Source organism: Tachypleus tridentatus, chromosome 13 (genome assembly GCF_004210375.1).
Source record: "Tachypleus tridentatus isolate NWPU-2018 chromosome 13, ASM421037v1, whole genome shotgun sequence".
Lineage (NCBI taxonomy): Eukaryota > Metazoa > Arthropoda > Merostomata > Xiphosura > Limulidae > Tachypleus > Tachypleus tridentatus.
In genome coordinates this window covers 231,289,450-231,411,345 of record NC_134837.1, presented here as the reverse complement: position 1 = coordinate 231,411,345, position 121,896 = coordinate 231,289,450, and the positions used below count along the sequence as shown (strand labels likewise).

The 121,896-nt window shown below is 32.8% G+C and overlaps 1 protein-coding gene across 2 annotated transcripts; it reads right to left on the bottom strand.

Annotated features, from left to right (window-relative positions):
* Positions 1 to 360: 360 nt before the first annotated feature.
* Positions 361 to 109,678, bottom strand: LOC143239168 (tolloid-like protein 2). Of its 2 annotated transcripts, none has more exons than XM_076480025.1 (9): positions 109,418 to 109,678; positions 25,014 to 25,080; positions 23,228 to 23,429; positions 17,108 to 17,298; positions 14,196 to 14,393; positions 13,282 to 13,435; positions 11,708 to 11,796; positions 4,654 to 4,809; positions 361 to 2,269 (listed from the first exon to the last, which is right to left on the bottom strand). In XM_076480025.1, exons 1-9 carry the CDS (start codon positions 109,424 to 109,426, stop codon positions 1,968 to 1,970), a joined length of 1,368 nt encoding a protein of 455 aa, XP_076336140.1. In that variant the 5' UTR covers positions 109,427 to 109,678; the 3' UTR covers positions 361 to 1,967. The 2 variants fall into 2 exon arrangements, with proteins under 2 accessions (XP_076336140.1, XP_076336141.1); XM_076480026.1 differs by having other exon boundaries at positions 23,228 to 23,405.
* Between the last annotated feature and the right edge of the window lie 12,218 nt (positions 109,679 to 121,896).

Genomic DNA, 121,896 nt, shown 5'->3' with positions numbered 1-121,896 from the left:
TGTATATCTCAGGATTGGTGGTATGGGTATAGCTATGAACAGTTCAGAAACGAGTTCCATACTTTTACAAGTTTATGTGCGTTTACCAGTGATGATTATTTAAAGAACGGACAAATGCTGTAAGCCAACCATTAATTATTTTAGTACAATTTAGGACAATTTGAAACTATAGTCATGAATTGTGGGCGTTCTACTGAGAAACGTATAGCTTTTTTAGGACAGGAAATATATAATTTATTACTGGAAACCTTTAATCACTTGATTTAGTAAGTTTTAATTATAGTATTGTTCTTGTTGAACTAATTGATAAAGAGAGAATCTAATGTCCTTTTTAAGGTGTACGAATCATAAATTAATTAGTGTTTGTTTGTGAATTTCGCACAAAGCTACTCGAGGGCTATCTGTGCTAGCCGTCCCTAATTTAGCAGTGTAAGACTAGAGGGAAGGCAGCTAGTCATCACCACCCACCGCCAACTCTTGGGCTACTCTTTTACCAACGAATAGTGGGATTGACCGTCACATTATACACCCCCACGGCTAGGAGGGCGAGCATGTTTAGCGCGACGCGGGCGCGAACCCGCGACCCTCGGATTACGAGTCGCATGCATACGCGCTAGGCCATGCCGGGCCCCATTAATTAGTGTCAAGTATTATTTTATATCAATTAATTATTATGAATTAGTACTAAGCGTTCTTTTCTATGGTGATTTAATTAATTAATTGATGATTAATTATCAACATAATGAGACGTGTACTATAAAAGTCATGTCTGCATAGAAACACGTTCTCTACTTTGTGGTACTACATGTAATACAATTATTCATCATGTACACCTGTCATGGCGGCCTAGCAACGCGTCCTTAACAACGTGTCTTCTGGCAAGAAAAAAATGGAACAACGAGCTGGTTATCTTTCATGGCATTATCACCTTTACCCCTCCTCTCCTCTGAGGTAGCCAATCAGTTCATGTGTTGAGAGTACCAACCTAACTACTTATATATATTCACAAACACGCATATGTATGTGTTCCATATAATGTTGTAGGCAGATATGGTTGACAATGAGTCATATATGTGGTTACAGATACAACTCTCATTTTGGCCAAAGACATCATCAGTCCAGTGCTATTAAAAGTTACTCTAACCTTGGACCACAAAGTATTAAGCAACTAATAAAAACGTCCGAGGAAAGTTTTGTATTTAAATAGGAAAGAAACTTTTGTCACTTAATAATGACATAATATATCTTTAACGTGATAAATAAATTAATATTAGGATCAAATCAGTTCGTCAATGGACCAACTCTCCTCCAAGAAATAAAGAATGTTTCATTTACGATGCTAGTCTTGTTTCAGCGAATGCTGAAGGACAGGTCTCAGAGTAACAGACTTTTTCTATAACGTTTGCATAGAATAGTTCCTGTGGCTGGTGCTAAATATTGAGTTATCCAGTTTTAGCCTTAATAACCCTGGTCTCTAAAGGTCTTCTTTAGTTTCCTTGAAGATCTCAGCAATTTTTTTGGCAAGTTTTCCTATGGAATTCCTAATATCATCAAGTTCTACTTCCCTGGAACTTTATATAGTTTCGCGTAAACTCTGGACTAGATATCGAATAAAACCTAACAAATTTCACAATACCTATGTTTTAAATGTACGCTGAATCTAATAAAGTGAAAATGTATTGAGAGCATTAAATAAGAGAAATTAACATCAAACCTTTAATAAATTGTCTCTATTTAGTTAGTAGAAACCAAGGTCGTTGTAAGTTTGAACCCTGTAATCTAAATTATAATCAGTTCATAATATTGTTCATATTGCACACTTCACACACTAGTATGTGTCTGTATGTGAAATATAAATACTTTCAGGCGAAGTTCGTCATGTTCACTGAAAGTAAAAGTATAGCGCCATCTCTTGTGAGTTTATCCACACTCAAAAACAATTTCTTTAAGCATCACTTGTACTAACTTCATACTTCGGTTGGATCATTTCTACCGCGGTTATTGACGATTACGTCGTAATGGGGATGTACACCACAGTTTGAATCTGTAGATGGGCGTATATCCCCTGGTGAGGAATAATAGTTCCCAGAATTCCTTGTGCTGAACGATGGGCTACATTCCAACTGACGCAGTTGCATAGTAAGGTTCTGAGTTTGTGAAACTGATTTCCGGATCCGACGGTGTCTTCGATAAAGAACTGTGCCAATAACACCACAAAGAAGAAGTACCGCTGCAGCAGCGCCACACCCAGCGACAAGCGGAATATTACCTACAAAAAAAACAACAACAACCAAAAAACAAGTAAACCATAAAGTTAAAAGTATGCTAAAACTTACTGGTTATGTTAAATAACCCTCGAAAATACTAAATAGTAAAGAAGCAATATCCTAAGAGCAATATTAAAGCTAACTAAAAGTATTAGAATATTTTCTTTTCATTACAAAATATACCTAAATAAACTTTAAATGTGATTTAATTTAATTTCAGTTATTTACTTAATTTCTAAGAATAACGAAAGGGGGTTAAAGTTTTACGAAATGACACTCCCAATATTTGATAAGTAAAAATTAAAAGTCAGGCGAAATTTCTCTCTGAAATTTCAGATAGTAATTTGTTTTAGGAATCATTGGCTCAACTAAACTGAAGAGAATAGATGTTTATTAAAATTATTCAGCTAGCAGGAAGGAAATGCCCGATAGGATCATCTTCTTGCTACAAAGCCACTGTAATCTATAACAATTAGCCATGAAAGGCTTCTACCAGAGAAATCCTTGTTAAAATAATAAATAACATATGATGTTAGAAACGGTACATAATTAAAACAATTTAATTAAGGTCAGTATGTGATCACTAAAAATTTGATTCTACATGTTTCCAAGTTGCAACGCCATTTTCAGGAGTGAATTGCAAGACATAATTGTGTTTCATTTATTGTTTGTTTTCGAATTTCGCGCAAAGCTACTCGAGGGCTATCTGCGCTAGCCGTCCATAATTTAGCAGTGTAAGACTAAAGGAAAGGCAGCTAGTCATCACCACCCACCGCCAAGTCTTGGGCTACTCTTTCAAATAAATCATGGATTATTAAATAGAGATAAAGGTCCCGGCGAATAGTTATGCAAAAATGTGGGACGACCTTCCAAAAATGTTCGCACGAGAATTGTAAACCTGTGCATAAATTTTATAATGCATGATCTGTTTAATAAAAAAATATATAAAAAAGACACGATTTTTTTTTGCAACTCACTTCCGAAGATGATATGGTAACATCGAAACATGTAGAGTCAAATGTTTTAGTGGCCATATATTGACCTTAATTTAAATGCTTTTAATTGCGTACCTATTTTAACGTCGTATGCTATTTATTGTTTTAACATGATACAGTGCCAAGAAATAACATTGAACATCGTTGTGTCTGATGTCATGAGATAAATAAGCACAAATAAATGTATTTGGTTTCTCTCCCCTTATTTCCTCTTGAAGACATATCTTAATTTGATCAGAGAATGAGAACTTGGGGAAAATATTATGTGAAGAAGAAATAGGTTGTGGATATAATTATGGTGTAGGAAAAGTATCTGTGAAAGTAATAACTATATAAAACAACAAAGATTTATAAACACGATCTGTGGCTCACATTAAAAAGCAAAAACGTTTCAAGTTAAAAATCAAAGAATTCTATAGACATTGTGTGGATAGACTGATTAACACTGATATGGAACTTTTTACTTTTATCACAAATGAAATAATGTACTGGCCTGAGAGTGGAAAGTAGTTCAAATGTAGATACTCGTGCATGGACAGATGATTTGATGCGAAGTTATATTTTATTCTGTTTATTTATGATAATTGCGTATGTGTAACTTTTGTTAAACTATTTGTAGCTATTCAGTCTAATTGATATAATTTAAAAATAAACTAGTTTTTGAATAGTTTGTTTGTTTGTGTTTGAATTTCGCGCAAAGCTATTCGAGGGCTATTTAGTAGTGTAAGGGTAGAGGGAAGGTAGCTAGTCATCACTACCCACCACCAAGTCTTGAGCTGCACTGTAAAGCCCTCACGGCTAAAATGCGAGCATCTTTTGGTGCGACCGGGCTTCAAACCCGCGATCCTCAAATTACGAGTCGGGTGCCTTAACTACCTGGTTATGCCGGGCCTTATTGAATAGCTTTTGTATGTATATCAAACTTTTTTCTAAATATAATATAATGAGTTAATTTAATATTAAGTCCAAAGTGTTACAATTAGCTACCTCTTGCAAAATTTAGGTCCATAAAGGTAACAAAATATTTTTGTACACCTGATTAAAACTTCACTTAAATAAAATTGAACAAAGTAGTTTGAATGACAATGCAAAATCAGTCAAATAAGCAGTCATGAAAAATAATGGTTTTCAATATCTAAGAGAGTGGAGTCCTGAACAGTGCGTTCATGACATGTCCTTAAATGTTGATATCTGAAGTGGTGAACAATGTGTGTGTCTGTCATTTGTTAAAAGAAGTGTAGTTTTGATAAGATCGTTTATCTTTTTTTGATGTTCAAAATATTCAGGAAGCTATTGTATTTTTTTTTTCTGTGGTGTGGATAACTAAACAAGAAAAAAATCTCCTTCAGTGTTATAACATAGTTTTATTTGTCGTCACCAGGCTGACTCACATTTGTCTTCATCACTAAAATCTTGCTCACTGCAATTGGGCAGACCGTCACAAACCAAGGATTGGTCAATACAATAATGGTAGGTTTGGGTGCAAGAACGAGAAACAGAGTTGAAACAGAACTGGCTATACTTGCAGACAAAGCCGTTACAGCGACCTGTAAAACAATAAATAAATATATAATGCTTGAGACAGTAAACGTAAAATGATGTTGGAACTTAATTGCGTTAAAACATAATTGCGAGCTATGTGATAGTTAAAAACTCATGTTTTGACGACCTTTATGATGATGGCTAAACGATTTTCTTCAGACTTTTATGCATATGGATAACCTTAGATGAAACGAACAATTGAACGGAAGTTGTTGACTTCCAACCACACCCAAGTTGAATCAAATCCTGAGTGATCAATATCAATCATAATCAATCAATTTCTGCAACAACGTATCACGGCCATCTCGCCACTACCAGTAACTGACTAATTTATACAAAGTGCGTGACTAAGCGTTAGACCTCCCAACAGTATTCCATTTCACTATTCAATCATTTTATCATCGTACGTAAATTTGAAATCCCCTCTTTCCAGATATCCCTATAGAAAATAGCACGTATCATTTAAAGATGGAAAAATATTTATTTCAGATTTCAATAAGAAACCAGCGGTTAGAGATCGTTAAATAACTAAAGTTTTCTAGGCTGCAAATAAAGCTGTTATAAATAAAAATATTGTTTAGTTTTTTAAATAACAGATTCAGTTGGTTAAGTTATCAGCTCGAAATGCTTTAATATTTGCGGTGAGTGACGCTTGTTTTCTGCCATTATTCTATGAGAATGTGTGTGTGTATATATATAGTTTATTATAGCCTAAAAACAAGCCGAGGGAAAATAAATTAAAAAATAATAAACAAAAACGCTGCACTAATTAAAAAGATCCCAGGGTACAAGCTATAATACGGGATATAAAATGTATCCCAGGTATTCTGTTTACTTAACTTTATATATATATATGTTTTTATGTGTATTGTATTATATTTAATTTAGCTGCTCTAATGTCAAAGAAATCATATTTATAATGATGAATAAAATCGTTTTAATCTCTTACCAACAAATAAAGAAGAGATGTTACAACATAAAATAGTTATACGTGACGTGTAAAATGTAAATTGCTCTGCACGTATGTTTTAAAATGACCGATAACTATACTGCTGTATAATATGCACATTTTAAAGGTATAAGGAGTTGTTAGGAGAAACCTTAATGAACAAACTATACAAATATCTTGTTACATTAATTTAGGTAATAAGTCATTAAAGGCAACAAAACAAAAGGTAAAGCTCTATCAACTCTACCAATATCCAGTAAAATGATTAGTATAAATAAAACAACATATGAAGCTATATAAACTGCTTTATTTTCTACTAGAAATTGTAAAAGTCAATAGTATGAAGTTGTTTGCCCTCAATTCCTCACTAACTGTAGGAATGACAGGAACTGAACTTCTGGACTGAGTGAATTGTTGAAAATAGAATCAATTATTTATTTGTGTGTGTATGTTTTTTCTCATACCAAAGCCACATCAAGCAATTTACTGTGTCCACTAAGGGGAATCGAAATCTGCTTTTAACGTTGTAAATCTGAAGGCATACCGCTGTCCTGCGTGGGACTTATTTGTGTATCGTCACAAGTGAACTTACTTCTCTTCACATGAGTAAATTTTTGGGATACTAAGAGTCCACTAATTTTTTAGAGATATTTCAATTCAAAGATTGCATGTAAAAGTTTTGGATGTGATTGAGAGAAGCTTTTTTTTTTTTTTTAATTTCGCGCAAAGCTATACTGGATTATCTGCGCTAGCCATCCGTAATTAAGCAGTGTAAGACTAGAAGAAAGGCAACTAGTCATCCACACCCACTACCAACTCTTGGGTTACTCTTTTATCAAGGAATAGTGGGATTGACCGTTACATGTAACACTTCCACGGCTAAAAAGGCGAGCATGTTTGGTGGTGACGGGGATTGGAATCCACAACCCTCAGATTACGAGTCGAGCGCCTTAACCACCTGGCTATGCCAGGCCGATTGAGATACGTAGCTAAATGAAATAAATTCTTTGCTTCACAAGTTTAAAATGTCTTTGTTTTAACTACTTGTGAAGATTTTGTGTTTGATTTGCATGTTTCTTATAGCAAAGCCACGGTGGAATATCTATTGTGTCCATTAAGGGTAATTGAAACCCTGATTTTAGCTTCATAAATCCGTAGAGTTACTGCTGTCCCAACAGGGGACTACTTGTGAAGGAAACACAAGATACATTCCTTTGAACTTTCAGTTATTCAGAGAGAATATGAATTTCAACGCTGTCTGAGCCATTAAGATTTTTCAAGTGTTGATTGTGTACCTGTATATCGGATTTCAAATTTTAAACAAAAATGATTTTAATTCTATTTTAATAACTTCTTGCTCAGAAATATTTGAAAATGTATATTTTAAAACTTTGTACTTTAATCTTATGTAACTCACAATGAAAAATTAAACAAACATTCAAAATTACATTTCTACACACTTTTTGATTTTCTTAAAAATATTTCTGAAAAATGCAAAATCAAGAATATAATTATGAATATTTTGTTCCTGGCGTTATTCTCGTTTTCTTTCTTTGAATTTTTTTTATTAAAACCTCTTTGTTCCTAACCTTTTATGACTTCACAATAAATTACACTATGTAACAAATTTTTTACTTTTTCTTGTTCCTAAGCAGAAAGTGTTATTTCCCAATTGCTTATGCCTAAAGTAAATGGAAGAGACCTATTTTTCTCTTCAAACTTTGCTTTTGTGACCTGGGAGCGTATAACGAAAACATGATGGGAGACTATATTTGGGGGCTGATACATGAAAGCGATTTACAGTTACGACAGAAAGTATTCGTACCCCTGCTTCCCGAGTGGTGTTTTGCTCATAACTTTAGGCTAATTGAAGTAGAGTATATTGTAAATATTATAATAACACACATCTACATAATTTTTTATGTAAATTGAACGACAAATAAACTGTTTATAAACAAATAACCAAAAATAGGAGGGCCAGAAAGTGTTCGTTCGTCCACTTTAATGGTCAGTTGTGCAGCCTTTCAGGTGAATTACTTGGTGCAATCTCTCCTCATAGCCCTCCATGATCGTTTGACAGTACTCGTCTGGTATTTTCTTCCATTCTTTTTTACAGAAGGCCTCCAACTCTTGCAAGTTTTCGGATGACGCTGATGAACTCTGATCTTCAACTCATGCCAAACGTTTTCAATTGGGTTGAGATCGGGTGACTGCGATGGTCACTCCGGAAAGCTTATATGGTTTTATGCAACCAGGATTGCACATATTTTGATGTGTGCTTAGGGTCATTGTCGTGCTGAAAGAATCCAACGACGCCCAAGCCGCAAGTTCCGAGCATCATTCTTGATATAAGTGCCTAATATATCAACGTACTCTTCTTTTATCATGGTTCCGTTGACGTGGTGAAGGCTGCCTACACCAAAAGAGCTGAACGAACCCCATAGTATGATCGAGACATCTCCGTGTTTAACTGTAGGGACGGTATTCTTTGGAAGATTTCGTTCCCCCCTTCTTATGGAAAATATAGCGAACATCATTGTGGCCGAAAAGCTCGATTTTAGTCTCGTCTGACCAAAGAATACTCTTCCAATAGGTAAAGGGTTTATCTGCGTACTTTCTTGCATACCTCAATCGTGCTTCTAAATGAACAGGCTTTAAGTATGGAGTTCTACAAGGATGGCATGCCTTGAACCCAGAAGAGCGTAACATGTTCGTAACTGTATAGGTGTTTACTTCAACCTCATCTTCCCTTACCAGTTTCTATATGTCATTACATGTTAAACGAGAATCCTACTAACTTCTCTGAGAACCTTCCTCTTGGTTCTCTCTGGAATTTTGGTGGAGCGTCCGGAACGAGGGAGGTTAGCAGTTGATTTTGTAAGCTTAAACTTGGCAATTATGCTTTGAACAGTAGATTTCGGCACATTACGTTGTGTAGCAATACCGGAAAGAGACACACGAGACTTGTATTTTACAATAATTCGGTTTTTTAAATCACTGGACAGTTGTTTCCTGTTTGCCATGATGACCAAGCAGATAATGACGGAGACAGCGCTAAATTGCAGGAAGTAAATTTTTTGCTGACTACATTTCAATAATTATAAACCCAGTGTCCCGTTCTGGAATGGTATAATGTAGTTTATTCGCCAAACTAAAAATTTTTACGGGAATATCAGTTTTTTACAGGTTTGCCTTCATAAATTTAATTATCTTTACTAGATATCAATATATTCTGTGAAAGCTTCATGTTTTCTCTGACTGAGTTTAATCACCTATATTAAATAATAACACAATTTGTACGGCTTTGTCTTTTGTTTTACTGCCAATAAACTGAATTAGACAAAGACGAACGTATTCAGTCTGTGCTTTTATGAAGTTTAAATAATTTAGGTCTACAAGAGAAGTTATGTTTGTTAAATTGCATTACATATTTCATTTTAAGTACTACGTTTCTAAATATTTATGTTTACTTTTAACTACAACTGAAGTAAGTTTCTATAATGATTTTAATATAAAGAAAAAACGTAGGCATACACTTCTGTCTTGAACTTTTAACTTTATAATCTAATTAAAAGAAATACAATGTCATGGTTTTTGCTGTAGTCAAATATTATTTAATGCCATCTTTCTATCTATTATATAAATCGTCACATTTTTGAAAGGCTAATTTACAATGAGTTTCTGTCAATAAGTGTGTGAGTCTTTTCATTATATGCAAGGTATTTATATGTTTACTATTTAAATACTTAAAATATTTTTATACACTAACATAATACAGAGTAACGCTAAAAGAATAGATGGTTTGAACACTATGATTATCGATTAACAAATTCTAAGAACACAATGAAGTATCATAAAAGCTGTAACTTTTCGTATGCTACAGTATGTTGAGTGCCGTATTAATACAATTTTTGTTGAATATGTACATCAACAAGTTATGTGATAAGCACAGCTGATATAAGTGTTTGGTAGAGCGGTGTATATCAGATCCATATTTTGACTTGTTTTGATAATATAATGCCTCTCTTTTTTGGGAAGAGTATGTAACAGCCTTTCTCGATATAAAATATTGTTCATTAATAATATGAAGCAGCGAACACATTGGAATTTAAATTTTTCAAGATAGAGCTATTCCTTTACTTAATTCCATTGGAAAAATAAAAGAATATGGAACATTTAGGGCCTCAGGACCATCTAGAAAGATACCTGTAAGAAGTCATATACTAATCGAGGTAAGCAAAGTGTTGTATATTGTCATAGCTGAGAACTCATGAACATATATAAAGAGTAGAAAATACCACCCATCTGCCCCAGGCAAAGTTATCAAAATAATGAAGAAATATCTCAGTCAAGAAAAGCGTGTCACGTGTAAAGATGTTGCTTTCTTTGCATATTCATCCAACTGTAGCATACTTTAAGCAGCTGGAGAATGAAGTGGGTGTTAATGCTATTTTATAAAGAGATATACCTGTCTATTTGCCTGTAATTTTATCTGTTTCAGATGTTGTGTTAGATTCTAGGACTCTAGCTAGATTAGTAAGAACAAGTAGGAAGGAGTGGTGTGCTTTGACAGATTGTAAACGGAGCTTTTAGCTACAGAAACTATATAGCATAGCTATTGCCAGGATGTACGACGAACGTAGTGAAATAGACTGTAACTATGTGGTGAGGCTTCAGAAACGTTTCAAAATAACATATCATCTTATCTCTATTTGAAAAAAATGATGAGAAATAAAGTTTTTGTAAGTATGACGTCAATTCCAGTAGTGATTATAGGGTCATTTATAAGTCCTCGTTCTTTCTTTATCTAACAAGATATTGTGCAAGTTTATTAAATAAACCATCATGTAATAAATATTCCAGTTGTTTCTGGGCATATGAATAAAATTAGAATTTCTACACAGAACACTTTTGTGACTATCAAATCACACAGATCACTTCTGTGACTATCGCTTCATCACTTCAATGTTTTGTTCAATCAATTTTTTAAACAGAGTTTCTGATGCCCTAAAATCTAAGGAAGTTCCAACCTCATGTATAATATTTTTAGGCCGTGCACGTTGTATAAAACACACGAATCTCTCAAGAAAGTGATAGAGATTGTAAATCTATAAACCACTTTCTCATCTACTGATAGGTAAGTAATTATTATATACTTTATTAATTAATTATTGCAGTGCAGAATGTACTACTTACAAGCTAAAAGTCGAGAACGTGCAGATTCACGCATTGTAAAAAAAAATAAATAAATAAGTAAACGTTTATTAGCTTTTTTTGAGCAAATTGCACCAATTTTAGCTATGAATCTCATTCAACATATTAAATGAGCACAAACATTTATCAAAATACCGATTTTTAGTTTCAATTACGCAGTAAGATGTAACCATTAAACTGGTTACTAATGCAACCAGCGTTTAAAATTGATGTCTCGCGTGCACTACTTAAAATAGCCATTTAGTAAGTTAAAACATGTTTAGAGTATAAGCTGAAATAATCACGCACATCAACACGCACACATATCCATGTTTATACACATACTTTCTTAAAAATAACAGTATCGACATATTTATAAGAAATGCTGATCTGTTCAAAAGTCGTATCTTTTTTTATATTCATATATTCATGTATGAATCGTATAATTACTTTAATTAAACCAAACACTTCAACTGAAACTCCATAAAGACTCCTCGTAAGCAAAAAAACGCTGAACTCAGTAATTAGGGTAAAGGGATTTTTTGTATCAGCTAGAAGCGAGTAATATTTCTGTAATTTATTGTATTCCACAGATATTAAGGCCACTAACATTCAAAGAGCAAGGTTCCACGCACACTCTTCGAAGTAGTAAAAATTAAAAACAACCCTACAAAGTGTAATTAAGCTACACTGTGGGGTTACTTCTTAGATTATTCAAAAATGAAGTGAAAAAGAAGAAAAAATGAAGTTACTGAACTAACCTGCATCTTTAAAAGAAACGGCAGTCCAAACTAACTTAAAGCCCATGCTTTCCTCTCCAATTCTATCTTGTTTTCTTGACGTAAGGAATCTACAGTATAACAAAATTACTTAACTAAAAATATCTAATTTTTCCAATCGAATTTAAGTAGTTTGATTGTCTCCCTCAATTTTAATTACAGCAGTTTGTGAAAATAGAAAATTACCAGAATAAGAATTTCAGAGTTACCTGATTTGTTAATATTTAATTATTTTTCGATCTAGAGTTAGATGTGAATACACTAACTTATTAAAATCTTATTTTCAGTGAAAAAAGTCCTATTTTCTTTACTAGTGTTTGGTTTTTTAGAAATAACATTATCATTTTTGACCTTATTAATCTTATAATATGAGGAAATATAAAAATTACCGTTTATATTACGAGTTGTTATTTTGATATATACATATATAAGTCTTTCACTAATATGTGTACTCTTTTCAACGTGTACTGACCATCAATGGCACGGCAGTATGTCTACTGAATTACAATGCTACAAACCGGGTTTCAATACAAGATAGCTCATTGTGTACGTTTGTGCTAGACTAAAATATAGTGTAAACAAATTATATTTTATTTCCTCCTTTAAAAATAATTTATAAAACACGTTTTGTATTCTTATTTAGAAGTCAGATAATCTAAATTGGAGCATTTTGAAGATGAAGGAACTTATTTCTGAATATTCGAATAACATATTTTTCGATCAGTACTCTGTGTATTATTTTACTGTTGTTCAGTCAACACTTCTTTCTTGACAAACTATCAGTACTCTGTGTATTATTTTACTATTGTTCAGTCAACACTTCTTTCTTGACAAACTATCAGTACTCTGTGTATTATTTTACTATTGTTCAGTCAACACTTCTTTCTTTGCAAACTATCAGTACTCTGTGTATTATTTTACTATTGTTCAGTCAACACTTCTTTCTTGACAAACTAATATTTAACTGAAGTTGTCATTATATTTCGTATTTCTTAATAGACTTCTTTTTAGGAAGATGATTAAATTATTTCTTATAATTGAAAAATAATAGTATCGACAGATATATAAGAAATCGCTGATTTATTTAAAAGTCATATTTTTATAGTGATGTTTAAACTTACTACTACTTTAATTAAACCCAACATTAAAATATTAATGTTTTAAATTCTATCTCGTTAAAACCTTGTTTTAGAAAACGAATATTAATATTTTACACCATATGAAACCGAGCGTAGCCCAGGGGTTAGAGCGGCGGACTGTTCATATCTCTAGATCTATTGTTCGTATGTTGTTATCACAGAAAAAAAAAACAACAAACAAACAGAATCGCGCTCCGTAGTTTGGGGCTGTGAGTACATTATAACAATGGCAGTCAAATCCTACTATTAATTCACACAACAGTAGGCGGTATGTGCTGTTAACTAGACGCCTTCTCTTTAAACTGTTAATTCAAAATTAGGGACGACTATGCACAGATATTTTGCGCAAATAGCCGAATACAAGCAAAAATGCGTTACATGTATTACGTTTTGTGTAATAAATGTGTTATTTCTTACCTAATTAATAGTCTATTCTGAGGAGATAAAGCTGTTCTTTCTTGCATATTCTTGTAATATTTTAGATCTCCACAGTATCTTTTAAGTTGTTCCGGATTAAACTCAAAGTTGGAGTATCCGTTGTAAAGTCCCAGTTCTGCGTCTCCACAATTGGCTGAAGTAGGAAACATAAAAAAGTATTAGCATTATTTATTTTCATTTTCAGTTTGAAAATGTTTCTATTTTGTAAAACAAAACCAAGCTTTCCTAGTTTAAAAAGTTTAAAAATGAAAAAAGGTAAAACTGTTTAAATGATTAGGTAAGTACGTTTATTGAATATCGTTATTGTAGAATTTTAAAGTTATATGTTTTAAATTAAATATAAAGCCAGTCCAGTAAACAGATGGGTAGTCTTATTTTTCTTTGTAAAATTTACTCTTATTATTTTAACAAGAGTGTTCTTGAAAATCCACGTTCAGCAGTATTTTTGTTAATTAAAAATATAATCTAGTCATTTAATTTCTTTGTGAAACAAAATGATCGCAGAACAGGAAAAATACGATAATATTGCAAAAAAATCAATATGAAATCCTTAAATATAATTACTATTTAATATTTCAGTGCCATATCATAATTTCTAGAGAAAGTATTTTGAAATATTTCTTAATGTCTACACTTTTCAGATAAGTCGAATTATTTGGTACAACCGTTTAAGTATCTCCGTTTGCTTAATATCCCAAAATGAATTAACACTAGAGTAACTTAAAAGGTTTTTCACATCTCGAAAACCAATCTCAGATTAAAAATCGAAACCACAGACTTTATTTGACTGTTGAGTAATAGTCAATGACATCTAAACATGTTAATTATGGAATTACATTAAAACAGCAGCTATGCTAAACTTTACAAGAGAACCTCTGAACTCAGACACTCACCTATGCTACCATATAGCTGCAGTTCAAGAATCCGGACGTAAATATGCATATTCTGTTCCACCCTGATCAGCCACACACACTCCACATCTTTAGGAAAGGAGCCAGGATAACCTGGAGAAGTAATTACTCCACCCACACCACTCACTGTTCCTCCACATCCTTGAACCATTGGGGTGGAGGTTGGTGGGGGGACCTCCTCTGGAAAACGATGAAAAATTTAGACATGCTTTTCATATTAGATGTTTTATGAACAACAGCTACATGGTGCGATTCAAGCACGTTTGAATTAAATATATATTAAAATGTGTAAATTTGCATTTTTTAAAATTGTACGTTTGATAAATAAACATATTTATTAGGCTTTTTCATTTGTACATTTATATACTTATATTGTTTTCATCAACAATATTGTACGTAATTAACATGCTTTTGTTCATACACAATGTTATTAATTTGAAGTTCCAAATCTGTTCCTCTTTCTTGTTAGTTAGGCCTAATTTCCCGCATAATAATAAACCATTGAAAAAGGTCGAAAGCCTGTGATTAGATAATTAGATGGTGAAAGACATATTTATGTGTCTATTTTATTGAAAACTTCCCAACTACAATGATAATCGTAAATAACGTTGTATAAATTATTAATGTTAATATATTTATTTAAGGTTAAGCACAGTGGGCTATTTGTACTCTGCCCACTACAGGCATTGAAACCCGAATTCTAGCGTTATAAGTCCGCTGTGAAACTGAGCGTCTTTTTCTTTTTTAAAGGTAAATTAACATTAGGATATCTGCTTTGTCCATCGCGTAGATTCACCGCTGTCCCACCTGAGGACGAATGTGCTGCGAATCATTGAGGTCATGTGAAACGTTTATCAGATTTTATATTGAAGTTCACATGTTAAATATCATGAGGTACAAAATAATTGATGATGAAATTTGACATCGAAATAAGCAAAATAACTTTATAAAATCCAGACTAGATAATAATCAAATTTCATAGTAGACCAATCGGGCATCAAATTTTATAGTGATATTAGCATTTTAAAGATAAGAAAATTTTGAGTAATTGTTCATCAGATTTCATACTCAAATTAATATTCTATAAATTATAACATCAGCCTAACTAATCACTAGCTTTCTTATTCTCATCACCATGTGAAGTATCGGAAAAGCCAGAATAACTGGTTGGCATAAGCTGTAATAATCACATGCATATAATACCAGATTTATAATGAATGTTTCTCTTCGCTTTTGCATTATGGGCCGTGCTGGAATTTTTACATTTTATAACATTCACATTAATCCTTTTGTGTTTCCAATTTAAATTGATGTGCTGCTTTTTAATGCTCTAAGTTTGTGTTATTGGGAATAACTGTAAAATGCTTAATGTTTTCACTGAAGGAACCTGAATTGAATACTATACTTTTAGAAATATGTATGAAGAAGATCTTGTTTAAGTGCATTACAAAAAAAAATTCCTTTCGTTTTTTATTATTCATTCGTTTACGAATGTATGTGAGATTAGAACAGATTGTATACGACAGCCGCAGAAAGAGGTTGACACGTGAAGAATGGCATTTACGTTCTTTCAAAGCTCAATACTGCATGAAACAGAATAGCAGTAGAAATGAACATAACATAACGAAAACAGCATCCTATCGGTATAAACAACTAAGGAAAGAAAAGTGCTGTGAAACAGAAGAAGTATCTGTTCTGTATAAAAGTAGAGTCGCCCACCCTATGGGTAGTTAATAATTAAACAGAAAGTTTGCAAAACTACCAAATATCACATATTTCCTTTTGTTTTTCAAATATCTAAGGCGGAGTTCGTGAGTGTTTTTTTATTGTAATTTCGCTTAAATCAGATTATTGTGAAATTATTTTTAAACATTAAAATTTCAATCAATACAATAGAATATCAGAGGAGCGTAGAGTGTTGCTGTTTATATTTATGTTCAAAAATTGAATATAAAGTAAAACAACAACTTTGCAATTTCAATATGATAACTCAAACATACAATTAAAAAAGTAGTACAATGATTTAAGCCTTAAACTTGCAATTCTTTTGCTTCGGTACATTTTCATTAACCTAATGATGTTACAATTACAAGACTATCGAAATACAGCATTTTGATGCAATAGGTGGAACTAAAGAACGAGTGTTTACGTAGTGCTAAGATATGCTGTTTGTCCAGTAATGAGCCCCTTAATGTCGGATTCTACACAGAGCCTTTGCATAGCAAAGACAAGCAAAACTGATTCCTTCTACAATTTTAGGAGTAGTAGTCTACATGAAAATGGTTTAGTTGACATGTTTATTCATGAAATATTTTCGAATTCATTATTTTTAGATAACGGATGGTGAGCAGTAACTAATCTTCAACATTTTTCAAAGCACTCAGTGATTTTGCTTCAACAGATATTTGTATTTGTAATATGACATTTCTTTGTTTGAAGGTAAGCACAAAGCTACACAATGGGCTATCTGTACTCTACCCACTACGGGTATTGAAATCCAGTTTCTAGCATTGTAAGTCCGCAGACATGGCGCAGTGCTAGTGGGAGCCAAACTATTCAAGATTATTTCTTATTTACACTTGGAAAGTATTGATTCAGACAAAACTCAACATTTACTTGTGAATAACTGTATATTATAAATGCAAAAGCAAAACATTATTTTGTAGCTCACAGATAAACATTTTTGCTTGGCTAAGCTTCCAGACTTTGCATTCCTCTTGTTTCATTCCTCTGCTTACATATTAGTGACACCAAAGGACATCGTTTATTTCAAAATTAGAATTGTTGGTTTGCTTAATTTTCTGAATTGCTGAAAAACAGTCATGCTTAGATAATTATCTCACTCAAAACACTTAACAAGCTCAGGTTAAACTCATTTTTGTATCTACACTTACTTTCATTTTTAAACTCGTATTCGCCGTGGAATCCTCGAAACTGAGCAGCATGGTTAGAACGAAATATTATTTCCACTTGGGGGTGCATCGAAACCAGAGGGGAAGGAATATCACTGCCACAGTAGCGGCCCATCAATTGCTTAACATTAAATACTGTGATTGTAGAAATATCTACGTAGTCTGTGAGACATCTAGCATTAAAATAAAATATAATGTAATACAAACATACATCAAAAACTTTATACATTTGGTAACAGAGAATAAAATATGTTCGTAAAAAAATACAAAACCGTCATATAACCAGTGACTTCAAATAGTTCATATGCGCGTAAAATGTAATATATTGTAACACAAAACTGCAATTTAAATCTCCATTTAGTGACAATATTTTTCACCTTTAGTCTCGCATAAACATTTGTAGCATGTCATGTTTAGTATCTGAATATTTATATCAATCGGTGTCTTATATAGGTAACTTTCTGTTTTATTTAGAAATATAGCAAGACCGCGAACTCTGTTGTTGTTTTTCTCAGCTATAGCTTATTGGAAACTGTTATTCTTAGCTTGGAGCTGCTAAGAGCCAAAGAATCTTTTATATGTGTAGGTAATAAACATGAATTCGTTGCAATAATTCTATCACATTATTAACAAATGTTATGGTGTTAAATTTCACTGCTGCTAATTTTATCTTGTATAGAATGTACAGTTATGTAAGTTTCCTGTTTAACATCCACCAATCTGTATTGTTGGACATGCAATATTGAATACACAGGAAGGCACATACGTTCATAAATTTTACGTATGTGTGGATATTAATAGCAAACGACTGGAGTATCTATGTTATTCGTAAGTATTAATTTATTAAATGTTTATTAATTAATTTATTAATTTTATATAGTAATTACTACTTACTGTTTCAATTCAGAGTTAATATATATATATATATCCAAAGCAAGCCGATATCCTGAAATAGTTTTGGGACTGCAGCCGAAAACATTGCGAATATCAAGACAATCCATTCATTTTAATTATTAACAAATAGTTTTCTTGAAGTAATTAACACTTATTTTTTATTACTATGCAACAGTAAATATTTCTATTCAGCTTGTTATTCCATACTACCGTTTATTACTGTATGGGAATTTTAAAATATTTTGTGATCTATTATTAGCTAACTTTTGATCATCAGTTAATAATAACATTTAAAGTTTGTATATCGGTGAAGTTTCTTGTGCAAGTTTTATTAACACCGTTACCACTGTGCAATGACATTTGACATGTACGTAACAAAAGTTGAACCTTAACATTGAAAAGAGAAAGCGAGGTGAAATTTATTTTTTTTAGAGAAAAGTACCCAGTTATCATAACAAATTTTTGAATGCGTGTACCTCTTTATATAATGATTTTTTAGCTACTAACAGATATGAAAGTTTTAAATCAAAAGTTTCATTCTTGAAATACTTTATGCACTAGGTTTTGGTTGAAAATATTATGAAATATCATTATAATGAAACTAAGTACGCAATTCTAAGAATATATATATATATTTAGATCCATGGAATATCAGAAACATTACATTTACACAGAATATGTTCAAAACATGCAACACAGTGTTAAACCTACAAACCATAAATGTTAGTTAACGTTTAATCGAGTACAATATTCTGATTAAAGAAATATTAAGGCACTTTGTAAGAATTATATCGGCTTATAACCTTTTGTTTTGAAAATATACAGGAATATGCATTATGTTATGCAATGTTAAACATATATATATGTGTGCCTGTGTAAAGATAACACGACGTTATGTTAATTTGAAATTAATCCAAAGTTAGGAGATATTGTTATCTTGTTTGTTTGGCTTTGACTTTCACGCAAAGCTACACGGGAGCTATCGGCGCTAGCCCTTCCTAATTTAGCAGTGTAAGACTTCAGGGAAGACAGCTAGTCATCACCACTCATCGCCAACTCTTGGACTACTTTTTAACAACGAATAGTGGGATTGACCGTCACATTATAACGCCCTCGCGGCTGAATGGGCGAGTAATTTTGATGTTACAGGAATTCGAACCTGCGACCCTCGAATTACCAGTCAAGCGCCGTAACCGCCTGGGCATGTCGGGTCTCGCAAACATATACACTTTCTTGGTGTCTGATAGGGCGCGACATCTATATTAAAATAGGCAAAAGCAAATGTTGAGATGAGATATGTGTCAAGATTTAAGGTGTAACGTCTTACAGTAGAAATAGTCACAACAGTGTTTATTAAAATACATTAGATCCTATTCAGGCAACATACAATAATTACATAAACAAGTTATGTTTTAATCATCACGTGAGAAACTGACAGAACATTATAAATCCTCTCAGTGTCTCAAATGTAGTTGTTGTTGTTTTGAATTAAGCACAAAGCTACACAATGGGTTATCTGTGCTCTGCCCATAACGGATATCGAAACCCGTATTTTAGCGTTATAAGTCCGCAGACATACTGAGCCACTCGGGGCATCTCAAATGTAAGTTCTAATTTTGGTAGGTAGTTGGATATCCTATCAGATCAGGACAATCCTGGATGTGTGGGACGTGATCCAGGAATCATTTTGCCATGCTGTTTTCTTTGAACTGAGTAATCGTTAAGGACTTGATGCCCTACCAAGTTTAACCACTCACATGCTACGCTTATGTTTACATTATTTTACTACACTTCTCTCCTCTTTTCTAAATAAATATAAGCACCGTTTGTTTTCTGTTGCATGTTCATGTAGCTATTTCACAGGGTGTGGATAAATCTTCAACAAAATTTATAAGCAAGCTTATTAACCCCATTAGGAGATGTATACAGATTTTCAGTTCTGCATTTTGGGTTTTACTAATTTTATGGGCGTTTTTTACTACTACTTTGCCCTTTCTAGATGGATCTTCACCAAACTGGGTTTGGTGTGAGTCCATGCAGAGATATATACAAATTTTCAGCTTTACAATTTGCGTTTTGCGGTTTTTATGGTAGTTTTTGCATTTTTTACCATTACTTCACCTCTTGTTGATGGATCTTTACCAAATCTGGCGTGAAGGTGATTTCATATTTTGTATTTTGCAGTTTTATGGACATTTTTTTTATTTACAATTACATATAAGGGAAAATGATTTTCATATTCTAAGATAACCTTTCATTAATCATGAACTTCCATAACTTCCATATTCTCTGTTCCTTACCTAATCTAGGATTCTTCCATTTTTTCAACGATCATCTCTATTTGAGGGCAGCGGTCGGACATATCCATAAGTTTAGCACTCATTACTCAGACTTACTTTTGTTCGGGTTATTGCCAGCACCACTTTACTAGAAGCTTCTCTGGTCTCTCTTACAGCCAACTTTTCGCATTCACACCTATTACACATTTAACACCTCGGAAATTTTATTAAATTTGCAAGTTAACTTTGGATCCAACTTGGTTTCCATCTCTAGAAGAACAAACATACAGAAACTCTGGCTCGTTGTTTCAACAGTTTCTCATATAGTCTTTGCCATAACGTTTGAATTGTCCTACATCGATGTTACTGTCTACATACATGGAGTACTTATTGTGTAAATGCCCAAGTATTAAGAGAAAAGGTAATATATAATCGGGCAAACAAGTACGAAATGTTATTATGGTCTGTACAAGTTGTTTTGAGCATTTGTTCGTTAAAATACTCGTAAATACCTTTTGTATAAAAGACTGTTCTTATATAATCGTTTTCGAGACAGATCAACGCTCTGCTTAAACAATTTTTCCTGTATTTGGTGTACAGTTATGCATCATCACGTGCAAAAAATTATAGGTCATTAAACTATTCGACTGTCCATGGTGTAAAAATTAATTTTTATATCCATAAGAAAATCATAAATGGCGCTTCCTACAGGCGTCACATGGAGAAGATATTTATGCCATATTCTTGGGAAACGTTTGGCAATACTTTTATGTTCCACGATGACAATGCCACTGCCAACAATGTACCTGTTTTACAGGATTATCTCGACCAGGAAAACATTTCAAGATCATCGTGGCCAGCAAAGTCTTCAAACTGTAATCCTCAGTGATGACGAGAAAACCCACTTGTAGAGAAAAATATATATGTAAAAACGGCTGGTTTGGGTTGAGAAAATGTTTTATGTAGAGGAGCAAACAACGTTTTGACCTTTGGTTCTTTGTTCCTACGCTTTATATCCATTTACTGACGAACCATTATATTAGTATCCCTGCGCTAACACGTTTTTTGAAAAAAATAGTTTATTTCGCATTTGCAAAAAAAAAAAAAGATAATCATGTGGCATTTGAGGATATTATTTGAGTCCATAGAATCGGGATACATAAGCATATGATAGTTATTCTACGACATGACGGTGAATACCAATCTAACAGAAGCTCTTGAAAGACATCTGTCATCAGACTCTAAAGAAGTGACTATTACAGGGGAAACTGTGGATATCAGACAGTGATGGATTATCGGGGGATCATACGAATTCATGTTTTTTTGTTAGAGACTGCTTGCTAAAAGTTTCCATGTGAAATTAAATATATATGAAACATATTAAAGCAGATAATAAAACAAGAAATGTTCACATGTTTAAAACTTGATTTATAACATGTAATACAAATATAATGTGTTTTAAAAGTGCAATACAACATGAAATAAGCATAAAACATACTTAGCACGTGCTTTATAACATAAAATACACAAGAAATATGTATATACGTACAACCCAGTGTTTTAGAATGTCTAAAATAAACGTAATAATGAAAATATATTAAAAATACTAAATATAGTATACAAACGATACTATGTTAAAACATTTTTAATGCGCTTTATGCAATTTATACAGTTTAAATCAATTTAAACATATATAAAAATAAATAAAAATCTTAAAAACAATCGATTGGTGAAAACATGAGAAGTTCTTTAATATCTAGAATACAAGCAAACTTTTCTATAAGTTATAAGTTTTTTAAATATTTTATAAGAAACGTATCTTGTGTGATCGACAAGACCCCAATTATCCCTTCTATTATTACTTATAAACAATTCAAACCACGAATTCTCTCAACAAAGTTATCCTTCGAATTCACAAAGATCTCACATCGCTAAACTCAAAAGAACAACACAGATAATAACTTTCAGTGGCGTACCTTACATTGCAAGGACCATCAAATTTAACTCACTGATGACTTTAATGGAACATGTAACTGGTGAGTATAGGTCATCAACTATAAATTACACACACGTAAAAGTTTGGTTTGGTTTTTTGGAATTTCGCACAAAGCTACTCGAGGGCTATCTGTGCTAGCCGTACCTAATTTAGCAGTGTAAGACTAGAGGGAAGGCAGCTAGTCATCACCACCCACCGCCAACTCTTGGGCTACTCTTTTACCAACGAATAGTGGGATTGACCGTCACATTATAACTCTCCCACGGCTGGGAGGGCGAGCATGTTTGGCGCGACGCGGGCGCGAACCCGCGACCCTCAGATTACGAGTCGCACGCCTTACGCGCTAGGCCATGCCAGGACTACACGTAAAGGAATGGGACCTTTAGGATATACTACCTTAAAAGATAGAATAAGTAACTGTGGGATTAAGGATTAATTTGCTTTAACAAAACCAATTGTTACGAAACTCATGGTCTATGTATAGAATTGAATGTCACAAGCTTTTAATCTAAACAGAGGCACTAAGTATGAAGAAAGCGTTTCTTAATATATATCTTTTGACGTTGAATGTTACAGCGTTTCGACAGTCTGAAACGTTGCATCAGAGCGTCAAAACAGTTACATAGACATTTTTATCTATTCATTTTTTCCCACTTCCGTTCCACCTTGATCACTAAACCAAGAATTTCTAAACGAAACAAAAAGCTTTCATTTATATTTTTGATAAGCAACTGCTTATCAACAGAAGTATCTGGACTTATGGCAAAAAAATTATACACTTGATTCCGTGTTTTTAAGAACGGATTTCGTTGATTACTTAGCATCGTTTGAGTTTTCATAGAAGAATAATTTTAGCCAGAATCACGAGATTAAATCAACTCATTTGTGGTTACTGACCGATTTCCACAGAACATGTGAAAGAAGTTAACTTACCCGTCGTTGAAAGGTGGCTCCAGTTCAAATATAGAGAATGAGATCCTAAGTGTCTCGGACTGAGTACCAATGAAACGATAAGTGCATTCAACACCATCAGGATATTTGCCTGGAAAATCCGGAGAGGAAAAGTTCCCCACCTTGCCCTGGCTACTGTTGAACTGATAGACACAGCTGGCTGGAAAACAGTGGACAGTGCTCCCTGTCAATAGGACATTACTCTAGATTAAAGACGGAAGGGGGGGTTGAAAGGACGTTACTCTAGATTAAAGACGGAAGGGGGGTTGAAAGGACGTTACTCTAGATTAAAGACGGAAGGGGATTGGAAGGACGTTACTCTAGATTAAAGACGGAAGGGGGCTGAAAGGACGTTACTCTAGATTAAAGACGGAAGGGGAATTGAAAGGACGTTACTCTAGATTAAAGACGGAAGGGGAATGAAAGGACGTTACTCTAGATTGGAAGGACGTTACTCTAGATTAAAGACGGAAGGGGCTGAAAGGACGTTACTCTAGATTAAAGACGGAAGAAAGGACGTTATTGAAAGGACGTTACTCTAGATTAAAGACGGAGGGGGATTAAAGGACGTTACTCTAGATTAAAGACGGAAGGGGATTGAAAGTACGTTACTCTATATTAATGAGGGGAGACTTCAGAAGGACGTTACCTTACATAAATGGCAGGGGAGACTTTAAAAGGATCTTGCTCTATATTAATGACAAGGGGACTTCTAAAGAACGTCACTTTACATTAATTGCAGAACTGACTCTAGATGAAAGATAAATTGTTGTTTTTTAATAGGACGGTGTCTACATCAAATATGGAGGGCTTTAAAACGATACCATACTGAATTAAAGAAAAATATGTCAATACAATTGGTGTTATTCCTGTTTTAAAACAAGATGTTTGGAAAATATTCAAAAGGGACATTCATAAAGATTTTATTCTAAATTAAGAAAATGAGGCTTTAGAATAGATTCATTTATGTTAAAGAAATATATTTTTAGGAATAGCAGTATTAATCGAGGTCAAATCAGGGAATTTCAAGTAACACTTAGTCAAGATTGATTCGGGTTTAAATACAGCTTTATTAGAACTAAAGACATGGTATTCTACTAGATCTGTTCGGGTGTGTCTTAGGACATCATCAAGATTAAAAATGGCGAGTGGGTTCACTGGAGAATCGTAGGACATTATCAAAATTAAAGGCAGTGGGGTTTACTAGAAGTGTATCAGTGAGTCACATAACATTATCAAAGTTAAAGACAGGAGTTTACTAGAAATCTATGAGTGGGTCCTAGGTAAGTATCAGTATTAAATTCAAAGGAATTTACTAGAACTGTACCAGTGGGTTCCAGGACATTATCATGATTAAAGACGGGGGGGGGAGCGTGCTAGAACTATACCGGTGTTTCATAGGACATTATCATGATTAAAGACAGAGGTTTTTACTAGACATGTATCGTTGGGTCTAAGAACATTATAGGTTTAATGAATATTTACCTTCATTAATACGAGGTAGAAAAACGGTTATGGAATTATGTTACCACAAATTTAGCTCCATAAGTTAGTTTGTTTCTATCTTTTGAATACCAAAGAGAATTGTTTGATGGAGAATCAAAAACGTTAAATTTTATCATAATTTTGTGCTTTAAGTTCTTCTAATTGCATCGAGTATTTGTGAAATATAGCAATTATAAAGTTTACACTTGAAAACTTCAAAATAATTCAGTCAGTATTTAAAAAATAATAGAGATGTAGATGAGTTTGAAGAGTAGATACCTACCGATAAGCTTACAGTGAAGAAGAAGAAAGGACAACCAGTACAGCCACGTCATTATTGTCAGCAACATCTAGATAAAACAAAAAAAACGAACAATCCTTAACTTATGTTACTGATAAAAGCCGCCTGGCGGTCAATACTTGTAAATTAGTAAAACAAAAGGCCCATATTTTTTTCTTTCTTCTCACTCGCGGCAAATCGGTTCGTTGGAGCCGGTTCTTTCAAAGGTCCTTACATTAATCAGATCGAAATTTTGACTGGACACAGTTTGAATGTTTAGTTTTTACCGATAGAGGGATTTTTAGCGTTCCTTTGCGAGTAACACAGCTGTCAGGGAGGTATATTTATGTTTTCAGTAGTTTTTGGGGGGAGAGGTGATAATATTTACTTATATTCAAACGTTAAGTACATCAAGTAAAAGTCAACGTTGACAGCACTAGGTTAGGCACTCTTACAGTCATGTGAAAAAGTTAAGACACCCTATGAAAGCCTGTGTACTTTTGTAACATTTTTGGAGATATAGATATTTAATCTCAATTTTAACAATACTGAGAGATTATAGGAATATAACTAAACAATTAAAACTGAAGAAAAGACTTTTCAAGATCTTCTGTAAATGTAATTCTACAAAAATTCAACTCCTTCGACTGCACAAAGGATAAATATATATTTGGTAATAATAAACATATACTTTTCTTTATGTTTCAAGGCAAAATAGGTAGTATATGTATTAAGATACCAAAGAAATATTTATTTATTTATTAACATTTATTCATCACTCAAAGCTTTTTAAACACTGATTCTATAACATTAGCAATAATAGACCTATTTATGATGTAATTTAAGCATTAGGCTTAATATATAAAGTTAACGTAAGGCTTAGCTGTAACACTACTTGATAAATTTTATTTAGTTTTTTTTGCTACAATTCAATTTCATAAAACTGAAGTAAATTATTTTGCTGTTATGTTACCAAATATATATACATATATAACTTTTTAACGAATTAATAAGAATATTATTATATATTTAAAAACGGCTGGTATGAGTAGAGAAAGCACTAATAGGGGAGCGAACAATGTTTTGACCTTCTTCGGCCATCATCAGGTTCACAAAGAAAGAAAGGGTTACTGACCGGTAGCTGGCCACATGTTTGAAGACGATTGTTAAGGGACGACATATATTATCGAGTATGGCCAAAAAAAGAAGTGTGGAAACGTTATTGACAAAGTGAGGGAATAAGTATTTTTATAGTTAGTGATAATTAATATAATATAGTATTGAAAACACGTATATATGCTTGTTTTCTTATAGCAAAGACACATTGAGCTATCTGCTGTGTCTAGTGAATGGAATTGAATCACTGATTTTAGCATTATAAGTCCGAAGATTTACCGCTGTCCCACCGGAGGACCGTAAATTATAACACAACAGTATATCCTTGCAAATAAAATAATTTTTTTTAAATTGTCACAGGCTGAAATTAAATGAATTTGAGTTTCGATTTTGTTCATCATGGAATTCCACACCAGTTTTCCGCAAGTGAATACATTTTTTTTTCTGTTAAATAGATTGTAGGCTGAGTCGCTGCTGAAACCAAAATATCAAGAAAACGATATTCTAGTAACGTTCAACAGTACACAGTCTTACATATATAAAGAACAGTTTGTGAGGTCACGTCATGTCACATCGCGCTTGATTTCTCGAAATACGGGGAATTCATAAAACCCAAAACGCGTTTATCAAAATAGAATAATTCAATAATCGTTTACCTATCACGATTTCAGTGATGGGGATCGATGGAGGCCGTGAGGGGTGATTCAGGAAAGCCTTACAAGTGTAATGAGTGTTAAGATCACGTAGTCTAGAGTCAAGTGCATGATTTATCATGAAAATGAAAATATCGATTCAATTTTACGTTTAAAATTACGTTTCTGAATTAAGCTATTTTGTATTATATAATCAATGTTTTAACTAAAATTTAAGATATTTACTCAACAGAGACTCTAAATTAAGAAATCAATAAACATTTTTCCAGATTTGTTGTCTTCATATTTCATTTTATACTTTGAGTACATAGACTAACAACAATATTAATACATACAAAAAAGTATGTTGTAGGTCAAACCACTTAGTAGTTAACTTCAGATATGTATATATATTTGTCGATACAACTTTTTAGGCAATGCCCTTCTTCATTAACTGATCAGTAAATCCATAAGCAATAACATTCTAAATCAAAGGTAATGTGACAATGTGGCAAATAAACGTGTCCAAAAATACTTACAAGTGTTGAAAGAAAAAGTTATATCGAAATATATACACTTACAAGCGTACGTACATGGATACACATACATATATACAAACACACACACACACATGCGTATATGAATATTATTTACATGCATTATATTTTAATAAAAAGTAAAAATTTATAACTGTGAATTGGTACAAGTAAATATATAGGATTGGTTGACAAAGGTTATAAGAATTAAAAGAAAGATACAAACAAATAAATAGGAAGGTAATTTACTGTATAAAGCTTTAAGAGAAGATAAAACTAAAGTAAGAAGTATTAGAAAAAGTGAAAATATTCATTTATACCATTGGACCCTCCATTGGTCCAGCGCTAAGTTTATGGATTTTCGACACTTAAATTAGGGGTTCGATTCCCCTCAGTAGACTCAGCTGAGTCTACATACTTCATATATATGGGGTGGTTAGAATTCAAGTACAAATATTTGTGGGTGCCTCAATATTTATCAGAATATTACATGAGAATATCCAAGAATTGTTAAAACATAACCCATTGCATTTTAAAACTAGTTTTGCTAAATGGAACAAAGTATTGCCTAAGAAGGGGGGGGGGCTTAAATTCAGTATGTTTGTCAAAAATGTGTCTTAAGGCTATTAAATCCCTTCGTTGAGGTATTGCGCTGTATGATTATTCGATATCAATAGTAAATAAAATGATCGAGTCTTGTTTGGTGTTAATAGTAACTGCGTTGAGAGTTCAAAGGTATGGTAAGTGTCGTTAAAGAAGTTGGAAGTTAATGGACTGGTGAAACCATTACTGAATCTAAAGAACTTGAGGTAGATTCAGTTGGTGCATTATAGGTAGACACAACAGATCTATCAGAATTGTTGGGTTTATGAATTTTAGGCTTCAAATAGAAAGCAGCAGTTTTAGAGTCAGAAATATATAATATTAAAGTTCGAGCAGACTTACATAGCGCCTCAGTTAATTCGTTGACAGTGTTGGTGATGACTTCTTGGTATTTCGGTAGTGGGTCGTCCCGGAGCAGTTTGTACGATAATAAATCGGTCAAATGACGAGACGGTTCCTGAAGGTAAAGATATTTACACCACACGACTACAGTTTCTTCTTTGTCTGATGGTTTGATTTTCATGTCATCTCTAGAACGATTATTTTGTAAGGCTTCGTGTTCTTAGTAGGTGAGGGTGTCTTTAGAGTTCCATGTTTTGAAGTTAAATTTGTTTTTCTCAGTATGGCATTTACTTATGTATTAATCTAGTGATAGAAGTGATCCACCGGAAGGAGGTCCATCTGCTTTGTGTGATTTCACCATTCAAGTTTGTACTACTTACATAATTTTCTGTAAGGCAATTTTACAGGTTGTTGGTATGAAAATGGAATTGGATCATTAAACGTCGAAAAAAGTATTTTGCAAACATTTTCCGTGTGAAATTTAATCAAACTTGGTCGAATAGAGACTAGAACTCTCGTCTAGTACCCTATGGGGATTTAAATATTCTAGCAGTTTCTGAAGTAATAATTAGAAACATAACTTATTTATGTAATTATTGTATGATGCCTGAAGAGGATCTAATGTATTTTAATAAACACTGTTGTGACTATTTATACTGCAAAATGTTACACCTTACATATCTCGTTACAACATTGCTTTTGTTTGTTTTAATATAGATGTCGCTCCTTATCAGACACCAAGAAAGTGTATATTTTTGCGAATGTTATCTATATCTATGAAGAACGCCTTATCTGTTACAGCATGCAAATATAGAAAGATTAGACGTCAACATCTTTTACTGTATGTATCCGCAAAGCGGTGGTTCGCCTTTCGTTTTATTACGTGGTCAACTGAGTTTAATATAGACAAGTTTATGAATAAAATGTTAAAAAATTCGTATTATCTTCAAAAATACATATAATATTCAAATCGCACCAGAAATTCAACATTACGTACCAAACATTATTTCGGTAAGTATAACGATACATAGTATTAAAACTAGCGTCATTCCTCTTTGAAACAGCATAATAAAATAAAACATCTGTATAATTGGAAAAGCAAAACTATAGCTTACAAAAAACAATGTATTTTATCAAACATATCTTCTTTCCGTTATAAAAATAAATAGCCTACAATAGAACTGTGAAATTAAATAAATATTGAAGAAAGAAAGCATAAGATAACAATATCTCCTAATTTTGGATTAATTTTAAATTAACATATCGTCGTGCTATCTTTACACACACACATATATACATTTATATGGCCATATGCTGACTAATCAACATACTAGTTTTCCTACGCTTTATATCCATTTACTGACGAACCGTTATATTAGTATTCCTGCGCTAACACGTTTTTTGAAAAAAAATAGTTTATTTTGCATTTGCAAAAAAAAAAAATAATAATAATGCTATGATCATGTAGCATTTGAGGATATTATTTGAGCCCAAAGAATCGGGATACACAAGCACATCATAGTTATTTTACGACATGATAGTGAATACCAATCTAACAGAAGCTCTTCAAAGACATCTGTCATCAGACTCTATAGAAGTGACTATAACAGCGGAAACTGTGGACATCAGACAGTAATGGATTATCAAGGGAACATACGAGGTCTGATCAAAACGTTTTAAGACATCTTCTGTTACAGGTACCAGTACAGAGGCAGTGAACTTTACTGAGCTGTGTACAAAGTACAAATAGTGATCTACCCCACGAACGAGCCATTTTTCCAGACCTTATATCCGAGTTGCGAAAACCATGTTCAAAAACAGGCGTATCTCTTGTCCCTGTCGTAATAAATATAGACAGAAAAGAAGAGCAACGTGTTTGCATCAAGTTTTATGTGTAAAATGGTAAAGGAGGAACAGAGATCCTTTAAGTGTTAAGAACTGCCTTTGGTGATGACTGCTTAAGTAAGGCTATCGTTTATCAGTGGATAAAACGCTTCCAAGATGACCGGGGATTGGTCAGAGGTGACCCACGTTTTGGGCGACCGTCTACATCTTCCACTGATGAAACGGTCGCTAAAGTGAAAGAAAAATTTCGAAGTGATCGACGATTAACTATCCGCGAAATTGCTGATGAACTGGACATTTATTGTGGATCTTTTCAGGCGATTTTAACTGAAAAACTCTGCATGTGTGTTCATCACAACAATGCGCCTTTACACACTGCTGTGTCTGTTCAAGAATTTTTGGTTGATAAAAACATTAATGTGAAACTCTCTCCCCCCGTATTCTCCCGATCTTGCCCCCTATGTTATTTTTCTGTTCCCAAAAATCAAAATTAAGTTGAAAGGAAAGAGATTTGATGGCATTTCAGCCATAATAATGTGAAAGGAAAGAGATTTGATGGCATTCCAGCCATAATAATGTGAAAGGAAAGAGATTTGATGGCATTCCAGCCATAATAATGTGAAAGGAAAGAGATTTGATGGCATTCCAGCCAGTTATAATAATTTGAAAGCAGAACTTAGTTGTATAACAGTTGAAAACTTCCAGAATTGCTTTCGAAAATGGCAGGAAAGTTGGAACAAGTGTGTATCAGTTGGGGTAGATTACTTTGAAGAGGATAACATATAATACTGATGTATATACATTATTCTTCAGAATGAAAGTGAAGTCTTGGAACTTTTTGATCACACCTCGTGTAACAGGATAGGAATGTAAAGCGCAACAGATGTTAGACAAATGTTTTCAACAGTGATAAGGATCAACTATCTCAACTATATCATAGTAGTAGTAAGTTATAGTAAACAAACAAGTTGAAAACTGTGTACTTTAAATGTAGACAGAATAGTACGACTCCCGTAACGTTCAGAGCACAAGCTATAGTGAATGACTGTAAGTACGTGATATGATATAAAGCGAGTAGTACCTATTTACTGTTTTCTATAGCTACATTACAGTAAAATGTAAAGACATATTGCTTGTGTCGCTCTGATATAGGTTATGTAAGAATTTTTAGCCTTGGTAGTAAGGACCAAGATTATAATACAAAAAAACTAAACACTATTATCCGAAATGGGTTCAAAGAACATGACATCAATGACTTCGTTATCTTTCTTGTCCCTCAAATAATCAAATCTCAGTCATATACATCTCTTCTAAGATGAATGCCAACATCGTGTTAGATAACATGATGTTTTGCCAACATCTATATGTGGATCAGTTTGAAACCACACTCCTAGACAAAGAGGTTACACGTCTTCTCTTATCTGAAGGTGGTTATGATGATGTGTATATATGTAAGCTACGTCTTCCATCATATTGTGGCATCCATGCAATGCCAAATACAGACCTTAGTTATATGGCTTCCATAATTTTGTGGTGACCATGATGAAGCCAATTACAGACTTGGATTACACGTCTTCCGTCATCATGTGCATTTATATAATGCCAAACATACGCGTTTACCACGGCGGAAAGTGTTAGGTGAGATGTTCTAATAAAGGGGATAATAACTGGATAAATAATCAATTATACATATATATTATATTTCAGCACAGTTTGAATGTAAATTTACTATTATAAATTTTATTATTATTATTTACTATTAGCCGTAGTTCTGACATTAACTGTTTTCGTACACAGTTTTGGAGAAGTAAAATAATAAAGTTTGTAATTTATTAGACATGAAAAACAGGAATAAGATACATCGTCGTCTGATAATATATGAATACAACTAAATCATCTTTCACCTATAAACTTCTTATAACATGTTAAATCTTGAATTCTGAACAAAATATATAGCAATCTGAATGTAAGTTGTGAGTGCGTTTAGAAGGATAAGAAAGTGAAAGAAAATAAAACATGAAATGTTCTAACCACATCTACTACTCAGCAGTTAATAGTTATAAACTTTAACTGATTAACAATATGTACGTATACATAATACATGTATATACATACACTGATAAGTTTGTGAGAACTAACCCAGTTATAGGTTTTAATATCGATTTTTTGATTCTTTGTTAGTTTTTATCTTTTTTATTTTATTCTATATTATTGTACACTATTCTACATGTATGTATTCTCGACATTGGTACGAATTGGTACGAGAATAGACGGTAGTGAAACCACAGTCATGTAAAGTTATGCATCCATTAGAAACATGAGCCCAAATACAGAAGTATCAATCTAATTGTATCAATTTTGTTATTTATTTAAGTTTATTTTGTCAAGTAAGATTTATGACATTAATGGGTATACAATTAAGTATATATTTAAATTATTTTTTATTTATGAAAGCATATGATAGTTTCCATATTTTTTAAATAATAAAAAATAAGAATCGGTACAAAAATTGAGGTAGAAAGAAGTAAATTGACTAAAGAGGAAATTAACAAGAAATAGAATGAAAAAACAAACAAATTGTACCAGAAATCATGTGTAAATCTCATGTAAAATGGTGATAATGTGGTTATGGTTCATGTTCATAGGATTTTTATAGGTAAGATGAAAAAAAAAAAGACTTTAACTATAGTACGAACTTATATACCTCACTAACAAAGATAAACTTTCTTAAAGTTACCTTTTGTACAAAGCCGTAATTTTTTATCGATTCTTTCGATTGGAAAAGCTATTTTAGGTTACTATTGAGCTTCACTGTTAAACTAAGCTGTAGGGGCTGTCAGAGAGCACGTGGATACTTCATTCTTTTTCACTTCCCTGAAGACAGCATATTACCGAGTGGTCTCAGTTCTTTTTTTAGATACTAAAAGTAGAACTTCTTAGCAAACTAAGTGAAATAAAGTATGCTATGAATCACCTTCTTATGTTAGTTTAAATTTCAAGTGGAATTTTTAGATCAAAGCGTGCTTTATAACGATGATCTCAATTTAGAAATACGAAAAACTCGACAGTAACAAAGAATTATTATTCATTGATTTTTTAAATTGAATGTTAAATAACGACAAAAGATTACTCTACTAAGACCTGAACAAATACCAACACACTGCTGGCATTCATGATACAATGTTCTATATTACCCCTTGCTGAACTCCAATTGAATATGAAATACTGGTGAAAGGTTACTATTCAGAAATTTCTGAATGAGTGAAAACTCATGACAGAAAATTACCACTGATTGATTAGTTCTCCGGTGAGTAAGTCTTCGGATTGACAATATTAAAATCAGGGATTCGATTCTCCTCAGTAAATAGAGCAAATAGCTCGATGTGGCTTTTCTATCAGAAAACACAAAAAACACACCGGCTGAATATAAAAACTGGAAAGGATTACTCGTGCATCGTTGGTTCGTTGTGAATTTATAACACAAAATAAAATAATCGAAGATAACTAATGGTATACTAAAATAAGCTCTCAAATCAATAGGCAAGCAACTAATCCACAAATACAAGAGATTTGAAAAGGTTAGTCATACAGGAAATAACTAAGGTTGATTTGACCAATAAATAAAGAGATCGACATAAAGGTTTTACGAATGAAAACACTTAAACATATAAGTGAACAAAATGAAGTAAAAATCACAATAAATTAAACAAGGATATAGAATATGAGAATACAAAAATACAGAGTGGTTCAAAATTATCTTTTCTATTTTAAAATTTAATAATTTATTTTAAAAAACGTACAGCCATGTAATTCTTAACATCTTGCAGCTCAATTCAAGTAGTTTTTACTGACATATACATGTGCACTATTAGTGGTTCTCAGCACTTCTAACCGATACTAAGACGTTCGCTGCCATACGTTCACAGTTACAGCAAAGATGGCTTCTGTCATCCTGGATCTCTAGCTCCATAATGTTTGATATAGATGTGCGATACACGATATCCTCAACATAACCCTATATTTCTTTTTTCATACTGGCATGTGTAATTACGCTACACCACAGTCACTGACTTAGTCTGTACAAGTCAAACGACGCATTGAGCTTTTTCTTGTATGGTTGCCATTTTATGGGGTTACACTGTTCATTGGAGTGAAAAAACATGACACCAAAAACAACTTGAGATGTTGAAAACTGCATGCTTGTATTTTCATAATTAAATAATTACTGAATTTTAAAATAAGAAAGATAATTTTGGACTACCCTCTATAATAGAACCAAAGCGCGTGTGTGTGTTTTCTTACAGCACAACCACATCGGGCTCTCTCCTGAGCCCATCCAGGGGAATCGAACCCCCTTATTTTAGCATCGTAAATCCGTAGACTTACCGCTGTACTGGCGGGGGACAAGAACCCTGCACTAGGAATAATAATCTTAAGAGATATAGCAAAATAATAAACTGGAAGCAAAACCTTTGGTTGATAATGTCATTTAAAATGGCATAATGTTATAGATGAACCATTTAAAGTAAAGTAAAACTTACTTTAAAAATATTAATACCTTAAATTATGATAAGTCTAAACAAATTAAACTCGTAGAAACATAATAATTTAAATGAAAAGTAATGTGTATATAAACTGTTCTGAAAATTTTCAGTAGTTTAAATAGTTTTATTTCACAATACAAACATACCCAATTTTTAATTTAAGTTGGAAAAAATGATGTGCAGGCTAACAATGACTTAGCTAATTCTATCAATGTCTTGAAAAATATTTCTTTTTCTTAGTAAGGTGATTACGTCTGTTCCCAATTGTTGATTCGATTTCTTATCTCTTGGGGTTTCTTGTACGTGTAAGTTGCTATTTGACTCTAGTGACGATTTCTTTTATTGCTCACATATATTCCATTTTACAATGCTTTAATATACCATATCATTCCGCAAAACATCATATATCGATTCTCACTGGTAACTGTCAGTGTTGGCATTGAACGTCGTAGTACTACAGTTATTTCTAAACCTTCTGAGATAATCACTATATTTAATAGTAATAGTCAACGGACAATACTGATGTCTCGATGACAGTTCGAGCTTACTCCTAACACTCTTGGTCTATTGGTATCACCTTTTCAGGTGAGGGTGAATTTTTTCGGAAACACTAATGCGAAACTTCAGAAACTCTTTTATCTTCTTATCTATTGTTAGCGACCCTTCATGTTATAAAGTAATCAGGCTATTTTTACAGTGAAATCAAGATAGTCAAAGAATCTGAGAACTCATCTTGAGATTTCATAAGATAAGGTTGAGTTAACACTTTCTACTTAGCTTTTGATAGTTAGAAGTTCAATCAGCATAATACAGTTAACTTTTTAAATGAAAAGGCCAAGTAAAGTAATTGTAGTAAGGCTATTATATTGTCCAGAACATTCAGCAGAAACAAATAAACTTGTCTCTTACAAAAAGAGTGGTACATTTGACTGTGAACAAAACTGTTGAAAGCAGTTTTACTACTATTACCAAAGTCCCTTATGGGCCATTGCCTATTGATAGCAACATCACATAATAACTCATGTAAGGAATATCCAACAGGCTAACTGCTGTAACCGGGCATTGGTCCTGTGGGATATTAAATAACCTGTAAATTCGGTATTTCTTTGTTGGTTCCTGAAAGCTTAGCAATGCTCAGAACTAACTGTTTTACACGTGTATCTGTTTCAAAGACAACACAAATTGAAGAAAAACTAAGAACAAACAGTGCCAATAATTAATTTATCTTCCTTACAGCTTGAAAAGCTGAGTTTTGTCGAGAATAAGCTTTAATAATATACACCTATAAATGTATGATGTTTGTAGAAACTCTAAGAACGATGTACATAGTTTACCTGTTAGCTGTATGCTATGCAACACAACATATTTTAACTGACGTACATAATGTCATTTTAAAATAATTTTTAACATTCAGTAAAAGCAAAAGGTTTATAAATATTGTTTTTCTAAAAATCAAATATATTCCAGTTATCTTCAAAAGCAAAATTAAAAGTATTGAGTACATCATTTCTTCATTTGTATTAATATAAACTAATAATTAGTGGTTTTTCTCGGTCAGATAGACACACAAATCTGTTTTTCATTGATTTCAAGAGACACATTGAAAGCACTATGCCTTCCACTAATAAACTCTGATTTATTGCCGGATGATCATGTTACCTCTCTCTGTATTTCCTGTATGTACAGATATATATTATTTTAATGCATTTACTTGTAGCGTAATACAGTTATAAAAGTTACATGCATTTGGTAAGCAACAGTAAACAACTTCCGTCATAATGACTGACTATTAAGCCTTCTCTTCATTCTTGGGAAAGTTCAACTCTGTTATTGTCATGAGAAAACAATTACTGGCAAAATATATTAAAACTAAAACATTTTCACTGTAATTTACATAACCTGTATAATTTTGTGTGTGTATGTGTGTTGCTCACTACCTACAATATTTATCAAAACATACATTCAACCTGACAGGTAGCAAGTACAGTAAGAAGAAATGTACCATACTTGCCATTTAAATCAACCACTAAACGTCTGTAACTGTATTTTTATGCTACTATTCTATCACTTGTAGATCAGAAAATCCACTTCCTATGGCGTTAGACGGTAAAACCACAGTCAAAATTAGAGCTACTATACTGTAGTTTATCGTAACCTAGAGCCCAAGTTTTTTCATCCTAATTAATTATAGGTATATCATCTAGGATGTATTTGCATCCCATTATGCTTAAAACCTATGACTCACCACAGGTTGAGCCAGAGATATTATAACATACATTATACGTATCTTATTATTATAACTTCTTGTACCACAAAATTGTGTCGTTATAACTTCATGGGTCTTGCAATTGTCTTGATTCCTGTTCTTACTTATATCACTGGGTGTACATTGTAATCCTATCTTGTCTTAGGTCAATGATGGAACCATTTCCATTAAATGTGCAGTAAAATTATAGAGTTCCATGTTCCGGAATTTTCTGTAACATTCGAGAACTTTATCCCAAGAATGTTTTAAAAATTCAAGAACGTTCTAGAAGTAGGATGTAACAGCATACACGATAATTCACAACTTCTGCTTTAACCAGAAATTGTAGTCAAGGCAAATAATTACAGTAGAGGCTCTAATAATGATGATTATATTACAAGCTCACTAAAGTTGAAAATTAAGGTACAAGTATGTCATATAGAGCCACTATCCAATGTATGGGGAAAACAGCTAACATATTGGATCAGAAAAGGCAAATGACATTCAGTAAGTTGAAAAACAGTCAGGAAGAGAATGTAATGTTGTTTTTGTTCATCCATAATCAAAAGAAACTGAAAAATGCTGCTACTGAAATGACAGTGAGTAGAATGTCAATCTTCTGGTGATATATACTCAGGTTCATCTGTTATAGAGTATTGTATGTAAAATTGTTTTGGGGTACTTAGAAGAGTTTTATTGTAACCCGTTCAATATAACAACATATCTCAAACACTTGTCTATCAAAACCATCTTTTTAGCCCTTGAGATTCTACGTAAACAAAAACTGATGGAATAGTCATACGTATATTCTAATCGCTTCTTATTGTACTTGTCTTTTATGTTCTGTGACAGTCTAGGTAGGCAGCAAATTGACCTGTGGTATTGAGAAGCTGGAGAAATGCTACACTATTACATACTATTGTTTTTAGGCTGAGGTGTGATTATCACCAGCTATTCTATCTACCAGTGTTCTGCTTATTCTATTTAACGTAATAAACTGTCCTAACTGTTGGAATGGAGTAATGTTCACATGTCATCCTTAAAATATCCTCCAAGACAATTTCATTTGATAGCTCAGAAAATAAGAAGCAAAAATAGTTTTCACTGAACAGTTAGATGGTCATAGCTTCTGGTTTATTTCCTTTGCTCTACACTCTATTAACTTGAAGGCTGCTGTATCATCATTGCAGACAGTTTTACAATCATGTGAATGTACTAGTGTTAGCTCGTCTTCTTTTGATTCATTATGAATAACCAGAGAAATATTTGCGGCATGTGTTTTTATCATCATTTAGGTTAAGATAATTATACACGGTTTCCTAAATCTCTGACTATCAGTCCCACTACCTTCTAACTTTTGGTTCAGTCAGTATCCCGTTAGTTCATCAGTACTTCATGCCATCAGCTTCTCAGAGTGTTTCATATGCTTTTATGCATTGTATAACTCGTTAGGTTCAGAGTTCAGATTCCCTTTTTTTATGCATAATCATATGAAATGAAAATTCATGTTACCGGTCAATGTTAAATGCAGCATTTCTTCGAATTTTTTTGGACACTGTAACAGCTATACACTAGGTTGGGGCCATGCATCATATTCACAGGAAGCTATACTTTACATGTTAACTTTAACATATTTGAAACTAGCTCACAGACCATTGCTATGTTGCCTTTTATGCCATCATAATATAAGACAGGTTCATCCCTCTTGATTTAGTACAAATTCACAATCTTTGCAAGAATATGCTTAACAGTTTGCATAGCCATTTCAGCTAGACTGTTAAATTACATATGACATGGTGAAATGCAAGTCTTTTTTCACAACTTATAAAACAGCAGATTTTTAAATTGTGTTATTCCAAATGTTTGTAGAACCTACAAGTACATATGGTTTGAGATGAAGTGTGTCACTCATTGAATAGGTCTCGACCTACTTGTTAAATCAATCAAGATAACCAGCACGTAATTAAGACGTCTCATAAAAATGCAAAAACTTCAACGTTTAAAAATGTACAATAATTTATTGTATACAGTTAAAAGTAGGGTATATGATTACAAAATCTATAGAATTAAAACTCCACATGCTTCGGTGGAAAGATTTCCACCATCTTCAGGACAACAAAAAACAGGAAATTTTATTTTTATACAAAAAAAGTGCACATGTATAATTTGCCAATTTGCATTTGTACAGTGCCTGCTACAGAATAATTAGGAAATATTCACTTCTGTGGCACCCGATCCTAAATCTCTATTCAAAATCATTTTATTTTTAATAGCTACTATGTATTCTCTTATGCTTAATTCGTTTTTAGCTTAGCTTCTTTAACTAGTTGAACCTTATCCATTCAATGCTATGTGAAGATTTTGCCACGTGTCCCGAATCACTAGTTTTTACTTTTTCTACGGCATTGACGCTTTCATTAATTTTAAACTTCACATTTCTACTCAACTATTCAATATTATTCAACCACAATTGCTTTACATTTTATATACTCCAAATATAATTTTCTCTTTAATACCACTCATGACATTCATTGCTTTTAACTAAGAAGCAAAGGCCAATAGACAATTCGTGTTTTTTAAGTACAAATTCTACACGTACGTTTGCTTGTATAAAAAAGAAATTTTTCCGTGTTTCTTCTAGTCGCCTGAAGATGGGGAATTTTTTTTCCACCAAAACATGTGGAATTTTAATTTTATACAGTTGTTAATCGTATCTTTTGTTTTTAAATTCATACAATAAATGATCGTACATATGCAAAGGTTGAAGTGCTTACTTATATTACGAAATATATTACTGTAGAACGAATACCTATTTCTGTCCACTGAAATCAAAGAATATTCTCTGCAATTGTTAGCCTACAATTCTTTCCCTCAGAGTTTTTCTGGCATGAATTTTTTTTCATTTGAACAGCATATAATGTTTAGTAGTTACATCAACCCTCAATATTTTGCTAAGGATACGGCCAGAAGAACAGATTATACAACTTTGCAGTAGTGTATGATTCTTTATGTTTGACTCTATTTTTACATTGTGCACAATCTGAATAATCTCTTGTTCAAATACTTAATAACCACTATACATGTCAGAGGACTGATGATAAATACATATGGGTTTTAGCAACAGTTTCATGCGTCATAATGCACTTCTGACTAATTATTGCGATGTCTGAGCTTCAATGTGTTAATACTGTATTTATCAATTAGAAAATCTCAAGCTTCACTTAGCTACAAAGCCACATAGTATATAAGCTAAACCCCTTAATCCTGCTTCATTATTCATAGTATTAATTCATTAGCGGAATCTTTATTGGATGTTGGTTCTACATCAATTACTTTTACAGCTGTGCACTAACTGAACATATAAGTAGTCAATCTATTTGCTTTACCATGCTGCTGCCCCAGATGATACTGTAGAATAAAACTGTACTCTCGAAACATTGTAATCCAATGCTTATCACAGCTACTGGGTTCCTGAGGTAATTTTGGTAATATACAGATAACTCAAACACTAATCACAATATCATATAATTAGTTACAATAGCGCTTAAGAAATTTTTGTATTTTGTTGTTGCTGTGCTCTGATGACATTAATATGTGTTTATGGCAACACTGCTTATATTCTATTGTTACAGAGATCTGTATTCATATTAAATAGGTAATATTATCAAGGATAAGCCTATCAATAATTGGGGCTCCTTTTTATCATCTTTATCAAATAAAATGTTAATACACTTCATTCAACACTGACAGAGATTTGTCTACTTTAGAGAGATTGGCTACAAAATATTTACAATTAACGCAAAACCCAAAATAACCTCTCCTACTTCCTTAATATTTACAAGTTATGCAAAGCTTAACTGCTATTATCATTGCGGGATAAGTGAACACTTCATCCATTTGAAGAAATTTCATGTGCATACACATAATCACATTTTCCAGACTTAAGTTTCAAATCTACTTTCCAGGTCTACTTTAATGGTATTCTCATAATTACCTGATACGTGTGCTTCAATACGAATGTGCATCAACATAGATGATACATCTTTACATTGCAATTCATGTAATGAGAGTTATATCACCTCTAAAATGGCTGCCAAATTACAGAGGATGAACGGTATAATGAAGAATACATCTGGAGTGTTGAAATTAGTTTTACATTTTGTTTTGTTGTTCAGTTATATTTTTGCATAACTAGACAAGATGTTATGCGTGGTGAGCATGAGAATCCTTTTAAACATTTATATGGTTGTGTTGATTAGAATGAAGTGGTTTTTCCATTAAAATCAACACTGATTCGTAACTTACACTTAACACTCCTATTTTTTCTTCTCAATCATTATTTGAGATGACGAAACAATCGCTGACAGTTATATTACTTTTTCCACCTTCCAGGATTCACCCAATCTCAGATCTGGCTGTATCCAAAACACACACAAGAAGTGTATACACTAGCTGTTTTATAGGGCGTGCAACATTAGCGTCTATACACTGTTAACTTTGTCTGGCTCAATTAATATATAAGAAAATTCTACCATTTGTTTATTGAGATTTTCTGGCTTGTCAGTATTGAAAAGTTTCATAAACAATCAGAAAGTTTCATAGTGATCACAGTGTAGCTGAAGTAACTTAGCTATATGTATAATTTCACCCACTTCTCCTTCGTACAGTCAAGTAGTTTCACCGTCATGTATATTTAACTATAGTTACTGAAATAAATATCACGTTCAAGAAAATAATTAACTAAATAAGTATGACTTGATTTCTGTAGAGATAAAACCTCTTCAATCATTTCATTAATCAGTGGTAACATAAGGCTAAAATAAAGTACCATAAAATTTCAAGCTTGCAATACGACTTTTTTGTTCCTTGTGTCTAGCGTTGGATAGTCTTTCACCTGCTGTGTAGGTAATGTGTAAGGCACGTTGCAGTAGTTCCATCATTAAAATTCTATACTCGAAACATAATGAGAAATCACGACCTCTGTTTTGCTATGAAGGGAACCTAGGCTTAATTATAACTTTTTTATATTAGAAAGAACGAATGTAACACTACTTTGGGATTTAACCAACTTTTGTGGTTACCAAAAATCGACCTCTTACTTTTGTGTATTTTTATTGGAATGCATTAAACCAAGACTAATCCTATATGAAATGAGGTAACCATCACTACTTTTGATATAAAAAACATTACTGTGTTCTCCTAGGTCAGTGTCTAAAAAAATATTATATACATGGGGACAACCTGTATCTACAGACACCATTTCTTACTTTCAACACTGCTGCTGTTAGCAGTTAGCAGGAAGGAAAATATTGTTTTCCTGTGTTATGACAACATGAAGACAGTTCCTTCCTAGAGTTCTGAGACATAACTATTAAACCAAACAATATCTCCTTCATGTCCAAATACCATCTTATCGGGGTCGTGTTTTCAACTTTTGGACATAACCTGGTATGTGTTTATAGTCTCTGTCAAGCTGAACTTACAAAACAACCATAGAATGACCATTTCTAAGTCAGAAAATGGTCTTCATTCAAATCATGTCTTCCGCAGGTACAGCGGTAAGTCTATGGATTTACAACGCAAAAATCAGGGGTTCGATTTCCCTCGGTGGACTTAGCAGATAGCCCGATGTGGCTTTGCTATAAAAAAAACACTCATACACATTCAAATCATTGACACTATCAACCATCCAAAGAAGTGTTTGTCGTTTGAGAACAAGTCTTCCAAACAACTCTTTGTTAGAACCACTTCAATAAATGGTCCAAATTCATCTTTGAATATTGATGGATCTATATGTTTTACTATCTTGCAATTATGGTGCCAGTGCTATCAAAGGCACCAGAATTTCTCAGTAGCTGGAGGCTTCAGCAATTAATGTTATATGAGGCTCGGGCTCTTGATTGATGAAGTAATGTGATGCTGCAGTAAGTATTTTACTCGAAATTTTCGCTCACTTCCAAACTCAAAGATGACATTTAGCCACCTATATCTCTTAGAAGACAATTTTTCTCCGACACAGACGAAACGAAACTACTTTTCAACATTCCCACTAAAGCCATGTTAAGAAATTACTGACATTCGCAACCATTTGAATCAGACTTACAGTGTTTTGTGAAACCTATGATTTTGCTTAAAGGCAATTAAGAAGGAACTTTTAACTAGGTATGGAGACTTGCACTAAAACTTTGATTTTGTGTTTGTTTGTCCTTTGTTTAGCACAAGGCGATAACAGTGGTCTATCTCTACTGTTGTCATCACAAATACTGAAACCTGATTTTTACCGTCATAAGTTTCCGGCTAGACTTTGAGTCTAAACCTATGAAACAGTTACGTGAATAAAACCGTCTTCATGTTGTGAGTTATTGAAACTTTAAGTTTATAAAATCTGTTATCATCTTATTCCTAACTGGCCTCTGACTGAGCGTAAAATACTGACAAATAAAGTACTTTTTACCGATTGAATATGAAATAATGATACAACATTAATCAGTGATGTCGAAAAAACCCACTTGTAGAGAAATATATATGTAAAAACGGCTCGTTTGGGTTGAGAAAATATTTTACATAGAAGAGCGAACAACGTTTCGACTTTCTTCGGTCATCGTCAGGTTCACAAAGAAAGAGGTAACTGACCGGAAGCTGACCACATGTTTGGAAGGGGTCTTGTAACTGAGTGTCGGAATGTAGGGGGCAGTGTTAGATGTATGAATATACAATTTTATTTATTTTATTATATTAATATAGGTATAAAGGTGTTCCTTTATATTGATTTATTTTGGGTTTAAGTTGTTGTATAAGTAAGGCTTCTTTAATTTTGCGTTTGTTTATGTTTGTTTCTTTATTTAGTATTTGGGTGTTTTCTATGGTTATGTTGTGTTTATTTGACTTGTCGTGTTCGAAAATGTAGATGACACGGTTGCGGGATTCAAATCTACAGAACACATACTTAATTTTTTCAATCACATTAACTCTATACATCCCAACATTAACTTCACATGTGAACAGGAAAAAAGCAATCAAATATCATTTCTTAACCTTAAAATTACAAGAATTGACACACAATTCAAAACAGAAATCCACCGAAAAATCACCCATACTGGACTATACATTCCTTGGGACTCAGCACATGAAACAAAACAAAAACTCAATATACTAAGAAACCAAATAAACACAGCCATAAAACTATGCTCACCAGATAAAATTAACGATGAATTAGACAAAATAAAACAATACTTCATCAAGATCAATAAGTTTCCTCCACAAACCGTAGAAAACATTATACGCACACACCTAGACAGAAAGCAAAATCAACCAACTAAAGTAAATACAGCTCACGAATCAAAAACCACGAAACCATATACTGCTGTATACCATATATTCCTGACATCAGCAAACAAATAACCAACATTTGGCAAAAATTAGTAACACAATATGACATTCCAGTTAATACCAAATTTATTCAAAAACCAGGCACAAAACTGAGGCCTATACCATGTAAAAACTACACCGACAGACACCACACCAACATTATTTATAAAATACAATGTGATAACTGCCACGACTTCTATATTGGAGAAAGAAGTAGAAAAATTGAAACCAGATTCAAAGAACATAAAAGTCACCTTCACACGTTTTCGAACACTGCAAGTCAAATAAACACAACATAACCATAGAAAACACTCAAATACTAAATAAAGAAACAAACATAAACAAACGCAAAATTAAAGAAGCCTTACTTATACAACAACTTAAACCCAAAATAAACCAATATAAAGGAACGCCTTTATACCTATATTAATATAATAAAATAAATAACATTGTATATTCAAACATCTAACATCGCCCCCTATATTCCGACACTCAGTTACAAGACCCCTTCCAAACATGTGGTCATCTTTCGGTCAGTTACCTCTTTCTTTGTGAACCTGACGATGACCGAAGAAGGTCGAAACGTTGTTCGCTCTTCTATGTAAAATATTTTCTCAACCCAAACGAGCCGTTTTTACATATATAATGATACAACATTACTCCTCCAGATCTATGACTGACCACATAAATAGTCACACAAGATCACTCCTCACTGATCTGTGGCTGGGTGTGAAACTCATAACATACGTTTGAGTGTGAAATTTCTGACACAAAGTTAATGCTCTCTGATCTGTGACTGAGTGCGAACTTCGTGATACAACATTTCTTCTCGTTGCTTAACAAATATATATTGATATAACATTATTTCTAGTTTATTTCTAAATGAATGATGAAGAAACATTTCTCGCTGTCTCATGCTTGAATACAGAGGAAAAAAATGTTGTACGCTTACATAATTAGGTAATGGTTAACGTAACATCCTTCCCAATATTTTAAATCACTTGGAAAGATAGTGTAAGTACTTGTAATTAAAACTGGTGAACAATTAATTTAAATAAATGTATATGTATATTGGAACAATTGTGATGATCTCCCCAATTTTAAGTGGTTTATAATTTTTTTTACAATTTGATATGTTATTACATGTTATATAATTTCATAATAACCAAGCCTAATACTACAATACGCATTTTAGTATGTTATATAACTTCATAATACACTCACTGTTGCAACATAAATTATGTGTCAGAGTAACAAACAAGATAAGAAGAAAAGATAACTTAGAGCAAATTTTTACTTAAAAGAAAGCTACAATTTATCTCGAAGTTCGCACACACAAAGTATAGCAATGAATCTTTCCGTTCGTGTTATATATTTATTTAGTATAAAGAAAAAGCTTATTTTTTCTGATCACCACTAAGTAAGAAAAGCTGACCTGTGTCCACTACATCACTAATATCCGGTGGTAGCAGGAACGGTTCATTAAAGCTCACAGGGTGTGTTCTATTGAAACCCTGCAGTTCATCTAGATGTTAGCAATTTGTGTGAAACCGACTTTCGATGTATTAATGGGAGATGATAACCTGGTTTCTTCAAGGATTAGCGGCCGCTCGAGCTCAGAGCTGAGGGAAAATGAACGTCATTGGTCCAGTATCTACTGCTTTGTTGCACATACTATATGTTAGTTAATCTTCGGCTGGATGCTGGATAACGTTATATATTCGCAAAACTACATTGTGTTTGATGGTTTCGACTAACTAGTTTTTTTTTTAATGGACGAACTGAACAAAAGAAGCAGATATCATAGAGGAACTTTTAATCTGCAAAAATCTTATAAGGAAAATGGATAACTTGATATAGCCAGACAGATGTAAAATTAGCAGATAGAGATGTTAAGAGAGAGCGAAAAAAAAATTGAGGATAGAACAAAAAAAGACCGGGTGGTGGGCGAATATAAAGGAAAGAGAGATAATAAAGAAAAGTTAAATGAATCATAGAATACGAAGATAAAAATATTGTGAAAACTAAAGTTGAAGAAACAGACTTACAAACTGAAGAAATGGGGAAAGAAACACACAAAGATAGATAAATGGGGAAAGAAAAGGAGATATAATCAGAAATACATTGACAAAAATGCTAAAAATATAAAATATGATTCGATGCACTCATAGGAGAGATAAAGGACACAAAACACTAAGTAAATAAATACAAAGGTAGACATACACAGAAGGATATGTAACTAAGAAACATTTGTAACAAATAATCTGATAAAAAGAGGAAAGTAGGAGTATGAATGAAGAAATTAAGAAAACAGAAAAAAACTGCGATTCGTTAAGTTGTGTGTTGTTTGTTTGTTGTTTAGTGCAAAGTTACTCAATAGACTATCTGTATTCTGCTCACTGAGTGTGTCAAATCTCAAGTTTGGCATTACAGACCCTCAAACTTGCCGCTGAACCACAAGGGGTCAAGTGGTGAAAAAGAGAGAAACGCATAAAAGAGTTCATAAAGAGACAGAGAAAAAGAAAGAATAAAAAATAGGTGGATATGGAGTGAGAGGCAACTAGATGGAATATGAAGAAAAATAGAACACCAAGAAAGTATAATGAAAAACATTAGATTATTAAGTTTTGACTTTGCTCAAGCATGTGATTTACAATCAAGTACTGTTCTGATCAGACAGCAAGAAACCTTGGAGAAGTCAAGTGGCAAGATGTGTTTAGTGAACTGTGTGGTCAATGCTTTCTAGATCTCAGTTGTTACCGTAAGGGGGTAGGAAAGTAATACCCCTGTTTGTTAACAACAAGCCTGCTTTAGGCACTCACCCATAAAGACGTTTATAAAAAGAAAAGAAAGGTTTTACTTTCTAAGAAAAGCGTTGTACTAGTAAAAAAGCCTTCACCACAGTAACGTGGAACGTTTTATTTTTCTAAGTGTTCTTGGGTATCTGCGTTGTGCGTTCGATTTTCGTACACCTTTTAGAGGTCAGCACAAATAGAGAGACATCAGTATTAATTTATCTTGTCATTTCCTTCTACATTTTACGACTAAGACATTTATTTAATGTTCTATTTTTATCTGATCAACCCAGAATCGTGTAAGTTACATGAAAATTACATTACTACACAAAAAGAAATGTAAGGAACTTACGAGTGTGTACGTTTATAGTTATTATTACAGGCATAAACATATTAGCATCAGAAAAACGATAAGCTAGACTATAAATTTCACAATAGCGTATTTAATTTTTTGATGCATTATATTTGCGAAGTATTTAATTTGTGTATTGTGACGCCCCTGATGGAACAGCGGTAAATGTACGGATTTATAATAATAAAATTCGAAGTTTTATATCTAACAGTGGACACAGAAGATAGTCCGATATAGTTTCGCTCTGAAACGAACAAACATATTGTGACGTTCCAAGGTGTAAAGTTATAACACATAAATTCTAACCGTAATAGGCCCGACATGGTCAAATGGTTAAGACACTCGACTCGAAACCCGAGGATCGAGAGTTCGAGAATCCAAGTCACACCAAACATGCTCGCCCTTTTAGCCGTGGGAGCGTTATAATGTTACGATCAATCCTACTATTCGTTGGTAAAAAAGTAGCCCAAGAGTTGGCAGTGGGTGGTGATGACTAGCTGCCTTTTCTCTAGTCTTACAATGTTAAATTAGGGACGGCTAGCGCAGATAGCCCTGCTGTAGCTTTGCGCAAAATTCAAAAACAAATAAACAAATCTTACTGTAATTTACAAAGTTAACCTTATATTAAGAAACTCGTAAAAATAATTCATCTGTTTTAAAGTTTAAAAAACTCGCTCACAATTTACGGACTGTGCAGCTGAAAGTTAAGTTCCAGTCACGGTTTACATAATGTGCAGCTGTTAATTTCAATTACAATTTAAAAAATATGCAGCGTAGAGCATAACGTTTATGCAATTGAAAGCTGTTTTCATATCTTAGGTCATGTTCAACTGAAAGTATTGTTTACATGTTGTGTAAGTGAAAGCAACTGAAAGCATTTTTACATATTGTGTGAATGAAAGTAGGTGAAAGTATTGCTTACGTGTTGTTTGAGTGAACGTAAGTGAAAGAATTGTTTACATTTGTGTAAGCGAAAGTAGCTGAAAGTATTGTTTACATATTATATGAGCGAAAGCAGCTGAAAGTATAGTTTAAATTTGTGTGAGCGAAAGTAGTTAAAAGTATTGTTTTCATGTTGTATGAGTGAAAGTATTGTTTACATGTTGTTTGCGTGAAAGTATTGTTTTCTTTTTGTGTGAGTGAGCGTAGCTGAAAGTATTGTTTACATGTGTGAGTGAAAGTAAGTGAAAGTACTGTTTACATTTGTGTAATTAAAAGTAGTTGAAAGTATTGTTTACATGTTGTGTGAGTGAAAGTAAGTGAAAGTATTGTTTACATTTGTGTAATTAAGAGTAGTTGAAAGTATTGTTTACATGTCATGTGAGTAAAAGTAGGTGAAAGTAATGTTTACGTGTTGTGTGAGTGAAAGTATTGTTTACATTTGTGTAATTAAAAGTAGCTGAAAGTATTGTTTACATGTTGTGTGAGTGAAAGTAAATGAAAGTATTATTTACCTGTTGTGTGAGTGAAAGTAGGTGAAAATATTGTTTACATGTTGTGTAAGCGAAAGTGTACTTCACAGTTGGAGAGTATTCACTCTCAATTTATAGCATCTTAGTGACTCGATGAAAGTTTGGCAACTCATAACGCTCAACAAACCAAGTTTCGACACCAGAGGTAGGAAGAAAACAGATAGCTCATTGTGTAGCTTTGTGATTAACAACAGACAAACAGAGATCATTTAACTGTTTTTAAGCTTAAAGCTAAATAAAACGTTTGTGGCGGAGGGTACTACTGACCAGCTGCTTTCCCTTAACACAGTATTTCAGAATAATGGACCGTTGTGTCTGAGCTCTTGGAATGTATACGTTGGTCGTTTAGCCCATGTACGTATATATCGTTTCGTTCAAGTTGAAATTACCGACTACCGCTTATCTAACAACACAGTGATAGGACAGTGGTATAATGGTTGGAGGAGTGATTAGTTTAATTTTCGTGAATTCTATCTAATTTCTGTAATATTTTATAGACTGTGACATCAGACTTCCAGTATTACAATATATAAATGTTTATAAGTAAATTCTTTTTTTTTTCGTGAGTTGATAAACATCATATACTTAAGTATCTACTGATATACCTACGTTTTCTGTTTTAAATTATGATATACAGCATTTTTATTTACATGTCATTGGTTGTAACGTTTATGATGAAATTTATGACGTTTTTAATATTATTCTGCATCCTTTACTTAATGTACAGAATCAGGACTAAACTAAACCTCTTATTCTGGTGCCCGGCATGACCAAGCGTGTTAAGGCGGGCGACACGTAATCTGAGGGTCGCGGGTTCGCATCCCCGTCGCGCCAAACATGCTCGTCCTTTCAGCCGTAAGGGCGTTATAATCCCTCTATTCGTTGGTAAAAGAGTAGCCCAAGAGTTGGCGGTGATGACTAGCTGCCTTCCCTCTAGTCTTACACTGCTAAATTAGGGACGGCTTGCACAGATAGCCTTCGAGTAGCTTTGTGCGAAATTCAAAAACAAACAAAAAAAAAACAAACAAACTTATTCTGGCCGATCATCGTGCGATATTAAAATTAAGGTTGAAAATACCTTTAATGGCGAGAATGACTGGGGTGATTCAGTACATTCTAATTATTATACAACTTAGGTTTCTGGTGGATTTATAACATTAGATATTTCAAGTAAATTTGCCCTAATTAATCTATACGTTGTGTTAAGTCGAATATGTTATTATCCATATGTTAAGTTTTTTTAGTTAAAACCCAAGTAGCTAGTATGCTCTTGAACAAAAGTCTTCAATAATCATACAGATGTAGAAATAGCACAATAAAAGTATTAGGTTGCGTAAGAGTTGATTACAGTTTTAGTTTTAAGATAACAAATCATTACAAAGCTAATATTAAGTTACATAAGAGCTAACTTCCTATTTAATGTTCAGGTGATAAAACAGTACAAATACTATTACGTTGGGTAAGAGCCGAGTTTGCTTTAGTTTCCAGATAACGAAACATTACAAAGTAAGTATTAAGTTGCATAAGAGCTTATTTCACTGTAGTTTACAGATAAGAAAACTGTACAAAATAAGTACTAAGTTGGGTAAGAGCTGATTTTCACTTTAGTTTTCGATTACGAAAACAGTACAAAACAAGTATCAAGTACTTTTGTCTTCTGATAACAAAACAATATAAAATAAGTATTACGTAGCTTAAGTACTAATTTCCACTTTATTTTTTCATATAATAAAAACAATACCAATAAGTAAGAGCTGATTTATTTTAGTTTTTTTCACAGTGAATAATCAGAGTTTTATCTTTGTAAAAAATTATATAAAGATTTACAGATAAACCTGCCAGGATCGTGAAGGATTTCATTCATTGGTAAACATTTTGTCACGAGAATTTACAAACACGTAAAGTACTTTTCAAAAAAGAAAATAAATCTAGGGATGGTTAATATCAATCCTTTACAAACAATCTAAACAAGATAATAGGGATGGCATCTGCATTATCCCATATAATAGTACAGGCACACAGTCTAATAAAATGTTAACAGATAAAAATAGTTTAAACTCAGTTGTAATTGAACAGTTATATACACTGTTATATGGTAATTCTTGTTCTTGCTACTATGCTGTTTACATTGTTTTTGAAAGACTGATATTAGTCATCCATACATTTACTTCATTTTGAAAAGTTTTTCCTTTACTTATTTGCTTGTTATTCAACGCAGTGTTTCAATAGATATAGGAAGGTTGTAATTATAATCACGTTATAAATAAAATGAATTTCTAACTGTAGTACTTATTATTTATTTATTATTGGCTGGTAATTCCTGGTTAACCCTGTACTTAAGCTTTTTAAAAACCACCAAATATTTATAATAAAGTGAACTACAAGGGGTAATTATAACATCGTTTATACTAGAATTATGTTTTTTAATTACCACTAGTTAATATACTTATAAAAGCAGGTACTCTGTTCGAAGCTTTGTCACCTCAGTGAATTTGATTGACGTCATTGTTTAATTTTTACGTCATCACATAATAAAAAGAAGCATGGGAAACAGGAACAATAAAGTCAAACTTTCCGCTACAATATTTACAGACAAAACGTGTGGCTCAGTCATTACGTAGGTTTTGTTATAGTATGTTTTATTTAGTTAGTACTCATAAAATCAACATTTTGCTAGAGCTGAGTTATTAGCTTCTTCCCTGCTTTGACTTCAAGTGTTTAACTTTTTCTTAGAAATCAACAAAATTCATTTTTGAAATAAAATTACAAACTACAATAGTTGGTGCAACTGTTTACCTTATTGAAAAAATATACACATTTAATCTTATATCTCACAAATAACTAAAAAGTCACGCCGAATATAAGAAAAGTAATATGATTATTTAAAACCAAAAGGTCATCCACTTTATTACAGACCATCTTATAAATTCTTAGTGATTCAAAGCAACTATATGAAATGGTTATGATGTTGAAATTTTTATTAGTCTATAGAATGCCCCAGGTAATATATGTAATAACGCTTTTGAGGCCGCATTATAAGTTTACAGCACACAAAGGACAAGTATTAAAATAGAAAGTCTGAGGACATCTTATTAGCTGTGTCCTTTTTAAATCCTATGAATTCATAAGTATCTAAAAACTCTTTGTTCGTTGTTTTCTAAAATATAATATATTATAATTTAATAAACAACACCTATATAACTGAAATCAAACATCGTCTGAATTCAACCGAAAAAATAAAACTTACATAATTCAGAAGAACATTTATTTAACACATAACCTTAATTTATAGATATTGTGTAAGCTAAAGTTTTTAAATATTTTTATTGACATGGTTTTTAAGCAAATAAATAGAAACTTTTTCAGTTAAAAGAAGATACAGATTTATTCTTTTAAAAATACGTGTTAACATGGTTTTACTCTAGGTGGGTGGTTTTACGACATCATTGCATAATTAGGTTTTACTACATTATTACAAGGTACACAGTGATACGGAACTTAATGTACTGGTACATAGTACAGAATTTGTAACATTTTTCTAAATAATTACAATGTTGTATGAATAATTATATTATTTTTGCCTATCATTACGTAATGTGGTGCTATACGTAACAAAGTGGTGACTTAATTTCTGCAGTATCATTAAATATTTTGATTTTTACTGTGTCGCGAAATGTTACGCTGTTACTTAACATCAATTTGTACATTCATTGTACAACATACCTGTTGTACATACAACAGGTCATTAAATGGGTTTGTTACTTAAATACTTTCAGAGTTAGAAGTAAATTTAGAACTGTAATAGGTAAACAATTGTAATAGTTTTGACAAAAAAACCTAATGTTTGGGAAAATACTCTTTTTAGACATATACCAGCAAACAGTGCTTCTGGGAGTACTCAGAAACTAAAATGTCCATATAAGAATGATTTAAAGTTTGATCCTGTGCAAGTTGAAGTAGACCTGCAAAGAAAATAAGATATGCCATGTTTCACTGCTATAGAGTGTATTCTTCTCAGATATAAATTGTCACAGAAATATAATACAACCCAAGGTTTGGTCTGTTCAGAAATTAACTATCGCAGGTGATCATGGGTTTCTAAATCTAAGTAAAAGAATAAAAAATACTTTTCAAGAACTGAGATAGATAAATAAACCTTTCAGCGTCGATCCTACATTTGTCGTATTATAGAAGACTGGAAGCTTGCAGCATGGCGCGGAAGTTTCACGACCTCAAATGAGGCTTGTCGAAAGAGGAGAAATGAAGCCTGTCTACAACGAACCGTTAATCTAAAAGCATATATAACAAAGAAAAACCAAAAACTGGGACATTAAGTAAGCTATTAAAAGCTAGAATCCAAACTATATTTAAAATAATTCTATCATTAATGGTGCCAGATATTTCATGTTCGTATTTAATAGAGCAGAGGCTGTTTTTAGCATCAAAGTCGTTAAGACTTTTAAAGTTCGTGTCTGACAGAACAAAGGAAATAGCTGGCCTAACATTCATGTTTTCAGATATTCTAAGTTTTTATCTAATAGAACAGAGTGGTTTCTTTTTAGCTTTAATGTAGTTAAATCTTTTAAAGTTCGTGTATGGCAAAATACAGAAAGTATCTAGTTTAACATTCGTGTTGTTAATAAATTTTCTACTAGAATACAATGGGTTCCTTAGATTTAACTACGTTAAATCTTTTAAAGTTCGTGTCTGGAAAAATACAGATAGTAGCTAGTTTAGCAATCATGTTGTGAGATATTTTAAGCTCTTATCTACTAAAATAGAGGGAGTTTCTTAGTATGAACATTTGTGTCTGATAGAACAAAGGGAACAGTCAAGCATTCATGTTGTCAGATATTTAAAGTTCTTACATACTGAAAGTGAGGATGTCTCTTAGTATTAACGTAGTTAAATTTTTTTAAAGTTTGTACCTGGTAGGACAAAGGGAATAGTTTGTCTAACATTCATGTTGTTAGATGTTCTACATTATTATCTACTAAAACATAGGAGTACGCATGATCAAAACTTCTGCATTATTTGAAATTTAATAAATAATTAAAATCAACGTCATATACTTACACAATTTTAAAGACGACTTCCACGTTAAAAGCACACTCTACACGTACGCGTTTCAACGTCCGTTATGTCGTTCTTAGAAGTTATTTAAAAAACATAATAATTTATACTTTTCCTTATGCCATTTGTTTATTTATAAGTTTAAAATGGGATAAACGTTTTGCTGCTTCTTAAAACCATTAAAGAATTGTCCTTTTAATTCTAGAATGTACGGTAGATTCAAAGCTTTTTTTTCATAAATAGATCATGACGTAGAACTTTTAATTGATATTAAACCTGCTTTATCTGGTTCAACAGCCATATACTTAATTAGTAACAGCTCTTTGTTTGAATTTTCCCGTGCTGAAAATGTTTTCAAAGGTCTGTAAATATATGTATAAAATGCAGTTTTCTTGTCGTTTTTATATGACATGCTTAATGAAATGTTAGGGAATGGTAAAAATAAAACAGAATTAGTAGATAAAACTGGAATTTACGAAATAGAATGTAAGTGTGGAGATCAAAATAAAAAAATTAAAACTACAGTAACATAAAGGGTACGTAAGAAATAATAGAAAACTCAGCTACAGCAGAATACAACATACAAATGTATTGAGAGAAACTACGATTTTAGTTCAGTCTCGAGATACGACAGTTTTAAATATCGGAGTATCACAAGAAATAATAAAATTAAAAAATAACTACAAATGAAGGGCCATCAGGTCAAATAATTGATATTTGGTGTGATGTAGTATAGAGGTTGACCAGTGGATTATATAAATAACAATGTACTGTAATCTCACATGACATGCAGGAACCAATAACAAATTATCGTGTTTCGTAAATAACTCCTGGAAACGACATAGAGAACGTCGAAACGTGTACGTCTAGAATGTGCTTTTAACGTGAAAGTTGTTTTAAAAAACAATATAAATATAAAACGTTGACTGTAATTAGCTAACCTAACATTTTTGTTGTCAAACCTACGAAACTCATATTTGCTCAAACAGAGGAAGTAAAGAATATTCACTTTATAAACTTTTCGTGTTTGTAGAATAAAGGAAATAACCAACATTAACGTTGTCCAACTTTTTGAATTCTTTTCTGAACGAGCAAAGGAAATAGCCACATTTAATCTGGAAAAGATACAATGAAAATGACAAAAAGGTGGACAAAATTGTAAACAAACGTGTTTTTTTTAATTCTTACTCAAAAAACAACAAAAACAAACAATGTGGTAGCTCATAAAATGAGGTTTTCAGTTGGTATCACCAGAAACTAATAGCTATAAAGTAATAAAAATGCATAAATTTTTAATTGTTCGTTATTTTATTGAAAGCTTGAGACAATAATACAACGTAACAGTGTTAGATTAGTTTTACATAAATGTAATAAGAAGTAGTAACTATAGACAATAATATAACTTAACAGTGTTAGATTAGTTTGACACCAACATTATAAAAAGTAGTAACTATAGACAATAATATAACTTAACAGTGTTAGATTAGTTTGACATCAACGTAATAAGAACTAGTAACTATAGATATCTGACTTTGTTGTTGTTTTTCGTTTTCAAATCAATAAATAAAATCTGAAGATAAGTGTTTGATTTGTGGAGGCTCGTTTGGTAAGGCCATATATACCACAATTACTGAGAAAGGTAATCTCAATATTAATGATGCTAGTACCATGAGAAAGGAACGTATACCCTCAAAATCCGGGAACAAAGTTCATTGGCTGTGTATGGTGGATTTAATTCACCATGAGAAAATTAATCGAGCTGTGAAGCGGGTACTGCGTAATTCTGAAAATCCTAGTTCTAGTCACATTGGTCGAAAGCCTTTGTAATCCAGTAGTACAAAAGCATTTAATTTTAAGACTGAATGCTTGTGTAGAGACGACCGCCAGTTTCTCTGAAGTGAGCGCTAATATTAGCCTGGTAACGACTCTAGGTGTCCAAAGATTTGAATATTTAAAGAAATATGATGGCTGACAGATTAGTGTACCACAGAGAGTGCTATTTGGACTTCTTACCTTCCGAACTGGCTCAAAGCCCCACCGATTCAAGCCCCAAAACTGCAAGAAAAAATAAGTATTTCTTCACGTTGTTGATTATCTAAACCAGGTTGATGGAGAGAAAATAACGTTTAAATGTCTGTTTCAGAAGATAAGAAACTTTTAACAGATGAAAGCAGCCATATTTTCCATGGTAGTGCTAATTGTGACATCTTAATTGTTCAGAAGGCTGTTCAACGATTGGTTGGTACTGATATAAGTTTTCTCACAGAAGTCACGTATTTGCTGGTTTTCTTGGTGTTTCACGCCAAGATTAATTCGTTTAAGATCATTTTTACCTTCACCATCTAAGGAGACGAAGACTATGTTTTTATCCCTGTGTGTGTGTTTTGTGTATTTGTCAGCAAGCTTTCTAGAAAACGGCTGAATGGATTTGGGTCGAAGTTAAAAAATATAGACTATTATGCAACTTATAAGTGTAAAGTTTTTGGAGGGTCATGGTCAAAGGTCAAGAATATCCAAATAAAATCTCTATCCGTTAACATTGATACAGATTTTTTGTACTATTTTTGCTAAACAACTCAGTTAAAACATTATTGGAATTTGCTGAAACTTGGTGGATGTATATAGGACATTGTTCCTCATTGTTCTGCCGAAACTGGACTGTGTCTATTTATAACGACGGACTTGCGGCCAAAGTTTCTTCTTGTGTGAGGATCAAATATAGTCAACGATGAATGGCGGAGATATGCACTATTTTGAGCGCCCATTTAACTGGCATTTGCAATATGGCGAAAAAATCAGTCTCAGAACAGTTGGAATATTCTGTTTGTCCAAGAAAAATTTGGAAATGAGCTTGCATCTGCAATCTTTTTGTCGATGACTATTACACCACCTCTCGCATATGTGATATTAGAAAATAAGCAGTTTTCAATCGAATTCGCGACAGTGAAGTACTCAGACAATCAGTTGCCAAATTTTTACCCAGGATGACAACAATGAAGAGATAACAGCTGCAGAGAAGCAAATTCTTATGGGTTCCAGGGTAGAAACGATGGTACATTTCTGGATAACATGGAGCATAAGATGTTTGTGTCGAAGGTGAAAACGGCATCAATTTTTATACAACTTAAGAAACGTCCACGTTCATTGTCATTCTCACCAATTATACTTTCAAGTTCAAGAGTTGACCTTTGAGAGAAGCAATAATTTTCATCTCAGTCCCCACGACTGGGTTAGTAAAGAGAGGAAGAGCAAGCTACTGCCTTTCACGACTGATTAACCACAAGTTACCAAGTCTATTTCTGTCAGCATCTGACATAAATGTAGAGAGCCGTGTGCGAACATGCGATATTTCAAATACACCGTGAATATCTCCTTGACATGTGACAACTGCCAAGAATATTGTCTCAACATTGAGGATCTCTATAATGTGAGAGATGAAGGATAAAACAATAAAACTTTATTTGTCTTACTTTTATTAGAAGTTATTTTTAAAAATAAATGTGAGGTTACTAACCCATCTTTGTGATAGTGCGTTGTCGACAGAAATACTGATGTTATATTGCAAGCTCTTCGGATTATTGAATACATATCAAAAGTGTATTTAACGTTTATTTGCGACAGGAATGCAATTTAATTAATTACCCCTTGCTCTTTAAACTGAAGGGTGTTTACTAAGAATGAATTATTAAATATTACTAATACACATAATCATATTAAAACATCTTGTTTCTACTTAATCATTTTTTTTCACAGATACTGAAATTATGAAAAGAATTCCACTTTACAGAGGGGTAAAATAAGCTGTTAAACCCTTAATTTGTCACACTTCTAGATGGAAAACTTCTAGAATTTTTGATATTTGGATTCATCACGTGTTGTTAAGTAGATTTAAATTTTATCCATGCCAAATAATATCTTTCCTAGAATAATTCACGATATCAAGTCTTTAAACCTCATATTCGGTAAATCAGGAGAGCTAACTATCTATCACTCATGTTATTAAAATTTCCTAAGTTCATACTTGTAGAATATCTCTCGGTTACTCATCTGTAAGTTTATGAACTTATAATGCTAAAATCCGGGGTTTGATTCCATACATCAGATAACTTAATGTGTCTTTGCGCTAAAATAAACAAATGAAGCACATTTGGATAAAATTACAAATAACTAGAATTCTACTATAAGATTTAACGGGTACAAAATCCGAAACAACTAAAATTAATGTTGCCAAAAATTATTTTCGTATCTACTAGAAAATGGAAACAAATAGAATACTGTTGTCACGTCAAGATCTTGTATGTTAGAAGAAGCGAAGTAGTTAGTATTTTCAAGTGAAGGTCTAATCTGTTTGAACATGTAAAATACTGGAATTTCCTTTCTCAAGTCAAGATCGTGTCTGTTAGAGCGTGAGATCAAATTAGCATTCACGTCCTCAAAACTTATAAATTTGATTTTTCTTAGAGGAGGAAAATTAAGAAGAATTCATATAGTTAAGTCTTCTAAGTTCATGTCTGCTAAAACAGGAGAATTAATTTTCATTTTTTGCTTTGTTTGTGTTTAGAACAAACTGACATTCGGATATCTACTGTGTCTCTGCGAGGAATCAAAACCCGGATTTTAGAGTTGTAATCTCATAAAATTACCAATGACTTATCAACAGACTAATCTTTGAAATACATTTTGATTCTAAAACTATGAACAAAACACAGATACAATAAGATCAGTTTTGAAAATAAAATGTTGTGTGTTGAACTGCTTCAAATTACTGTTAATATTAACTGAATTTCAAAGTAAACATTTAAATTTTTTGAAAGAATTATACTCTAAATTCGATTAAGCAAAGATAGTTATCAAATATATCATTTGTGCTAAAAACTGTCCAAACAAATTATGATCAACCATTTAAATCAATGTTATTTTGTTATTTCTGTAATAATGAACTAACACATTTCGAACCTGGACTGTCAATCTGCGTGTCTTAACATTAACATATATATTTTTTGCGTATAAAGATGATTGACTTAATTGATAAAAAACCACTTATAATGAGATACCAAGATTAACATAGAGATTTTATTGTATTAGTTACTTCAGAACACGTTATATTAAACTACGAAGCCTATGATTAGTAATCTCTGTAATGAGCACTGATCACTCGGATACTGAAGAGATTATGTTAAAGTACTGAGACTCATTCTAAGAACTGATGAATGACATCAGATGAGAATATATTATGCCAACCACATTATATCTGCTATATACAATGCGAAGCCTTTCGTTGAATACCAAGGCTCACCAGCCAAGTTGGAATACGACAGACATAGTAATGTTCTAGGCGATACATATATATATATCTGTAGAATGCTCTAAAACAAGGGATACCGTATTAGGGACAAAGTGTACAGTAGAAAATTGCGGAATATTGACGAAACGAAAGGGCAAACCAGGGGAGGGACACATTTACAGAACTTGGAACACAGACATATTTATGTCAAAGTTAACAGAAGTGTGGCAGGTAGTGCGTGAACACCTGAAAAAATTAGCTTTCCAATAATTCCGTGTCATGTGTAAACTCCTGTTAAATAAGTTATCAAGTAATACCTGTATGCATTAACTTAAATTCAGTTACTTTAAATACATTATCAATTATCAACTATATAGTTAATTTCGGGTCCCCGCTAGTACAGTGGTAAGTCTATGGATTTACTAGGCTAAAATCAGGGGGATTCGATTCCCTGCGGTGGACTCAGCAGATAGCCCGATGTGGCTTTGCTATAAGAAAAAACACACACATACGCCTACTTTTGGGCCACCCTGTACGTATTTAATATATAAACTGATTTTTTTTTACTATTAACAATTTCATTTTAGTCATTCTAAAAATCATATATTTATGTAAGAATTAGTAACATATTATTTATTTTACTTTAACACTGTTTATTTATATTATTTAACTTCACTTTCACTATAATTTACAACAACCGGCAAGAGTAAGCTAGTCATCTTATTTCTGGAGTGAGTCATGCAGCTACAGCGTAAATGGAAGAAAACTATATTATTAATCCCAAGAATCCATATGTGAAAACAATGGAAGGTGTGTCTACTGCACTACACTGCTGTATCTTCTATTGACGACGCTTTTCGCCTAACACCAACACCGAGGAGGATACGATAGGTTTAATCGCAATACGTAACATCAGTTTTCATGAACAACTGTTATTAGGGCGTGAATCAGATTAAGTAAATGATTTGTAATTAATATCGATTTTATTTAAGTCGCTTACACATTAGAGCTTCAAGTAAGAATTAATTAAACAACACTATTTATATTATTTTTCATTCAAACGTTGTTTATTTTCTCATTTGTTATTTCCTATTATTATTCCATTTCAATTAACTTTCATTCTCAAGAGTAAGATTGAATATCTTCCATTAAAAAGGGCTGTTAAATTGCATTTCCAATATAAATCATTTTGGGTTGCACTATACTGTCTATAGAATACCAACCAATATTAAACTGTAGTTATGATACATACCGTTCCGAGACCCCAAGTGTTCAATCTGTCCCAGTAAAAATGCGTCAGTTAGTAAAATCACTCTTAAAAAACACAGGAGACTACATAAAATTGAATCCAGAACCAAAAAATTCCCAGGGCCCTAACGCAAGCCCTGGAGCCCGGTAGTATTGGGTACACCTGTGATAATTCCCTCGCTTCGCTCGATGAAATACAATATCTATTACCCCGTGTTTTATTTGCCTCCTATACTTGTGACAATGTACTCAAACCTGTAGCTTACATGTGTCGTGGTAACTTTTTTGTTTATAGTTACTGATAACTTTTGTATTTTGACACTTTTCTCATTTGTGACTCAATAGTCGTGTGTCGGTCATCTCTTACTTGTAACTATGCTGATGTGTCTAACTGGTAATTCTGTGTTTATTAGTTATGATAAAGCAACTAAGATTATCTACCGCCATCTGTAATTTTGAACTGCTAACCAAAGGGAATATAGCTAGTCAGCATCACTTAATCTATACTAAAGAATTAACTATAATTATTATGGATATTTTGTAGCATCACATAGTTTCGTTCACTCCAAAGTTCTAATTTATATCACAACACTAACCTACATCAGTCCTGAGATGAAATCCCTTAGTATTTGAAATTTTGCATTTTTAACCTAAACAGCACTTTATGTGACACATGGAATAAACGACCAGTTTAACAAACCTAAGCTTCATATATAACCATTCATAATTTAGATCTATTGCCTGCTCACAGATAAGTCAATCAGTCATCAGCAACTGTCATTTACATGATTACTCTTAACCAAATAGTAGAATTCATTGTCACAGTTATGACGCCTTTATAACTAAAAGTGTGGAGTATGTTTACTAGCGTATAATTGTTCAAATGTTGGACTTTCTGAACTGCAATCCAGCACACAAACTATTAGGCTATGCCAAGCCTGATTTTTATATGTGGGATTTATTCCTATTCCTCTATCTGTATTAATTGTGTCTCGAAAGTTGTGTCTTATTTAAGTCGTATTACTTGCGAGATTTGCATTTTAGGAATTTAGTGTTTAGGCATACCGCGTGTTTTTAACCCATTACTTAGTAAGAAAAAATGCAATGTTTTCATGCATATTCGTGTATACAGTTTTAAATGCAAAATGTTGGCAAAAGAAATGTTTCTTTTTTACTAGTTACATACCGTTCTGGGTCATTCACCTAGGTATCGCCCCTCAGTGGCTCAGCGGTATGCCTGCAGACTTCCAACGCTAAAATCTGGGTTTCGATACCCATGGTGGGCAAAGCACAGATATCCCATTGTGTAGCTTTGTGCTTAATTCAAACAACAACACCTAGGTATCAGATGTTTCTTCGTATTAGGTAGTTTTCTCTCAGTGTATAATATACTATGTGCAATTAAACATTGCTTTTATCCCATAATTTGAAATGAACTTTTAAACATTTCCATAGATATAAGTGTGTACTTTTAATTAATATTGACTAAAGTGTTTTCACATTTCTTAACAACGGAGATCATTACTAATAAAATGACATATAAATATGCTTATTGCTGTCAAACTGAGTAATTCCTGTTATATCAAACATCTACATATGTATTTTTTGTAATGAAACATGTTCTATGGACAAATATATATATATAAATATATATGATTTATCAGAACATCAAACGACTTTATCAGGTACCTCTAGATGTGTAATTTAGTGTTTCACCAACCACAACAGAACATTCCAAAAAACATATATAATGACAAAATATGATATCAGATTATTGTAAATAGCTCTGTAATATTATATCAGTTCATATTAAACAATCAGTACTTTATTGGTTTTCTTTGTACTCTAATGGACTACATAAAGCGAATGAAATGCTATTAACGAGATTATTGATGTAATTTACTGTGATTTCATCTTAGCTTCTCACTAAAATGCGCTAAAACTCAGCTATTATTAATATTAGCTAATTTAGGGCCATGATTTGAAATATTCTGACCCAGGTATACCCAATATTTCTCAGTAGAATTACAGTTTATAGACTTTACTGGCATAACAATGCTCGCTCACGCTCACGAGAAATATGGTTTCTAGGTGATGCCGAGAAAGTGTCGTTGACGTTTCTCTAAAGGATATGAAAATCAGTTTTCTACCATGATGAATAGCTATCCAAAGATGTACTGCACCACCTCCTGTGTATTACCTATGGGAAAGACAATCTTTCCTCGTATGTTCTCCAGTAGAATGACGAACACGAACCCTACCATCAGCTTTAAGAAGTTGAAATATGACTCATCTGAAGAGATGACATGTCGCCAGTATCCTAACTGTAACTTAGTATTCTTTCTTGCCCAAATAACATGGTGATAGTGGTGAACTCTAGTAAATATCGGTATGCAGATAATCGTTTTTTGTCAATAATATTTTTTGTTCAGCCTTCTATTCATCTTTCTTCTAAATATCTTAAAATAAATGTGTTCGTGTAACAGCTGCCATAAAATGTTGCAAGACTTTTTCGATCTCTACATGTTAACCTGATCAACAAACAGTCGTCTTGGGCAGTAGTTTTTTGGTATATACTAGTATACTTTCTTGAAACAATGTTTCTTATAGTCTAATGGCGTTTCTGTATTCTGGATACAGTACATTTTTAAACAGTCGAACAAATTGATGCCTAATTAATTTAGGCATGTGACGAGGCATGACCCTACACCAGCCTACCAGTAGTATAGTGGTATGTCTACAGAATTATAATGCTACAATCCGGGTTTCGATACTCTTGGTGGGCAAAATACAGATAGTCCTTTATATAGCATTGTGCTTAATTACAAACAAACAAGCCCTACACCAAGTATACAGAACTTGTCTGAACAAAGTGTTGATCTATTTCAAAAAATAACCTTCTTTTATACAAAACCAGTCTGTATGCATGTTTTCATGAACAAATGCCCAAAATGACTTGTACAGTCCACAATAACAACTCGTACATCTTTGTCCAACCATATGATACTTTCACTGTAACTACTCTAGGAATTTACTCAATAACTACTCCATGCATGTATATAATAACATCAGTATAGAACAGTTCAAAAATTTTAGCCAAACCAGCATGTGGCTCCTTTTATCCTAATTATTTAGTGTTCTGGATTATGTACCTAATGTATGACATATTCATTTTCATGAGGTAGAATATACTCTGTGAAAGTGTACAGTGGACGTTTCTGCTGGAGGGTCAGGTGATACCTTGAGACATACTCCCTTCCCTTATTTTTGTTGATGAGGATGACCAACACAGTGAAGAATATGGTTATTTTTAGTACATGTACTGTTGTATTTTCTCAGTAAAAATATATTTCTTACAGAGTTTAAGAGATTCTTCTTCTTCACGGATAATGTTTTAGTAAATATAATTATTTTAGTTGTTTTGTATTAAATAAAGTTTTTTTTTTTTACATTGTCATACGCTGAGTCCAATTTTTCAATCTTTACAACTTAGTTTATTTTAGCTTTGCTTTGAATAACATTTTCTGTTGAACCACGCTTTGTTCTGCATAATCTACATGAGTATTGTTGATGAAAATCAGTGTACCATAGAATACCACAGAATAAGGCATGAAGTAGAAATATTTAATGTTTTGACCACAGAAAATGTTTTATGGAATTTCCGTTTCTCTCATGACAATTGCATTTTCCAGTACTCTTCTCCACTATTTTGTTATTAAGTTTGAAGCTTTTTGCTTGAGGAAGTGGTATTTTCCATGATTTGAAGTATTTATGACCAGGAGAAAGAGGTCATCACCGAGAGTAAAGACCTTTCAGAAATAGTCATGTTCTTTCTTATTCACTGGAATTATTCATTTAGATCACATACTGGGAAAAAATTGTCAAAATATGGCGCACCCAAAACCTCTGATCAATCTTTTTCCCCGATAATCAACCTAAGAGTGAAAGAGAAACAGATGACTAAGGGTAATTGAAATGACATACAGTATAGGAAGTCTGAAACAAAATAGGGTAGATTATACATCGCTTTCAGGAATTTGCTAACTAGAGTAGTCTACCCATGGTTGTGGTCAATGTTACCTGAGACCACCTGAAAGAGACTAGAAGTACTAGGGATGAATGATGTCTGCCACCTTTCTTCAGAATAAGAATAGTCAATTATTCGAAAACGCTCGAATGTGTACTCGAGATGCTTTATATGAATTTAACATCATACCCATCATGCAATGTAATATGTCTGCCACTTGGCAGAAAGATTGAATAAGCTTAAGTTAAAGGGACGTGATGGGAAAGATGCCTGGTCTATGTGACTTGAAGACTTGAAGCTAAAATCAGGGAAATTTGTATTCATGTGCATGTAGGTGGAATTTATTGATAATACTGTGGGTAAGGATCGAGTATCTACCAACCCTATGAAGATTACAGTAATAAGACTGGCATCATTCCATGACCAAATAGGAAGTCAACAGTTTTCTTGGTTTTTCCAATATACTTCTCATTTTATAGTTAACTTCACCAAGATGGCTGCATTTACATCTCCTCTCAATAAATCTAAATGTACATTTTAGATGAAATGATAAGTGTGACCAAACATATCTCTTACTAAATTTTGGTTTAGTTGAGTCTTCAGCGTTTTATCCATGACAAAGTTATGAGTTCTTATTACATACTGATGTTAGAAACAGTGGAATTGTAGTAGTGTTCTTGACAGAATGGAGTGGAACATGTAACTGCATATGCTAGTCATTTGCTCAAGTGCACAAAACATAGATAATGCGCAATGAAGAAATAATTTCTTGCATTTGTGGTAGAATTTTCACCATTTGGGCAGACCTTGTACTAAAATGGATTATGAATTTTAAAAATTCAGAAAAAATAATTGCACTCTAGTTCACAACATTGTACGAACATTTTTTTCTACTTTAACATAGAGATGACAAATGATGTTCTCATCACATGAAAATACTTTGTTCCTTTGTGTAATTTAATATCATTTCATTTCAGCTTCATTGACATGTGTCAAGTCATATGGTACGAGATTCCACTAGTGGTTGGACACCATAATTAATGCTTCAAAATTTCCAGAAAGGGCAAATAAAGTATTTACAGGTAGCATGAGCATTTATTGTTGTGCAACAAGACGAAATATGACAAGCAGAAAGTGAGGAATGTATCGAAAATACACTTAACCTGTCATCTTTTGCAGGAAGATGTGATGCATCATTTTTAACAATCACCAAGTGTTTAGCTACAGTCTGTTTCATTGGTGGAACACAATGCATAACCAAAGCTGACACATCTGAATAAATTTACATGAGATAATTTCAACAGACAGTTGTGTAAAGCCCCCCAGTGGCTCAGCGGTATGTCTGCGGACTTACCACACAAAAAACCGGGTTTCGATACCCGTGGGGGGATGAGCACAGATAGCCCATTGAGTAGCTTTGTGCTCAATTAAAAAAAATAAACATAAACAGTTGTGTAAATATTCTCACTTTACCTTGTCATCTCCAGTGTTAGGGTTTAAGAAATGGGCAATATTATCTATGAAGTAGGTGCCCGTGAAGTTTCTTACTCCTGACAGAACTGATTCAGATAGACATTTACCTTATGTCATAATGACATATCATGCAACAGAACAGAAACTGACTTGTGGTTCATCAAACATACTTCTTGAGAAATATTGCTCCTTTTATATTTGGTGTATGGTTCACTCCTTGAAGCAGGTATGCTACAGTGTCTGCGATAATATGTAGAGTTTTTAAGGTCTGTGTTGTTTGCTATGCACGAGCTCACATAAACTATCACATGGTAGTTAAAACATGGTTGTGGAGAGTGGCTATGATATGTTCTTTCAGACTAGAAATAACTCAGTTCTGGCTGGACAGGTTTTTATCTCGTACTCTGCTAGATTGGTACATTAATGTATGAGTAAAATAATCGTGTTGTGCACGTACTCACTGAAGAATGTTCATAAACTAGGACTGTATGCCACTGATGAACCTTATGTACACTGGCTACACCATCGAATCGAAAGTGATAGGAGAATTATTTTGTATCATCTCCACTCAGCTGTTAGGGAGAAAGTTACCTGGTTACTTAACATGAGTTAAATGAGGAAACACCTAAAGAGGATGTCAGAGATAGCTCATGAGTTTAGCCGAGACGTCAACAAAGACCTTCTGGATGATATGTTTGAGATTAGCTGCCAGTCTAATGGCTAGGACAGTCACTTGGTTGTTAGATCAATGAATTAAAGCTTTCCTAGCTATCATACTGTTTCACAATGAAATACATGCAATACATTGTTTGGTTGCTACTTGATTATTACAAAATTGGGATGGTTTGTTGTCCACAACATTAAACTGGAGTACCATTACAGTCCTTACTTTCCAAACTATTAAGTGGAGTCTGTGGGATATAAGGATGATAGTTGTTTGATTATAACACAGCGTGATTGATGTTTGTAGATGTAAAACCTCCATTGTCAAAAGTTTGTTTGACTGAAAATAATCGCTAAGAGCTTAAAAGCTCACTGCTAGGCCGTCACAACCATTATAATTTTAAGCTACCAAATAATTTTTTCAGGTGAAATATTCGATCAACATTTTGGCTCTCTAGTTAAGGGCTAACAGATTTTCTATAAAACAGACAGCACGATTCTGGTTAAACTCCTCCATCATACACTCAAATAAATATGTGTAGCTCTTGCACTGTAATTATGGAACTGTCTTCTTTGGGGGCACAGACTGTGAATGATATTGTTACGAATCTTATGAGAAATTGTTATTGCTTTACTAGATTTACCTGTAGCTATTTTTCTGTGACGCTAACTGTTGTCAGTGTAACGACTTGTTACATAATATTGTGCTACGTCAGATACTGATGTTGCTGGCAGTTAAAAATACTTATTCAACCAAGATTGGTCGATATGTACGTTGATGTATATAATAGAACAGAGGCATTAGTCTTAGATTACATTACTTTAGCAGTACAGTCTTAGTTTGATTACATTTTGTGATCATTTATTTCGTGATACTTTATATTTGTCTGTTACGAATATTAATCTCCACCGATCACTAATTATTTTTTTAGTGTCTCAGTAAACGTGACTTATTTATGTCTCGGTATTTGCGGAAAGATCTTTTAACCGGAAATTAAAATACCTCCAAATGCTCATCCTCGAACCAGCATTCATTACAGTTTCATTCGAAATGTCTCGCAACTCTCCTAAAGTTCCTCGAAAGTTCCCAGCTATTGTTAGCCGACACTGCCACTTAGTGGCGCTGTTGTAGTTTTGTTCATACTCTTCCCAGCTGACAAGTACAGTGGACCTAACAGTGGATTGTAAATAAACTGGATTTACAGAACGTAAAAGAAAAAAGTATGTATTATCTTTTATCTTGGTCCCCTAAGTCTTCAGATTTACAACGCTAAAACTAGGGGTTCGACTTTCTTTGGTGGACACAGCAGATAGCCCAATATGGTTTTGTTACAAGAAAAATACACACGCATTTTGTTTACTTTATCTGTAAATATTTTCTATATCTTGAAGTTATGGTTTTTAGAACATTTATTATTGTTTCAAACTGTTATTGTTATAAACGACGTAGAAATAGTGTGTTAGAGAACATCAGTAAGACGTCAACATTTTTTTCCTGTAAAATATACTAAAGGAAATGGTTTCGTGACCATATATTTCGCTTATCCGGCACTGCCCAAGTCCAAAAGATGCCGGATAATAAAACTTCTGATGTATATATATGTTTCATCTGTTGTTTTATTTGTATTTAATTATTGATGTTTTTGACTTATTACAATCACGATACCTGTCTCATTTTTTTTATCTTGATTGTAAAACCTTATAGGGTCATATTTGTATTTTACTAAGTGTTTCTGTGTATCTATTTTATTGTTTGTTTGTTTATTTTTGAATTTCGCACAAAGCTACTCGAGGGCTATCTGTGCTAGCCGTCCCTACTTTAGTGGTGTAAGACTAGAGGGAAGGCAGCTAATCATCACCACCCACCGCCAACTCTTGGGCTACTCTTTTACCAACGAATAGTAGGATTGACCGTCGCATCATAACGCCCCCACGGCTGAAAGGGCGAGCAGGTTTGGCGCGATCGGGATGCGAACCCGCAACCCTCAGATTACGAGTCGCGCGCCTTAACGCGCTTGGCCATGCCGGGCCATCTATTTTATGTTTCATTAGTTATCTTAATTATGTCTAAGTAGTTCTTCATATTTTTATATTCTTTTTATTTGTGTCTTAGTGGTTATATCTTATTCATGTGTCGGTAGTTGTCTCTCGGCAGTTGTTCCTTATTTATACCTTATTCATGTTTCAGTAGTTGTTTTTCAACAGTTATATCCTATTTATGTGTTTTCGTGTTTCGGTAACTGTCTCTCGTCAGTTGTATCTCATTTATGTGTTATTAGTGTGATGGTATTTGTGTTATATTCACCAACTGTGAGCACTTGAGCTCGAAACATGTTTCTCATGCGGCCGTTAACTTATCCCATTCACAACCGTTTTATTTTCTACGTCATGAGATTTTAAATTAAGGTTTTAGACATATTCTGCTAGTAATGGAAACAACGTAAAAGATAACTGCAATAAAGTCAAATCTAATTATGTAACTGGTAAGTAGACGAAAGCCAGCTAAAGCCCATCTCTGCCTTGTTTAATGTACTTTATATCTCATTATAATATCGAGCTTCGTAGTTTTGTTGTAAGATATTTGCATATACTTAGTGGGTAAGCAGCTTCAAAGAAAGTATGGTTAAGTTATTCACCAGTGAGGCGTTTGTATGCTTTGATAATTCTATGTGATTTTTATATCAGTAATTGCACCATTTGTAACTTATGTTTTGAATAAGTATTCGTAGCTGTAAATTGTAAGTATTCGTTTTATTTGTTAAATTACACCTTCGGACTAAAGTAGTTTTCTTGATTTTTCTGATTTATTCAAAACAAACTGTTTGTAAAATTTAAGAAATGTAAGATCAAATTCATAAAACCTGTTAGTTCTGACACCAGTATCACCAGTTATACATTTGATAAAGTTACGTTCAATTAAATTGTATGCAGTTAGACAGAAAATAGCAAACTTTTATTTCTGACTTAACACAAGGTATGTTCCTTTCATAAACACCTATGTTCATGTATATGTGTATTTTATGCGTGCCAGGATCAATGTACAGGTCCTTTTCGCGAGTTCCTATTTATTCACATATATAAACACAAGTTCTATTTTTCTTACTCGTCTAGTTTTCATATTGATTCTCACTCTTTTCACATGAGGGATTGAACTAAGCACAGCTAGTGTGGACTTAAATGACTACAGAAAGTATATGGCCTTTGGGAAATAAACTTCACAAACTTGCTGCCTAATACATGTGTAATACAAATATATACATACATACATGTGCATGTTGTACGTGGCAGCCTTTCAACTGGCATCTGAAGTTGACATTAAGCCCTGTGGTATTTTCACAGCAAGTTACCAGAAGGCGACTCACAGCTTCCACATTCTACTCGGAGAACCCAAAACAAACAAGAAGTTAGAGTAATGATGGCAATTATTATCGAATATTTGCAGTTTACGTGCGAACGTTTCTATATTTAGAACACACAAAGGGATGTTTCGTTCAAATGATGGCTAGTAGAATCTTCGCTTAATAAGCGATCCTAAGACTCGTATCGACTGTAACATTCTAAAATATTAAAAGATAGAGACTCAAGACAGATAGATTGAAATCAATATACACCAGATGAATGATAGAATAGGCTACTGAGTAAGAGGAATAACAAGTGAACGAAACTGAGAACGCGAGAGAGATTGAGAGAATGAATAACATATTGAGCAAGAAAAGAAGTGAGTGATAATAGGAAAGGTAACAAATTTAGAAAGTTAATGAGTGAGGAAGGAACAAGGTAGTGAAAGTGGAATCATAAAAATATGACAGAGAGGAAATTTGTTAAAAAATGTCGGAGAACTAGAGAAGAACAGGTTTGTTTGGTTTGAATTTCGCGCAAAGTTACACGACGGCTATCTGTGATACCCGATCCTAATTTAGCAGTATAAGACTAAAGGTAAGACAGCTAGTCATCACTCCCCACCGTCAACTCTTTTAACAACAAATAGCGGGATTGACCATAACATTATAACGCCCCCACATTTGAAAGGGCGAGCATGTTTGGTGTGACGGGGATTCGAATCCGCGACCCTCAGATTACGAGTCGAGTGCCTTAACCACCTGGCCATATCGGGACGCGACAAAATCAGAGAAATAATGAGAGATTAAACGGATTGAAAAAGCAGTTAAGAGAGAAACAATAAGAAAAGGAATGCAAGTTTAAGAGTATTAAGTTAAATAAAAAGTGTATCAGAAAAACAAAAATCGAATGGAAGCATAAATAACTGATTGGATAAAATCTGAGGCATATATTTCCAAACTAATAAAGTAAGAAGACAGAAAAACGACAGAATAAGCGAGTACGTCAAAGTAGATTTCTAATGAAAAATAGAAAAAAATCCCTATCACTTTTGGTTACATTAGCCTTGTTATTATCTGAGTTATATATATACCTAAAATGTTGAACCAAAGTTATTGTGTAATTAGACTACAAATTTACTAAACATGCGAGTGTGTAAACACACACTCATCTGAGTGACAATTCATCTGAGATGGTAAAAATCCTTATTATGCCCTTCTCCTTTGTATTACTTTTCGAATTATCGTCACAATGACTTTGTTTGAAGCTGTAAGCTCTTCGTGACTAGAGATAACTAGTTCTAGATTGTAACATGTCCTTAGCGGGTGGTTATTTTCAACATCCTCTAGAGAGTGAAGATAGACCGCTAGTTAGAAGACAAAATGACCCTTGAAGACAGGAAACGTCCAGAGAGAGAGACGACTCATGTGGACACATCCGACGTTTTCATTCATCGTAGACTGAGTTAAGGTAGCTGGTCGATATCAGTTAGAGTGATGTGGCTAGTTTACATTCCGCTTGGTTTTTTTGTTTTTAATAGTGATGTGAGAGTTATATATTATAAAACACTGAAATTCCACGTAAGGAATGGCAGAAAACATAACTAAAAAAACAAGTATAAGAGAAAATGAAACATAAATAATCTAATATTGCTATCAAGAATGGCGTTAGATAATCAGTTTAAAAACATCTTAATGTACACCGTGCTAACCAACAAAACATCTTAATGTACACCATGCTAACCAACAAAACATCTTAATGTACACCATGCTAACCAACAAAACATCTTAATGTACACCATGCTAACCAACAAAACATCTTAATGTACACCATGCTAACCAACAAAACATCTTAATGTACACCGTGCTAACCAACAAAACATCTTAATGCACACCGTGCTAACCAACAAAACATCTTAATGTACACCATGCTAACCAACAAAACATCTTAATGCACACCATGCTAACCAACAAAACATCTTAATATACACCATGCTAACCAACAAAACATCTTAATGCACACCATGCTAACCAACAAAACATCTTAATGTACACCATGCTAACCAACAAAACATCTTAATGCACACCATGCTAACCAACAAAACATCTTAATGTACACCATGCTAACCAACAAAACATCTTAATGCACACCATGCTAACCAACAAAACATCTTAATGTACACCATGCTAACCAACAAAACATCTTAATGCACACCATGCTAACCAACAAAACATCTTAATGCACACCATGCTAACCAACAAAACATCTTAATGTACACCATGCTAACCAACAAAACATCTTAATGTACACCATGCTAACCAACAAAACATCTTAATGTACACCATGCTAACCAACAAAACATCTTAATGTACACCATGCTAACCAACAAAACATCTTAATGCACACCATGCTAACCAACAAAACATCTTAATGTACACCGTGCTAACCAACAAAACATCTTAATGTACACCATGCTAACCAACAAAACATCTTAATGTACACCGTGCTAACCAACAAAACATCTTAATGTACACCGTGCTAACCAACAAAACATCTTAATGCACACCATGCTAACCAACAAAACATTTTAATGCTGCTAACCAACAAAACATCTTAATGTACACCATGCTAACCAACAAAACATCTTAATGTACACCATGCTAACCAACAAAACATCTTAATGCACACCATGCTAACCAACAAAACATCTTAATGTACACCATGCTAACCAACAAAACATCTTAATGTACACCATGCTAACCAACAAAACATCTTAATGCACACCATGCTAACCAACAAAACATCTTAATGTACACCATGCTAACCAACAAAACATCTTAATGCACACCATGCTAACCAACAAAACATCTTAATGTACACCATGCTAACCAACAAAACATCTTAATGTACACCGTGCTAACCAACAAAACATCTTAATGTACACCGTGCTAACCAACAAAACATCTTAATGTACACCGTGCTAACCAACAAAACATCTTAATGCACACCGTGCTAACCAACAAAACATCTTAATGTACACCGTAAGCTAACCAACAAAACATCTTAATGTACACCGTGCTAACCAACAAAACATCTTAATGTACACCGTAGCTAACCAACAAAACATCTTAATGTAACCAACAAAACATCTTAATGTACACCGTGCTAACCAACAAAACATCTTAATGTACACCAAAGCAACCAACAAAACATCTTAATGTACACCGTAAGCAACCAACAAAACATCTTAATGTACACCATGCTAACCAACAAAACATCTTAATGCACACCGTGCTAACCAACAAAACATCTTAATGCACACCAAGCTTAATAACCAACAACAAAACATCTTAATGTACACCATGCTAACCAACAAAACATCTTAATGTACACCGTGCTAACCAACAAAACATCTTAATGCACACCGTGCTAACCAACAAAACATCTTAATGTACACCATGCTAACCAACAAAACATCTTAATGTACACCATGCTAACCAACAAAACATCTTAATGTACACCATGCTAACCAACAAAACATCTTAATGTACACCATGCTAACCAACAAAACATCTTAATGTACACCATGCTAACCAACAAAACATCTTAATGCACACCATGCTAACCAACAAAACATCTTAATGCACACCGTGCTAACCAACAAAACATCTTAATGTACACCATGCTAACCAACAAAACATCTTAATGTACACCATGCTAACCAACAAAACATCTTAATGTACACCATGCTAACCAACAAAACATCTTAATGTACACCATGCTAACCAACAAAACATCTTAATGTACACCATGCTAACCAACAAAACATCTTAATGTACACCGTGCTAACCAACAAAACATCTTAATGTACACCATGCTAACCAACAAAACATCTTAATGCACACCATGCTAACCAACAAAACATCTTAATGTACACCATGCTAACCAACAAAACATCTTAATGTACACCGTGCTAACCAACAAAACATCTTAATGTACACCGTGCTAACCAACAAAACATCTTAATGCACACCATGCTAACCAACAAAACATCTTAATGCACACCGTGCTAACCAACAAAACATCTTAATGTACACCGTGCTAACCAACAAAACATCTTAATGTACACCGTGCTAACCAACAAAACATCTTAATGCACACCATGCTAACCAACAAAACATCTTAATGCACACCGTGCTAACCAACAAAACATCTTAATGTACACCATGCTAACCAACAAAACATCTTAATGTACACCATGCTAACCAACAAAACATCTTAATGCACACCGTGCTAACCAACAAAACATCTTAATGTACACCGTGCTAACCAACAAAACATCTTAATGTACACCATGCTAACCAACAAAACATCTTAATGTACACCGTGCTAACCAACAAAACATCTTAATGTACACCATACTAACAGAAAGGTCGTGTTAATAAATACATATTCTTTAAATGGTAAACTTGTTGCGTTGTGTCATTTATTCTATAGTAGCCTCTACTTAGCCCTTTTTTTTTTTTAAAAATTTTCCGTTGTTTTTCTCGTGAAAAACAGTGTTCAATTAACACTTTAAAATATTTATTAGCTCAATACAACAATATATAAACAATACAAATTAATACTCAATAACCATAATAAAATATTTTGTTAAAACGGTCTGGTTTAATGGTAATTTTGGTAAACTGTAAAACATTAAGTGTGGTATTAGATACCTACCTACTTATCCCTATTTTCTGATAAAGGAGTCTGCCATGTCCAGGTGGGTTAAGGCACTCGACTCATAATCTGAGGATCGCGGGTTCGAATTCCGGTCGCACTAAACATGCCCACCCTTTCAACCGTGGGGGCATTATAATGTAACGGTCAATACGCTATTCGTTGGTAAAAGAGTACCCCAAGTGTTGGCGGAAATGGTGATGACTAGCTGCCTTCCCTCTAGTCTTACACTGCTAAATTAGGGACGACTAGCACAGATAGCCCTCATGTAGCTTTGCGCGAAATTCAAACAATTCCAGTTCTTGATTAAGGAGAGACAGTGGAATGTCAGGCAAATAAAAACGTTGTTTACTACAAGTTGGATATTTTAAGCCGTAACTAAAAATTCCTATAACATTAGAATATTACTTTCAAGAAAGGATACTGGCTAAAGAAACTAAGGAGACAAAATACAACAAGAGTGTTAAACTTTTCGAAACACTTTACTTTTAATATTTATACACCAACACTTCAAACATTATACTGCAGCTATGATCCATTGATAAAGCTAGCACCGACAAAACGGAGAGCAAATAAGAGTATTATTTCCTGGAGGCAAAATAACACTCGCTATTCCTGCACATCATCGGAACTTTAAGGTCCACACAAATCCCAAACAACGTTTTAAAACTAGCATACGAAAATTACTGTTTAAACATTTATTTCCTAGCTGAAGTACTCGTCCCCTGGACGGAAATTATGTAAACTTGTGATTAATAAAAGGTTGTCTTAGGACATAAAAAGTTGCTTCCTTTATGTGTCATTGTAAAAAAAAATTAAAAACGCCCATAAAAAAACTGCAAAACACAAAATTTGAAAGCGCAAATTTGCATATATCTTTGCCTGTTTCAAACAAACCTTCACGCCAAATTTGGAGAATATCCATTTACAGGGGGCGAAGTAGTGGTAAAAAAAAGCTAATAAAAACCGCAAAATGCCAAAATAAAAACGTATGAGTATCTAATGGTGAAAATTCATCCACACCCTGTGAAGTAGTTACACAAACATGCAACAAACAGTACTATTTTATTCATATACATTAATACATATTCAGTCCCCCAGTGGCTCAGCGGTATGTCTGCGAACTTGTAACGCTAAAATCCGGGTTTCGATACCCGTGGTTAGCAGAGTACAGATAGCCCTTTATGTAGCTTTGTGCTTAATTCAAAACAACAACAATACATGTTCATTTAGATTACTGTTGTATGCGATCGGATATTGTTTGAATTTAGTGTTGACGGACCAAGTTAATAAAATTTCCATTGTTAAACTTAAGGGTATTAAAAATTGAAGTAAACAGTGACGTTAAATTATTATTCTTTAATTATTTTTAACCTAGTTATATCAAAATACAGCTGTAGCTTAGCGTATATCAATGCTAATAATATTTCACAATAATACCTAAAAAACGAACTTTATAGACTGAACTGTACGATAAGATTTTTCCATTGTATCTGATGCAGAAGATTGTGTAAAATGATCGTACTTTAATATAGAGTAAAAATAAGAATAAACGATACTATATTTATGTTATTGAAAAGAGTCATTGTTGCTGAACACAATGATTTCGGTAAAAGAAATATACAAAGTTAAAATGTGAATATTCACAGTGCAAAAATTATTGTCAATGAACAAGTAATATTACTAATACATCTCTCAGACTTTTATAATTACAAGCAATAATTAACATCATTAAATGTTTTCTAAATCATTGAAAACAACTATCTAGGGATTTGATTTCGTTTTAAAACTGAAGAAATATGAGCATTTAATCATTGTGTCTGCTTCTTTCTTTTCGGAGCTTTCTCGAAAGGCTTTCAAATGTTAACAACTTTTAAAAAAATCCTTACACTTCACTAGATAAAATACGTTAATTCTTTTATCGTTGTTGAGTGAATAAAAAAGAGCAAAATCGATGTATTAACTTTTGTGAAATGTTTATATTTGACACCACAAAATCATAAACTCCGATGACATAAACAATTTTCTTTAAGTCCACACATTCCATGCCACTAATGGAAGTTCAAAAATAATATTATATTTGCATACATACTGTGAGAAACGAATACTGATTCCTTCGTACCAAACATCGCCTGCATTTTCCTATTATTATTACTACCTAAATATATTGTAATAAGACGTTAGGGTAACAAGATATCTTGACATTATTTGCGCGGCTGAGCCTTGTAAAAAACACAGGTTGAATTTCACATGCTTATGCCTTTGTGGAAACTTTGCTTTCAGTTTCATATATTTCATTTTATTTGGCTGTATATAAAGAAATAAATAAAATTATGAAAATCGCTTTTTTATTGAAGAAATAAGAGTGTCAATAATTAAATAAACGGAATTTGAAAATATTTGCTTTTTTACTTTGTTTTCAAAGAAAAGAAAATTGATAACATTCATTTTAAAAATAAACGACAACGATTAGTTTATTATTTTCAGAGCTACAATAATAATAATTATAAAAATCTACAGTAAATATTAACTTACTTTATTTTACGTGGCGTTACAGTAACCCCCATTTCTAAAAGGCACAAAATATTAACTTAATTCACACTATCAGCGTTTCAACAAGACCAATTAAAGTAAACACAAGAAACCTTAAATACCCTATAAGCGTTGCAGCCATAGTCATGTAAACCACATACAACAGGTATAAACTTTATTCATCCTTTCAGCCCTCCTGTGATGCTCAAGGCTTAACAACGTTCGACAAAGATTTCCTTGATTTACTTCTCCCAGCGCTTCAGTAATATCCATGTAAATAAGGCAATAAATAATAATACTTTAAATAACATATAATGATTTTACATATTTGGTTTCCTTTACAACCATCCCAAATTTTCTCTATCTTCGGTCCTACTCAGTCTTACACTCAATACTACAATTTCCTTGTAAGAATCGTCTAAGACCAATTTTCCATAGACTAATTGTAAGCGAACACCAACCTATAGAATCACTTTTAAGCAAGTCAAAAGCAGGAAAGTCCTTTTGAGTTAGAACAGGAGACTTGGCAGTAATAAACTGGGTTAATATTACTGTTTTTACAGTTTATTCAGCCATCTTTTTCATGAAAGCACACGTCGATTTCAAGCTGTTGTTGGTAACTTATGAACGCTTGACATGTGAGACTTGATTTACTTGGAATCCTTGTTTGTTACATTGTTAACAGGGTTAAAAAATATTTTTAACATCATTGTAATGGATTTTGGGTCGAAAGGTTCTTTTTTTTCTGGTACAGCAGTTTCTACTTTGCAAATAAGACGATTTCTCCAACGCACTAAGATGTGCGAATTTTATTTTTCGGTTTCATGAAGAGCAGTGAAAGCTCCTTTCTTTAAAAATTGTGTCCTTTGGATTTAGATTATTTAAATTTCTCCATTTATGAAGACCCCTAGTGGCTCAGCGGTATGTCTGCGAACTTAGAATTCGAAAACCGGGTTTCGATACCCATGGTGGGCAGATCACAGATAGTCCATTATGTAGCTTTGTGCTTAATTTAAAATAACAATAACCGTTTATAAATTTTTCCTCTCAGAGAAATTTTTTATTTGCTATGAACCAGATGTATAGCTAAATTGTGAACTTGTAGCCCATGACGCTGAAGTTGAAATTCTGATATAAAACCCCAATGTAGCTTATACAGTTTTTTTTTTTCAAATAAATGCGGTTAACCCTCCGAATACAAAATTTTGATAAACATTATTCGCCTAAACAAATATATATAAAACAGGTTTTATTTTCTAAATGGGCAGTAGGTGGAAAACGTTTTGTGATTTTAAAATAGTTTTTAGTAAGAATGTCATAGCTGATAACATCCTGACATGTATGACTGGCTGGCTGATCTTTTTTTTTTTAATGATATAGCATAATTTTACCACAAATATTACATGACAACTGATACTTCACCCACTACACTGTAACAACGTGCCTCTATATGAAGTATTCATCACCTATTATATGTAAACATATTCCCTTAACATCTAACAAGCTATCAATACTTTCTGTTGTTTATTAATATTAGTGTTACTGTAATTTGATTTAGTTAATACCACTATACTAAAGCATATTGAAATTCTTATCCATACATTCCAGAAATTCCATATACTTCTGAACTCAATTTCACAGTTCAAATAAATGCCCGCATATTTGGTGAGGCCAAACATAGTCAGTTATTGTAGTTTCCATCCATTGAAATTCCATTACCTTCAATGCGGGTATCCTAATTGCATTTCTTTGTAAGGTATTGAAACTTAAGATATAAAACATTTAGATTTCCGTGTCATAATGTCATGTGACCCCTTACTTTCTCTCAGAGAGACCTGACATATTTATGACTTGAATCATACGCCCATCAAAAGCCATTCACTCGCGAAATAGACTTTCGACCTGAACATTTTACACACTGAAATTCATCAACTGGCTGTTCCGTTTGAACATTTTATCATAGATTGCGTTTTCTTACAAGATTTTATGGGTACTTTTCTCGAGTACCAATATAACGTACGATTTCTCGTGGTACAAATTTTACGTTTTTCAGGTAAACGCTTTCTTTCTTTCTCACAAAATTCTAGTAAGTGGTATTTTATGAAAAAAAAGCTCTATTGCATCCACACCAGTCTGGAACGCATACTACTAGTAAAACTTGGGCGTAATCGATTCGAAGCTTGTGATAAAACAAGGCTCTTTATGCAAGCGGTTTCAGGCGGATAAAGTGCCTCATATATTCTCTTTACGACAACAAATGCCAGCTGTGAACCAGTAATTTATTGTTGCTAAGAAACAATAAAGAATTAAAAATATATTGTTGTTTACGAATAACAATGAACTGGAGATCATTAATAAAAAAGTTAGACACAGTAAAACATGATCTCGTAACAATTATTATCTGATTAAAAATGCCAAACGATTAGTATGATATTGTTGCATGGAAGGAAAATAATCAAGAATACAAGTTGTTACGAAGATCAAATCACCCTTGTACGGTCTTGAAATAATTGTCAGTGTAATTGGAAACATATTGTTAATTAGAAAACAAAAGCAACAATAACAAACGAATAATTTAGTTCACGTGTACTAACTAATTATTACATTTGATTTTCTATAATTACGATTTTCACATGTAATAACTATTAACTAAACAATAATTGTATCTAAAAATGTGTTTATTTGATTTGAAGTGTTCAAAAACGTGTGAAGGTGTTTTTGTTTGTGTTATTTGAGTCTAGTTTCCATTTTTCTGCTTGCTTCTCCAGTATAAAAGTCGTAGCAGTTGTTGCATTGTATTTCGTAAATTATGTTGGTGTTGAGTTTTTCAGTGTAGTTTTTATATAGTAAGGACTTTAGTTTTGTACCTTATTAAACTTAACGGTCCTACTTTGCAGTTTAAATAGATGTATATATATTAGTACTGGGTTACCGGTTAATTAATGTTACTTACTTTACAGATTAACTAGGTATATTAATGCAGTGCTGTTTGACCACTAATTAAATGTAATGGTACTATTTTGTGACGCTAGGTATATTAGTTATGGCTTACAGGTTAATTAAATGTAACAATACTAGTTTGTAGCTTCTCTAAATATATCAGTGCTGGTTTATCAGCTACTTAAATGTAAAGGTGCTAGTTCATAGTTTAATTAAGTATATCAGTGGTAGCTTACCTATTACTTTAAAGTACTTGTTTACAAGCTAATTAGACATAACAGTGTTGATTTACCGGTTAATTAATGTAACAATACTAGTTGATAGCACGAGATATATTTATGCCAGTTTTAAGGTTAATTAAATGTAACAGTACTGTTTATAGTCCTATTGGGTATATTACTTCAAATTTGCCGATAAATTAAACGCAACGGTATTAGTTTATACTTTAATTTGGTATGTCACTGCTGATTTACTTAAATGCAAAGGTACTTGCTTAAAGAGTAATTAGGGGTATCATTGACAGCTTACCAGTCAGTTAAATGTTACGATAGCAGTTTACAGTTTAATTAGATATATCAGTGCTGATTTACCTGTTAATTAAATATAGTACTAATTTACCGTATTAGGTATATCAGTGCTGGTTTATTAGTTACTTAAAAGTAACGTTACTACTTTATACCCTAATTAGGTAAATCAGTCCTGATTTACTGGTTAAATGAATGTAAGTTGTAATTAATATTTTACTAGGAATATCAGTTCAATGTTGTTTTACTGCAGAGGTACTATTTTACAGTTTAATTAGATATATAAGTGTGGGGGTAGGTGTGCCCGTTACTTAAATTTAACAGTACTGGTTCACAGTTTATCTAAATATATTAGTACCGGTTTACCGTTTAATTAAATTTCAGGGTACCAGTTTGCGATAGCAGTTTACAGTTTAATTAGATATATCAGTGCTGATTTGCCTGTTAATTAAATGTAGTACTAATTTATTAGTAGGTACATTTCATATAGTGCTGAGTTACCAGTTAATTAAATATAGTGGTACTAATTTACAATACTAGGCTGGTTTTGCGTTGAAATAAACGTAACGGCACTACTTTACAATAATAGGTATATCAGTGCTGGTTTACAGGTTAATTAAATATAACACTATTAGCTTATAACTCAACTAGACATACCAGCACTGGTTTACCAGTTGACTGAATGTAACCGTACAAGTTTATAGTTTAATTAGGTACATCAGTGCTGGTTTAACGGGTAAAGTAACAGAGTGATATAGTACTGATTTACCTTTTAATCGAGTTTGTGTTACATCTGTATAACAGTTTTTAAAAATTGATACTTTCTATAGCATATGAGTTAAAAGATAAAAGTTACAGTCAATATTTAAGTTGGTATATAGTTCTTTATTCACCTCAATTAGGCGTTTGCTTCAACAGAAAAAAATAACATTAACAGTAAACCTGGTAGTTTAAACTGAGCAGGAATCAGTACGTGGATATCACAAAATGCACGAATCGTTGTTAGACTGAGTGAAAATCGTTGCTTCTTTGATTCATAGCAATAACACAGAAAAACAGATTCGTCCAAAAGTTATTAAGCGATATGTTTCGAAAGGCATGGAGTCTAGATTTTCTCTATCTATGGTTTCTTCCTTCCGTCATATAAACTCTTACGACATTCTGATATTACTATACAATTTTTTATTATACTGTAAGTGTTTAGCTCCTTAACTGGAATTCGGTACTGATAGATTGTATGTAACGATTGTTCCTTAGGAACGGTTCAGTTACAGTTTCTTAACAACAATATAAATAGCTATTGAATAATTCCACTTGAGATATAGTTAAATAAGATTAAGGCATAAACTTTTCATACTAGCAAAGATAAAATCGAGTTCAAAAGCCTGAAAATTGAATCAATTAATATTTGAAATACAAAAAAGTTTGTTAAACACTTTACTGTAATAGATATAGTGACGTCGGAACTAGGGGTGTTGCACCCCCCACTTTTTACATATCTGGCTTATACAGCTACCGTAAAATATATAGATATATTAACTTTCTGGGGGACTTGTCCCCATATCCTGCTTTTAACAGCTATTTATACTTTTAATCTCTCATTACAAAATCTGTATGTCTAGCCAAGCAAACCGATTTTGCAACTTCTTCCTACACTACCGAAAAGGAAGAAATGGTAACTACTGTTGAAGTTAATATTTACTTACAAAATAACAAAACATAAGCCATATAACTAAAGTTTTCATGTAAAGTTTATTATGACAGACACACCTAGGTTTTTCTATGTAAAAATACTTATAATTTACGTTTAGAAGAATCATTAGTACTTAGCAAACTGGACAAAACATCCATTAACTAAGCGATATGGTGCTTGAAAACATTTCTAGTTAAGTCGTTCCTAATTCTTTGTATGCTGGTGAACACTGTGTACAGGTTTTGTATAATTTTGTGCAACAAATGCAGTTACAATATTAACAGATAATGATTTAACTTCTAAATGTATATTATCTTTTACTTATTAAAAATGATTTCGAATTTCTAAACCTTTGCTAAACTTTCGTGAGTTAGGTTTACAAAAACGATAAATGCTCCAGCGACGCACATTCACAAAATCGTGATACTTATGGAGGAAATAAATATTAGTAATTATTAACGTGTATAATATATAATACGATATGATTATATTTTAACAAAAAATCATTATTTAATTTATATGTTTCTTCTGTAAACAATAATAGTAATAGCATCTTGACCTAATATCACCGTCGACGAGCCCTTTCACTCTGAACTAGAGCTCCTCAGGTTAGTAGCAGCGTTTGTTTTTTTAACTTTCGCGCAAAGCTACATGAGGGCTATCTGCGCTAGCCGTCCCTAATTTAGCAGTGTAAGACATGAGAGAAGGCAGCTAGTCATCACCACCCAGCGCCAACACTTGGGCTACTCTTTTACCAACGAATAGTGGGATTAACCGTAATAGTATAACGCCCTCACAGCTGAAAGGGCGAGCATATTTGGTGCGACGGGAATTCGAAACCGCGACCCTAGGATTACGAGTCGAATGCCTTAAACCATCTGGTCATGCCGGGCCAGGTTAGTAGCAGCGTATGTACTCGAGATGCTTTTACATACATTATGTATTTTTACATGTAACAAACAAAACGTATATGTGTAGTAACTACGTATTTCATTAAACTTATCATCAGTATCACTTTTACTGACTATCATACAAAACACAACCACTTATTTCAAACAATATATTTCTAAACTACTCTCGTTATCTAACTTCTGATGCTGTTCAATTGGGAACTTTCTTTAATTTCTGTTATCTTTTACAGATTTTTTTTAAAATTGATGCTCTCATGTGATATCATTGAGTGAAAAGTGTTTCGTGATATATGTAAAAGGAATTTAAATTAATTAAAGAAGAATTCGACATCCATGAAACTTAACCGTTTCACGACGTTTCGCTTGGTCGTTAAGCAGTTTATATCATGTTATACAGAAGTTAAGCAAGGAAAAATATTGAATAACAACATAATATTGTTAAAAAGTTTAGTAAATATAATAAATTCCCAAGAGTATGTACCACGATTTGAAACTGATTATATAAAGAACTAAATTATTCAAACCAAATTGTTGAAATAAAAATAATTGTGAATAAATTACACAAGTATGTATAAAACATATTTTATTGCACAACTAACTAAAAATAACCAAATAAAATTAAAGGGGGAAAGCTTTAAAAAGAAACGTTTAATAGCGAAATTGAACATATAAATGCTTATTAGGTAACCTTGTTTCAATAGAAAAAACTGAGAGTGGTTGAGAAAATGGAAGAAAAGAAAAGAAAAATATTCTAAAGTAAATATTTGGTTAATTCCAACTGAGACTTTGTCTTAGTTGTGAGAGTATCCGGTATTGAAGACATTCACGTTATAATCTGTTTTGAGAGGGATTTTTGTGAGATACACTTGCATGTCAGAAACGCCATTTTTATTAGAATAATTAAAGTACATAGAAAAACAGGGAAGCTAAAGAATCAAAGCTATTGGTGTTTCTCCAATATACGGTTTGTTACATCTCCTGTAAGTGGGTCTTCTAAATCAGGATGTAGGAAAATGTTCAGTTAGTTTATTGTTATTTGTAATGCACTGACAGCTATGATATATTTTCTAATAGATCCATTGGCAAATATACTCTTATGTTATTTTAACCTAGAATGCAAAACGTGGTCTTTAAGGTTTTGCTTTTGTCTACACCAGATCAAAAGAGGTGTATCAACTTTGTAAGCTGTTTTGTAATTATTCACAAGTAAATTCTTTCTTCTTATTTTTTTTTGTTACTATCATTTTAAGAGGATGGTATGCTGATATCATAAGGAGTCTGTTGTTTAGACTTTTATTCTTAGATTTCAAAACTTCAGGGTCTGAGTGATATTGTGAGTATGGGTTTTTATGCGTTTTCAGTAGTGTTAGCAGGATAGATTCATCATTTAATAGCTTTTCGCTGGTTTCGTAGCTTTGCAAAGTTTTCACTTTCATAGCTTAAATTCCTTATTCTTATGGACTGTCATTTAGGATTTGTGTTCTTTGTTTAGTTTGAATAAAACTTACTGTCAGATGTCAATGCTTTTGCAGTGTGCTGAGTTTATGATGTCTCCTGATATGTGGATGTCAGTGTCAAACAAGTGTTTGGATTTATGCAGTTTCACTAATTAAATAATCAGTTTTAGATGATCTAGAAAGATGTTACGTTTTCTTTCTTACGAACGTAATCATAACTACAAAAACGTTCAATAATAGCACGAATAGTACGTTCGCAATCACATGTTTAAACTTTGGAGTTATCCCATACTATACAAAATTTTAAAATAAAAAAAAACTGCCAAAGTAGAATAGAAAGTATATATCACTTAAAAACAATGTTTTGCCCCTGTTAACGTGGTGTTGACAGAGCCTTAGTACATTCTAATCTCTCGACAACGTTTCCTAGTCTCTCACTTTCTACAAATGGTATGTGCCGTATGACGTATGTTTCGAAACAACACAGTTTTCATTTAGACAATGGTGTGTTAAAGTACTTGTTTATCCGTGTGACAACACTGTTTAATTTTACTGGCTCACATTGTGAAAGCTATCTTGAACTATCTTCACTGATAAGTCTAAGAAAATACTGCATAAGTTGATAATTGAAATATTAAGATCATTGCACGAAGAGCTGGAACTATAATGTACTATAACACAGTTGTCAGTGGATTAGTGACGTACAAAAGGTTTGTGGCTAGTCAGAGCCACAAAAGAACTTGTTTATGGTTCTTATTAATGACAGAGAGACGAGCTTAGCTCTACAATAAAGAATGTTTATCTTAGTGGACTGAAATCAAGACTAGTCTTTATTGTGTGGGATGGAGTGAATTAGTGGACTAGGAACATTACAAAACTATTCAGCACACAACTGTGTTGAAAATATCAAATATTTAATATGTGAAAAAAGAGAGAGTACAGCATTTTAAACAACCAGCCAAGTTCCATTTTTTAACAAGTTTGTAATTGTTCTCCTAAAAACTAAAACCAGTTGAAAGATTTTTAGATGACAGAACAGTAGACATTATAATTCCAAGAATTAAGTACGTGTAAAACTTTTTAAACTTCCTTAAACTATGTAAAAATGAAAGTAGGAAAAGGAAAATACGAGCGCTATCACCGTATGCTTGAGGGAGAAGTGAATATTTAGATAGTATTTTGCACTGAAAAGGGAAACGTGTTTAGAATATGGATCTTTCATTTCTCAGACCCCTCCTGTGGCAGTAGTGTTTATGTGTTGTGTTTACATTTTTTTATTTGTTTATAGGTACTTAGTACTGGTATCTCTCATTCAGTTGAGTTGTGATACTTACTTCGACACTTAGTTTTTTAAATCGTCACTGGATCTGGTGGGTCTTACAAAATAAGTCGATCAGTTTGTCACTTTTGATCAGAACATTTAGCTGTACTAATGACGTTTAATGGCTATGACATGCTGTAAAATAGGTTCAACCTCGCAATCACTGAGACGCCCCGCCCGGCCATCAGATTTGTACAGAATTCTACATATTTAATCTCATACGTAAGTAGCCTATGCAGGTCATTTAAATGTTTGATTACTTTAAATACACAGCACTGCTTTTACATTTTATCAGTAGAACCGCCTGTGCAGGGATGGCTCGGATTCTTTATCGAAATGTTATTTCGAATATCTCGTCTGTAGGTCGGTAAATATCATAAAAATATTGTTTTCTTTCGTCTTCTTTTTTGTTATATGATAATTCAAATATCAAAACAATGGTGTAAACCAATTCACTGAGGTGACATAGTTTCAAACGAAATATCTGTTTTCATATGTATTGTTAATACCTAGTAGTAAGTTTTAAAACATCATAATTCTAGCGGAAAAAATCCCCTTCAAGTTAGGTGTCTCAAATGATTTTTTTCCCTAAAAAACTCAAGTACAGAGTGAAAAAGGAATTACCAGCCAATAATAGACGAACAATAAACATCAGAGTTAGAACCTAATTGCATTTAGAACTGGGTTATAAATACTACCTTCCTATGTTTATTAAAACACTACACTAGAAGAAAAAAAAACTTGTTTGAAATTTGGGTTGTTTGATATTAACAACAAAGCTACAAAAAGAGCTATCTGTGTTCTGCCTCCGACGAGTAACGGAACTTGGTTTCTTACGGTACCGCAGACATATCACTGTACCACTGAAGGTGCGGGGTAAATTTTATGCATGCATATACAAAATATAACTCCCCAGAATATCTTTCGGAAGCGAAGCACAAACTTCCCCCTAGATCAAAAATGTAAATAATTTTTTATGGTTGTAAAATATAAAAAAATACATAAATGTTATTATTGATTTCTAATTTTTAAGTTAATATGATAAGAGAGTTAATCATTAAGGAGAACGCCAGATTAGAAGTGGCGTAACTAAACGTTAACTTCATACGCATGACTTGTAAATCTCAATAGTAAAATTTTTCGCCCCTGAAGTACTAATGAGAATATCTTGGTACATCTACAGCATTTAAAATGTTAAAAGAGCCTGTATTACAGTTAACACTTTGTTTAGACAAAGTACATACGTTGCCAATACATTATAAAGTATTATCATAATTAAATTAAATTATTGTATATTAAACTCTCCCTTCGTTAACCTGAGGATGACCTAGGAAGGTCGAAACGTTGTTCTCTGCTTCTCAATAAAAGTGTTAATACCCATACCAGTAATTCTGATATACATTTTTATTTTAAGTGAGGTTCTCGTCGTCAAGGTACTATTATCATGATCCATATATGATAAGTGTTCCTGTGCCATTTGCTAGAAACTAAGTCATACTTTAGTATGAATATTAAACTATTAAGTTATGAAGTCAATCTTTAAATATAAGAATTAGATACTTCGATTTGATAATGTTTATCTGTTCCTTAGCTAACAAAAACGTAGTGTACAATTTTAATGTATAATTTCGACGACCTGGACCCTTTAAATCAGTTTCTCATTCACTGATTCGTGGTATTTCACGAAAACAAACAAACAAAAATCGACAGACAGGATATTCGCGTGTAAACCGTAATGATTTTTTGTTGTACTTTCCTTTTATTGGACTGCTACAGATTAGGGAGACAGTGAATTAGTCTCTGGTATCAAAAAAGGTTGAGAAATGCTGTCTTATTTAAACTCGCGAGATCGTCCTATTCAAACTACTTTTTGTCATATGTCAAATTTTAATATACTTTTCAGTAAGAAACAACAGAACACGTTCCACGTTTATAATAAACCATTAACTAAATTCTAAACTTAAAAGACCTAAAATTCAATATAAAGTATTATATATTAAACATTCATTTCGTAATCTTACAAAATTAAGATAAAATCAATTAATAAAACAAAAAACAAGATAACACGGCAGCTTCTTGAAAATAGGTCCTAACTGTTATTCCTGAAGAAGAAAGGTTCGATTTTATAAAATAATTCATGTTGTCAAGTTTTTGGTTTATTAAATGTAAGCAATGGTGTATAGTCTATATATATATAAAAACTTACAGAGTATGTCAAAAACTCAAATCATTTATATATTGCTAAGCATTCACTTTAACACAATAAAACAAGGTAGCATAAAGTCGAATTATTAAATAAGACTCACTCAGTTTTGGTAGAAATATGACAATCCGAGTTACGTTGTGATAAGAAATAACAAAATACCTTTCAGTTGAGACCCGGATACAATATAACTCTGTAAAGAATGGTTCTCCCCGTGGCAAGAACTTTGGGTTCTAGTGTGTTTGTCGTGGCTCTTTTCTAGTCTATATCCTCGATCAATTAAATGTTTAAACAGCCAATGAGACCGTTCTTCAGCTAATGATTAATGTTTTTCTTCTTGGGGCAGAAGGCTTTGAACCATTAAAACACCCCTTTTGATGTTTTTTAAAAGAGAAAAAACTCATTTGCATGTTAAGTATTCTATAAAAATGCATCTACAACTGATCTGGTTGGAAACTAAAGACCAGATCCAACAACAGATGGTTCGTAATTAATGATCTCGAGTTAAACCGGCGCCGATTTTTCTTTACTCGTCATTGCAGATTAGCATAGACTCAGGATAAAGAAAATAATAGATTTTATCCATCAATCAAGAGAATCTTCTCTTGTCAATACCAGGTTGGTTGGGAAGCTATGAAAGGCAAATATTCCTTTTTAGAAGATTAAACGTTTCGCATAATGTAGTCTATGGGTCCTATGGCTAAACGACCTGCAACATGACTTGGGCGGACATTCCGTTTCACGCCCCGTTTAGCCAACGACGGTGTCCTAAGAGTGGTCGAACGTTAACGTTAGATGGAAGTCAGTCAGAAAACCCAAAGCACAAAGTAATGTCTTTACCGACTTAAATTACAACAATAATTAGTATGGTTAACAGCTTCAAAAAATCCTGAGAAATTCTAAACCATACTTAGAAATACGTTTTAACAAGATTAATAGCAGAAAATATAAAAACCTTCAAAAAACACATAAAACTACATTTAAGTAAGTCGCAAAATGAAAGAATAAATGAACAAGAAAAAAACTTTCGACTTTTGTCTGAAAACCGACGAAGCATTTATGTCGAAGGAGGAAGCACCGCTAAGTGCCCGTCTTCATCAACAAACTAACGCAGAGAAAAACGCAATTCCTGACAGCACTATATACGCCTTATCATGAATTACTGAACACGTTCATACAGTATTTTAAAAATAAAGTTTCAGAAATTATATCGACATTCAGAAAAAGGGTTAATACACAGAATGTTCAATTTCTAATTAAGACAATACAATTTTTCATTAGGCACACCTTTACTTTAAGAAACGTTATGAATTAAGATCAGAAAAAAATCAGGTAGGAAAACAACTACGTACAAAATTATTGGAAATGTAGAGTACATACAATAAATAAGGTGCTAACGTACATAACAGTTCATATTTCAAACATATGAAAAGTACATACAATAAATAAGGTGATAACGTACATAAGAGTTCATATTTCAAACATATGAAAAGTGCATACAATAAATAAGGTGATAACGTACATAAGAGTTCGTATTTCAAACATATGAAAACTATAAAAGTTTCGGAACATTCTGATGTTTAAAACAAATAAGATACACCCTTCCATCAAACACAACACTCTCCAGTAATACAATAAATCCTCCCATAATGCACTATATCCTTGAATAATACAATCACTTTCCCATAATACAATACAACTCTTTCGCGATACAATAAATCCTTCCCTAATACACTATACCCTTCGCTAAAACATTTTCCAATAATATATTACACCCTCCCAAAATATTGTATTCTCAAGAACAATAAGGTAACAGCGTGATCATAAAATGGTTTCTTAAATTTTCTTCCTTTCGTTTATAGCAAGTCATTATTTATTTGTGTTAACATAACACAGATATATTTGTTATAGAACTCCAGATAGAAATTCAAATTTAAGTTTCGTTATGTTGGTTTTTCAAGCAACAAGATTTCACTTTCTCATTTAACAAGCTTGCTAAGCATTCTGGCTAAGTGCTTGCACTATCTTCACACCTTACCTGTAACGTCTGTCAAATTTACAAAATACTTTGATATTCACACCACAGATTAAGCTACTATATTCTCTCTCTTATCATGTGTAGTATTTGTCACACATTATATTTATAGAAGTGTTTGGTACTCATACTAAATATTAAGCTACTATATCTACTCTCCTTTATCATGTGTAGTATCTGTCATAAATATTAAGCTACTATACCTACTCTCCTTTATCATGTGTAGTATTTGTCACACATTATATTTATAGAAGTGTTTGGTACTCATACTAAATATTAAGCTACTATATCTACTTTCCTTTATCATGTGTAGTATTTGTCATATATTATATTTATGGGAATGCTTGGTATTCACAACAACGAGAACAAGCTACAATATCCATTGTCCCTTTCCGTATGAAACATTGTGCCTTCTACATATAGCAAACCTAATTTCAGCTCTATGATCACCCCTGCATACAATAACATTCTCCAAAAGTACTTTAAAAATTATTATATTTTTATTATTATATCATTTTTCCCTTAATATTTTGTTTTCATAGTGAAAGATAAAAGCTGTTTTGGGTCCTACGACAATGACGCAGATAATTGCTATAAAAGAAAGGGATATGAGAAAATTACCATCCGCTATAATTTCGGTAACTTGTGTTTTTCTTTTAAACTGATTACCTTTAATTTGATATTAAACTTATTTTTTTTTTGACGAAACTTTATGACATACAACTAAGAATCATTTCCACAACAGAGCCTAGTCGTAAACTAGCTAGTGCCTGTGCAGGTAGCTATGGTAGACGTTAATAGTTAGAATATAAATCAAACAGGTTTGCTTTGCTGGTGACGTTAGAGAGGTCTATAAACTATCTTGCACCTCAACACGAAAATGTAAAGAATCATGGGCGAAGCAAACACCAGAAAACGTGGGTGTGTATGTGGTTGGGGTTAATAAAATACTTGGACCTTTTCATTTAGACAAGGAATTTAAGAACTTTACATGAAAATCAGGTGTTTATTTAAAAAAGTCTCATACGATAGTGGAACATTTAGAATTTTTATTATAATATCAATGTGGTCGTTCAACTTTTCCGACCTTTTCTAGTTAAGTTTTTGAGAATAGTTTCATGCTACAAACAAGTTTGGATACTTACACTAAGACGTAAACATTAGTTTTAATATTACCATGTAGAAGAAATAGTTATGAATATCAAGACGTTCTTATCTATAAAACACACACACACACACAAGCTCAGGTTGTAATATAAGAAAATTTCTGTGCTCTCTTTAGAAAAAAAGAAAGATAATTGTGAAGTTACTGCATAACTTTCATGTGAGGCCAAAGAACACTTTTTACAGGGGTGATATTATTGTGTCACTTTGTTCTTCCCTTTGTGGCTTCCATGTGGTATATATAGTATAGTGTTTAACATATCGGACTGAGCAAACAAAAATCTTATGTCAACAAATACGTTTCGCATTTACAGCTGTGGATGTGTTAAAATAGTATCAATCACCCCGTATTCAGTTAAGTGTAGCTGCTTCAGGCGGATGGTATTGCAGACTGGTTGCCTTTCCATGGTTCATAACCCCAAAAAAATTATGGTTGGCTATGCCAGAACCACAAAGTTCTTTAACTACATTTGTTATCTTCAGCAGCACAAAAACAACATTCAAGGTAGATATTTCTATGTATATTGTTATTTGTTGTGTATTACAATAATAATAATGTTATACAGTGTGCGTATTTTCTTATAGCAAAGACACATCGGGCTATTTGTTGTGTTCACCGTGGAGAATCGAACTCATGATTTTAGCATTGTAAGTCCAAAGATTACTGCTGTCCTACCGGGGGACCTGTACTACTTATTATACATTATTATTATTACAGAATTAAACTGGAAAAACAAAATAGTAGTTTGAAAAATATTGAATAAGAAACTGAGGATTATTTTTAAAAAGTATCAAAAAGTATCACCCAGCAACAGTTCCAACTTAAATAATATTGGTAGGATATGTTGCTACACAAAATTCTGTATGGTATTGCTAAGTCTCATAACCTGTGTATATGAATAATTATACTACTAATACTGATCCTAAATAAGGGGTAAGTAATAACTTGTAAATATAACTCTTGAAGCAAAGAAAAGTCTTTTAATGCGGTTAAGTTGTAAACTATTCGTATACCATCACCCTTAGATCGAGCATAAAAGGCACACTTCCTGACATACCAGGCTGCTCTAAAACAAAAACATACTGTGTACTTTAATAATGACATATTTCATATTATATCCGGACCTTAAAGTAAACAGCTTCAGTTAGATACCGATATCTAACTGAACTTACTTATCACGAACTTGAGATGTTGCAGCTATATGCTATACCGAAATATTATCAAATAATTTAAACTGAATTAGATTATGTGCTAATAATACTAGCTACATAACAACACCAGTACTGGAATATGGACTGCAAAACTAGTAGCAACAAACTTGGTATTTCGTAGAATGAAGTCAATGATCTAACTACCTTGCGAGTCATCGATCTCCACTTGAGATTTTCTATCAACACGAACTAGGAAAAGCATAGAATACTGAGCGACAACAAATTATTGTTTGTTGACGAATCCCCAACGTTTTTCAAAGAGGATAAAACCAACCATTGCATGAATCACATCATACTGACTCTACAAAATCTTCTATCAGGATGAACCTTGAGTTAAAACACTATACGTTACAGCTACAACAATAAAAAAAATCTAATATCCTGTAGCTCTGAAATACAATCAATTCTTTAGCTAGCTGTGATGTTGTTGGCATTTTAATGAAGAGTAAATGACGTCAAGTGTTGACGTCAGTAAACTGACGTACAGTGTAGTTTGGAGAGCCTACAAGTATGTAACGTATGTTACACATAATAACTCTAAGGAATATGAAAGCGAAAAATAATATAATCTCTTACGTTTATACGACTTTTATTGTTCAGGACTTAAAACCGATAAAGTTTCTCTTTACATAATCATGAGCAGACAACTGACTAACAAAATATATTAAATTCATTTCATGTAATCACTACCAGAACCCTGATTAACAAAACACATTATGTTCATTGTACATAATCACTAGCAGACAAGTGAAAAATAAAAACGAAACATTACTTTCCTTTTGAACAATCGGTAACAAACCACTGACTAACAAAACATATTACCTTCCTGTTACGTAATAACAAGTAGCCAGCTAATTAACAAAACATATTACCTTAGTATTGGATAATCACTAGCAGACAACTGACTAGCAAAACATATTACTTTCGTTTTGAATAATCAGTAGCAGACAACTGACTAACAAAAGATATTACCTTCCTTTTCAATAATCACTAACAGACAACTGACTAACAAAACATATAACCTTCCTTTTCAATAATCACAAGAACACAAATGACTAACAAAACTTATTACTTTCCTTTTACGTAATCACTAGCAGACAACTGACTAATAAAGTATATTACCTTTCTTTCACGTAATCACTAACAGACAACTGACTAACAAAACATATAACCTTCCTTTTCAATAATCACAAGAACACAAATGACTAACAAAACTTATTACTTTCCTTTTACGTAATCACTAGCAGACAACTGACTAATAAAGTATATTACCTTTCTTTCACGTAATCACTAACAGACAACTGACTAACAAAACATATAACCTTCGTTTTTAATAAACACAAGCAGACGACTGACTAACAAAATATATTAACTTCATTTTACATAATAACTAGCAGTTAACAGAATAACCAAACATGTTACCTTCGTTTTGAATAATTACTAGCGGACAGATACCGAAGAAAATAACTTACCTTAATTTGAATAATCAGTAGCACACATCTGACTAATAAAACATATTATATTCCTTTTGAATAGTCAGTATCAGTCAACTAACTAACAAAACATGTTATTTTCGTTTTATGTAATAATTAGCAGAGAAGTGAAAAACAAAACATATTAGCTTGCTTTTACGTATTCAGTTGCAGACAACCGACTAACAAAATATATGACCTTCCTTTAACGCAATCACTGGCAGAAAACTGACTGGTAAAACATATTATATTCCTTTTGAATAATCACTAGCAGACAACTAAGTAACAAACATATTACATTCCTTTTGCGTAATTACTAGCAGACAAGTTAGAAATAAAACATATATTATCTTTCTTTTGATTAATAAGCAGCAAACAACTGATTAACAAAAGATATTATCTTCCTTTTACGTAATAACTAGGAGACAACTGATTAACAAAATATATTATCTTCCTTTCCCGTAATCACTAGCAGACAACTAACTATGAAAACTTATTCCCTTTATTTTACGTAATCTCTAGTAGAAAAGTGACTAACAACACATATTACCTTCCTTTTGAATAATCACAAGCAGGCAACTGACGAGCAAATTATATTACCTTTGTTTTATGTAATAACTAGCAGACAACTGACTAACAAAACATATTACCTTCCTTTTACGTATTCACTAGCAGACAACCAACTTACAAAGCATATTATCTTCCTTTTACGTAATCCTTGGCAGAAACCTAACACAATATGTTACATTTTTTATGTAATCATTAGCGCACAACTGATTAAGAAATTATATTACCTAATTTTAGAATAATCCCTAGGAGACAACTGCATTTTGAAAACATATTACTTTCCTTTTAGGTAATCACTAGCAGGAAACTGACTAACAAAACATATTACCTTCATTTTGAATAATTAGCAGCTTACAACTGACTGACAAGACAGATTACCTTCCTCGTGAATAATCACTAGCAGACAAGTGACTAACAAACATATTAACTTCCTTTTGGACAATCAGTATCAGACAACGGACTAACAAAACATATTAGCTTCATTTTCTGTAATCATTAGCAGACAACTGAGTAACAAAACATATTATTTTCCTTTTAAATCATCACGAGCAAGCCACTGACTAACAAAAGATATTACTTTCTTTTTACGTAATCACTAGCAGACACTAACAAAGCATATTATCTTCCTTTTCCGTTATAACTAGCAGAAAAATGACTGTCAAAAGATATTACCTTTCTTTTGAATAATCACTAGCAGGCAACTAAGTAACAAAACATATAATCTTCCTTTTACGTAATCACTAGCATACATTTGTCTAAGAAAGCATATTACCTTCCTTTTACGTAATCACTAGCAGACTAGTTACTAAGAGAATATATTATCTTTCTTTTGAATAATCTGTAGCAAACAAGTGATTAACAAAACTTATTACCTACTTTTTACGTAATCACTAGCAGACAACTGATAAACAAAACATATTACCTTGCTTTTGAATAATCACTAGGAGACAACTGATTAACAAAACATATTACCTTGCTTTTGAATAATCACCAGGAGACAACTGACTAACAAAATATATTACCTTCCTTTTGAATAATCACTAGCATACAAATGACTAACAAAATATGTTTTCTTCCATTTGCGTAATCGCTAGTAGAGAAGTTGCTAACAAACCATATGACTTGTACTCCACATAACCACTGACAGACAATTAACTGATAAAGCGTACAACATATCCCCAAATATTAACAATTAGGCAAATGACTAATAAACTATATCACCTTTTTCTATATGATCACTATCTGATGATTGACTAACAGACCACAGTATCGTCCCTCTGCATAATACTGGGATGATACTTTCTGACAGTTGACAGATGGAATACCATCTTCTCTTCACATAATGACAAGATACCAACTGACTGACAAACCATATCAACTTTCTACCGTACAATCGTTATACCGTAATTAATAATAAATCACACTGTCGTTTCTCCACATAATAGCTAGCAGACAAGTCATTTCACTTTCTTTCTGGTTAATTACTGATTGACAATTGACTAACAAACCACATGTCCTTTACTCCACATAATCACTAGGAAGCAACTGACTACTAACTGACAAACCGTACTACATTCCTCCCAGATAATCACTAGTTGACAACTGATTTACTTCCGATAATCACTGGCTGACAATTGATTAACAAATCATAATAATAACACTACACAGCCATTTTTTTGCTTCTTGAACACTGTTAGGTGTTCCTTGTAGATTTTTGACTGCTGATTACGAAAATCACATCAAAATTTGCCCATCACGTACCGTTTCATCGAAATCTTCAGTTTCACCAGGACATTGCTACAATGGAAAAACGATACCAAGGCAACTGGAATCCGTCAATGCTTGCTGACTACTGTTAGTCACTGCAACGTGATGAACCGGACATTGAATACAAACAAAAATCAGGAGCAAAACACTTTAATTATGTTGAACTTAATAGCGTATTAGAATACACGCAATTAAATACGTTATTGCCGGTAAACAGTTAACTATCTATATCTCAGAGTTCCTAAGTGATGAAGCAAAACCAAAACTATATTTGTGCTATCAGCAAAAACGTTTCAGTAAGCAAAACTTTCCAAAAAAATGTTGTGCAGTATAACAAACCATATGACTTTGCCTCCACATAACCATTAGTAGACAACTGATTATGAAACCATGCTATAATTACTTGAAGACAACTGACTAACAAACAACATTATTCCCTTCTCTCTCCTGCATAATCAATATCTGATAATTGACTAATAAACGATATCACATTTCCTCTGTTTATTTATGAATAAATTCCAAGTAATTAACTAATAAAGCCCATGACAATAATTTTTGAATCAAAAATAGATTAAATTATTATCAAAGTGGACGATTTCATATCCGCCCAGACTATTAGAGACAAAGAATATTATATCAGTTAAAAATACATATTTGTTATCGAAATTTGATTGTCTAATTATCTTTGTCCTTTTATTTATCATCCCCCAATGGAAGAGCGGTAATTTTATGGACTTACAAACCAATAATCTTGTCCCTACGTAGAACACAACATATAGCTCAATGTGGCTTTGCTCTAAAACAAAGAAACAAACTATTAACTTATCCACATCCCTATCTGAATATTTATGAAGTGTTGTAGTAAAATACTGCATAAAGACTGATAAAGAATTGTTTGGCTTTTGTTTCACTACAAATAAAATTCTACTTCAAGTTTGTAATAGTAATAAAAATTACAATTCATGATTTATAAAACGTTAAACCGGTTATGTCATATCCATTCTGTTATATAATCAACACATATCTGTTTTATAAATTTTATTGAATAAAATTTCCCTGTCAGGGTTTTAAATATGAATGGGCTGAGGATTCTTCTAAAATAGGTGTCTGACTTGTTGGTGATAAATGCAAACAATAAACGGACAACACCCAATCTACTAATTTTAAAATCATGTGTTCAAAACTAGTCAAACGTACGTATACAAATTCTTTAGACTCTAGGGTATCATAGTTATGTCTAAAGCTTTAAATAACTCTCTTTTCTTTTTAAAGTTTCCCACAGGATGATTTAAATATTTTAAAATCCAACTGAGAAGACGTTATTTTTCTTTGTTTTCCACTATACAACCTGCGATGAATTCAGTTACATTAGCCCATGGCTTATCACAGTTGTATTCAGAATTTTAAAGAATTGTCTCTTTTTTGCCAAAGTCCACAATGACGTGTTCGATTACTTTGTAAAACCCTTTGACAAGACAAACCATTATTTTTACCTCTGTTAAACTGTGAAGCAATTTAAAATATCACCCAATACAGCTAATCACTCAAGCGCCGGTTAATTTAACGTTTACTAACTTTATTTATTTGACTGAACTTTTACTTGGCTTGCGCTTGCTTGGTCGCTTATATTTATACTTTGTTCACTAAGATTTCGAACTTTCTATAAACCTACGCAAACGACACTATAATGTATCAATACTCACTTAAGGTAACAAAAAAACAACAGATATTTGAGTAAAGCTTAGTATAACAGTTGAACTACACACACACTGTACGACATGTACCGAGTTATGCAACCAAACTTGTCACAATTATCGCCTTTAAAATAATTATTTTTAACTTTCTTGTTGTGTTTGTTTGTTTCGTTTTGAATTTCGCGCAAAGATACTCGAGGGCTATCTGCGCTAGCCGTCCCTAATTTAGCAGTGTAAGACTAGAGAGAAGGCAGCTAGTCATCACCACCCACCGCCAACTCTTGGGCTACTCTTTTACCAACGAATAGTGGGATTTACCATCACATTATAACGCCCCCACGGCTGGGAGGGCGAGCATGTTTTGTGCGACCGGGATTCGAACACGCGACCCTCGGATTACGAGTCGAACGCCTTAACACGCTTGGCCATGCCGGGCCATTTCTTGTTGTGAAAAGCAAAATTAAATATTAAATCCCCAAATAAACTAAATTATAACTTTTAAACTAACAGTCCTGTACCTCCAACAATAAACACGTCTTCAAAAAAATTACGGACAATAGTTTCCTCACATTATATAAAAAGACTGTTATTTTACATGCTAAGTATTTTCATATAGTATACACTAGCATTTGGAGTTTCCTTGTTAGCTTCTATTCTCATAGGGCATCGCATAGGGCTTCACCTTCGTGATGACGAGAAACCCACTTGAAGTAAAAATGTATCGCAAGACGGCTGCTATGAGTATTAAAAATTTTATTAAAATAAAACGTAGAACAACGATTCTAGCTTCTTATGTCATCTTGAGAGTTTGCAATTCTCTTTGTTAATATGAAGATGATATAAGAAGGTTGAACCGCTGTTCTCTACTTTATTTTAATAAAAGGGATTCGCACTGATACGACCCCTTGTCTTCATCTCTTATTGCCTGAGTTCTGTCTTTTCTAATCTATCTGTATTCTGGCATCGTAGATCTTGCACCTCTTTTATTTTCTTGACAGCCAGTTCTTTCATTTATGTTGATGTCCTTTTATGTCTCATCTCTATCCAATGGTTTAAGGTCTAGTATGGTTGTAGCTTCTCTACCGAATTCAATGTCTTCAGATTCTGCACCTATGACAATCACAACTGCCATGTTAGTTGCATTCGTAATGCCTTCTTCTCTCTTGAAGTACCTTTTCAACAGATTGACATGGTAAACGTTGGTCGTCCCATCCACTTTCACCTTATAGTACATTCTGTTGACCACTTCCTGTACTGCAAAAGGTTCTTTCTACTGCCGGGTGAGTTTGTTGTTAGCTGTGGGAAGCAGAACAAAAATATTCTGCTAAAATGTCGATCCTTGACCAACTTCTTTTATACACGTTCTTCTTACTGCCTTTTATGCATTTAGTTTCAACAATAGAACTGCTTTGGTAGATCAATTTCATTACCCTTTTCTGATCCTCCGTTTTGTAAGTCTCTTCCTCTTTGTCTTGCACTTGACTTCCTCTCGGACATTTTCTTCCATTCTCATAAACTTACATTCGGAATGTCACCCTTTGGTAGTTGTAAAAGCTTGATGTCGTCTTGCTTTACATTCTTTCTTTGAGTTCATGTAGTGACTACAGATGTCTCGTAAATTTTCTTTCTGTTTTACCCGAATTCTTACTGCCTGTTACATTTCCAATCACCAAGTCATAGATTGATACTTTCACACACAGGGCCTCAAGATCTGCTACATAATATGGAGTATCCATCTTAATTCTTGCTGTCTCATCAATTTACATACACAGAAGTACCTTGCCTGTTATTTGTACATCAGATATTAGACTGGTTCTCACTGCTGCAATACTGCACCCAATGTTCAGTAAAACCTTTACTTTTGTGTCCCCAAACTAGCCTTCGCCTTTGGGATATTGTAATTTGTAGGCACCTCTCCATATTTCTCATATACTTCCATCACTAGTGGCACTGTGAATCCATTTGCTAGTCTGTTGCAACCATTAGTCGTGCACTGATAAATCATGGAAATAACACTTCCTTTTTAGCTAAATATGAAGTATTTTCTTGATTATGTTTCTTCTGGTAGCAGTATCCATGGTAACAGTCAGTTTTACTTGTTTCTTGTCAGCACCATCTTTGTAAGCAGCTCCAGATGTTTCATACTGAGATTTCTGATGTTGCTTGTTGGTGAGGGACTTACACTTCGGTACAGTGTGCCCTTTCTATAACAAATAAAGCATCTCTTCTCCCATTTGTCTGTTCATTTCTTGCCACCTTTGGTAGACTCTTACTTTTGGTCAACCACCACCGGTTTCGATTTTATCTGGATATTTTTGGACTTTCCAATTGCACTCCTCTCCATTAGATTCTTTATACTGTTCTATCAGTTTCATCAATTTGTCCACATCTTTTGGTGCTCTCTTCTTTAGCAGCGGTGACATGTCAGTTGAGCACATGGTCAAAAACTGTTCACATATTAGTAAATCAGAGAGTCCCTCAAAACTATTGCCATACTTAACCACGCCAGTCCATTTGGTGATATATCGCTGCAGATATGCCTCAAACTGATGTATACAGTTTCTCCACTGGAGTAAGCTAAAAAGTTTTGATAAATAGGTGGCATATTTAGCCGATAAGTTGGGGTTTAATCTACAATATATATCTGTTTTTAGAAACATTAACTAAGAAGTAATATATTTCGAATAGACTTAGAGCAGAATATTTACAGATAGATATTATATTATTTTTATTTTTAAAATATTTGGTATTTTCAACACGTTTATCGGACTGAACACTTTTAAACAACACTTAATTATTATTATGCAATAAAATTCCTTAATTAATAGAAAATATTTTCAATCACGAAGCAAAAATTTATGATGAAAATGATTTGTCTTTAAGATTCGTACGTTTTAAAATTACCACTCATATTTTAGTTAAACTAAAGTAAATCAGCTATAAATCTCATAACAACAACATAAACAGCCAACGAACAATTGAAGTCGGAAAAACACGGCACTAGAACACCGAGTAACACTTAGACACTTTTCGACTCCAAGACTATGAACACTTCCAAGGTGGATATCGTTCTTCAAAGTAGATAGAACTTAAATCGTGATTTTCTAGCTGAATTATACAGAATAGAAAAAAAGTGCCTGGAGAAGTGCTTTACGTTTTAGTTTATTGATTGCTTTCTTTTCAGTTATATTTCACATTTCGAAAAACAGTTTTACTGAGTCTCTTAAATGTTTCACAAGTTATTAAAAGTAGAAAAAAAAACCAGCCAAAATTTTCCATGTTTTTACGAGATGTCGTGAAACGTAGATGAGATTGTTTCTAAGGCAACCCTAGGAACCAATGTAGCTTTTCTTTGATGTTAGAAAAAAAAATTCTGTGTAATCTAGAATTACAACTATAATATTTTAATCTTAGTTGATAATACGAGAGTGGTCTCCATTCGTAACAAGTGCATTTTACAGTAAATCTGTTTCTACGTTATGGGATTTGATGTTGACCTACAAGATGAATTTGTTAATATGTATGTAACAGATGATAAATTGATTTACGTTAATTTAAGTTATATTTGCTACATATTATACACACTTAAACAAAACTTAAGAAAATAAATGATAAATTCCTCAATATTTGTTTTTGTATACTGAGTATTATAGTATCTAAGTAATATATTGATGCTATTCTATACATCAGCAGAAGGTACATGAAAAGGATAATTACTGTTTTTATTAACTTTTTACTTATTTTCTTTGTCAGTCTTTCACAGTGCGATTCCTGGTACTGAGACAGATTAATTGTTCGGGTTTCTGTGGTTTCGTGCCGTATCTGTCACCAATGCTTCTGTCTCTTTAAGGATCTCTACACAACTTGATCACGTTCTTTCTCGTGTTCAAAGTTACCGTGCTAAAGCAAGTAAGCCTTGATTGAGAAACAAGTTGCATCTTACTTTTAAAGAGACTACCAGCTGCTTGAGCAATTACTTATCTTTTTTTAACTAATGATAAAAAAATAAAGTTTTTATACTTTTATAGCACAAAATTTCCTTAAAGTTTATTTCATAATTATAAGAACGTGAAAATTAATGTACTGATGTTAAGTTTCATTCCCTACTTTAAGAAAACCGGTTTCTATTGCACATATCCGCTGGCCTTTAGACCTAATTTTAATATGAAATTATTTTCAAACTAAAAATTCCCTCTTTTGTGTTTTTTTTTAACTGTACTACTGTAACATGGTCATACACAAATACTTAGAAAATTGTCTATAAACAAGGGTAACTCCGTGACGTATGAGCTACAATTTATAATACTAAATACAAGTTAGGCCTAAGCAGGAATAGTAAAACAACAAAATGCTCTTACACAGTACTTGAACCTACTTTCAAATGTATTCATTAGCTTGTGAGATTTAGATACTTATATCTATGTTAATAACTACAATAGCTCCACTTTATTACTGTTAACTTAAACTTGTGAATGCAAATAATGTACTGTTTTTAAACAAATACGGCGTTTTAGCAGACATATTTTCATTTTTACTGTCTAATAATGCAGGGATACAAAGAGTTTTTAATGCAAGCAAAAACAGTTCGACTTAATTAGATTTTCAATGCAGCTCATTAAATTGGCCCTGATATGTCTGTGCCCTTTGACCTATCCGTGCTAAGATGGTTAACTATGGACCTTGAAGCGTTGAGTTTTAGTACTTGCCCCCGATATGTAGGTGTTTTTTTTTTTAAATCTTCGCTAGATTTGTCTATTTATTGTTAGATAAGTCGATTGGTTTGTCGGTTTCTATCAAGCCATTCGGCTCAAAGTGTCTTTTTTTCTTAGAGGTGTTTGGTGGGTATTACGTGTAGAGGAATGGTTTTAACCTTGCAGCCATTGAAACATCCCACATGGCCATCACGTTCTTTCATAATTTTACGTAACTAACATCATTACATGAGTAGTCTAGGCAAGTCATTTAACTGTTTTAGTTACTTTAAATACAGAGCACTGGTTTTACACTTTATAAACTTTGTGCATTCAAATACAAACTACCACTACCAAAGATATGTCTCGTATACGAAGCACGAGCTTTCTCCCTAATTAGTAATTATTAATATGAGCTTCTGAGCGAATGTTAACCACGCTATATACAGTGCCGACGAGGTCCCTCGCCCAGTACCAGAACTCTTCAGGCCGGCTGGGATATAACAGGTATGTTAGTGGTTGAGACGTTATTTTCGTTAGCAAATTGCTTGACAACAACTGTTACGATGTGAAGTGATTACGTTAGCGAAGTGCAATTCTTCGTCACTTCTGTTTATATTACAACAAATCAAAATTAAGGTAATAATTTTCAATGTTTTGCTATTTATTTTTTTTAACGTCGTACATTATTGATTATCATTGTCTTAACTAACCTGCTTATTTATTCTGAAGAAGAGGCGAACGAGCAAGCTAGTTTTCTTGATCCCAGAGCTCTTTAAGCGATCACAGAGTCAACGGTATAAGAATAAGTTAGTGGTGTCAGAGCGGTGAAGATAAACTAATGAATAAATAAACAACGTAGTAAAATTAAGGATAAAAACTTGAAGCCTTTTGTAAGAAATAACATGAAGAACAAGAGTACAGTGTTTGAAATAATTCTTGAAAAAACTACTACTTTTATATCCGACACAAATAACATTGACTTGTCTTCATTAGCTTAACTTTATTTTTAAATACCTTAGTGATTTATTGATAATAGTAAGCGTATAAATTACTCCTCTGGGAAATTTTAATTTAAATTAAATTCCTCACTATATTGGATGACTAGAAACTTCACAAAAAGAAAATGTTGTTCTTGTCTACCAGAAATACAGGTGTAATGGAATCTAATGGTGGTTCAATTTTTTTTATATGCAGCTCATGAATAATGAATAAAAACTAATCAGTGAAGTAACCAGTTTTATAAGGTTGATGTGTATTCTCATGTAAGTTTGTTATTACTCGAAAAAAGCATTTTCGTCATGTAGTTAATTCAGAAGTGATTATAATATTCAGTTTAACTATCAGTGAATAAAAGTTACTTTACAAAGAACAAGGTTAGCATACGAAGTAGAAGTTCAAAATAAATGATAAAATTATTCATGAAATAAGTAAACAAAGATATGTTAAGTGTTACTTCAAACATCAAAAACCATTCTAAACATCTAATAGAATGTCACTTTAATATTACTCCAATTTAATTAATACTAACAACATTGTAAAAATGTAAATATTATACTGGTCGAGAAAAGTTGCTTGTAATTTTTCCAAAAGTATTTTATTAACGCTAGTCCATGTTAAACAAAGACATTTTATAACTTTATAAAACGTAGTTTCGACATTAATACAAGAGTATTTTATACTGGTCCAGGATATACAATGGTAGTATAAAGTTGAAAAATTTAGTTTTTATACTAATCTAATTTCAATACTCTTGATTTGTATATTGTTCTGTGAAAACATAACGATCATATTGTTATATATTATTCCATAGTATTTTACAATTTTACGAAAAAGTAACTTGAACGTGCTTTTACATTGTTAAAGTATAGTAATTTATAAATCTGTGATGACGAGAAAACACACTCGTAGAGAAAAAATATATATGTAAAAACGGCTGGTGTGGGTTGAGAAAAATTTTTATGTAGAGGCGCGAACAACGTTTCGACCTTCTTCGATCATCGTCGGGTTCACAAACAATAATTCATAGGTATTCAAAACATAAATATCATAAGGGTGGAGTTAGCCAGTAATGCTGTGTAAATTGGTGAAAACGTAACCTTAACATTTGTACAAATTAAGTAGTAATAAATCATTTTAAACATAACCTTAACACTGACGAAGACCGAAGAAGGTCGAAACATTGTTCGCTCCTCTACATAAAAAAAATGTTCTCAACCCATACCAGGTGTTTTTACATGTATAATTTATAAATGTTAAAATACGGCTTAAATACTGTACAAGTTAAACAAAAAATGTACATTTGATAACTTTCCAAACGTTGAACATTTTATATTTATAGCTTTGTAAAAACTGAATTAAATATTTGTCCAAGTTAAAAAACAATAATTCATAGGTATTCAAAACATAAATATCATAAGGGTAGAGTTAACCAGTAGTGCTATGTAAATTGATAAAAACGCAACCTTAACACTTATACAAGTAGTAATAAATCATTTTAAACATAACCTTAACACTGGTCCAACTTCAACAACGGTATCTTAGGTAATTCTTTCAAAATGTAACGGCCTGGCATGACCAGGTGGTTAAAGCACTCGACTTGTAACCTGAGGGTTGCGGGTTCGAATCCAGTCACACCAAACTTGCTTGTCTTTTCAGCCGTTGGGGCGTTATAATGTCACAGTCAATCCCACTATTCGTTGGTAAAAGAATAGCCCAAGAGTAAGTTGGCGGTGGGTGGTGATGACAAACTGCATTCTCTCTAGTCTTACACTGCAAAATTAGGGACGGCTAGCATAGATAGCCCTTGAGTAGCTTTGCGCGAAATTTAAAACAAACAATCAAAAGTTAACTTATTACTGGTAGAAGTTCCATATACGTTTAACCGTAAAACAATTGCAATTTTAAATTGATAATAACGTACCTTAATACTTATACAAGTAAAAAAATATATTAAAACGTAACCCTCCTGGCTATGTTAAGAAATAATGTTTAATAATTTTGTAAATGTTAAATAATTGTAACAGTTGCAGATTTTAACTTGCTAAAATGCACCTTTACTACTCTTAAAAGTACAGTAATGAGATAATGTAATTTTCAAAACAATCCAAGTGAAGAAGCAGTATTTCATAATTTCTTTAAGACAATTAATACTAAAAATCAAACTCTATACTAGTCCATGTTAAACAATATTGTCATATTAGTTTGTAAAAATATCAATAATCGTTCAACTAAACAAGACTAGCTTATATCACTGTATAAACGTATGTTTAATTTTGCTTCAAATTACACAAGAAAACCTTATACAAGTGTCACAAAAAGAAGCTTTAACTATCGATAGAAGTCCGAAAACTTTAAAGTGGATCATTAGAAACAATTGTGTTTTATAATTTAAAAAAATAATAACCTTAATTTTGGTTCAAATTCGACAATAGTCTTTTATAAGTTAAAAAAGAAATAAACAAATGCAATTTACGTATTCAAGTTATTCAATGTTAGTTTATGACTGTGTAAAAAGGGTAACTTATACACTTTAAAGTTAGCAATAATGTTCCGTGTGTGTTACACTTTAGTTTTATTATTTATTAAACAGTGAAAGTCTATAACCTTGTAAATATATATATATATATATATATGTACAATACTGACTCCACGTAAACAATCTCATTTCATACAGCTGTTAACACAGATATTCCGGCCTAGTTTAATAACATATTGATTTCTAATTTTTTTAAACGTAACTTTAATATTGGTTCAAAATACCAGATAGTGTTTTATAACTTGTAGAAACGTTGGTTTGAAATGTTTCAAGTTAAACAGTAATGCTCATTACTGTATATAAACGTATCTCTGTTACAGGTTTACGTTAAAGAACAATATTTGGTAATTATTGTAAAAAATCTAGCCCATATAATAGTTAAACAATAGTAGCTTTAATACTAGTCAATTTCATTCTTTTAACCTGTAGGAACGTAGCTATGATACTTTTATAAGTTAAAACAGCAGTAGACATAACTTTCGTAAAAGCTTAACTTTAATACTAATCAAAGTCGAACGTTTGTGTCGTGTATGATTTGTTCTAGCTCAAAGCCACAAAATGAACGTTCAGGGCTTTATCTACCGCAGTGTGAAATTAAGTTACGTATTTTAGATAAATTTGTAGTAATAGAACTTAAATATATAAGACTGGTTCGTGTAAAATAAGAGCATTTCAAACGTATATAAGAACAGTAAACAATAACTGAAGTTAAACAATACTTTAGTTTTACAAAAAAGATAAATCAAATAATGGTATAAATTAGACCATAGTAGCTTATAGCTCTGTAAAATTTGTATTTTAATGTTGGTAACAAATGAGCTATGACAGAACTCTATGAAACATAGCTTTAGTAGAGGTTCAAAATAAACAATATATTACGTTTCATAACACAGTAAAGAAGTATCTTTAATATTTATATACATTAAATAATGGCATATTGCACTCTGTAAAAACATAACAGATACTTGTTATCAGTAATAACCAATTGGTCGTTAAAATTGTTTCATTTAACTGTGATTTTATACTATTAATTAAAAGTCTCTTTTATATCTCTGTGAAAGTTAAAAGTTTATAACTTTGTGAAATGAAAGTAGCTTTAATATTAGCCTAATTTAAACAATATTAATTTGTGACTTTCTAAAAAATTAATTTTTCATACTAGCCAAAATTAACAAATAATAACTTATAAGTTTAGTAAAGTCGTAAGTTTAAAACTCTTCAAAGTTATATAACACTAGTTTATAAACTTATAAAAATGAAACTTTCAATCCTGTTACAAATTAAAAGGCAATATCGTACAACACCGCAAATCGTTTAAGTTAAGCAATGGTGAATTATAAAATGTTTAAAAACGTAGCTTTACTATCGGTCTATGTTAAACAACTATTTAATAACTAAACCGTGATATTTTATAGCTTATTATTTGTAAAATGAACAACGGTATTTTGTAACTTTGTGGAAATGTCATTTTGATTTAACTTTACATTTTACGTTACATTTTAATATAACTTTAATTATGTTTAAAGTTTTGTTTGTTTTAGAATTTCGCGCAAAGCTACTCGAGGGCTATCTGCGCTAGCCGTTCCTAATTTAGCAGCGTAAGACTAGAGGGAAGGCAGCTAGTCATCACCACCCACCGCCAACTCTTGGGTTACTCTTTCTAAAGTACTGAGATTATTATTAATTCAAAGTTAAAAAAGATTGTATTTTATAAGTTATAAAGCGTAAACTTACTGTTAATCGAAACTCAAATTGATAATTTAATAGAAATTATGAAACTATGTAAAACTAAAATTGAAAAAAGAGGCGTATATTGAACATTAAATCGATACTTTTTATTATTACATATTTACGTAATAAAATAACTTATTCACCTGAACGGATAAATAATTCAGCAGTGCAAATGTAAGTTCAAACCAATTTTAACTTCTGAAATCCAATGTTATGTTGAACAATTAAAAAGGTATTTTTCACCTAACTGTTTTTCTAATTCTGTTTCCAAGCTAAATGGATAACTAGTAATACTTCTGCTGTAAAGTGTTAGAAATGAATTATGATGGATGCCAGCAATGTGTAGTAATATCCTATCCAGCAATGTGTAGTAATATCTTATCCAGCAATGTGTAGTAATATCTTATCCTATTTCATCTCTTTGTACAAGGCAGTAGCAATGAATTCTTTATTTTCACCTGTACTAACTTTTACTTATGTGTTTCTTGTTAAGCACAAAACCACACATCAGACTATCTGTGCTCTGCCCACTGTGAGTATCGAAACCCAATTTTAACGCTGTATACCTTCAGACTTGCTGCTGAGCCGATGGGAGCTGTTCGAAGTACTAAACAACACGACGATATTATCTAAGGGGAATTTGCACCAACCTTAAATTTCACAAAAAAATTGTACGTATTATGATGTAATGTTAACATCGTATTTAAACAAAATATTTTTATTAACCCTGTAAATTTGTGTTTGCACTTAAACACACATGACAATTTTTTAATCTGTAAAAGTTTGCCCCTACATACATGTTTTGCCCCTTTTTGAAAATATTTTTGTGGGCGTCCCAGCTAGGACTTGCTGACGTAAATGTGAAGAGTTTATCTACACTTGATGACGTAACTTTGGGAGGTTATTCACACTTACTGATAAAAGTGTGGAAGCTTTTCTTCTTTTGATGATATCATTGTAAAATCATCCTACGTAGCTACGAAAGCTTAACAACATTTAATAAGGTAATCTTGAAAGGTTTATCTACTGTTGATAACGCAATTTAAAAATTTGTTCGTATTGGATGACTTTCCCATGTCGTTGTGGAAGCTCACATAGGTGCGATGACGTAATAAGGGAAGCTTATTCAAGCCTATGACGTAAAGATTGACTTCACTTGATGACATAACTGTGGAAGATGTTTTACACTTAATGATTTATCACAATGGCATTCGTCACACTGTTTCTAATATATTATTATATGGAAGGAAATTATTATAAACAGAAATTAACTTACTGTGAACATTCGTTCGTTGTTTTCTCACGTGGTGGCTGGACCAGGAAAAAGAGCCGGCTAGGAGCTTCTCCAACAGAATTCTTGCGAAGATTACTTCATGATTTTGCGCTAATCATCAAGAAATTGTAAAGAATTAGTTCATGTTTCCTTTGCTTAAGCTAATACTTTACTTATTCTTCATGAATTTTCATGCACAGTTTTACTCAAATTGACAAGCACTAAACGTATAAGATCGTTTCAATCATAAGCGTTTAGTGAAATGTAAGCACGAGCGAAAGAGGGCCCTTGATCACGTGTCTCTACTGGGTGAGTCCATTTGATCACGTGGGTTTGAAGAGTGAGTTCTGTTGCAATTATTTGTTTATACTTTTGAGATATATATTTTTGAATTGACAGATTACAAAACACTCTCCTTATGCTAAGAAAGCATAACGTTAATCATATATGAAATATTATGAGCAAAACATCAATAACGTGATCCAATATCTTACTCATAATAAATTCTTTACTTCAGCAGAACAACTCTCGTGTTTCAAACTGTTCTTAAGTCTCCTTTATTTTCTAATATTACTAGTAATTACGCATCACATGAATCGTATTAATGTTTACCATATCGGTAACACCTATGACATAAATATGAACAATATTTATTACTTTATGCCTTATGTGACTTTCTGTATGATCAAATTTATCAAAATAGAGCTTGGAAACCGTCACCGCCAAACACTAGATACTTTATGGAAAGCAAGCGTGGAGAAGAGGGTGTTTTTTAAGCAGGAGAGCTTTATGATAGACTATTTTTGGAAACTACGCTGCAGAGCTATTGTGAAGATGCACTGTCGTCAGGTAGAACATGACCAGACATGGCGATATAAACTGTAACGACGTTTAATTCAGCGTACGCAAACTATATAGTGACCACATCCGCAACGTAGTGTTTTCCTAAAGTGACCATATCCGTAATGTAATATTTTCCTAGCTAATCGTACTCCCATATCCGTAAACTCATCGCTTTCTTACCAAACTTATACTCACTGTATCTGTTCTCTCATTGTGTTCCTAGCTAAACATACACTCATCCTCACAAGGTGTACCGTTACACACGTTCAAGAGTCTGTAAGTAAGCAAGTGATTTGTTTTGTTCGGATTGAGTTATTTCTTGGTTAGAACCGCTAGGTAACGTACCAAAGAAATAATATAAATCTTTTAGAACATAAACATGTAAATTTGTAAACAATTTTCAACCACAATAGTGTTGGAATCGAATCTTTCAACAAGAAAATACAATCAAACTTTTAAAGGGTGATTGACATTTAAAAATGATTTTCGACGAAACTAAATAAGTTATACTCTACACTTATGTACTCCATTGTTTTTTAGTCAAACTCATTGTCATTAACTTAAAGATGGCCTACGAAGGTCGAAACATCGTTCTGTACTTTATTTTAATAAAAGTTTTAATACCCACACCAGCCGTCTTGAGATATATTTTTACTTCAAGTGGGTTTCTCGTCATCACAAACTCATCCTCACGTTATAATCCTCATTGTTTTCCTTGTGCAACATATATCCACGATATCTTCCCTGTCAATGTTTTCTTAGTGAAATTGCTAACACTTACTACATCCTTGTTGCTTCTTTGCTAAGTGTATTCTCGCCGTATGTGTAACCTCATTATTTTCGTGGTCAAAGAGACTCATAATATTCGAATTATAACTTAGTTCCTAGTGAAACGCATGTTTACCATATTCGCATCTTCATTTTTCTGCTTGAACTTACATTCACTACATTTATATATCCTTTTTTTAAATCCAATTTAGATGTTCACTATGTACATTACTACATATTGCTTATACATGTACGCATCCTATTTTTACCTAAATACATAATACATTTTTCTACATTTCAGTACCCAATGTTTGGCTAGAACAGTTTTATATTCACTACGTACCAACTTGCTTCCATAAATAAAATTAAAGTTCGTCAAATATGAATTTTTTCGAATCTTTCTACCCTTATTTTTCATCCTATCACATTTAAAAAATACTAAGTTGAATAATCAGTTTTTACTGATTTACTGACTTCGTATTTCCATATTTCTAAACTACATCAAAAGAAGGACATTATAACAACAGAATAAAAACAATTTCCTGTCTTTTTTGCCCTACAGTTTTTAAAGTTTAACTATTAAGTTTAAATTCTGTAAAGTTCTTCCAAAAGTAACAGCTCCCTCTTGTAGCTATGGCATTTATATAGTTTTTACTAAACGTTATCACTTACTTAAAAGATAATGATGCATCCTTAGTTTTTTAAATTATAGTATGAATATTATGTTCACATTCCCATATATAATTAACCACACTGACGCTCAGTGGTCGAAAGTAAAAACGAACCATATACAGTGTAGCATATGAAGATAATTCTGAAATGTTAGATAGAAACTTCTAGTGGTTGGATTTCAAAAACATATAACAACAAATAATATAATGAACAACCAGTTGATTGAAATAGTAAACGAAACCTAAAAAAAACAGCTATGCTGTCTACCCCAGACAAATGACGAATGTTGAGTTAAGCATTAGCTGTCGTTTGAACACTGACTTCGAAGCCATGATTGGTTTTCGTTCTCATGATTCTTTATGGTTTAAATCATATTTCAGTTATGTTCCTTAATAAAGAATTTATCATTTCGAACAAGATGAACATCATTAACTTACATTATGCTTTCTTTTAACGAAGCTAATGATATTTATAGTTGACAATGATCAACTTCGTTAAAAAAATTAATATCCATAATGTTGCTTCTGGAAATTAATATTGTTTGCGATCGACAACATTAATTCAGTTATTAATAATGTTACTCGTAGCTACTAGTATTGTTTATTACTTATTTTATTTATTCCTACTGAAAACATCTTCGGATATTTAACGTCACATTTATAATGTTAAACTTTTTTATTAATAACATTTCCTTCAACGAACCCCGTCATTTTAATTTCCTTACTTTTCCCTATATATCGTATAATGGATGACCAGCACACTAAAGATTAGCACAAACTACTTTCCGGAATCAGACGAAAGTAATAACCAATTTATAGGGCAACGATAATTGTTTATTTTACCTGTAGCGCAAATAAAATCGGAGGAAAGTGTACGTTTAAATTACTTCTAAGTCGCAGGTTCTTAGTGTGGAGGACGTTAGCGTTTCTTTTCCTACGTCATTCCTGCGATATACCTACTGAATGAACTGTTAGTAATGCTTGGTATGCCCTTAGGTTTGTGAACTAAACCAATAGTTCCTTAGAAAACCAAGCAGATAACACAAGAACCACACTGGTATCAAACAACTCGGACATTGTCGCCATTGATGGTCGTCTTTTGGTAAATGTTTCCTTATCATTACTATGTCGTAGGTCTTATACAGCGAGGAAACTGAAACTATCTCTACTATAAAAGTACGTGTTGTCATATAATGTTTTTCAACAGAAAAAGTACAAATCGACGATATAGTTCACTTCCAAACTAAGTTAAACAATAAAAGCTAAACAACAACAAAATATTTACACTGTAGTTCATCTAAACAATATATATACAATATCATGCAACTGGAATGACTTACGTGTTTGGTTTTTTTTAGATTTAACTACCATTGACCAGTAATAAAGTGTACATTATCTATGAATCAGAAAGAAAAATAGAAATATATACTGTAGCATACCAGAAAAACAAAAAACTATTTACCGACGTTTTGCTATTAGAGTTTTGTGAGGGCATAGCAGTTTTTTACAAATGTTTCGCAACAGCTGGAAATTCAATAAATAATTTATTGAGCATCGTACTCGGCCTTTCTTTCGTTTAATTTTTGTGTCAAACAAGAAAGCATTTCGCTGATATAACAAAAGTGATGAATTCATTGTTGTAATTCATTTTACGTTACAAAAGAAGAGAAGGATAAACATATGTGAATAACCTAGAAATATCTGCGGCCATGCATATGTCAGATAAATTATATAAGTTTTTCTTTGATTATTTATATATATATAACAGATTTTGTTTGTTCTTAGTGTACTTGTTCGTTTTATCTCTCAGGAATATTTGTTTATAAAGGAAAAAGAAGCAAATTCTCAAATGATAATATAAAAACAAGTATAGAAAGAATATTGTTTTGTTTGTAATTAAGCACAAAGCTATACGATGGTTTACCTATGCTCTGCTCACCACGGGTATTGAAACCCGATTTCTAGCGTTGTCCGCAAACATGCCAATGTGCCTCTGGGGGGGGGGCGTTTAAAAATAAATTGTTTGTTTGTTTGTTTTTAATTTCGCGCAAAGCTACTCGAGGGCTATCTGCGTTAGCCGTCCCTAATTTAGCAGTGTAAGACTAGAGGGAAGGCAGCTAGTCATCACCACCCACCGCCAACTCTTGGGCTACTCTTTTACCAACGAATAGTGGGATTGACCGCTATTATAACGTCCCCACGGGTGAAATAAAAATAAATCATTTAAATAAAAACTAGGCCCGGCATGTCCAGGTGAGTTAAGGCGTTCGAATCATAGTCTGAGGGTCGCGGTTCGAATCCCCGTCGCACCAAACATGCTCACCCTTTCAGCCGTGGGAGCGTTATAATGTGACGGTCAATCCACTATTCGTTGGTAAAAGAGTAACCCAAGAGTTGGCGGTTGGTGATGATGACTAGCTGCCTTCCGAAAATATTTAAGAAACTCAAACAAAACCTTATCGGAAAATACTTAAAACATTCTATTGTGTTTTCTAAAAGATGCTTGTAAATAAATCTATAAAGTTTAAATTTACACTTTCCAAAACCCAGCTTTTACATTATAAAGATGTACTCAGAGTTTCTCATTAAAATTATCTTTTTTCTGGACCTAACCTTCAGAAATTACCTATAGCTCACAACGGCCCTAGTGAGATTTAAGTTTGCTCCTAAAGGAGTTGTACTTACAGAAGGTAAATGGTACGAAAAGAGGTTACAGCAGTCTTAATGCAAAAATTGTTCCCCGAAAATGAGAATGATAACAGGAAAGATTTGTGTTTCTCTGATTAATTGTTCTATTATAAAGAAAATGAGACTTAGAGGAGATTGTGTCCGATAAATACTTGAACTGATCTTTCAAGATAAGAATAAAATGAAATAAGATTAAACTCTCTCTAAAGTACAAATATTTCTCTCGAGATAAAGTTCAAGCTTATCTGATGAAAGAATTGTTATCTTGATACTCGAATATTGAGTTAAGTTTGCATGATTTAGAAGGTATTCGATCCACATGAAAATGATAAAAAGGGAAGTTTAATTTTGCCTGATACAGGATTTTATTTTGAAGACAAAATTTTACTGTTAATAGACGACAAATATAAAAACACATCATAAGTTCTATTTTTTAGTCCTAAATGTGTCTTTAATTCGGTTATCTATCAAGCAACGACGATACAAAAGAAATTTCAAATGTTCTTTTATTTCATTTTCTAAAAGTCTTTATACGCTGATGATACCTATTTTTAAATTTTTAAATACGAATTTAGGTTTAAAGTCGATAAGCTATTAAAGCAAGCAGTAGGGTGTGCGCTTCCTCTCCACTTGAGTCCATTGATTTGATTTAATACAGTACTCAAATTTAGCAGCCACTAGAGGGGGCAAGTCTCTTCACGACAAGGGACTTTCGCTAGTTGTGGAAAAGATTTTCTTTGTAGAATCGTCGTGGGGAACGATTATTTTTTTTAATAAAGAATATAGTTTTCCAACAGTATGTTTCAGAACTATCATCTACAAATGCATCAGCGATATTTATTTTCATTGAAACGCATACTAACTTTTGGTTTTCTTTAATTCAAATTATGTTACAAACTGCAGAATTTTTAACAATTTAATTATTATCACACGTTAAGATTGATTTTGTCATCTGGATAATTATCTATTGTAAAACATAACGTCTAACAACGTTACATCTCTCAGTGAAAGTATAATTATTCAAAGGAGGTATAAACTCTACACCAGGAATAAGTAATATTCTAATATTCTCATTTAAGTATGTAAATCAGCATTATTACTATACGTCACAAAAACTGTCCACTAGGAATAAAAACAAAGTAATATTCTAATATTCTCATTTATGTATGTGAACCAGCATTATTACTATACGTCACAAAAACTGTCCACGAGGAATAAAAACAAAGTAATATTCTAATATTCTCATTTATGTATGTAAATCAGCATTATTACTATACGTCACAAAAACTGTCCACTAGGAATAAAAACAAAGTAATATTCTAATATTCTCATTTATGTATGTGAACCAGCATTATTACTATACGTCACAAAAACTGTCCACGAGGAATAAAAACAAAGTAATATTCTAATATTCTCATTTATGTATGTAAATCAGCATTATTACTATACGTCACAAAAACTGTCCACTAGGAATAAAAACAAAATAATATTCTCATTCAAGTATGTAAATCAGCATTATTACTATACGTCACAAAAACTGTCCACTAGGAATAAAAACAAAGTAATATTCTAATATTCTCATTTATGTATGTAAATCAGCATTATTACTATACGTCACAAAAACTGTCCACTAGGAATAAAAAGAAAGTAATATTCTAATATTATCATTCAAGTATGTAAATCAGCATTATTACTATACGTCACAAAAACTGTCCACTGGGAATAAAAAGAAAGTAATATTCTAATATTATCATTCAAGTATGTAAACCAGCATTATTACTATACGTCACAAAAACTGTCCACTAGGAATAAAAAGAAAGTAATATTCTAATATTATCATTCAAGTATGTAAACCAGCATTATTACTATACGTCACAAAAACTGTCCACTAGGAATAAAAAGAAAGTAATATTCTAATATTTTCATTCAAGTATGTAAATCAGCATTATTACTATACGTCACAAAAACTGTCCACTAGGAATAAAAAGAAAGTAATATTCTAATATTTTCATTCAAGTATGAAAATCAGCATTATTACTATACGTCACAAAAACTGTCCACTAGGAATAAAAAGAAAGTAATATTCTAATATTATCATTCAAGTATGTAAATCAGCATTATTACTATACGTCACAAAAACTGTCCACTAGGAATAAAAAATTGTGTAAGTTTATCAGCATTTAAGATTGCATCAGAGTTGTATGCTATAAAAGAATAATAATCAGGAAAAACTAATACCGACGGTAAGTTGACTAGGTTATTTCACTGTATTAGTTTTCTGTGTTACCAACTGTTTCAGCTTCATCTCCATTGAATTTTTTTCTGTGCTCCGTCTGATAGCGTTTATTCCACTCTGGGTTCGCTGTTTAATATTTGAGTGGTACGTGCGAAACTCGTAACCGTAGGATGCCAAATACACAAAATTATATCTAATATTAATGTTTATGGGAAATTCGTTAAAAATGTTATTGCTGGCGGTCTTACATTTTCTCTTATATGAACAACAAGCTTTAGTGTGTTGTGAGTTAACAAATTATTTATATGTTAAACGAAAACTTGACTGCGTAAATAAACAGATTACCACCATCACCTGTAGCTTATATTATAATTACTTCCCAAACAAACTCGCGCCGTTTAACTAGAAATTTGATTGACAGGCTTATGGATGGTCAGCAAATTACAGCTATTATGACGTGACAACTTCCACGTTTCATGCTCCTGGCAGGCTAAGGTTATTACACTGACCAGGAATACGAGTTCTGGATCAATAAAGCCAGGCCACTGATGAGACTGTAACGTTAGAGCCATGAATGCTTGCATCGAAACGATACCTACATTGCAAGTTCCTAGACGCAAGGTGATGGAATTTTCAATAATACAAAAAGGGTGCTAAAGGATTGAACGTTTATAGAAATTATGCCCCGAGTTTAAAATATATATATATATCAGCACGAACACATCTTAGTTCTTCTCAGTGGTTTTGGTCATCACGTCTCTGAAACAATACATTGAAGACACATTTCCCACATCCATCACAATAATACCTTCACTCAGTCTCTCCGAATGATACTTTTTTTTTTTTTCCTTTTCAACCCCAATGCGGTATTTACTACTTTCGCTTGCTCGTTATTGGAGATTACCGTCGTTACTATGGTAACTCTAGACAACAATCATGACAGATGAAGAAGTCCGAAAAACTAGAATTACACATACATATATATATATATATATATATATATATATATATCGTTGTGACGAGTTATTCGGGAGTTCGTTCCATTTGATTCTGTGTCGCTTCTGCTCCTGTTTCATATTTTCGTCTGAATGCTCTTCAGACTTGTTTGTTTTTATCACTAGTTAATACTTACTGTTTGTCTATTAGCTATCTAACAGCATATGTTCGTCTGCCGTCGTTTTAGTTTATCTTTCCATCTCTCTATATATAAGTTTGCCTTGTTCATTTATCTAATGATCTGTTTCCCTATCGGTTTTTCTGTTTACCTATCTAACTGCCTGTTTACCTGTTTATAGCTCTGTTTCAATGTCTGTATTGTTAGGATTCATATCTTCTCGTAATGTAATTCCCCTATCATAAATAGTTTTTGCAACCTTAAAGCCAAATTTTTGTTTGTTACGAATTCGTACTTTTCTACGTGTTATAGTTTTGTTATGTATATCCGTTAAGTAACAACCTAAGAAATATGGAGAGAAAAGTTTCACTTTAATTAAGAACATTTGTCTAAGTTTTCTTTATACAATCAGTGACATTCTGTTATTTTGAAAAAAAAAAAAAAAAGTTCAGTCATGTCATACAACCTGATTGGAAAATAAATGTTGGAAATAAATCACTTTAACCAATCACGACTAAGTTTATTTTGATATTCTCTGGGGAAAGACTACTTTATATGGAGTGTAATGCGTTGTTTTTGAAAGTATGCTGCTACTTTCCAGGACTATCTAATCAGAATATTTTTGACTTCTCAGCGAGATCCTTAATATTCACTCCCCACCACCAGTGATCAATTTTGTTCATTAGTTTCTATTCTTGTAGTTATTTCCTTTACATTTAATTCTTCGTACACATACAAACACCAATATACAAATATATATAATACAGTGTTCCAAATTAATGGTGGATCGAGCGTAGGCCTAGCTTTTAGATACTCGACGATGGATTTGAGAGTTCCATGTTTGTGTCCCGTTACTATGAAAAATCGCACTCCGCCTACTGAGGCTGTGGTATACGTTAAATCTCATTAATGAATTTGACAAAAGTATCGCAATAGATAGGGTGATTGTTGTTGACTGTTTCCTCTCTGTTGTCTTTCAGTCAAACATTGGGGACGGTTTGCACAGTTAGTAAGTAGGTTTGAGCGAATACCAAAAACAGAATCTTACGTACTTAGTAGAAAAATGTGCCCATAAGCCGATAAAGTTGACACTAAAATATTCCTAAGTTCCGCTGCTTCAGTTACTTATCGCTCGTCACGTCTTTTCATGATCTCATGAAAACTGAAGTTAGTGCTTTTTAACAAGTCATGATATCTGATGTGATGCTGTTCAGCAGAGGTGAGAAGTTTCCGACATCCAGTAAACATTATTGGCTGACCAGCGGCTCTGAAAGCTATGATGAGAAAGCACGTACGAATCTGTGTTGTGAAATAGCAGATCCTAACTGATGAATATAAATAATTTGCAGGAACGGCCACAGGACTGGATTAATCCAACTATATAATTCTTTTAGTCTTTACATAGAAGTGTTAATATGATACTTCATAGTATTGTTTAGATGTACGTTTTTCTCACCGCCACGTAAATATAGAAAGCAAGTTATCCTGCTACAGTAATTACAGTTGTTTTTTAAGCGTAAGGAGCACTTTAGATAAGATTTATTCTGTTTTCAATGTCGTGACTGTGTTTTAGGTATAAGAAACCCTTTAGGCAGGTTATTATATTTTCATGGTTTAAAATATTACTTAAATTCAAGAAACACTTTAGTTTTTCATTTACTGCTCCAGTGGTTAAAAATGTTAATTAAATGTAACTAAAATAATATAGTTTAGATAAATGTTCTGCTACCCCCATTGCGATTGTTGTTTTGAAAGTATATTGACTATCTTATACAGCGGAAATGTATTATGTAGAGAAAGGAAGTATTTTATGTAATTATTTTACTTATAAAACTTCAACCTAGAAATTATTTCGTTAAAATATTATTATTTAAATACGATTTTCTTGTTTGAATGTATTAGCTAGGATTCATAGTTTTCTCAAATAGTATTTTTCTTATACTGCTAGAAACCGGGTTTCGATACCGATGATGGGCAGATCACAGATAAGATAACCCTTTGTGTAAATTTGTTCTTAATAACAAACTCCAACAACTGTAAATAAAAACAGACAGTTATATATTTTAGATCATGAATCGGTTGATTATTTTTAAACACAGGCTCACGTGGGCTGTTTGTGCTCTAACTACAGTGGGTACTAAAACTTGATTTTTTTTAGAGTCATAGCACATACTGTTGAGCCATTGTGGAAGCTTGAGGTCATGAAATACCTTCAGATGAGGGAAAATAAACTCTTCCTGTTATAAACGCCAAAAAAATTGTAAATAACAGACGAATTACTTAAATATTCAAAACTGGAGTCCTTGGATGGGTCAGCGATAAATTTACAGACTTACAGCGCTAAGATTCGGGGTTTGATTCACCGGAATGAATATAGCATAGATAGTTGAACCTGTAGCTTTGCACTGAAAGAAGAACACGATAACAATGTAGTACTAGAAATGTAACGAAATAAATGTTGTCAACGCCCAACTGTAAGTACAGACATGAAAGATGTAAACTAGCATAAAACTGTAGCCAATGATCATCTAGCTGCTTGAAAACCATTGCTGAGAAAACGTAACCAAACCCAAAAGTTGAATGAGCATCGGAACGCAAAGAGTGGAATAAGCAAAGCTAGAAACATGTACTATTTACTTAGGAATCCATGTTCTAAATCAACGTGCAATCAACGATAATTTGTTGTATCAAAAAAGGTATTTCAGTCAATCACGTATACAAGAAAACATAGTTGGGAATCATTACACTTTTGAGGCTGCATCTACGTTGATGTTGTTAACGACCTATACAAAACTGATGGCAACCTGACTGCTGAATTTGATCTATCCTGTCTTTCCTTCAGGAAGATGACTCATCGGGCGTGGATTGAACTTCCAGCAGACAATAATTTTTTAGGCTATATGAGTTATGTAAACATTTAGAAAGTCAGATGGGGAATAAACTGGTTGAATTGCAGGGGAAATAATAAAACGTATGGAGCAACATTTCATAGTTGTAAAAAATGTAGAAAAACCAAGATAAAGAGTAGTAGTAGTGTACTATATAACTTATTTGTCTTTATTTTGTATTTTATATAATAATGTTTGTAACAATTAAAAAAATCCCCATCTAGTTGCCATTACTCGTTGTTTTTGACTCCTGTGTGTGTAACACATTAATGGAAAATAGAGTCCTACTTAGGACCAAAATCACTATAACAAACCCGAATATCCTGGAAGACATGATTGAGAACATACTTCTTTACGGAATTGAGAACATACGGGTACTTATAGAAACACAAATAAAAACTGCAAAAAAAAAATCAAATCATAAAGTATAGTCAACGTGGTCGAGTTTTCAGAGAAGTATTATGTAACTGTTACATTCAGTAGGGATTAGCATATTTGCGTAACTGTTACATCCAATAGGAAGTAGATCGATGGTTTAAACAAATAGAAAAGAAAGGCAGACAAAAAAAATTGTCTTGGTCTGAGTGTAAATGTTATATAAGCTTTAAAGTAAAAAACCATGTTAAATGTAGGATGAGCTTCACGTGACAGAACTAGTGTGCTAGAACGAAAGCAAAAATAAATCTAGTGTTGATTGTTATTAATCCTCTTCTAATAAAAGAAATACGTCGTTCTTTCCGCTATGTAGACTCTTAAGATGGTGATCAAAGTTCGTAGAAGTTCTAGTTTTGTACCCGACTGAATCCACCGGAAATGGTTTTGTTGCTAGCCTAGTCTCACGGAAATAAGTCTCCTCACATCTCATCACCTCACACTATACTGTGGAACCAATAGTATGTAGACTATATATCCGTCACGTTCGGGGTCACGGTGGTTTGGTCAGTGGTTATCAATGGCCCAGAAAAATCTCAGAAAGTGCTGCTGTCAAAACTGTCTCTATGGTTAACGACGTGCTATAATAAATAAGACATTAGGACCTAACGATTTTGAAAAGAACAAAATATGACACTAAGTGGCGAGGAAACAGTGAAAACTAAATATTTACATTATATCTCTTGACAGTTCTAATACTGATTTTAGCAATGAGCTGGTTAATTAATCTTAGAATAGCCAAAATAGTTTATCTCAAGTTATAGAATAATGGCACTAACTAGTGCGTTTGTTTAATTTGAACTCAAGCACAACGCGACATAATAAGTCATCTGTGCTCTGCT

Excerpts from the sequence above, each read along its gene's own strand:
- LOC143239168 (XM_076480025.1), bottom strand. Across the intron at positions 11,797-13,281 it reads CAGAATAGACTATTAATTAG|ATTCCTTACGTCAAGAAAAC; the intron begins GTAAGAAATAAC and ends GTTATACTGTAG. Across the intron at positions 4,810-11,707 it reads CGTTTCTTTTAAAGATGCAG|GTCGCTGTAACGGCTTTGTC; the intron begins GTTAGTTCAGTA and ends ATTGTTTTACAG.